The sequence below is a fragment of the Pinus tabuliformis genome, chromosome 2_1, assembly GCF_031772625.1.
Source record: "Pinus tabuliformis cultivar Carrire ecotype Pingquan chromosome 2_1, CPIR1, whole genome shotgun sequence".
Lineage (NCBI taxonomy): Eukaryota > Viridiplantae > Streptophyta > Pinopsida > Pinales > Pinaceae > Pinus > Pinus tabuliformis.
This window is the reverse complement of record NC_142299.1, coordinates 182,073,974-182,218,152: the sequence shown is the minus strand read 5'-3', so window position 1 is coordinate 182,218,152 and position 144,179 is coordinate 182,073,974. Positions and strand designations below refer to the sequence as shown.

The following is a 144,179-nucleotide window of genomic DNA, read 5'->3' as shown; positions in this document are numbered from 1 at the left end:
AATTGGTGCTCCTGGGAATCCAGGTTCAACTGGTGCATATGGGAATGATATAATATGTGAATCTTCTGGTTCAACCGGTGCTTATGGGAATGAAGCCAGTTATATTGCTGATGGTGGGAATGCTCTTGGGAATGATGACCCCTTTATTGACGCTGGTTTCACTGGTTCAATTTATGTTGTTTGAACTGGTGTTGCTTGAAATGATTCTGGGAATGAGATTCTAATGAATCCTGCTGGTCCGACTGGTGCTGCTATAAATGCTTTGGGAGCTGATCCTGGAACTGAGGCTACTTTTGCTGAGCCTGGCTCATATGGTTCTAATGAAGCTGGAGATGACACTTATTCAACTGGTGTTGATGGGGATGCCAATGAAACTGGTGCTTCTGGGGATGCAGGGAATAATGCTTCTAGAAATGATCCTGGAACTGATCCTGGGAATGAAAAAGGATGAAACTGGTGCTTCTGGGAATGATGACCCCTTTATTGACGCTGGTGAAACTGAGGAAGCTGGGACTGGTGAAACTGATGCCCCTTCAGCTGCTGATTATGCTGCTACCTATGCTACTGATGGCCCTATGCTACTGATGGCTTAGATGCTGGTCCTAGCTTTGATGCTTTTGCTCCTGTCTTTGCTACTCGTGCTATTGGATATGCTGCTGGTACTGGTACGAGTACTGAATCTACTACTGGGTTAACAGGTACTAGGTCAAGCTAAGCATCTATATATGGATATGGTCAAGATGGTGGTGGATAAGCTGCAAGTGCTGATGGATCACGAAGGTATGGCTGGCTCTCGTAGCCACCGCTTAACCATTTCAATTCAAGGGGCTTCAACTGGATCTAGAGATGGAAACCGTAAGGGATCGAGCGAGAGGTGGGAACAACCGTAAGGTCTCGTAAGTGAAGGGTAACCGTTGCATCATTGCTGTGTGAACTGTACCTCGTATCGCACCTAAAGCAATCAAATACTAGTGCAAGCAACCTTACCGGCATACAGAGATTGATTGAACCAACCATCCAACCTAGCTAAACTTACAAGCCATACTGCAAGCTACTTACCCCATACTCACACCCATCAATCCACGCATACCAGACATACAAGCTAGCTATCCTTATTACTAGAACTACTACCATCCTTATTACTAGACCTACTCACAAGAGCTATTCTCCCTAGCTAACTCAACCAACCCAATCAAACAGACATACACTTAGTTACTGGTACAAGGAGAGCTCAGGAAAGCTATAGGTACTAGTACTGGTACCTTTGAGACTGGTACAGCTACTGCTAGTTAAGGTCAGATGCTAGGAAATCTTATTCTGGTAAGGTGAGCAAAGATCTGGTAAGGTGAGCAAAGAAAGGTAGCTACTGGTTGTCCTGCAGAGCCCGGCCCCCAGGAAACACTCCTTTTAACCTAATGATGCCTTCTTTATGCCCTAATAACCGATAAACCTCCTTACCTAATGCCCCTAATTGAAGGTAAGCTTGCCAAGAAAAGAGCTAGCTCTCTTGACTTTTATGGGTTGAAAGGCTTCTGTCGGGCTTGGTGGGGCTGGAGACTCTTTCCCCTATAAGCTCCGGTCAGTGCTACAACTCTTATCAGTGCAGAGGAATGGAACCTATTGTCCATGCGGGTAGCTCTTTTCTATGCAGGAAGCTCTAGACGACGGTGCATGAATGATGCTGACTCCCGGTCAAGCTAGAACTCTGGTCAGTGCACGAATGAAGCTCTAGAACGTGCCCATTACTCATCCAGGAGTCAATGACAGGAATCGATGCTGATACTCAATCAGTTGATGCCAAGAGTACATCATTCAGGAGGTACCGATTAACGGTTGCCCATAGATTGATTTCCGGCTGCCGATACCCGGGAGACCGTGCCCCCCTCATTCCGGTCAGTGCCAGTTGTTGACGAGTTGAAGGCCCAGTGCATGTAGAACAAAGACAAGTTGATCGCTTTAAAGACTTTAAGTTCTTATTGGGTAGGGGGCAGACTAGTTAAGCCAGAGTTGGCCGAGGTGGCTGGGATTGAGAGTAGTGATAGATTGGATAGCCCACATCTTCCGATAAAGGCGTTCCCACGGGCAACAGGCAACATCTTCCGAGAGAGGCGATACCTCATCTCGGGATAGTTATTGGCCTGATAAGCCGTGAACCACACCTCGGGCTAGTTGAGGAAGAATATAATATAGACAAGCAAGTTGGTCCTGTGTGACCTAACAAACAAATGGAAAGGATTACTTTAGGCCGGAAGCCGCAAGCTGGAAGCGGCATAGAGATTCTGTTATCGAACAACAGGGAAAGAGAAATAGTCAAGTGAACACACAGCAGCCAATTGCAATCTATAAACCCCCAAGGGACTTTAGGCCGGAAGCTGCACGCTCAAAGCGGCATAGAAAGGCAAAGATAAGAAAAAGGATTGTGACTGAACAAGGGGAAGGAGCTTTTGGTCATGGTGTGACCACACAATAGTAAGCTTTAGGCCTGCACGAACGAAGTGATGCAGCCAAGCAAATGGGTGCGGACAATGAAATGGGGCCCACCAACAGCAGGTACCAGATAGGAGTAGGAGTTCTTTAACCAGAGGATCTTGTTTCGCACCTCGTGGATCGTACCTAGTGGCATGCAGAATGAATAGTAACGGGACACATCGACCCACCATGGCATGGATGGCACGGAGCGAGCACCGGAACTGGTCCAACAGAAAACGGCTTGCTTTTAGTTAGTGTAGGCAGAGTAGAGTTACTGGCCGATCGTGACTTGCAGAGTGACTTGCAGGCTGGTCCAAGAAACAATGGATGGTCGGTCGAATCACCCCGGGCTGGGACAAGAAACAACGGCTGGTCGAATCACCTCGGACAACCTGAGGAGCGAGTGTTCTTGCAGGGAAAGCAAGCTCTATCTTACCAGGTTGAGTGCTTTGGAGGGGCAGTCCTCAATTCTTCCACGTATGATAAGGAACTATATCCCCCTGTACAGGCAATGAATAAGTGGGTGGAAGCGAGGATAGGATAAGCCTAGATAAGCTTGCATAAGCTTCGATTACTTGGCATTGATTACTTTCTCAATGAAAGCCATTACTTGCTTAAAGGGAATTCGGAGATCTCATTTCCTAGCTAGTCATTCAAGCAGCTAGTGAACCAACCAAGCAGCTGGTGAACCAACCAAGCAGCTAGTGAACCAAGCAGATAGATCTACATTACGAGCCGACCGAGCCAATAAGTCAGTGGCTGCTGGTCATGAATTATATATGTAATTACGCTCTCTCGAATCCAATCACCGTACTTCTCTGTTTGTTCCCCTCAAATGATGGCACTTGGTAAGGTCCCGGAGGGGCTTGCGCTTCTGAGGGCAAGGTAAGTAGGTGCTAATCTGAATGCATATATTATATATGTCATTATGCTTTTCAATTAGTAATTACGCTTTAGCAGACAATTAGAATTCATGACCAGCGATAGCCTTTCACTTCATTATTGATTTTCTTTATTTGGGGGGTTTATATATTGCTCAAGGCTGCCTAGTTACCGAAAGAATATGAGTCAATACGTTACACTTTGCCTTTTGGTCGGTCGATCGGTCGGGAAGCATTATTATTACTTACGAGCATGCGGCTATTTCATTTAGGTCATTATATTCGCCAACATGACATGTCATTTGTGTTCTATCGAGATGAATAGGTTCTATTCTAATCTTATATCTTATATTATTACGTTTTCTTTCCACGATTAGGTAGGTAGGAGATCCGTCAAATTCATTCATTTCATTCTGAAATTCGAAGTGCATTGATGCGGCATGAATAGGTTTAATATTGAGATTCATAGGTAAGTTATTCGCTAATGAATTCGTTCAATTTCAATACGTTTTCAGAGGCAATTGAAATGCGGTAAGGTTTGAAAGCAAAGATACTGAGCGGGAGGGCCAGTCTTATCAGATATAGATAGAAATAGCCTCTTGATGAAGCATTCAGGGACCTCACTTCCTTAGGGAGCCTGGGACCAATTCCACTAATACTGAGATAACAGGTATTCTCACTAAGTTAGGGGGGGCCGGGAATAAATAAGTTAGGGGCGGGGAATAAATAAGTTAGATTATCGATCAACAGCTTATCATTCAACGTTGATGAACAACTCACTGGGTTGTCATGCTATTGAAAGACCTGGCTTTTCATATTACAGGTAGATAATATGACATGATGATGAAATGATGCGGTCACCTTCCATTTGACGGTGCTGAATGGATTCAGTTGATGGTGAGAGAAAGAATGCCTTCATTAGGTTGGTAGCGGGCCCCATTTATACTGACGACAGCGAGATAATTGGAACTAATAGTGTTGGATGCTTGAATGCCAAGGGGGTCAGGGACGAAAGCAGCCACGGGTCAATTTCATTCCCCCCCTCGCTGTCCCCGCCTCTGGCCCTCCTCATTGATCAGGGTCCTGTAGTTCGTTGGGTTTATTACGTATTACAGTGAGAGAATTGGATGATTTCATGAGAAATGGGGGTTCGGGCCCGACAACAATATGCTTGAGATTCGGAACTGAAAGCGGTGGTAGAAACTTGGTATGAGTCAGTTGGTTGGGGGCTTTCATGAGAAATGGGGGTTCGGGGTGCTCCCCGACACAATATGGGTTAGTTTTGGAACTGAGAGCGGTGGAATGGTATAGACTTGGCATTTGATGATGGTGAAAGAATTGGCACGATACGGCGTCGATAGACTCGGTTTTCATGCTATGGTGGTCATAGACTTACTTGGTAGGTAGCGAGCCCCCATTAATCGGGTAGGTCGTGCGTGGGCCAACACCCCATTCATCCATTTCTCAGGTAGGTATAGCAAGTAAGATAGCTTAGAGGTGATTCAGTAAGGCACATGACCCTATTGGGGCACAAAAACACTTATTGTCCAGCTCAGCTATGATGCATTCACTTCAAACATATTTAGAAACTGTTCATTTCGGACTAGATTCTGGGCGATAAGGCAATTGTTCAGAAAGAGAAATGCCACTTAGAGGCTTAGACGGGACAGAGAGCAGAGGGATAGTCAGGTAGGGTGGGGGAGGCTTTATGATCGATCTTAAAGCACGCGATCCATCCGGCGAGAATAAGGGATTGAGCAATTGAGAAAGCCAGCCAGAATGCAATTTATGGATTGATGAGCCATTGAGTGATCGAGGGAGTTATTGATTGATTGAGGGAAGCATTTATGATTATAAAAGGTCTAAGGTCAGGGAGAAAAACTCATCTAATCTGGTGCTTCTACTTCTAATCGAAGGGGTTCATAGCAAACATGGCATCCATACAAATACTGTACTAATATTCCATCCAGGTCTAAAGACTAGGTAGGTTGGGCATCATCCCTCCACTCACTCCACGCTCCTAGGTTGAAGGGTAAAGGTAAGTCTGAGGTAGTCTGATCCCGCCGTCCTGCTGATGCTGCTTATAAGAGGTTCATAGTTGTACCTTCCTCTGAAGCGCTTAATTAAGAAAGTGATACAGGTGCTATTTCTTCAGGTGGGTAAATAGTTAATAGCACTCCGTGCGTGCCTCGTCTTCCTAGCTTCAGCAATAGGGTGGTACCCGTAAGATCCTAGTGATACTAATAAGAATTCATAGGGCAAGGACGTTTTTCTATATTCGCCAAGATCCCATCGGCTGGCCGGGCATACTACGACGGGCAGAAGCCTTCGGATCGAGAAGGAAAAGAGAATTGAATGGATTGAGGGCAGGACAGGCAGGCTGGACCGCAGGGGATAGAAATTGACCTATTGATCGATCGGGGCGAGGCGGGGCAGGCTAGATAGGAGCTTTGCTTGGATCACCTAACACTTTCGCATTTCACGTTTTAAGCTATTGAAATCTATCTTTTTAGCCCAACCTGGCAGGAGGAGGGAATCATCGCGGGGAATAAAAGAAAGTGATTATTACTCCATTTTGCCATTTCATAAATGATATGAGCGCGGCATTGATTCAATTGCCTCTTTAGACCCATAATACACAAAACAATGCTTAAGCCCCAGACAGACGGTCACACTTCAGTCTACGCTCGAACCCCGGCTATAGGAAAATGCCAGGGGTTGTTCGCTCGTCTTCGTTTCCCTTATAGTGAGTGCTCTTATATAGGAGGATCACCTTACCCTTCCGCTTTATGGTCGCTTAATGGGTGGGTCCCTTTTAGTTCGATGGTCGCTTCACTTTACCTACTTCCTACTGCTACTGCCCGCGCCCCGCTTCACCCACCTGCATGAGGTACGTTAGTGACTCGACTGATAAGGACCCTTTAGGGGGCTCGACTGATAAGGAGAGGAGAGGGAGAGGATGCGCAAGCAGGCTCGACCATAATGACGTAATTACGTATATAATGAATGACTGGAATCACTGGTCGAAATGAACCAAGGACCCGACAGGGGGCTCGACTGATAAGGATGCGTAAGCAGGCTCGACTGTTAAGGAGAGGACCCTTTAGGGTGCGTTAGCACCCTAAAGGGTCCTAGTGCAAGGAGACACGAACTAGTCTTTCTTCTCCCCGTACGGATGGTTGAGCCTTAAAGCGTAATGACATATATAATAGCCACAAGGTAGATCGAGCTATCAAAAGACCAGAATGACCATAATGACATATATAATATATGCATTGTCGATCGAGCTATCAAAATACCATGCGGAGAGCCTCTCTTTTGGGGCCCCTCCCCCTTCTTTGGTCGGGAGAGTGGGTCGGTATTTGGTAGAATTTACCAGTTTATGACAGTGAAATGCCTCTCCTCTCGATGGCGGCCCTTAAGGTCGAGCAACTAAAGTTTCAATTTACTTAATCGTCATTCAATCTATCAGGAATGACGATTTCGGGCCTTAGTTACTTATTTGAGAGGGGGGCGAGCCGATGGCGGCCTTGACAGTCGAGTGTGCTTACGCACCCTGTCGGTCCTCACCCTGCCGGGGGCATCCTCTCCTCTCCCTCTCCTCTCCCTATGGTCGAGTACCTCTCCTCTCCCTTGGGGTCGAGTACCTAAAGGTCCTCTCCTTAACAGTCGAGCCTGCTTACGCATCCTTATTAGTCGAGTGTGCTAACGCACCCTAAAGGTCCTCTCCTTAACAGTCGAGCCTGCTTACGTATCCTCTCCTTATCAGTCGAGCACCTAAAGGTCCTCTCCTTAACAGTCGAGCCTGCTTACGCATCCTTAACAGTCGAGCCCCTGACGGACCTTATGGTCGAGCACCTAAAGGTCCTTAACAGTTTCAATGCCTGCTGTATCGGAAAGAATTTATTGTCTAAAAAAGGTGTAGCGCATCAGCGCATCTGTTTTCGGAAGAGTCAACCGCACTGGCTATGCCCTCTCCTACCCTTTTTTTGTCCTTCCAATCCAAGCTTCCACAATGCGACCAGCAACTCTCCCCAGTCAGAGGACGTGGTGCAAAGTTAGGAGCGGTCAAGTCTGGCATGTCCTGAAGGAATCCGAACTGACGCAGGACCCGGCGAGGGAAGTAAAAGAAAGGACGTGGAAGTCAACCCCATGATATGCACGCATGAGTGTCCCTCTGTAGTAATGACAGGGCTAAGAAATCCTCACCATTTACACCACCAATGTAGCAAGAATGCAGATTTCTAAATTTCCTAATAAAACGTCTCCTCGTCATCATCATCGTAAGCTCCAGCCCTGAGTCCCACAACTGGCTCCACCCGAAAGGCAGCACCGATCTCTCTAGGAATTACTCTCAGTCTCAAAGGAAGACAAGTCATCTACGGTAAATAGGAGAACGAACTCACTATCTGATCCCTCAGCGCCTGAATCTCCTGCTGCTGACTGGCTATCAACGCCTGCATCCGAGACTTCTCTGTCCTGGTGATCAAAACCTGATTGGGGCGTATGTGATGCTGCAAGGTAAAACAAAGGTAGAAAGTCAGCACAAGTTCAGCAAGATTCTATCAAGTAATATATCAAGGGAAAGAAGATTTACCAGCCAGTGGTCAAGTACCTTGCCCCCGACCATCATACCACCAAGGACAGGGGTGACATCCACAATGAAGCCAATAGAGATGCTCCTGAAAGTAAGGTAATCCATATCCGCTGCCTGAAGTCTCTCCTCAAGAGGTCGATCATCCATAGCAGGAATGGACCTAAAAAGTAAAGTCATATGAGTAGGAGGATCAATCGGCACTCGGACGACTCCATCAATCTGACGAGTGAACCGCTCTCCCAGATAATACTCCCAGCTCTCAGGGCCGAAAAGAATCAGTCTGCGCCTAGAGAGAGCGAAAGCATCTGTCGCCTCAGGAGTATGGAAATACTTACTCCCAACATAAGGAGTCAAAGAGAGCTACACGAGCAGAACTTCTCAAGTCAGCCTCACAACAAAAGGATAGGAATCCGCTTCTAAGGTTGTCTGTCACAAGAGGACTACTCTTTGATCTCTCTCCTACGCTCTTCGATAGCTGCTTGGCTTACAGGAACTACCTTATTCCTAGATCTTCTTTCTTATTAGTTGTTCTATCTTGATCTAAAACTACTAGTAGGAACAAAGCTACCATCAAAGACATTCTTAGCTGGCCTAGCTTGATAGAAACCTAAAGTAGCTACATCCAGCTCTATGAATCAAATCCCTCCTTATATCACTAGAAGAGATACAGGAAGGAATAATAGCCAAGAGGGAATGAATTCATTTCATTTCAAAATCCCAAAGAAGTCAGAAACAGATGCTGAAGGATCAGCTGAAGCAGAAGAATAATAGAAAGCTGAAGCAGCTAAAGCATCCGCAGAAGAGGAAACCATTGTTGATCCTATGGGGTAGGAAGCCCCAAGCCAACCCTTCCCAAGGAGAAGTCAAGATCCGGGAAGAGGGGATCAGGAATAGAACCTGCCTCTCCGCTTGGGATTCTTTCTTCTGGTAGTTTTTCGCGGTTGGGGCAGCGAAGTCATAGCCTTATCACCGGAATACTCCTTCCACCGGAACTAGATAGAAAGGTAGGGCAGTTGAATCCCGGGTCGATCGAACGGGGGCTTGAAATGAAAGTATTTCACTACCACCTGCAGATAGGAAGGAAAGAGTTGTTGCAGATGATCCCGAGTCCAGAAGCAGAGAGTTATATCTCGGGTAAGGAAAGTAAGCTTGTGGGAATATGTCCGGATCAGAGCGGGAATCTCTCTGTCTTGAACCAAGTGGCTCGGGCTGGGAGAAAAGCCCATTCCTACCCGGAGAGTGAGATTCTGACATGATTGGACTTAGCAGCATTAGCAGTGGTGGATCATCAGTCACCCCCTTTCCTCGCTTTCCTTGTAAAGAAAGCTATGTCCGGATGCTCGGTCACCGGCACATGAGCAGAAAAGGGAGGAGGGCTTTCCCTGACCGAGTTGAACCGAGGCGGTTATTGGAATCATCCGCCGATAACCCGATCCCGGAAAGAGGGATCATCATTGTATGAGCGGAGGATTGGGCGCAAGCAGGATCTATTTGTTGTTTTTTTCGAAATAACCAGCGACGAAGGGATTGTTTGCAAGAGAAGGTTGCCAAGTTAAGATACGAGCAGGAGGCATGCCACGCATAGTATAAAAAAGGGCAGAGAAGAGGATTGATGGACAGAGGGAAGATACATATATTATATAGATGCCCCAAAAAGCAGGAGGAATCGGCTGCTGGTGGAAGGTTTTGCAGGAAATGAATCACTAGTATAAGAAGGGGACAAGGAATGCCCTTTGCCACGTGAATCAGACTAGGTTTATCTCAGATGCGGGATTACCAATGTCGCGATTGGAATTAGGAAAGGAAGCTGTGGCACTTCTGAATATGAGGAGGAGGTTGAATCAATAGCAATAGTAGACACGCTACGATCTTTGGCTTTGGCTCTTTGCTAGACAAGAGCAGTACAGGAAGCTTCGAATGCCATGGTTCTTGTTACAGACTAGGCTGCAAGTGAGAGTGATAGAATCCGCTCAGCTGTGAATGTTGCCGATGCCGATACCAGAGCAGCTAAAGGAAGCAGTAGCAGTACAACCATCCAATTGCAATTCCATTGCACATTCATCTTCCTCTATCAATGCTCTTATTACTGATAAAGAAATGACATACATAAGGGATGTTCGAGATCGCTTCTGTGCGGTGAATCCTGAATATCTAACAGAGCGGAACCTCTTCTTGCGATGTGGAGACTGAGCAGCATGTTCCGCGGCTTCGGCAGCCCAGCTTCTTAAGTTAAGGTGCTTCCAACTGTTTGAAGGTGATTGGATGGCAGATATTCTGTAGGATCCCTGACCACATTCAATCAGCAAGCAAAACATTCACAGCTTCAGTGGGGTTGCCGAGATCCCACCAAACATAACTCTCATGCTCCTTGCATGCCATCTCTCTAGCAAGGCAGTCAGCCAGCCTTCGGAACCTTCCAGCTCCACAGCATGCACTGTTAAGGTTCTGACTAAAAAATCACAAAGAGGATTACCAATAACAAGAAATTCACAAGCTTCGAAGCATTCAAAAAAGGATACTATTTGAGAAGATTATTCCATACTCAGCAGAAGCAAAATTCACTCCATGGATCATATCCTCGACCGTGTTTCCTAGGGTTGTTGATAATCTCCATCATCTCTTTATAGACATCACAGAAGATTCTTTTGGCATCAGGAAGCCTCTGGTTAAGCTCATATACCATGGCATGGAACTTCTTTTTTCAATTCCATCACTGTTTATCTCATTAAGGCATTCTCCATTTCTGCTATTGTATAGCCACAAGTAGTAAGGAGCACAACCCTAGAGGAAATACTGGTGCTAGCAGATTAGCAGCAAAGTAAGCTTATAGTTCATTTTGGCACAACATGGTAACAGGGTAAGTGGTCAACTCTATCCCATTCTCTCTCTGTAGCTCTCTGCATGAGAAGATTTCAAGAAGTGAATTCTTGTAGAGGAAGACACACAAGCTTCAACCGTGTCAATACCAATCTTTGAAGCCTGCAAGAAGAGGAAGAGAATACCCAAGCTCTATGGACTCCACAGTTTCGCCGACCCGCGTTGCCCGATTTCTCTCTCTGGTCCCTTTCGCGACAACATCCGCGTCTTTCTCCAAGAATGCGCGGAGCTCGAAGATTACACTGTCGAAGGCATGCCCATTTGGTGCACACTGCTTGTTCACGGGAACAGAGGCTTTGTTGTTTCTTTTTACACCATTGAAGAGAGTGCCAAGCATTCTCTGAGGCCGTTCTGCGATCAATGCCAATGCACTGGTAAGGCTCGAATTCTATTCTCACTGATTGTTTGATTTTTCAATTGGGTTTCTGTTCCTAGTCTTTTGGATCAGTTTATGAGTGCGGGCGTGCCAGAGTCACAGTGGACTCGAGTGTACTGGATTATATGCAAGACTAAGGACCAAATTCCCTTGAATTGAGATTGGGCGACCTCAGATGTTCAATTAATTGCACCACGACCTCAATCTAACTTCTAATCAAGCTTGTAGAGAAGCAAGGGTCCCTAAAATGGATTCCACTCTGCCTCACTGAAGAGGACTTAAACACAGAAGTAATAAAACAGCTTAAAAGTAAATTGCATGAAAATGGAATAAGTACAAGTTACAACCAGGGGGTGGTCTTTTTTGACTTTAACCTCATCGGGGCTTTCACTAGAGAACTATAATGTTTCTGTTTCAAATCCTTTCTGGATCTGGAAGTAGGAGTACTGCTATGGCAAAGCTAGCTAACAGTAAGTTAGATAGGAAGCCTTTTCTTTGTAGTCTAAACCAGACCTTTGTTTTTACCTGGCAAACCTCTTTAGTTGCGGAGAATCTAACCCTCGGCGGTTACGCCTCCAGAGTTTACTATCCAATCCAATTCCTGCCTTTGATGAGCAAAGAAGAAAACTCGTACTCGTATAGGGATGCTTTAGCCCTCTTGAATGAATTTATCGGAGTCTCACTGGCTGCTCACTCAGTAGTGGACTCACCATAGCGCGCTAAAGCAAAATGAACAGGACATGTAACCAATCCCCATCCAACAAAGGCAAGGCGAAGAGCTCAGCGAACAGAGTCAAGCCAAACCTGAAACGAGAGACTAAGAATCTCCTCTCCTTATCAGTCGAGCCCCCTGTCGGGTCCTTGCACTAGGAAGCGCAAGCCCCTCCGGGACCTTCTTTTTCTTTCTGATTGACTGGAGCAGGAAGGGAGACCGTAGGCTCACATCTCGGTACTCTTTAATCAATCTAGGTACGGTTTGTTCAGTTCACTGGGAAGGAGCAAAGAGCAGTACCACAAGGCCTGGGAAAGAATCTCGTGTCCTTGCACTAGGAAGCGCAAGCCCCTCCGGGACCTTGTTTTCTTCCTTCAAAAGAGGCAGAAAGAGGGCAATAGCCTCATTTAAATAGCAAAACGAAGGCCTCCTAGTCGCCGGTTGCTTGCTTTAGTGACGTTGATTTTCATATGAGTTCGAGTTCGGAAATAGAGTAGAGCTCAGGGTCCCAAGAAGGGGGCCGGGGGGAACTAATGGCAGAGAGTTGGTTTTTTACTCTTTAGTTAGAACCCCCCCTGGAAGAGCTACGCTAGTATACTAACATACTTTCCTAGCCTAGAGTGAAAGACTTCTAATGAGTATCCCCCAATAGAGTATAAAAAATTTGAAAGAAAGCATCGGTATCAGTAAACACACATCTCTTTCTTTTCAATAATAGATGCCATTCCCGGTCAACGGTATCAACTGTCTTTCCTTTACCGGTAACTATCCGCCTTTCTTTATTCAATGCGATAAATCAGTATGTGCTCAATCATCTCTCCTGCCCTCTAGCACTCTGTTATAGCGCAATCACTGACTGACGTTTGGAGTTCGAGCGTTGAAAGTGAGGAAAGCGACTCAACAACAACATATCGTTAGAAAGAACGGACTCTTAGTAATCCGAAGGAAGAAAGTACCTTTGCGAGCGAAGCGACTTCTCCAATAAGTAGTTAACCCGCGATTTCCCTTCTAACCCCTAGGGAGGGGCATACTGAGCAGATGAAGCAATCATCAGAAAGAGTACCTATCTTCTGCTGGTCGATACCTCAATGGGACGGAAACTGCTAAAGACAAGCAAAACCCAAAGGATGAGCTTTCTTTCATCGGACTAATGTATCTACAACTACATCCCCGATCGGTATGTTATAGAAAGGGAAAGGAAGGCCTATCTCCAGAGTCGAAGACAGGATCTCTTGCTACCTTCTCTCTCTTATCTCTCTTATCTATTTACCGGGCGCCTAAACTGATGCTGAGGGCGTCTACTGCCTGTATTTGATCTCTCTCTACAGCCAAGTGTCACGGGCTACTGCCAAGCGCTAGTGGGTGGGTGGTTCTCTCTCTACAGCCAAGTGTCACGGGTGGGGGGGGTAGGTAAATAGGCAAAATGGTCATAACCCTTCTAATTTGATCAAAAGCTTAATATACGTCATTATGCAAATTCCGAATTTATAGATCAATGTCTACGAATGAATGTTTACGAAATGATTGGCCTTGCACCGCAGTAGATCCAGTTCCAGTTAGTTGCTCGAGCAGAACCAGTATATCTACCAGCAGCATGGGTAGAAGCAGCACTAGCCAAGTAAGTTTATACAGTTCCGTTTATCCAGCACCTATTCCAGCAGCAGAGTAGGCATATCCATCATCAGATCTTGCTCCTGCTGCATTCATTCCGAGCATTGGTGCGATCCCAAGCAACTCCGTGCTTTCGAACTGCCTCAGAACAAGGGGGAGGGAATTCATTGTACTCGACCTTCGCTCTATCAATATCATCTGGCTGACTGAATCAATCGCATGATTTATTGGCATTCGAAATCGATCAAAGACCGAGGGGGTGGGGGGAGGTTACTCGATGAAGGCTGGCTTACTCGATCACTCACTGGCTCATCAATCAACCAATTCTGGCTGTCTTACTGGCTTTCTCAATCTCCATCTGGCTGGGCTTACTCCCTCAATCAATCATTCCATCAATCGCTGGCATTATCATCTAGCTGGTTCTGACTCAATGGCTTTCTCAGTTCACATCAATCTAAGGCTGGGCTGACTCAATCGCTTCATCAATAGCTGTTGCTGGATCAATCGCTCAATCAATCAATTAAGGCTGGGCTGACTGACTCAATGGCTTCATCAATGCTTCCCTCAATCAATTGCTCACTCAATCCATCAATACATGCTCGCTCAATCCATCAATCAATTCTTCGATTGCGTAATTACGTATATAATATTTGCACCCATCCCTCTCTTTTGAAGTGGGGTATAACCGCCCCTCTATTTCTTCCCCTCAATCGAGCAACAGCTTAAGTTGTAGTATCTGGCTATCGACCTGGCTTCAAGGTCAACAACTGGATCTCGATCTGCTAGTGTTGTAGGTGCTGCTGGAGGTGGAGCGTCTGGAACATCCGGAACAGAATCAACAGCTTAATTACTTACTTAAACAACTGGAACACCTTCCTTTGCTACTGTCTCTACTACTGTCTTTGCTGCATCTTGAACTGCTCGTTCAACTGGATACGAGTGCTGCTTATGCGGAATAAACAACTGGATCTGCTGTTAGCTATGGCTCTGTATCTGTCCCTGTCTCTGCTTGCTCTGCTGCTACTAGATCTACTGCTGGGTATCGAACAGCTCGTGCTTCTTCATATGGACCCGGATCTACTACTAGTGCTGGATCGCCATAATCAACAGAGTAAACAGCTGCTTACTTTGTTCTATCTACTAGTAGCTACCTCCTATGCCCGTGCTTTGCCTTTGCTTCTCATTGACTGGATAAACCGGATGGATCTGCCGCGGCTTAATCAAAGGAATCAACTGCTTCTTAATCGACTGACTCAACTGGATTACCTGCATATGCTAGAGGACCTGGAACTGCAACTTAGTCAACCGAATCAACGACTAGCTAAGATGCTTCCTTTGGTGCTATAGGTGGGTCTGGGTCTCGATCTGGATATGGGTAAACGGATAAGGTTGGATCTCGATCTGGAACACGAGCATCGGACTCCAAAGCACGATCACGAAGGTCAGACTCTCTACCACGATCATCTGGTTCTTCATCTGGAACATCTGGTGCTTCATCCCTAACATCTGGCTCTTCATCCCTATTATGAACATATGAATCACGATCACAAGCATCTGGGTAAGCATCTGTTATATAGAGATATGCTTTAGCTGCTTTCTATAGGTGCTTCTGTTCGGTCAACTGGGTCAACTGCTACTGCTGCTTCTGGAACTGGATCTACTTCTGCTTCATATACATCAATAGCTGCTGGGTATGGGTTTGGATATCGATCACGAAAAGCATAAGCTCAATAAAGATCGAGATGAAAGATGTTCAAACCTCCGCCTCCTGAAAATGCTATAATAGGACCTTTAGGTGCTCGACCATAAGGATGCGTAAGCAGGCTCGACTGTTAAGGAGGCCAGGACCTTTAGGTGCTCGACTGTTAAGGATGCGTAAGCAGGCTCGACTGTTAAGGACCCTTTAGGGTGCGTTAGCACACTCGACTAATAAGGAGAGGGGGCTCGACCATTAGGGAGAGGAGAGGACCTTTAGGTACTCGACCATAAGGGAGAGGATGCGTAAGCAGGCTCGACTGTTAAGGAGAGGACCCTTTAGGGGGCTCGACTGATAAGGAGAGGAGAGGGAGAGGAGGGAAAGATGTGAAAACCTCCGCCAAGCTAAAAGAAATTAGTAGGGTTTTAACGCTCGACCAGGCCCCCCACCCAATAAGTAAATTAAGGGAAAGATGTGAAAACCTCCGCCTAAGGGGATTGGGTGGGTAAATAGTGGTCGAGCCTTAAAGCGCATCCCCAAATCGAGTTATCGCTTCATTCTTTGGGGTTTATATATTGCTCAAGGCTGCCTCTAGCTAGGAAATCACTCTCATTATATATGTCATTACGCCATACTGAACCTAAACTACTACATGCTCATATATAACTAACTACCACCATGCCAAGGAAGAAAACCTCCACCAAACTAAAATGGCCAAATTAGTTGGGAGAATGTCCTCTCCTTATCAGTTGAGCCTGCTTACGCATCCAAAACCTCCGCCGGAATATAAAGCACCTGGACTTGAACCAGGATTTCCCACCCCGATGAGCAGGATTTCCCGATGAGGGGGTGTCTTTCCATTTAGACGATGCCTTAATTGGCGGACCCTCACCATATGAATAGTGAGTGACTCCGTCCCTTTGGTGGACGGGCTTGCTTGGGCACTGAGAACTTTGACGAGAAATCCCCTCACCCTTCGTACCTCAGGTGAGCGCCTTCCGGCCCTTCTCAGCTGCTTCCCTTTGCCTGCTACCGCCAAGACCTACCGCCAAGCTTTAGTCTCCCTCTCTTAGCCTTGAAATCCGGTCTGCCTGCCTATTCGGTCGGTCGGTAAGGAGTAACCGTTCCCTCCCTTCTATAAGGAAGGAGATAAGGTCATTCAGATATACGTAGGTCAACCACCCACCCTGCCTTTATGTTGAAGTTACCTCTCCTTTTAGTTCTTCGAGTTCGCTACCTCGACCTCCTCGGCCGAGTCCCTACCGGGCCTCACTTATCCTCCTTCATATCTATCTAGTGAAAAGAGAACAGCTCTATCTAGTACATAAGAAATATGCTATCTAGTAACTACTGCATAATAAATAGGCTATCTCTTCCTGTCTATCTAGGCTATCAAGTAGATAATCCTTTCACTAAGCCAATACCATCCTTTCACTAAGCTAATCTCTTTGATTCATCACTAAATCAATGCATAAAAAAGCAGATTTCTTGTAATAGCATAAGCCAAGCTGATCTCTGGCAAGCTTCTGCTGTCATCTCTTCTCTCTGGCTGTGTAATTAAGAGTTGTCTTATATCTGTGAAGATTAAGCTGTGTATTGTCTATCTCTAGATAGGTAGTGTCAAGGCGGCCCTCTGTTGAGCGTAGCGAGCCGCGCAGTTCATATTTATTGCTACAGATGAGAAATGAACATTCAACTAAAGCTTGTACGGCTGTAAGGTAGTTGAAAGGCTCTCCCCTAGACATCTAGGCTTTTAGGCTTCAATTGGGCTAATCGTTGCACCGCTTCAATTGGTATAATCCTTGGGGCTTGAAAGAAAAGGTTCATGAGTAATAGGGGTTCATGAGGCAAGGGAAAACATTGAAATGATATCCCATCGATTCATAACAGTAAATGAATCCTTTCCAGGCTTACCTGTGCTTGGTTGAGCTGGGTAATCTAGTGTAAAGGTATGCACATCGTATTCTGTGGTTATAAAGTGTAAAGCTAGGTAGGCTTATGCTGTGTAAATTCAAGGTCAAGTTCAGCTCTAGGAACAACAGGTAATGCTGAAACAAAGCTTCTAGTAACATCTCCTAATGACGGAACACTAGCAAGTAGGATGCCATATAGTGGGGTGCCACTGGGGCACTAGCATATGCCGGAACATACACTGATAGGGAGGTAATTTATATAACTTATTATTGTAAGAACAAGGTGTTTAAGCCCCATATAGTCGTAGTATAGGAACAACATGGAAGGAGTTACATTGAAAGGTCCGGAGGGCTTGCGCTTCTGAGGGCAAGGAATAAATATGCAATAAATTCTAGAACCTAGCGGGATAGATATTAGAACACTACGTCTTGGAACTAAGGATAGGGATGCTATGCTCTTCTGACATCGTACTCGATCAACAAAGCGCTGTGGTCACCTCCTGCCTTCTATGAACGGTACGGGACACTGGGACTACTAAAAAAATATTACCTTTGACAATACAGCCAATAGAGATATTGAAAGAACGCTAGCTATAGTGGATAGTGTGAATTGATATCAAACTATTAGCTAATAAAAAGAATTGTTTAGTGTTAATTTATAATAGAGGAGATTTAGTGTTAATTTATAATAGGACTAAGAAAGAAACTAATTGATTGAACGAACGAAATCTAATTGTTGCTATGAAACTATTGGTTTTCATTGATAATAGAACCAAATAAGCTAACTCAATAGTGTATGCGAAAGGAAGGATAACGCTAGAGGAAACGAATCCAACTAAGAAAACGAATGAAACAAACTAATACAACTAATGGTGCATTAGAACGTCTATAATAAGAAATGACAAAAATGAATGAATGAATGAGCTAACGGGATTCTATAAAGACGATGCTTCCTCAGCTACTGGTGCTCCGGGTGGACCTAGCCAACTGAATCATCGAGCTTAGCAACTAGTTATTGAACTGAGCAGAGGTAAGCTGGTACTAGCTAAGATGCTGCGGGTAAACCAGATCAAAAAGAACTGGGGTGGTCAGCGACTGCTAGCTCTGCAAGTGCTCATTCAAATCCGAAGGTGATGCAAGGAATAACCCTCCCTCCCCGTGGCGTTTACGAGGGGTTACAACTCATATCCGAGCGTTGGTACACCTCCCATCCGTTCGAGGGCATGCATGGCTATCGCCCTTGCACCGATCTCGTGCTGATCGATGGTGTGACAGCTATAAGTGCCTTTCCCGCCCGCATGAACAGACTGGAACTGCTGAGTCAACTGCTACTTATGAAACCTATGTCTCATCAGCCTTTCACCGAGCTGCTGTCTATGCCATTCCATTCGGTCCGACTCTCACCACTCCTGCATCTTCATCTTCTGGGTCATTTACTGATTCAATATCAATGAGTGCTAGGTAAATGGGGGGTTCAGCCACTGGGTTCGCTCGATCTCCAACAATTGGCCATGGGTCTCCATCTCGATCTCGAGATGTATCTGCACCTGGGTTTGGATAATCCCCTACGGGTGAATCTGTTCCCGGAGCTGTGGGGGATGTGCAGAAACCCGGAGCAGGACGAAATGTAACCCTTTCCTATGGATTAACCCGTTATCGATCTCGAGATGTATGAGCAGCAGGATCAGCTTCATTTTGACTGAAAAAACTAGCTCTGCCATTGCTTCCTCCGCTACTAATGTTGGGTTCTCGACCGGATCGGGTAAACTACTCCGCACAATCCGCAGGATCAACCACCCCCTATGTCTTTGCCTGCTTCGATTCCCTCGCCCTCGCCTATGCTGGTGGCTCTGCCAGCTCCGGATGGATCCACTGCTATTGATGCCGCTAAGTCTCTATCTCGATCCGGAAGGTATGCCGCTGAAGTGAAAGGTTATGCATCTGGCCCTGCCACCGATGGATCAACATATGCTACCTATAATGCTACTAGCGCTGCTGGTGGATATGCCACTGATGTGGCTGGCTCTTCACCGGGTACTGGATATGCTCAAGGTATGGATCAATATATGAAAGACCTGGCTTAGATGCTGCTGGGTCTACTACTACTATTGCAGGATCTGCTGCTCGATATGGAGCTGGAATGGGAACTACTGACTCTCGAACGGAAGGAACTGGAATTGGACGACTGGGACTGGATATTCTACAGGTTAAGGGTATGCTAGGGGCTTGAAACCCGCTCTATGTCTTTACAACCCATGCTACCTTTGTCTTGACTATGATACTGAACTAAGATTTCTTTTCCTACCTTATTGGATAGCGCATAAACAGGCTCCCGTATATATAAAAGACCAGATAAAGACGGATAATAATAGGAGACTGCAACCAGGCGAAGGAGCTAGACCATAGGACTACCTACATTGTGCTACTACTTATCCATAAGATCGAGCGAAGACACCTCGGGAGCATACTGCATGATACTAGATCCCTAGGATAACCACAACCAAGCGAGTAGGGACAAGTAAACCACTCAGAAGACCGACTGCGACCTTCCATGCTTCTCCACTCAAAGAACCCATAGACTTGCTAAACTCAGCAAAGGCAGTCTTGAACGATTATGGAAAGCGATATATAAGTCATTGTGGTTCTTAGGATCAAACTGTAGCTTTTGCTTGGTCAAAATTAGAGTTCATTTCATTGGACTTGCCTCCCACCCAGAGAAGGAGGGAAATAAACTCGTTGGGAAAGTCCCATCCACCCACAGAGGGAAAGTCATGCTGGCCCTCCCTCCAGGCTATCACGTAGATAAAGGGTAAGGACCCCATTGCGCCTACCCTCCTTGGATTCCCTTCCTTTGTTAACATATATAAGATCAAATACTGCCTCCCGTATCCTGCCTACTTCCTTCTTTCCACCTTACTTCTTAGAATTAACCGCGAGCTTCGTTCCACACCATATGATCACCGACCGCATAGAACCCCATATGGTGGCGAATCAATTACTGCCTTCCCATATGCTGTCTCCTCTCCTGCCTTTGCTCTACTAGTTACTGACTCTACCTATGCTTATGAAACGATTGGTTCGGGATCAACGCAGCCCTGAGCGATATGTTAGTTATAGAGAAACGGGCACTGGATTTGTATCTATAACTGTGAATGGAACCGGAACGGGCTAGGGCTATAGATCAACGGGTTATGGGTCTTGCACGGGTACAAAGGGATCTGCATCTGCCCCTGCTTATGGGTAAACAAAAGGCTCTGCATTTAGGGCCCTTACTTCTTAGGGGTCACTCACCCATATGATGAGTGAGAGTTAAAACGATGGCGGCCTTGACAGTCGAGTGTGCTAACGCACCCTTTAGGGGGCTCGACTGATAAGGACCGGCAATGGGGCTCGACTGACAAGGCCGCCATCACCGGCAGGGTGAGCAAGCGAACTCTCGACTAAAAGGCCGCCATCAGCTCGCCCCCCTCTCAAATAAGTAACTAAGGCCCGAAATCGTCATTCAATCTATCAGGAATGACGTATATGAGAAAGCGTCATTCAATATCTCACATCGAATCTGGTATGACACATATCGATGCATTCATTCGTTATATACGTAATTACGCTTTAGCATATCATGCATCTATGGGCATATGTCATTATGCAATCGAGATCTCGAACTAAATGACATATATAAACCTAATTGGTTCATTTCGACCAGTGATTCCAGTCATTCATTATATACGTAATTACGTCATTCGAGATATGTCATTCTGCATGAATGAATTATATATGTAATTACAAAACCTCCGCCTCCTCTCCTCTCCTCTCCCTCTCCTCTCCCTTATGGTCGAGCACCCTAAAGGGTCCTTAACAGTCGAGCCCCTGACGGACCTTATGGTCGAGCACCCTAAAGGGTGCGTTAGCACACTCGACTGTCAAGGCCGCCATTGCCCTATATTATTTAGGGGTCACTCACTATTCATATGGTGAGGGTCCTCTCCCTCTCCCTTATGGTCGAGCCCCTGACGGACCTTTTGGTCGAGTCTGCTTACGCATCCTTAACAGTCGAGCCCCCTAAAGGGTGCGTTAGCACACTCGACTGTCAAGGCCGCCATCGCCCTATATTATTTAGGGGTCACTCACTATTCATATGGTGAGGGTCCTCTCCCTCTCCCTTATGGTCGAGCCCCTGACGGACCTTTTGGTCGAGTCTGCTTACGCATCCTTATCAGTCGAGCCCCCACTCCTCTCCCTCTCCTCTCCCTTATGGTCGAGTACCTAAAGGTCCTCTCCTTAACAGTCGAGCCTGCTTACGCATCCTTAACAGTCGAGTACCTAAAGGTCCTTATGGTCGAGCACCCTAAAGGGTCCTTATCAGTCGAGCACCTAAAGGTCCTCTCCTTAACAGTCGAGCCTGCTTACGCATCCTTGGGGTCGAGTACCTAAAGGGACGGAGTCACTCACTATTCATATGGTGAGGTCCTCTCCTCTCCTCTCCCTTATGGTCGAGTACCTAAAGGTCCTTATCAGTCGAGCCCCCTAAAGGGACGGAGTCACTCACTATTCATATGGTGAGGGTCCTCTCCCTCTCCCTTATGGTCGAGTACCTAAAGGTCCTATGGTCGAGCGCCTCCGGTCCTCTCCCTATGGTCGAGCCTGCTTACGCATCCTTAACAGTCGAGCCTGCTTACGCATCCTTATTAGTCGAGTGTGCTAACGCACCCTAAAGGGTCCTAAAATGGCAAGAATAGGACCTTTAGGTGCTCGACCATAAGCCCCCCCACCCAATAAGTAAATTGAGAGAAAGATGTGAAAACCTCCGCCAAGGATGCTACAGCAGGCTCGACCACCGGGAGAGGTAATGAGCCAAACTCAGAGGGCCCTTACTTCTCTTATTGGCAGCGCATCCTCTCCTCTCCCTTATGGTCGAGCACCTAAAGGTCCTTATCAGTCGAGCACCTAATGGAGGATTATGGTTCCAGTCGAGCCCAACTATATGGATTATGGGAGAGTAGTCCAATTAGAGGATGCTCTCCCTCAACTATTTAGAGGAGATTAGGTGGCTGGAGACTCGACTGATAAGGACCTTTAGGTACTCGACCATAAGGACCTTTAGGTACTCGACTGTTAAGGAGAGGGAGAGGATGCGTAAGCAGGCTCGACTGTTAAGGACCTTTAGGTACTCGACCATAGGGAGAGGACCCTCACCATATGAATAGTGAGTGACTCCGTCCCTTTAGGGGGCTCGACTGTTAAGGATGCGTAAGCAGGCTCGACCCTTTTTTTGACTTAATTTGGGGGGGCCAATAAGTAAATTGAACCTTTAGGTACTCGACCCCAAGGGAGAGGATGCGCAAGCAGGCTCGACTGTTAAGGACCCTTTAGGGGGCTCGACCATTAGGGAGAGGAGAGGACCTTTAGGTACTCGACTGTTAAGGATGCGTAAGCAGGCTCGACCATAGGGAGAGGACCGGAGGCGCTCGACCATAGGGAAAGGACCCTTTAGGGTGCGTTAGCACACTCGACTAATAAGGACCAGAGGCACTCGACCATAGGACCTTTAGGTACTCGACTATTAAGGAGAGGGAGAGGACCCTCACCATATGAATAGTGAGTGATTCCGTCCCTTTAGGGGGCTCCACTGATAAGGAGAGGAGAGGGGGCTCGACTGATAAGGAGAGGAGAGGACCTTTAGGTACTCGACTGTTAAGGACCCTTTAGGGTGCTCGACCATAAGGACCTTTAGGTACTCGACTGTTAAGGCCGCCATCGTGAGCCTGTCGAACTCTCGACCAACGGGCCGCCATCATGCCCCCGGCAGGGTGAGGGTGAGCCTGTCGAACTCTCTACCTATGGGAGAGGTAACGAACGCTCGACTGGCCGCCATCGCTCTCAATATAAGGAGAGGAATTTCTTGCTTGCCCGGGGAAACTTCGATCAGGCATAAACCCCTTTCGACAGGTATAGGCGGATCTTGTCCTTCCAAACCTTCTTGAATCGGCCGAGTGCAATCAATGTTGTTCCCCTCCGGTCAAGTGCATAGATGGTGGAGAACACCTATCCGGAAGTAGAGACCTCGAACCTTGCTCGAAATGTGCCGTGGGGCCGTAGTTTTACCATTCCATCGGCACGATAGTTCAGCAGGGACTTATTGCATCAGACTAGAGTGACCAACCAGCTCAACCCTTCGGCCGGGCTTCCTTTCTTATTTCACCGGCCGGCGTAGAACATAGAGGACCTCTATAGCTTTCAGACTCTGACGGCAACAGCTAGATTTATAAGCAAAATGTAGAGCGACCCGCCGGATCTTTAGAGCTAAAAGACGTCCCTTTAGGCAGCTATCTAGATTCGCCCGAAAAATGTTGACCTTTTTCAATATAGGGCCCTCCCTAAAACTATTAGAGGAGAAGGAAAAGGCATAGACGGCATGAAGCATTTATATTCGCCAGACCTTAGAGTGCGGGGTCTAGGGCTCTCACACGTACACTCCATGGTTACGCACGGGCATTGGTGGGGGGGCCCACTCTTTCACCTAACCTTTGTTTCATATGCCACGGATACTTTTCTTTAGTGGGGCGTACCAAGAAGTAAGTATGTATGGTTGTAAGTTCCCAAGGAGTAGGTATGATGCATAGGTTGTTACAAAGTCTAGTCCAAAGGAGGGCATAGGGTGTAGGTATGAGTGTACCAGGGCTAGTCCCACCCGGAGGTAAAGTTTCCTAGGCGTAGGTAAAGTTCCCAAGGCATAGGTATGAGGCGGAGATTTCCAAGTACGTAGTTGAATTCTGGAGGTCTCAAGGACATAGGCTTAAGGGTCTAGGGAGTTTTTGAAGTATAGTTCCCATGATAGCATTATATACGTGAATATCCCAAACACAATAAGTTAAGCACCACCCACCTTCCTAACACGACTTGGCTTCTTATTCTTTTTCTTTGCCTGTCGATAGAAGAAGGAATGTCACATTTGCGGGTGCACGATTGCGGGGCTGGTTAGGCGTTATCGGCGTGGCTTGTTAGGCGTTATCGGCTGGTTAGGCGAGCTGCGCTGGCCATCTTAACGCTTAACGCTAGGTAGATTCGCCCCATCCATGTAGGTTCTTAACGCCCTAGCTAGTAGGTTAGATCCTGGAGCTGCGGAACTCACTACTCTATTAGAAAGGATAATTACCAACCAATCGATAGGGAATGTAACTTACCGCGATGGCTCCGCCCACTACTTATCGCGCTTGATGGACGATGGATGGAGGGACTATTCAGTGCGGAAATATAGAAACTATATCTCTATCAGCGCTCTCTATTTAGAGAAAGCTGGCCAATCCCCCTTATGAAATAATCTACATGAGGGTAGGTATATTCTACTGCCCCTCCCCACCCCAGCCAACATCTATTTCACTCACCTACCATGAATCTCCTACCAGAGCTTACTAAGGAATGTAAAACATCTATGTAAGGTTCCACAGACTACCTTCTCCCCGAACCATTCATGCATGAGTAGAACAAGGTAGGATGCCCCTCTAAGGGCAGAACCCAAAGAGTTAAAGGAGGTCCATGGACTACCTATCTGTTAGCGTCATGCCGATTCTTCCTCTCCTCTCCTCTCCCTCTCCTTAACAGTCGAGTACCTAAAGGTCCTCTCCTTAACAGTCGAGCCTGCTTACGCATCCTTATGGTCGAGCACCCTAAAGGGTCCTTAACAGTCGAGCACCTAAAGGTCCTTATCAGTCGAGCCCCCTGTCGGGTCCTTGCACTAGGAAGCGCAAGCCCCTCCGGGACCTTCGTTTCATCCCTGCCTTGTTCAGCTAGCTTAGTCTAAGTCTAAGTCTCAGTAGCTAGATTATGTTCCTACGGTTGGATAAGCTTCACCTTAATCTTTCTCTTTTTCTTTATCGGTAACAGCATCAACCTGCACTATAGCTTGGTAGGGCTGAGAACCCCTAATAGCAGCACGAGCTCCGGTTTCAAGATAATAAGCCCAGTCACTTTCTTTTCTTTCTTAGAAGGTTGAAACCTCACTTAGTAGGGTTAAGCATGCGTAAGTAGAACTAATTCTGTTGCACAGGTAACTCAGATGCAGCCACTAAATAAGTACAGGAGCTATTCTCTCAAGGTGTAGGCTTAATTAATTCATTATGTAGTACAGGTATTTTTGTAGCGGCCACCGGATGTACAGGAGCTTTTCAGAGCTGGCACCAATACTTGCGAGAGGTGGGACGAAGACTCGGTTGTAAAAAGGCTCTGAAAGGTCTGAAGCACCAAATGAAAAGAAAGCGCGATAAGTAGCTGTGGTTAAGAGAGATAGCTTAGCGTTCAAAGGGTGGAAAAAAGCTTCTGAAAAGGGCATCATCTGCCTATGGAGGTCGGTATGTTTACCAGCGCACGAACTAGCACGAGGTGCGGGTCCAAGTGATTATATATAGATATACATCTATATAAGATATAATAACAACTAGCTTGGAATGTGTTACCATCATGAAACGTATATAATCGGGATGCCTACCGAACACCAGGGAGAGGGGTAAAGCGCTAATGTGGGCTACAGCTATAGCTATTAGGAGCCTTTCCTTCATGAAGAAAATAGCTTTCCGAATAGAAAGTGCTTGGTCTGGCCCCCCGAAATAGATACGCTCCCTGTTCCCCGTATGAGCAAGAACCAGTATGAAAAAGGGGTGACGAGAGGTATTGAACTACTGCGGATACAATGACAATATCAAAAATTTCAGGTGGGTAAGTGAGATCGGAATCATCAACCGGACTTAAACTATCTGGGTAGGTAAGGAATCATCGACCGACAGGTATGACTAAGGCGATCACTAAATCGATTTGGCGCTAAGACCCGTATCAATATAATGGCGAGCCAAGTTCTTCTAAAAGAAGGAAAATGAATACGACGGCGGAAAAAGAGAGTGTCTTTAAGACATCAACTGGTGTTGAAGAAACTAGGGCTGGCTTGGCAAGCCGTGAGCTCCGAGCCCACCGGGTATCACCATTATCGGGAACGAGATGCCAACCAGCCCCTTCGAAGAATACCGAAGCGGATTTGAGTCCTAGCTTTCATCCGCCTGCCTCGAGCCATTGTTATACCGCCTACTCATTCAAGTTATTGCCCAGGCATTTCACATTCAGGTCCATAGCGGGCCTTCCGCTCCAGCACTATATACGTATATAGATGTCGAGTAGTTTCGGGATTGATTAAGGCCATTGGACCGATCAATGATTTGCTCTGGCCCGCTCAGTCCACCTGCTTTGGAACGATTCACTTGGATGCTCCAGCATGAATGAAGTGAAGGGAGGGACGGGTGAAAGGGATACCATGTTCAATCGCGTATCCAAGCAGGTTAGCCCTTTTCCTTTCTGGATGTTGGACTTTCGGAACGGGACTTGGCGAACCGAAACACCTAATCCAATTAGCTGGAAGAAGGGGATCGACCCGCGCTTGTTCTGTCTCCAATAGGTGGGTCACTCTACTGCTACTTGGCCTTGCATAGATGGACTCAGAAATGGCTACTGGGTCATGTGCGGCACAAAGCAAAGATTTGGACGAGCAGGTGAATGGCTATCGACGAGTGCCTTGCTAAATAACTGGTACTTATACCGGGTATCAATCTAAATATGCCTATGCTACCCGTCTCTTTGCTACTGGAGGGTGTGGATTTGTATTCGCACCTAAAATGGGATATAAAACCCAAACTTCGGGGTCAAATGGTTCTGTTTCTACCTTGTATACTGACTTTGCTGCATCTGTATCCGCCTTTGCCCCGACCACCTGTGCCTATATGCTCTAGCCGCCTCTTACTCTCGAACGGAAGGATCTGAAACTACTAGCTTTCGAACTGAAACGGGTGCTGCTTCACTGGCACCATAAACTGGCGCATTCACTGATTCCGGGTAAACAAAGTAAACTAGCTCTACCTCCTATGCTTCTGATGGATGGGAAACTGGTCTTATCACATTCGTGTTGGTAGCAGCAGCTAGTTCTGACTAGTCTTACCTTGGGGCTGCTCTTATAGGCTGTGCTTGGATGGAGGTTGGCGATTGGCTGTCCTGCTTTCTATTGCTATGGGCTTTTCTTCCGCCTATAGTGGTCCTAAGAACCCGCTTACACTTAATACCTTGGGTCGCTTAGCCTGTGTTTCACGCTTAGCCTGTTTGGCGCTATGCTGAACATACATGGCTTTCGTATGACATATGACTTTCGTATGACATATGGCTCTCGATCTGGCTATGGTAATGGGATCTTTGCTTCTGATCCTGGCTGTGCTCCTGCCTTTGCTTCATCGACTGGATCAACAAATGGTTCTGCGAAGGCTGGATCAAGAGAAATTGAATCAACCCTGGCCGGGTTGGAATGGAATGCACCGAACAGGATAGGAATATGAAGCTGCCTACTATTTTGATTTAAGGGGTGTTCGCCCCCTATTCTTATTATTTAAGGCCAGGCTTGCATGATCGAAAAGGCCACTTCCCCCTTTTTGTGTAATGTGATGTGCCCACTTCTATAGTTTCGGGTTGATACAACTTCCGGAGATACGAGATTCCCGTTCTAAAAGGGGCCCTTACCCTTACTTTGAAAGCGACGTGAATAAAACCATTCTAAGAGAAGGGAACTCAACTCGAATCTCCTTGTTGCCATTTGAAAGCTGTGAAACCTCCGCCTCCTCTCCTCTCCTTAACAGTCGAGCCCCCTAAAGGGTCCTCTCCTTAACAGTCGAGCCTGCTTACGCATCCTTATCAGTCGAGCCCCCTCTCCTCTCCCTTGGGGTCGAGTACCTAAAGGTCCTCTCCTTAACAGTCGAGCCTGCTTACGCATCCTTATTAGTCGAGTGTGCTAACGCACCCTAAAGGGTCCTCTCCTTATCAGTCGAGCCTGCTTACGCATCCTTATCAGTCGAGCCCCCTAAATGGACGGAGTCACTCACTATTCATATGGTGAGGGTCCTCTCCCTCTCCTTAATAGTCGAGTACCTAAAGGTCCTATGGTCGAGCGCCTCCGGTCCTCTCCCTATGGTCGAGCCTGCTTACGCATCCTTAACAGTCGAGCCTGCTTACGCATCCTTATCAGTCGAGCCCCCTAAAGGGACGGAGTCACTCACTATTCATATGGTGAGGGTCCTCTCCCTCTCCTTAATAGTCGAGTACCTAAAGGTCCTATGGTCGAGCGCCTCCGGTCCTTATTAGTCGAGTGTGCTAACGCACCCTAAAGGGTCCTCTCCCTATGGTCGAGCGCCTCCGGTCCTTAACAGTCGAGCCTGCTTACGCATCCTTAACAGTCGAGCCTGCTGTAGCATCCTCTCCTTATCAGTCGAGCCCCTGACGGACCTTATGGTCGAGCAACTGATTTTATTTGCCTGGAAAAATACACACTCATCAGAAGTCAAGCGAGGAAGGGCCGCTATAGAGGTAGAGGCCCGGTCATACATAAACTAAGGTTGGAAGGGTTTAGAGAGTTGCGCTTCGATGTCTTGCCTCACCGTAAAGTGGTTGCTTCTCTCTGCGCTCCCCCGGTCCCATTTCAGTCGAGTAAAGAACCCGGAATTTCAGTCTCAAGGTGGAAAATGTAATGCGGCCAGCTATATAAGTAGGGGCCTGGGACCGACCAGCGGGAGGTCATGCGGTTTTCACTACTCGACCGAAAGGATAGGGGTACCCGCCCGCTCATAGATGTGCTCCTAATCAATAAGGTTTTGACATTTGAAAACCACAAAATGAGCGAAGGTTTTTCAATATCGTACCCACCCGAACCAACACATATGGAACCGGGTTGTCTATTATGGCAAGGACGTAGATATGGCGCGATCACATATGTATCATCTTGAGAACGTCTATATGCAATTATATGCAATAATAATATATAATTGAATTATGAACTTGCTAATGCTAATTAGAACTAGTGCCCACTATGATGATAACGACTATTGTGGATGAGAACACTGGTGCTACTATTGTGGGATGACCGGGCTAGCAATGCTTGACCTATATTTTCACATAAACTGACGACGACCTATCGGCGGACTTATTGGCTGATGTCAACCACTAGTGTGGGGAGAGTAGGATCATGCCGAAACACGGATAGGAACTTATTTATTATAGAGATGGAACTAGATCGAGAGGGAGAGCCTGATTGATATAGTATAGACGGGGCTATTCCCCTTAGACAGATACTACGGTGGGTGGCAACAAAGGCTTCAGTACCACTAGCAACATATCAAATTAGCTAAGCTACTAACACCAGTTCCAAAATCAAGAAAGGATCTAAAGCAAGGGCCCTATATTTATTACTTAGGGGTCGCTCACTCATTCATATGCCCCCCACCCAATAAGCATCAAGGAACTCGTTCCACTTCTCCTGCTTTCTCTACGTAATGATTCGCTTCCCAACGGTTGGTTCTACTGTTGCGAGAGGATACGAAGCGGAAAACAGAACGTTCGGTTAACGAGCCAATTAAGTCATAAACCAGGAGGGATAGTGCTTCTCAAAATGCTGTTACGTCACCTTAAACTCCCTCTATTTTCGAAGAACCATGGCAATTACACACACCCGGTTCAATGATCACACTTGATGGGTATATAGTTTATCAATGTTCTATATAGTTCTTTCTCACTCCCCTATGATTGGCCAACCACAAAACTGGAGGACCCGTTTCGCAAAGCTTTTCATTACCACGACCAAGCTCCCCCTTTCTTGATTCCTTTTTTCACGTTCTATATATACATCTACGAGGTTAACCACTTTGTAATTGCCTTAGTGCCCTTAATGAATGCATGCCTAGGTCATAAAACCTAGCTTGGCCGCAGGCTCCTCTCTTCTGGACGTCCCAGTGCGCTATAGATGCAGATTCACGGGCGGGCTTGAGATCCCCTTCTTCCATTGCATGCAGGGTCAATCGAAGACCAAGCGGCGATCACCACCAGTGAGGTTCCCAACCTCGCTCGGATGGAAGAATCATTCGTGTTCGACCCTCTACTTCTTCGTTCCTAAGCTTCCAGCAACCCTAATCATCCAGCTCCACCTACCACTCCTTTTGAATGATTGTCTCTTTCTTTTCCTTTTGAATGATTGTCTCTTTCTTTTTGGGAAAGCAGCAGACTGATGAATAAAGAAAATGAAACTTTTTTCAATGGCTCTTAAGTAGGACCGGCTGGCAATGTAAGGGCTATAGGAATTGTCTATGATCGGTGGCTATGTGAGGCTATTTCTGAATGTTGAATGAACCTCAACCACCAGTCAAATGTTGTATATAAAGGTCATTCCCTCCATCTAGCCCAGGTAATAACATTCCTTCTTCCCGAGGCTCCATATTCTTAGAGGTTCAAGTTGAGGGTGAAGAAAATAGATGATGGCTTGCTTTTATCTACTTTGCACCCCGGGGAGTAAGGCAGCCAGGGTTGGACGAGTGAGTGGGCTGGAAACAGCCATAGTCAGGCAGTCACATAGAGCACCCAACATGGATATGGTGGAAAATTGAGCACCCACATAGACATACAGCCCATACATAGACACATCCATAGATAGCATTGATAGATCATATATAACATAGCGTAGAAAATCAATAGCTGCTAAATGCGCGCTACGCGTTAAAGGAATTGAAATACATACCCGAAAGAGGAGAGGCCATACCCCCCTCACGATACGGTATGGGGCCAACACTGTGAGGCACACTGCCTGCTAATCGATACCACACTTGCTGATTGCCGAAGGTAGGTCTCTTGCTTTATCGATCTTGCTATCCAACCTGTCAACGTTTACTTGCTTTCTCATTTCCCCATCGTTTCCACCAGAATCAATACATTGAGCCATGTTGTTTACATACAAAAGCATATCAATTAAGACATGCCGCCAGACGATTAGAAAGGAATAAACCCCTCAATGAATAGGAAGGAAAAGTTTGAGCCAACATAACCAATAGAGAAAATAGAAAAGAAGTACCCTATTGAGCATACCCAAAAGAAGTAGTTCATCCATTGATCCAACGAACGAGATTTATTATATTACCATGTTACCATTTACCATCGTTCTCACCATAGGATATTTATGTTGTTTCCATTCCCCTATTATTTCCAATCTTTGCCAGAAGGTCATTGTATATAGCCAATCATAGACACAAGGAGGTCATAGCCGATAGTCCATCATTGTCAGCCGGTCATTGTAAACCAGTCCAATAGTCATCATTGCCAGAAGGTCATTGTATATAGCCGCTAGTTGATGCAGTCGATGCAATTGATCCCGCTACTTGATGATGCGATGCCAGTTTAGCTATCTGGAAACAATCTTTAGGGGTTCCGGGGGTCTGCCGACAACCCTCAAATCTCGATCCAGGGGTCGATGCACTCAATGCCCCAAGAGCCGATCCTAGATTCGATGCCTGTTGTCGATCACTCACTCATCCAGATGGAAATGCTGGTACTCGATCAGGAAAAGGAATGGAATCATACAGCCCAACAATCAGCTAACCGTCCACTACAAACCACACTAGCTAACCTACAAGCAAGCAACCTTACCGACATACAGATCTTTCTTGTCAATCTATTTAAGCACCGCTACAGCCGCCTTGAAATGCATCCATCCATCTTTAAGCAAGTGTGATTCCAGCCAGGTCTGTGAAGGCTGTCTGGAAGGTGGTGGAACAGCTCTATGGGAATCCCCAGTGTAAGGCTGTCTGTTTGGGGCATTCATTCAAAAGGTAAGTCGTAAGGTGAAGGAGGAAACAGTAAAGAGAAAGACAAGGTGTATAGGTCGAGTAAAGGTAAGCGGTACCCCAAGTAAGCATGATTTCAGTAAGTGTTACACTCGTGAATGCTACAAGTTAAGATCATGAAACCAGCCGGTATAGAAGGGGGGGGTTGACGCCAGGTGGATAGATGCTCATAAGTAAAGGGAAGCAGCTGAGAAGGGCCGGAAGGCGCTCACCTGAGGTACGAAGGGTGAGGGGATTTCTCGTCAAAGTTCTCAGTGCCCAAGCAAGCCCGTCCACCAAAGGGACGGAGTCACTCACTATTCATATGGTGAGGGTCCGCCGATTAAGGCATCGTCTAAATGGAAAGACACCCCCTCATCGGGAAATCCTGCTCATCGGGGTGGGAAATCCTGGTTCAAGTCCAGGTGCTTTATGTTCCGGCGGAGGTTTTGGATGCGTAAGCAGGCTCGACTGATAAGGAGAGGACATTCTCCCAACTAATTTGGCCATTTTAGTTTGGCGGAGGTTTTCTTCCTTGGCATGGTGGTAGTTAGTTATATATGAGCATGTAGTAGTTTAGGTTCAGTATGGCGTAATGACATATATAATGATAGTGATTTCCTAGCTAGAGGCAGCCTTGAGCAATATATAAACCCCAAAGAATGAAGCGATAACTCGATTTGGGGATGCGCTTTAAGGCTCGACCACTATTTACCCACCCAATCCCCTTAGGCGGAGGTTTTCACATCTTTCCCTTAATTTACTTATTGGGTGGGGGCCCTGGTCGAGCGTTAAAACCCTACTAATTTCTTTTAGCTTGGCGGAGGTTTTCACATCTTTCCCTCCTCTCCCTCTCCTCTCCTTATCAGTCGAGCCCCCTAAAGGGTCCTCTCCTTAACAGTCGAGCCTGCTTATGCATCCTCTCCCTTATGGTCGAGTACCTAAAGGTCCTCTCCTCTCCCTAATGGTCGAGCCCCCTCTCCTTATTAGTCGAGTGTGCTCTCGGCTATGCGGTTGTGTGCTCCCGGGTCTCGGGCTCGATCAAACCAAGCAAATCAAGGGGCAAGCGTTAGCGATCAGTCCTCCCGCGGTAGCGTCCAGGCCTCTATTCAAGGCCTCTCTCTCTATTGGTTCCAGAAGGCGTAATGGGCGTATAATCAATTGAGCGGTAGTGATCCTTCCTCATGCAAGCTGGGCTGTCTATTCCAGGGTTGGTTTGTTCTCTCGTTGTCATCAGTAACAGGGGTCATTTTCACCTCTCTTCCTCATCAACATGTCCTGGGCGAATTGAATCAATTGATGCGCACCTAAGCCACCAGTGTAATAGTAACCAAGCTGTTGTAAACCTCACTCTATCAATCCACCACCTTTGCAACACCTCTGGTCAATTATACCGGACTTATACCAGAAAGCAGGATCATAACCCTCTATCTATCGGTGAACCTCACACTGGGACTACTTCATCCGTGGTGCCGCCCTCCGCTCATACCGACCATTCATCAGAAGCCTCTAACCTTGAAACTTTAGCAGCCATTAATTAGAAGCCTTACAGAAGCCACTCCCCACCTGTTTGTAAAGCCTCAAAGCCAGCCAGCCGGAAATCCCGCCGGCTATACTAGAGAATCAACATCCTTAAATGGCAATATTCCGGAATCAAACCATTGCTTTAAGTGCCTGAGGGATTCCTCGTGTACTTCCGACTCGTTGGGTGGTTTCTTTACTTGACTTACTTACTGGGTCAAATGATAGGGTTGCTCGACTGTTAAGGATGCGTAAGCAGGCTCGACTGTTAAGGACCGGAGGCGCTCGACCATAGGGAGAGGACCCTTTAGGGGGCTCGACTGATAAGGAGAGGAGAGGACCCTCACCATATGAATAGTGAGTGACTCCGTCCCTTTAGGGGGCTCGACTGATAAGGAGAGGAGAGGAGAGGAGAGGGGGGGCCCAATATAATATAAGGCTGCCATCGGGAGCACTCAAACCTCCGCCTCCTAAAATGACAAGAATAGGCCGGTAAGTCCTTTCGTCTCTCATCTGTTGGGAACATGGGGTCCATCTCTTATCTCATTTGGTGCCACCCTGGCTCAAAGGCAATGCTCGTATGGCAACAAACACCTTGGCTCGATCTCATTCATCTGGTGTTCAAATGGTAACATATGAAATATCGTTGGGTGGACGAATGTGTGTGATGGTATGTCTAGTGGTGACTCACAAATAACAGTGTTACCGATTCATCTTTGTACCGGTACCATCCATGTTGGGTGAACGGAGTAAGGTGTTTGAACAGGTAACCTGTGGCCTCTATCGTCGTCTGGTGGTAACGATGGGGGCACTTCTCTTTAGCGTATGGCGCGAACTTGGTCAAAATCGATATGGCGTATGATGCCTTGAGGCAATGACCTTCTGGCAATGCTCGGCTATGTGAGGTGCCCTACGTGATGGTGATGTAGTACCTAATGTTGCGTATACGTAAGTCAGGTAAGACCGTGTGTATGGTAGCGGGTATAGAGGTTGAGGGTTAGGGTTAGGTTCGAGGTTCGAGAGCTATGGTTCCTCCGTAGAGGGTCTAGGTCTAGGGTCAAGTTCGAGTTCGAGTATCGAGGGCTATGTTTTCGCAAAATCGTTATCCCTTCAGTCCTAAAATGCTTACGCAAAATCGAACTTTTATTTATCTATTGCTTGACAGCTTTGACTGGCCAAATTGCTATGGATCCAGCGCAATAGCAGGACGAGGTACAAGAGACATATTCTCAGCCAAGCAAGATAAGTACGAGGGATGCGGCCACCCAGCCAGCACAAGGGATGCAGCCTAATAAAGAGCAGCACGAGGTCCGACAGATGATAAGCCCACCAATGGAAGTACGAGACGAGGCCCCCATCCATAAGGGTGGATTCTCCTTCCTATTTCTACTTAGATGTTTCAGTTCGCGAAGTCTTTAAAACACTCTTAGGAATGGGGGATTGAACCCGCAAAGAAGGTTATGAATTATTCATTTATTCTCCAAAACCCTTTCATAGTCTTCTATTCTATAGAGGAGAGAATCAAATAGTAAATAGATCTCTGCGAAGGTAGGGAAAATGGTATTTAGATGGAAAAATACTGCGATCAGGGGGGAATAGGGGGCTTAAATCGTAAGTGATAAGTATTTAGTTCTTTATTTAAGGATGATCACCCACTTAGTTGCTCGTCATAGCTTGGTTGTGTGCCTACGGAACTTATATGTAGTGCTTGGCTGGGTTGCTCCCCTTACCTTCCACTTGGGGCTCTCATGAACCCTTCAACTTGGTCGGTTGTGGGACTTTCATCCGGTTGGGGCATACTGCAGGATGCGAACCCTTACATAAAGGCCTTTAAGACGCTTTCCTATAGGTGTATGGTTACTGGAAGATAGACCTGTACGATCTTGAGCTCTCGCAAGGCAGATAGACGTACGAGTAGTAGCGCTCCTAAGGCTTGGATAATGAGTTGCGGGCTGGTGAATTCATCCCACCAATACCACTGCTAATAGAGCCGCCTATTGTTCCGGTTACCCATGCATTCCCCTTTGTCTCTCCCGTGTGTTCACTTCCTTCTCTCCGTCCCGCAGAGATTCCAATCCAGAGTGCAGTTCAGGGGTTTGACGGTAGGCCCTAGCAGTGATCTTTGAGCCGGGCTACTGGTCTTAGCTTGGTCTCTAGTTGTCTTCCCCTTTCAACCAGAATAAGAATAATAGGTTCGGAAAGGCCCGATCAAATTGCTTGCGTTTATAAAAGCATTTCGATTCCAATCATTATAAAGTGAATGGGGTTTCAGATGGGGGAATCTCTTTATTGCACTCATCTTTTCGCAATGTGTCTGGAATTCCCCGCATGGAAGTAGAAGAATTGGAAGATTACTGCTTCTTTAGCAGTTCGAAACCAAGTAAAAACGATGGAATTGGAGAACAACTACACTTCCTATCCTCGGGCGCAGATCTCGTGGTAGGATCTAGATATGGATATGGAAATTCCTCGCAATTATTAGATAGAATGGGCTCACGAACAACGAGGGCGAAACGGGTAACTAGATTCCCTTAAATAATGGTTTTCCGGTTCAGAGATAGAGGGATCACGGGCGGTATTGATCCAGTTCCTCGAGCCATCATCTCGTGGTGCCGCCCCCTTACTCTCTCAACAATGCCCGCCCGGGCAATCATTCAGTACAATGGACATTTGACCCACTGGGAGCCAGCCAATGGAACAAACCCTCGAAGAATGGCAATCAATGTATCACCCCGATATATAGGGAGAAAGGCAACTGAACTTGCTTGCGTGCGGGGTGGCGGGATCTATCATCGGTAAACTAACGTGTGACAAGCGTTTATCTCTTCCGGCAAAGGTATATCTCTGCTGCAAAGGAAGACATTGATCCTGCGCCCGCAAACGCACTTTTGATTTCGCATGCAAAGGAGGCATTTTCTATGCCTGCAAAGGCACTGTTACTTCCCGGCCTACAGCGATTCCTCCTGAGTAGACTGTTCTTGATTCTATTTATATCATGATGATCCGTGTCGGGGCTAAGCGTTTTATCATTCATTATGGGCATTAAGTAAGTCAAATTGAGGCGAAGTGGGTATGCCGTGTTGACTGTGGATGCGCTTTGTTCGGACGGGCTGCTATGTAGGTATAGATTTTATGGCGCTTGATTCTTTCATTCATGATCGATACGGAGTAGGTTGTTCCACTATATATTATCTGCATTGGGCGGGCGACTTGGTAGGCATAGACTTGATGGTGGTGCTATATCTATATCTAGACATCGATGATTTATTGGGGCCTTGGAGGAAACGTAATGGTTGACCAAGCCAACCACCAATGATGCTTAGCGAATATTTATTGTAGGATGCGCTTTGTACGGGCTCTGACCGACTCTTTCTGGCTGGGCTTGCCTGTGGGAGGAGGGCTTCAACTAATATGGGATATAGTGCAAAAACTGGATAAACTGGTGCTGGTGTCAAGGAAGGTAAGTTATGCCTTCCGTTGGTAAACTGGTTCTATTTGTTTCCCTAGGCATTCATCCCACCATCCCAACATAGAGGTTCTTGCCTCCCTTTATGCTCCATCCTACACCTCCCCTTTGGGCATTGTTCGGGGGACCCTACTAATAGTTTTTTATGCTGTTACCATCTACAGTTCATTCTGCAGGGAGGACGATACTGGCCTCTCGGATATCTTGTCCATCCCACTCTGATGAATGAGGGAGAAGCATATATTCTCTATGTCATTATGCATGAATGAATTATATATGTCATTACGCCATCTCGCCGAGGTGCACATCTCTATCTCTACCGCAACTACCACATGCTCATATATAACAATGACTGGTCTTTCTCTCTCTCTCTAGCTAGGAAATCACTATCATTATATATGTCATTACGCCATACTGAACCTAAACTACTACATGCTCATATATAACTAACTACCACCATGCCAAGGAAGAAAACCTCCGCCTCCTGAACTAGAAGTGGATCCGTCATCGAGTGGATCCAGTGGGAGTGGGGTCTTCTAGTTATTAAGGTGGGTTAGTTTTTCACCAAGGGAAGGGGTTCATAGATGCCGTACCCTCCTGTTCCTTCCTGGCTGAAGGCAAGTGTGGTTGGGCAGCACTCCATCTCTCTCCTAGGGTAAAGGCAGTAATCAAGTAAAGGGTAAGGTGATCATCCATCCCATCCGGTCCTTCAAGGGACAAATTGCTGACTCACTCACTTCACTACGTGGATTCTTGGGGCTCCAGGTCTAGTTCGAGCAGGTGAAAGAGTCAAGTTTCTTTCATAGAGAATACTTTACAGCTACTTTAGTGTTCCTGGCTGATAGAGACTCTATCCCCTTCCCTAATCTGGTGCTGCTTCAAAGGTCTGATATTCGTGGCTCTAACAGGTAACTGAGAACTGTAAACTGGTAACTTATAAGACCTCATGTTCTAGGGCTTCAACATAGAAGGGTATTTCTGGCAGGTGAAAAAGCAATGCCCTTTCTTTCGACTCCCGTCCTGACTCTCTTAAGCGGACCCGTACCGGTACCTGCCCTCCCTGAAACACCCACCCATGCAGCATATATAAAGCTAACCTTCACGCACTCGTTTCTCGCTCACCCACTCGTTTCTTTTCTCGCTCAACTACAGGTTTGGTACTCGTGATCAAAGGTTCTCAACTGATTCATTACTCAATTACTGGGTGAGTTGTTCTCTCTCTTGAACCCACCCCCGTAGGTCCTCATGGGAAGGTAGCAATCAATCAATCTTAGTTTATAAGTGTAACCCGTACTGATTCGGTCTGTTCCTGACTAACCTAACCGTCCCGTCCCAGATAAGACCTAACCGTACACGCTCTTTCTTTCTGCCAGGTCCTGCTTAAAGTGGCGCTGTTTCATCTTTTGCGGATGGATGAAGCGATAGCGCTAGCACCCTCCTAATGGGCAAGCGATAGGATCAACCCTAATGGGAAGGTAACAAAAGCAAGCAATGTCCTGATGAAACCGGTCTGCCTGACTCCTCACCTAACCAGACCGTACCGGAACCCGCCCTGAACCAACCATGCAACATATATAAAGCTAACCTGTATATTTATTCACGCACTCGGCTCTCGCTCAGGCACGACACTAATTAACCACAGGTTGTGGTTCACCAGGTTGTAGTGTTAACCTGGTCTCTCGCTCAACAACTCGTTCGTATTGAACTCGTAGTCCAGTTTCCATCCATTTATGTAACTGTATCTTCTGTCCTTCCTTCCTTCGTGGGTCCACTTATTTTCTTTTATTCCATCACTGGTTTCGCGGTGTTCAACTTCTCGCTCAACTCCATCCATCGGTGTCTTTCTGTCATTCCGTCGTGGGTGTCTCTCAAGCGATAGGGCTCAAACCTCCCTCCCTCATGGAGAAGGGGTATCAATCAAAGCAAGCGTCAAGGGATAAGTTTGATGAGGAACATAGTTCCGTAAGTCTGAGCGTAGAGGAAAAGGTTTCCGTAAGGAGTCTCTGTAATAGTATCCTCTGTAGGTCGGTATAACGGGGCAGTAGATCTATAAAAGCAATCCTAAAGGTTCGAAGGTGCCAACGAGGAACTATCAGCGATGTAAACTGCTGGCTATGATGCTGTTCCAACTCAACTTGTTGCCCATAGGCCATATGAGTTCGGGCTAGTCGATGCTGTCGAGATCCACTACTAAGGCCACCAGGTAGTGCCGATGCCAGAGCGGGGCTAAGAGAATACACTTGTAGACACGTTGACACTTGAATTCACCTGGTCTTCTTCCTAAGCCTAAGAGTCACTTATATTCTCCCTAGTTTTCACATATGATGGTGCCATCGAGACGTTTAACTCGTCCGCTAACTTGGACTTGCATGGAGACGTGTTTCAATTGAATTGTCCAACCAGACGTTTTCACATTCAATACCAGCATCTCTACGTCCTGGCCATTAACTAAGTGGAGTTGGATCTAGTTCGAGTTCCAAAACCTCTACAAAGGCCCAGCGGGTGCCTACTACCGGAGCAGCCGCTGCTATAACTGTAGAGTCAAGACCATGCACATACATCATTTGATTTATTCTCATTTTATGTTTTGGCTCCGCTAAGATGCTTATGGGGTGGTGGGGCATATGGTTGAGCCTTAAAGCGCATCATGACTGGAAGAAAGAAATGAGAAACCATAATGACATATATAATATATGATTGGCCTTTGCACTCTCTCGATTGGAGACGGAAGGGCATCTCTCAACGATCTGGTTCAGTGCCTTCCCTGGTTAGGTTTACTGCCTGGATTTTCTATCTTTACAGCTATGAGGACAGGGGGCTCGACTGATAAGGACCCTCACCATATGAATAGTGAGTGACTCCGTCGATGGCGGCCTTGACAGTCGAGTGTGCTAACGCACCCTCACCATATGAATAGTGAGTGACTCCGTCCCTTTAGGGGGCTCGACCATTAGGGAGAGGAGAGGAGAGGGAGAGGAGAGGAGAGGAGAGGATAATCTTGAAAACCTCCGCCAAACTAAAATGGCAAGAATGGGAGGGAGAATGTCCAAAACCTCCGCCAAGGGAGCTGATAAAAAAGTAAGTCAAATAGGTGCTCGACTGATAAGGCCGCCATCGAGAGGAGAGGATGGAGACGGAGGACGGATACGGAGGACGGAGATGAGACGGAGGACGGAGATGGAGACGGGTCCACCACTCCCACTGGATCCACTCGATGACGGATCCACTTCTCTATTTTATGAAGCCGCAACTACCACATGCTCATAGACTGGTCTTTCTTCTCTCTCTCTAGCTAGGAAATCACTATCATTATATATGTCATTACGCCATACTGAACCTAAACTACTACATGCTCATAAGAGGGAAGATGCTTACCCCGACTTATCACATTTATTTTTCCGAGAATTAACTTTTGCTCTACTCTCTTTGCGTGTGGGCTGCACAATGGTTCGACTTTCGTGGTTCTTTCCAAGAGTGAATTTCACTTAACTTTCTTGCATGTAATGAAACTTGGACACGTATCCTCCATTCAAGAGGGAAGATGCTTACCCCGACCTTTCACATTTCCAGAGGTCTGTAACGAAAGCAGCTCTGCCAACTGTGAAACGGACATGGAATTGACGTTCCATAACTCAGGTCAGTTTCTCTCATTGTGTGGGTTTTAACTTTCCAGAATTAGCTTCTAGTATACTCTCTTTCCGTGTGGTCCACAATGGTTTCACTTTCCTGTTTTTTTCCGAGAATTAGTTTTCTTGCTCCCCCGGGACCTTTAACATGAACGACACGTGTGCATGCTGCCAAAAACAAAAGCAGCTCTGCAAAAGCTGAACATCATGGAATTGACGCTCCACTTAACTTTGTTGAATGTAATGCAACTTTGACACGTATCCTCCATTCAAGAGGGAAGATGCTTACCCCGACCTTTCACATTTCCAGAGGTCTATATCATGAACTTGACGTGTACAAAAGAGCTATATATATGCGCTGGTGTATATTGAGGTATATATATGTGTTGGTGTATATTTAGGCCGATAGGCCTTTCTTTGAAAAGGGACCTTTCGTCGTCCCACTGCTTCTGACACTGACACCTGGCGACATTCGCTTCTGTTCAGAAAACCACTGTAGGTTGACAGCTGGCGAAGTTAGTCTTCGAAGAGGAGACGAATACCTCACACACCTGCCGCTCTTCGTGTTTGTTCAGGAATATCGGCCTGCATACCAGGAATATCGGCCTGTAACCTTATTTGGAAGACGGACCGCATGCCACAACTTACCTTTCCCTTTCAGTGGTCGGCCTCGCTGCAAAGAAGGGGCGGAGGTATTCATGGATGCCGCCGCCCCACTCACTGTGCCTTGCCATAGTTGAAGGATGCGCCCGCGCCTGGTGGAACAGAAAACACCCTTAAATCCCTATTCGTATTTCCTTATTCGGTTCCCCTGCGATATTAAGCTTCATATTTTCTCCGCATCTTTGTGCTCCTGCTCGACCTGAAGCCTGCCGCAGCAAATTTGAACTCCTCAGACGTCTCACTGCATCGGTATCCGGTATCCAAGGTATGTAGTTTTTGCCTTTTAATTTCTAGCTTCCTAATCTCTGAATCTGAAATAGGTTTTTACCGGTTTTATTTGGGGGTTCTTCTTTGTTTGATTTACTGGTATGTCCAAAACTTGACGCAAATGTCAAACCGTCTATGCCCTTGAACAGCCTTTGCCATGTTTCCATCGTAAGTATACAAAAACACATCACTCTATAGAGCTAAAATATAGTCCAATGCAGCAAGTCTATTCTGATAGTTTTTAAAAGGCTCAAGCTCCTCTTCTGTAGCAAGAGTTGAATGTGAAAATACATTTAAGAATTCATTTTGCAGAGCTCTCATGCTGCCATTCCCATAAATTTCCCCTGCTGCAATGTAAATGTTTGTTGTTGGTGAATAGCCCAAGCCTTTCAAGAAAAGAGCAGTTTCACGTGGAGTTAAAGGACAGCCTCCCCGCTTCCGCTTGTCTTCAGCATCAATGTCCTTCTCCTTCCAGTGCTTTACATTGTATCGCATTTCACTCAGCTCCTCTGCTTCATCCAATCTCATATCTACATCGTTACAGATAGCAAACATACATCAATATTATGACTTCCCAAACTTTAAGAACTTAACATGTATAGGTTCAATTTTAAGAACTTAACATCATGGTTTATTAACTATCATGCCCTGCACTGCATTTTCAGATTTTTTACCAGGTGGTGGGATCAATTGTGCCCTGTTCTTGAAAGTTAGAAATTGGTATGTGATAAATTTGTTTTTATGTTCTACAATGTTTTCTGTACTTCTGTCAATGAGGCAGCCGACATTTAATTAGAAAATAATAGAATGCCCACCTCGCCTCGTTAGCTTTAGGGCGATATTTCGATGCATGTATTTACATACTGTGTCTCCTGATTTGTTTTGTCTGTATATGCACTTAAATGGACTGATTTTATTGAAATTTGTGTTTTGGGGGATGATAACGCCAAATTGCCAATATGGACTTTTCAGAAATCCTTAATGGAGTGATGGTGTGTTGAGATAGTAAATTACTGGAAACAATGGCTTCTATTTTTACTATAAATTCCGTGATTGCCTGAAAATAGCCCTTGTGATTAGTTGGAAAGTGATCCGGAAACTTGGGATTCTTTTTCATGGAAAAGAAAAAACACTTTGAAATTCCGTTTACTCATCTGGTTTCTTGTCTATCTCAGAATCTAATTAAGCATCATCACTAACTGGGCATGTGTGAGCATGTGAGGATCTTCTTTAGAGTGCCGGGGATAACCACTTCTATTTATATCTTCTTATTGCATCCTTTGGTGCGCACCTGGTGGATGAGCTTTCACACGCGGGTTTATGACCAAATTCTTCCCAAGCTCCTCTATAGACTTTGTGTACCTCAGGGCTTGATAGTTATTACGGCATCTCAGCTTTTGAATGGAATTAGGAAGTCCGTTATTTGCAAGTCGAGAATCTGTAAGAGTAAACTGTATAATCTTATTCTTCTTCAACAAGGGGAGCATTTCTTCCTTGTAGTATGTATGCTGTATCCAAATAATACATAGTATAATAAGAAACTTGGAGCATTCTTTGGGATATTGACCAACTTTACAAGATCAAACTCTAAACACTAGAAGAATTTGAATTAAGACCGTCAAGATGGTTTGAATTATTTGAGTCAGTGTTAAATGCTGATTGACATCCAAAGAAAAGGTATTCGAGTAAGAAAACCTTGGATCAGTCCAAAAGGAGGTGTGATCCAAAGAAGGAAGAACAAGAGTTGCATTCATTATTGTTGCAACAGCAACCATGCCACAGATCTGCATACAGAAAAAAAAAAGATATTAACTACCTCTAGCTGTCCATAGAGGTTAACATGTGAAATGGAGCACCAAACACACTAAAACCACTTTTAGAAAGATCAAGTATCATTGGAAAATTGCATTTCAATGATATTGACTGTGAAGATACCCCAGTTCGCATTTGGTTCAGACCACCATTTGCATGGACCAGTAAGAACCCATTTGTGCCTCCCTCAAGCTCTGGAAAGAATAAATCAGTCAGTGGATCAAAACGAGTTACCAATAAAATCGAATGTTACGGGTTTCTTTTGACCTTCTATGGCTATAAAAAATGAGGGTAATGATGATTGTAACTCACTTTTGTAACTTTTTGATCGTCCAATACACTGCTCTAGGTCATCGCCTTTTGGCTTCAACCAGATTTTAGGAGACTGCAAGATGAAAGAAAGTTGTTTATCCCAAGACACGTGATCCAGATGTTAGGTTTTACTACCATTGGCAAATAATTTCAACTCAATTTGTTTACTACAGTCAATAAAAGATTCTTAGTTTAGAAACCTCATGTTCTGTTTCTGATGCCATTGTAAAAGTTGATTGCCTGAGGCCATTTTCCTGAGTGAGATGTTGGGCACTTTCCTCGAAATTTTTGAATGGTTGTAAAAACATATTGCTCATATGTGGATCCTAAGAATCCCAAGAGAAAATGATTAGTAAGGCAACAATATTTGAATGTCTGAAAGAAACATTTTCCAATCTTATCACACTGGCAGAAAAGACATTGAATTATAGATTACCAATGACAAATAGCTGTGGCATTTATTAATTTTGAGACTGATCAGAAATTTGACTAATGTCAGTTATATATATTTTTTGTAAGCTATTCATGCTAAGAATAATTTAAGGCAGTAAGTTAACAAAACAGTAAGAACTGTCATGACATGATTTACAGCAAACAAATACGGTATGAATAGATCAAGGATGAATCGTTAACTGAAGTGCCTTTCAAAGGGCCTAACTTGGACTAACCTCTCAATACTTGGCCTTTCAAATGAAAAGCTGCATTAGTATTTTACTTGTGAGGACAAAGTAGGATAGATTGGAAATCTCAAATCTAAACTTTTAACTCTTGCATTACTTTCACAGGAAGCCTGCTGTATTGTTTTTGATCTTTGAGCCATCAAGCTACATTCCAAACTTCAAAGACACATTCAATCTGAATGAAAATTCTTTAATCACATTTGTTTCTTTAAAACAGCAACTATAAATGATTTAGATATTATGTGGAAAATACAAAAGAAAAGGCATATGTCTGGCTGCTGGTTGTGCCAGTTTCTGCATTTCTGGGCATTTCTGGGACTGGTACATAGCCTGGGCAAGCATTTTGTGCAGCTTAGTGCAGAGCCAATGTCTTACAGAGAGGAATGGCCTTTGAAAAATACAATACATGAATTTAAAATCGGTTTCAAAATTTTAATAATGTTAATGTTTTACTTCTACTGTCAACCAGTAATGTAAGTGATTTGTTTTAACATTTGCAAATCACAAATTTCTCCACTTTTCATTTACCATGTACAACGTTGTAATTTACTTTTTATTTAGAAAAAAAACCGTGCTGCCAATAACCTATTGAACCTATTGAGCTTTAAGTATGAACGCGTTCTACACTTACTATATTAATATGAATGGTTTGGTTTTGGTTTTGTTCTTCTAATATCAAATGTGTACAGGATGGTCAACGTGGTTATTGCCTTCGTCACTACATACCTTTATATATGCTTGACTTTCTATAAAACTTTCTTCCTTTCACTAATCCTATCGGCCTCTGTTTGTACCTTTTGGGACAATTGCTAGTTTAGGTTTATTAATATATATAATCGTCTATAATTAAATTTATTAAAATATGTTTTTAATATAAAAATTAAAAATCATCAAAAAATATTAAATGAAAAAGAAATAAAACTAAAAACAAAAAATTAGTAACTAATCAAAATAATAAGACATCAATCAATCACTTTACAAATAAATAAATTTCAATAATAATAAAAAATAATAAAAATTGAATTTTTAATATTAAATTATTCATAAAATCATAAAATTTTGGGCAAACACAAACTAATGATGAGTCATGAAAATTAGTGAATTTGACATGTGTGAATTATTTTCTTGTTACGCCGTAAGGCGTTCCCTCTGAAATCAACTCTCCTCTTATCTTACCTGGCTTATTACCAACCGTTTGATTTGATGTTAGACGATTAAAATGTTTACCACCGTTGATTTGAAACAATAACCGTTTAAACTTCATCTTTTTCCTCTAAACTTCATCTTTTTCCTCTACGAGAGAACCTGAAAGGTAGGCTCACGTTGCAGAGTTCTTTTTCTTCGACCAGTGAACCTGAAAGGTAAACCGCCCTAGCTCGTGTTGCAGAGTTCTTTTTCTCGACCAGCGAACCTGAAAGGTAAACAACCATGGCTTGCGTTGCAGAGTTCTTTTTCTTCGACCGGCGAACCTGAAAGGTAAACGGCCCTGGCTTGCATTGCAGAATGAAGGTAGACCGTTTTTGCATTGCAGAATGAAGGTAGACGGCCATGGCTTGCAACCAGCTTGCGTTGCAGAATGAAGGTTGATGACCATGGCATAAAACCTACTCTCATTTGCATTCTTGCCTGGCAAGTTTCCTACTTGTCATTGTCTAGCAAGTTTCCTGCTCGTCTCTACACGAGAAGGTTTCATGTTCAGGAAATGTCTCATTAAGGTCCTCCACCATGGTATTCCATTAGCTTAGTTGGCATTTTCCTGCCCTCATCTCATGTCGATTCCCCATTTTCCCTTTTAGCATAGAAAACAAAACAGTCAGTTCCATATTTGGTTCCGTTGTAATGAGTTTCTATTTTGTGGCAAGATCCTTAGATCTCTGGCCTGGTTACTGACAGGCAGATTAGAGATTTCTGGCAGGGATTTGTAGTCGGTTATTAGAAGGTTTGTGGCGTTCAATTTTTGTTGGATCACTAAGATTCTGGCAGTTTGGTGGTTTTGATAAAATTGTGGTTGGACCTGTGATAGGCAAAGGCCAGTAGTAGACATTTTCAACGTAGACTGAAGGATTTTCTACTCTCAAGTGGTTAAAGGCAAGTTTTTGTTTTTCTTTGTTTTCTGTGTGTGATTTCATCTTCGAGAACACTTTGAAAAATTGATATGGGATTAATTGTTCATTCAAAAAGGTAGTCTTAAGAATCTGGGAATTCATTACGGCCTGAAACCCACATCAAACCTGCAAAGATTTCCTTGTCACATTTGTGACAGTAGAATGGCACTCCTTAATGGTGGATTTTGAAGGAAATATGGAATCCTGTCACCTACAAATTGAAGTTAGTAGAGGTTATTTGTTAGAGAATTATCGCATCCATGCAAGAGTACTGAATCTTGGCAGCCGACTAAGGAAACATTGGAAGCATACTCCTTCCCTTTGAGCAGATCTAATTCCATAATCAGCATTAGCTTGAGTTACTTTCCTTAGAAGCATGCTAACATAATTTTCACCATGATTCATCATTAAACCAACAGTATTATACCCACAGGTTAGGCAGCCCTTAAAACCCGCAAAGGGCGTCATTCCCAACAGAGTATGATCAGTTTGTTTATGATTCAAGGGGGCAGAATTGATGTAAATGGAGGTATTCCCATAACAAACAACCTTGTCACTTTGTTGGGTATGGTTGCGTGAGACACAAATATATATATGCGTCAACTTTTGCAGATTTCATTACGACCTGAAACCCACATCAAACTTGCAAAGATTTCCTTGTCACATTTGTGACAACAGAATGGCACTCCTTGATGGTGTATTTTGAAGGACATATGGAATCCTGTCACCTACAAATTGAAGTTAGCAGAGGTTATTTGTTCTATCTCCTGGTAGCGAATTATCTCATCCATGCAAGAGGACTGAATCTTGGTAGCAGACTAAGGCAGCATTGGAAGCATACTCCTTCCCTTTGAGCAGATCTAACTCCATAATCAGCATTTGCTTGAGTTATTTTCCTCATAAAGATGCTAACATAATTTTCACCGTGATTCATCATTAAACCGGCAACATTATACCTACCATAGGGGTTAGGCAGCCCTTAAAACCCTCAAAGGGCGTCATTCCCAACAGAGTATGATCAACTTGTTTATGATTCAAGGGGGCCGAATTGAAGTAAATGGAGGTATTCACATAACAAACAGCCCTGTCACTTTGTTGGGTATGGTTGTGTGAGACACAAATATATATACGCCTCAACTTTTGCAGAATTTTATTTTTGTAGCCATTTATAGATTAATTGAAGCAGAAATGGGTTACAGGCTTACTGTTGAAAGGTTTGTGTGTATGATTCTTGCTACTGTGATGTCTGTTGATCATTAGTTTGTGTTGGGTGAGTTTGACTACAAAGATGCTCTGCATAAATCTATTTGGTTTCCAGACAATTTCCAGGTGGTAAAGACAATTTGTCATGTTGGAGTCATGTAATGTATAGTGTACATAGGTCTCACACAATGTACACTGTGTGTTTTTCCTTAGAAGGATTCTAACATAATTTTCACCATGATTCATCATTAAACCAATAGCATTATACCCACAGGTTAGGAAACCCTTAAAACCCTCAAAGGGGCATCATTCCCAACAGAGTATGATCAGATTGTTTATGATTCAAGGGGGCCGAATTGATGTAAATGGAGGTAGTCCCATAACAAACAGCCATGTCACTTTATTGGGTATGGTTGCGTGAGACACAAATATATATACACCTCAACTTTTGCAAATTTTTATTTTTATAGCCATTTATTAATTAATTGCAGCAGAAATGGGTTACAGGCTTACAGTTGAAAGGTTTGTGTGTATAATTCTTGCTACTGTGCTGTCTGTTGATCATTAGTTTGTGTTGGGTGAGTTTGACTACAAAGATGCTTTGCATAAATCTATTCCGTTTCCAGACAATTTCCAGGTGGTAAAGACAATTTGTCATGTTGGAGTCCTGCTATGTATAGTGTACATAGGTCACACAGACTCTGCATTGTGTGTTTATAAGTGCCACCACGAAGCAGTAGGTATGACATCGATCAGACATAAATAATAGTGCTCTCTGAAAATAGGAGACAAGATAGCTTACATGATTTATTTTTCAACTGCAAAGCAAGGGACAATAGTAAATTTCACAACATTGAGATCTTCAAGACCAAAATATGATGACAACCTTTAAATTGTCAACTGTAAATTTACAGAGTAGGTGTAACCTTTTACATAACCGAATGAAATCATTAAGATCAGTCAATGAAATACATGGGGTTGGGCAGCCTGAAGGTCCTATCTCTAAAAGAATATCCAGACAAATCACTCCACTAATCACCTGAGTTCCCTTGGATCCTAAACGCATTTTTCTCAATCTTCAATCTTCTCTCAGATTTATAAAGAATAGCTGGCATCTCATATTCGTAAGGACCCCTACAACATAAAGTCCCAATAAATTCAACCTCCAATACATCGAATAGACCACACTAGTGATCTCATAACTTTTTTCCATGCATTAGCCTTAATAATAACCTACACTACCGTCAAACAAGACGATGAATATTCCGATCCCCTAAACGATGGTCAGTGAAATAAGGTCCTGTAAATTTACAGAGCAGCTGTACCCTTACACGTAACCGAATGAAATCATTAATATTATGCAATGAAATACGTGGGGTTGGGAAGCTTGAAGGTCCTGTCTCCAAAAGAATATCTAGACAAATCATTCCACTGATCACCTGAGTTCCCTCGGATCCTAAACCTGTTTTTCTCAATCTTCAATCTTCTCTCATATTTATAAATAATAGCTGGCATCTCATATTCATCAGGACCCCTGCAACACAAATTCCCAATAAATTCAACCTCCAAGACGTTGAATAGACCACACTAGTGATCTCATAGCTTTTTTCCATGCATTAGCCTTAATAATAATCTACACTACCATCAAACAAGACGATGAATATTTCGATCACCTCAACAATGGTCAGTGAAATAAGGTCCTATAAATTTACAGAGTAGGTGTAGCCTTTTACATAACTGAATGAAATCATTAAGATCAGGAAATGAAATACATGAGGTTGGGCAACTTGAAGGTCATGTCTCCAAAAGAATATCCAGACAAATTGCTCCACTGATCACCTGAGTTCCCTCGGATCCTAAATCCGTTTTTCTCAATCTTTAATCTTCTCTCAGATTTATAAAGAATAGCTGGCATCTCATATTCATCAGGACCCTTGCAACACAAATTCCCAATAAATTCAACCTCCAAGACATCGAATAGGCCACACTAGTGATCTCATAACTTTATTCCATGCATTAGCCTTAATAATAATCTACACTACCATCAAACAAGACGATGAATATTCCGATCACCTCAACGATGGTCAGTGAAGTAAGGTCCTAGTGGATGCAAGGTTGGTCCTGCCTGGAATTTCTTAAGATTTTTCCTTGGTACTACTCATCAAAATGCACCAGCTAGATTGATTTCAGAGTGTTGCAATTTGTTTTTTTCCAATGACTGTATTGCCCAGGAGCACAAGCAGTATTTTTCACTTGAACATTGGGAGTGTAATCAATATTGTTGCAATCTCAATAATAATTATTATTTCAGACGGAATTTTATATGGCTTACTGATAAACATACGGTAACTTCGAACCTCTAAACTTTTAGAAATTTTCAGTTATATTTTGTTAATATGGCTTTCACATCATTCCCAACAGAGTATGATCAGATTTTTTATGATTCAAGGGGGCCGAATTGATGTAAATGGGGGTAGTCCCATAACAAACAGCCATGTCACTTTATTGGGTATGGTTGCGTGAGACACAAATATATATACGCCTCAACTTTTGCAGATTTTTATTTTTATAGCCATTTGTTGATTAATTGCAGCAGAAATGGGTTACAGGCTTACTGTTGAAAGGTTTGTGTGTATAATTCTTGCTACTGTGTTGTCTGTTGATCATTAGTTTGTGTTGGGTGAGTTTGACTACAAAGATGCTTTGCATAAATCTATTCTGTTTCCAGACAATTTCCAGGTGGTAAAGACAATTTGTCATGTTGGAGTCCTGCTATGTATAGTGTACATAGGTCACACAGACTCTGCATTGTGCGTTTGTAAGTGCCACCACGAAGCAGTAGGTATGACATCGATCAGACATAAATACTAGTGCTCTCTGGAAATAGGAGACAAGATAGCTTACATGATTTATTTTTCAACTGCAAAGCAAGGGACAATAGTAAGTTTCACAACATTGAGATCTTCAAGACCAAAATATGATGACAGCCTTTAAATTGTCAACTGTAAATTTACAAAGTAGGTGTAACCTTTTACATAGCCGAATGAAATCATTAAGATCAGTCAATGAAATACATGGGGTTGGGCAGCCTGAAGGTCCTATCTCCAAAAGAATATCCAGACAAATCACTCCACTAATCACCTGAGTTCCCTTGGATCCTAAACGCGTTTTTCTCAATCTTCAATCTTCTCTCAGATTTATAAAGAATAGCTGGCATCTCATATTTGTAAGGACCCCTACAACATAAAGTCCCAATAAATTCAACCTCTAATACATCGAATAGACCACACTAGTGATCTCATAACTTTTTTCCATGCATTAGCCTTAATAATAATCTACACTACCGTCAAACAAGACGATGAATATTCCGATCACCTAAACGATGGTCAGTGAAATAAGGTCCTGTAAATTTACAGAGCAGTTGTAACCTTACACGTAACCGAATGAAATCATTAAGATTATGCAATGAAATACATGGGGTTGGGCAGCTTGAAGGTCCTGTCTCCAAAAGAATATCTAGACAAATCATTCCACTGATCACCTGAGTTCCCTTGGATCCTAAACCTGTTTTTCTCAATCTTTAATCTTCTCTCATATTTATAAAGAATAGCTGGCATCTCATATTCATCAGGACCCCTGCAACACAAATTCCCAATAAATTCAACCTCCAAGACATTGAATAGACCACACTAGTGATCTCATAGCTTTTTTCCATGCATTAGCCTTAATAATAATCTACACTACCATCAAACAAGACGATGAATATTTCGATCACCTCAACGATGGTTAGTGAAATAAGGTCCTATAAATTTACAGAGTAGGTGTAGCCTTTTACATAACTGAATGAAATCATTAAGATCAGGAAACGAAATACATGAGGTTGGGCAGCTTGAAGGTCATGTCTCCAAAGAATATCCAGACAAATTGCTCCACTGATCACCTGAGTTCCCTCGGATCCTAAATCCGTTTTTCTCAATCTTTAATCTTCTCTCAGATTTATAAAGAATAGCTGGCATCTCATATTCATCGGGACCCCTGCAACACAAATTCCCAATAAATTCGACCTCCAAGACATCGAATAGGCCACACTAGTGATCTCATAACTTTATTCCATGCATTAGCCTTAATAATAATCTACACTACCATCAAACAAGACGATGAATATTCTGATCACCTCAACGATGGTCAGTGAAGTAGGGTCCTAGTGGATGCAAGGTTGGTCCTGCCTGGAATTTCTTAAGATTTTTCCTTGGTTCTACTCATCAAAATGCACCAACTAGATTGATTTCAGAGTGTTGGAATTTGTTTTTTTCCAACGACTGTATTGCCCAGGAGCACAAGCAGTATTTTTCACTTGAACATTGGGAGTGTAATCAATCTTGTTACAATCTCAATAGTAATTATTATTTCAGATGGAATTTTATATGGCTTACTGATAAACATACAGCAACTTCGAACCTCTAAACTTTTGGAAATTTTCAGTTATATTTTGTTAATATGGCTTTCATGTTTTGAGAAAGAAAATTAGCCTTACTGCCTATGTCTTGAACACATTTCTTGGAAATTTGAGTTGGTAGTATGTTAGTTTGATAGTAGTTTGTCCAAACAAAAGCCTTATTTCCATTGCATCATGAGATCAACCTTGAATTACTCTGTTCTGCTATTTTTTTGCCATGCATTCTAAATGGACCTGCAAATTGTAATCAATCTTGAGACAATTTTGAAGATCGTTATTATTTAAGATGGACATTTACATATAATAATGGAAAATATAAAAAGCCAAGGAGATAAAGGATGCTGAATGACATTTAATGGTTTACTGATGGATAGAAATCATGCTGGCTGACATTCAATGGTTTACTGAAAGAGTATAACATTGAAACTCCAAATTTCTGTAAGTTTTCATATGATTTTGCCGCGGTACTGGTGAGCAAAAAAAAAGAGTTGTACTAATCAGATTTCAGGATATTTTGGAAATATATAATTAACATAGGGATTCCCCACAACCAACCCACAATGTGAATTCTTCCTCCAATATTGTGAGTTTGCAACAGCTTGAATTCTATCAACATTCTCTGTCCATATAAATTAGGAATTGATTATTTGGTGCAGATTTTCAAGAGGTCTGGAAGGAAACAGTGGAATTGAGGAATGCAATGGATCAATAAATCTACAACATTAGCAAAATATTGAGTAAGGAAAAACTAAGGGGAGTGACGGAGAAGAAAGATGCTGAAAACATCCAAGTTGTTCTCAAGGAGTCAGGTGAATGGCTTAGTGAAAACGAGAATGAAAATAAGGATGAATTAGTAAAGAAAATGAAGAATGTTAAAAGATTATTTAGAAAAATAGACAAGAGCCCAAAAGCGCTGGCAACTTGATTGAAATTCTAAACCATCTGTAACAACGTCCATATTACATTTTTGAGTTTGCTAAATCTCTCCCCTATGTATAGTTGTTACATACCAATATTTATGATGCTTATATCATATTTGTATATTGTGTTCAAGCTGCAACTTTGGTATATGGACATCATAATTTTTCCTCCAAGATTGTCTCTGAACGATCAGTGGTGTGGATTGTGATTTTATGATTTGATTTTAAAGGATATCAGTTGAGTCTTTCAATTGAATTTACTAAGATTTCACATGATAGAACAAAATAACAACCTCACCAACAAAGTGTTTCTACTAGTACATAACTTATGCAACACTTTTACAGACACATTTATGGTTACAACCATAACAGGCACCGGAGGTCTTCGAAAAACTTAAAATGATGCTTTTGACAACATTATTATTGATATTTAGCCTTCCCCACAATCAAGGGAAGAGATCTTAACCTTGTGTGTTTTATTTTATGTGCTTTCTTCTATGCTTACATTCTGGTTGGATTACAGGACAAAATATGTCTGTGCATTTTAAGTTACACTTAAAACTCAAATGCTGACAAGGTTGTTCTTGGCAGTGTAAGGATAGTTGCAGTGTTGAGCTGTCTTATTTGTTTTGTTATTCATTTTAATCTTGAATTTTTAAATATAGAGAAAAAAAAATATGCCCAAACAATTTTTACTCGGTAGATTTTAATCTGATAGTTTATATATTTAAGGTTAAAATGGGGATCAATTGGTGATAAACTGTAGTGTTAAGTCACTCCTTAGGCATATAATAGTTGGTAATAGAGTGTACTGTTAAAACACTCTAGTCTCAAATTCAGAAAGAAGAAAAGAAAGAAAAAGAAAAAGGGAGGGTTAAATGAATCTATACTCGTGCACTTAAATTTGTTTTATATTTTAATCTTTCTCGCTGGGGCAGCTGCCAAGCAGGCTTAACACCTGAAGGACTATGCCAAAACTGTTGTCCTTTACATTATCGAGATTATAATTAAAACATCTTAACTTGCGTCCTGTTGAACATAGAGATTTCCCATAATTTGATTGATTTCAGAGTGCTCGAATTTGTTTTTTTCCAACGACTGTATTGCCCAGGAGCACAAGCAGTATTTTTCACTTGAACATTGGGACTGTAATCAATCTTGTTACAGTCTCAAGAGTAATGATTATTTTAGATGGAATTTTATATGGCTTACTGATAAGCATACGGTAACTTCGAACCTCTAAGCTTTTGGAAAATTTTAGTTAGATTTAGTTAACATGGCTTTCATGTTTTGTGAAAGAAAATTAGCCTCACTATATATGTCTTGAACAAATTTCTTGAAACTTTGAGTTGGTAGTATGTTAGTTTGATGGTCGTTTGTCCAAACGGAAGCCTTATTTTCATTGCATCATGAGATCAGCCTTGAATTACTCTGTTCTACTATTTTTTTGCCATGCACCTATAGATTGTAATCAATCTTGAGACAATTTTGAAGATTGTTATTATTTAAGATCGTTTACATATAATAATATAAAATATAAAAAGCCAAGGAGATAAAGGACGCTGAATGACATTCAATGGTTTAATGGTTTACTGATGGAGAGAAATCATGCTGGCTGACATTCAATGGTTTTGACCCTTGTGGAAATTGAACATGAAGCATGCAAAATAAACTTTGTGGTAACTGAAGATGAAGTCAGGGAAGGTATAGAATAAATAGAATAAAACATTTTAAAATAGGGCACACTGAAAACAAATTAGTCCAGGCAGATAAAATATAAAGCATTGAGGGAAATAAATAACATTCTAAAATAGGACAAGTGAAAAGATTTTATTTTATGGCAGATGAAGCTGGGAATTAATAGGAAGATTTCACAGCAAATGAAGGATATAAATTTTTTTAATAGAACACGCTGAAAGGAGAATACAACATTTGGAAGAGTGTGAAAGGAGACTGTGAAAAGAAAGTATGGGAAATGAATCAGAATCACGGCTAGAAATAATTTTTAATAGAACATGCTGAAAAAAGACTACAATATTTGGAAGAGTGTTAAAGAAAAATGTGGCAAGTATGGCTAATGAATCAGAATCACTACTAGAAAACACTCTCATCTTCTCTTTGACTCTCCTATTTCTAGTTGCAAATTCATACAACTTGCAAAAAAAGTTGATCAATGTGAAGTTCATAGGATCAGGAATTTCTACTTCTAATTGTAAGTTAATTAAACCTACCCATCCTTATTAAAAGAAGGTTACATCATCATTTACTTTATGCCAAACAGAAACAAAAACATATATCAAAAGTAATATATACAAGAGGTGGAATTTCAATTCTACTCAAAAATAATTTCAGTCACTAAAATGTCAATGCATCTACTTACAAAAAAAAACTTAAAGAGCAGACTCTATTAAAAGAACAATGTTGCAAATTAAAAACTAAATAATTGTTTCCAGACAATTGCCAGGTGGTAAAGACAATTTGTCATGTTGGAGTCCTGGGATGTATAGTGTACATAGGTCACACAAACTCTGCACTGTGTGTTTGTAAGTGCCACCACCAAGCAACAGGAATGACATCGATCAGACATAAAGAATAGGGCTCTCTGAAAATAGGAGTCAAGATAGATTAAATGATTTCTTTGTCAAGTGCAAAGAAAGGGACAATAGAAAGTTTCACAACATTGAGATCTTCAAGACCAAAATATGATGATAGCCTTTAAATTGTCAACTGTAAATTTACATAGTAAGTGTAACCTTTTACATAACTGAATGAAATCATTAAGATCAGACAATGAAATACATGGGGTTGGGCAGCTTGAAGGTCCTGTCTCCAAAAGAATATCCGGACAAATCACTCCATTGATCACCTAAGTTCCCTCAGATCCTAAACCTGCTTTTCTCAATCTTCAATCTTTTCTCATATTTATAAAGAACCACTGGCATCTCATATTCATCAGGACCCTTGCAACACAAATTCCCAATAAATTCAGCCTCCAAGACATCGAATAGACCACACTAGTGATCTCATAACTATTTTCCATGCGTTAGCCTTAATAAGAATCTACACTACCATCAAACAAGATGATGAATATTCTGATCACCTTAACGATGGTCAGTGAAATAAGGTCCTAGTGGATGCAAGGTTGGTCCTGCCTGGAATTTCTTATTTTATTTTTCCTTGGTATTACTCATCAATATGCACCAACTAGATTGATTTCAGAGTGTTGGAATTTGTTTTTTTCCAACGATTGTATTGCCCAGGAGCACAAGCAGTAATTTTCACTTGAACATTAGGAATGTAATCAATCTTGTTATAGTCTCAAGAGTAATGATTATTTCAGATGGAATTTTATACGGCTTACTGATAAACATACAGTAACTTTGAGCCTCTAAACCTTTGGAAAATTTCAGTTAGATTTTGTTAATATGGCTTTCATGTTTTGAGAAAGAAAATTAGCCTTACTGTCTATGTTTTGAACAAATTTCTTGGAACTTTGAGTTGGTAGTATGTTAGTTTGATAGTCATTTGTCCAAACAGAAGTCTTATTTTCATTGCATCATGAGATCAACCTTGAATTACTCTGTTCTACAAATTTTTTTTGCCATGCACTCTAAATGGACCTGCAGATTGTAATCAATCTTGAAACAGTTTTGAAGATCGTTACTATTTAAGATGGACATTTACATATAATAATAGAAAATATAAAAAGCCAAGGAGATAAATGATGCTGAATGACATTCAATGGTTCAATGGTTTACTTATGGAGAGAAATCATGCTGGCTGACATTCAATGGTTTACTGAAAGAGTATAACATTGAAATTCCAAATTTCTGTAAATTTTCATATGATTTTTCCGTGGTACTGGTGAGCAAAACAAAGAGCTGTACTAAATGACATATTCAATTACATGAGTATCAAAAAAATTTGAAGAGGAAAATTCATTAAATTAACTTTTAATTTTGAATCTAACACAAACTCTATGGACGCCTTAAAAATAGACATCCTTAACATGGGTTTTATTGTGTATTTGAGCAGGCGGATTTAGTGGGTGGTTACTACGACGCTGGGGATAATGTGAAGCATGGGCTTCCCATGGCATTCACTGTTACCATGTTGGCATGGGGAGCCCCTCAGTACAGAGATGAACTTTCAGCAGCAGGAGAGTTGGAGAACGTTAGGGATGCCATTAAGTGGGGAACTGATTATTTCATCAAAGCAAGCGCCACCGAAAACCAGCGGTGGGCTTAGGTGAATAAATTACCATGCCAACTAAATTTACTAAAGGATCACAACAAATAGAAATGGGTAAAATTAATTATGAAATTAGTCCAAAAAAATATATGTAGTGTAATTTTGACTGGTTTTCCTTTTAGCTGGGAGATCCAATTGCAAACCACAACTGTTGGGAGAATCCAGAGAGGATGGACACTCTAAGGACTTTGTACAAAATATATACATCCACTCACGGGACAAAAATTGCAGCACACTATTGCAACATTGGCTACTTCCTCCATCGTCTTTGTAGCCATTGACAAACCTTATTCCATTGTCTTGCTCAAAGTTGAAAATAGATACATCCACTCACGGGACAGAAATTGCAGCACAGACTGCTGAAACATTGGCTGCTTCTTCCATTGTCTTTGTAGCCATTGACAAACCTTAATCCATTCTCCTGCTCAAAAGAGCTACTTTGGTATAAGATTATACCTTTTCTCTTGTTCCCATGAGTTCATTTCATGTTGGTAACTTTTATATTTTGTGGTTTTATGGATAAGATTTTAGATATCTTTTCTAAAAAATTTCTAGAAATAAGCAATTATCAATGTCACACCTCTATCTCTATTTTATGTTAAAAGGCAATGAAAAATATTCTTAGATTATTAGAAATCCATAAATTTGTATTATGAAAATTCTAGAAGTCATACTCTAAAATAAACTACACCTATTAGCATAACTATATTTGTATCTAAACATAATTTATAATTGAATTATTATTACATACATAATATTACATTAAGAAATATATTTTTAATATTACATTAAAAACAATTACATATTTCTCATACATATAAAAATGTTCCTAGATTTACCTTATTATATATAAATAGAAAATAGAAAATTAATAATATTTCAATAAAAAAGCGTTAATATTTCTTCTTGCCTTACGGTGTTCCTATTGCAACATATGGTGCAATTGCTAGTTACTCACATGAGCACTTGCTAATAGAATCAAGTCTTATGATCCATCATACTATTATGGTTATTATTTTATTTACATCATATTATGATTTTTTCCGAATTGGAAAGTGCTTCATTAAATTCATCACCATAATTTATGAAATCTTCCATATAAATGTCCACTCAATCATGAAAAATGTCCACCCAATCATGAAAAAGATCATAAAATATTCCATTTATATCTCTTTAGAATGTGGTTGGAGCATTACATAATCTAAATGATAACACATGATATGCAAATCTCCCATAGACAAGTAAATGTCATTTGATTCTTCTCTTTTAGAAAAATTTATGTGTTTCATACCTAGTAACATACATGCCATTACTTAGCCCATCAATAACAAGAATGTATATATCTCATGAATTTCTAGCTATCAATCCTCAAATTATATAAAAATCTCAATTAAACATTAAATTCCTATGATTTTTGTATTTTTATTTTTCTTTGCCTTAGAAAATAAAAAGGTTAAAGACTATCTTGTTGAAGAGATTTTGTATTTAAAATGGTAAAATTTAAAATTCTATATTTTATTTATATAATTTCAATTTATTTTCCATACAAATATAGCTAATTCAACTCGAAACCCATAATATATATATATACAAAAATCAATATATATATATATATATATATATATATAAAGCAAAGCACAAAAATCATAGGCATACTTACAATTCACGCTAATCCTTTCTATTTCCTTTTTTAACAAGATGTTCACGTGACTCTGAAACTTCACTTCCCCATAACAAGTATTATACTATGAACTGCCAATTGTTATTCTACCAGAACAAATATTCGAGTTGTGTTATCTTATCACCACATTACATTCCAAGTATGAAGTGTCCATGTCTATGCATCAAGTGTTTAGTTTTTCCACTTTATAATAGTGTAGTAGGTTTGTTCATCAATGTTATAGAATGGTGTCTCTACCACTTTTGATAACGCGACACAACATGGAGGTTTTTTGTAACAGTTATCATGCTTTTGGCAAAGGAGTATTACGGTCCAACCTCACCTCTAAATGCAAATTTGTTAGGATATTCCGACACATAGGAAATAGTTAAGTAACGTGTAGAGTTAGGTAAAGTGTGTTTCTCTTCTATGTACTTTTGTAACTTACAATCCTACGGCCACGATATGTTCTAGACATGAAGTGATCTGACGGTTCATTCTCTCATCGGTATTACCGACACTTGATGTGTGGCTTAACACCCGATTGGTCCATGATATCTATTTAAAGAGCATGGAAGGTCATTTGTAAGGTGGTCGTTCATGAGAGAAGCTTATGTAAATTTTCTTTCTTTTACATTAATAAATTGTCTGAAATGGTCGCGTTGGCTCAGGCCGTGGATTGTTTCCCTCTTTGAGGGTTTTAACCACGTCAAGAATATTGGTGTATTGATCTGTGATATTTTTGTGAGTGGTGTCATTTAGTGTTATATTTGAGGAAATTATGGTATAAATTCCTACATGGTATGAGAGCTATTTGAGGGCCGCATCCATTGGTGATCCAAATCCAAAGCTCGTACAGCTGCATCCGACTGTCGTTTCCTAGATCTACTGTTTCTGACCACTTTCGGGCCGAGATGACTGCTCTATTGTGTTAGGAGCATCTGTTCTAGTGAGGAACCCATTTCGTTTCACGTGAAAAGGTTTCGGGTAGCCCTAACTACGTCATTTTTAAGATATGAAGGTATACAATAATTATTTGCAGTTTTAGTTATTTCTCTCTATTTATTTCTGTTTTATTTAACTCTCTATTTTTTTTATTACCAGATCTATATCTTTCATTTCTTCGTATGCTCTTTGACTCGCGGCGCTGTGCGATCTGGGCAAATCAAAAACAGAAAGGAAATATTTTTCTCATGTGTATGTTCTTTTCTGTTGCACTTTAGTATGATCTCAGAAAATCAAAAACATTGAGAAAAATATTTAGTTTCCGACAAAATCTAACTTCAAGCCGTAACGTTTGGTTTTTTTTGCATATTCGTTTTCGGTTGTGTGGTTTTTTGTTTTGTAGGCAAAAAGGGATTTCTCGAGTAAGCACACACTCCAAAGCTTCAGTGACTAAGAAAAAAAATCCTTTTAATTTTCCAAAAATTATTATCCTTTTAAACTAGCTCACTTGGTCCAAAGTTACTTTATGAGAATAGAGGTCTTGGGTTCAAGTCTTTTAATTTGTTGAGTTACTTTTTCAAAAAGCACATGTAACTTATGTGTTAAAGTTACTTTATGTAAAAGTGTTCTCACCCATTATAAAAAAGTGAGTCACTTAGAATTTTAAATTCTCTTTATCTTTTATTTAAGTTACAATTTAGTGGGTAGCTCATAAAATACTATTGTAAAAGTGACTTTCACTTATTTATAAAAGTGGGTTGCATAGTGTTTTTTCAAAAAGTGAGCTAATTAGATTAAGTTTGGAAAGAGGGGGGATTTTTTTTTAAATATAACATTATCATTCACTTCCGCACATTCACATACTTCGTCGCCATCTTCAACAACGTTTTTTTCGAAAAGCCATAACTTCTTCATCTGGAAGCTGGTTTCAAAACCGTTTTTTTAATCAGCCTAATTTTTTGAAATCTTTCCATTTGAACACTTAGTTTCAGCATCTACAGCTTCAGTTTCTATTAAAATGGAAATTTCATGCCAAGTTACTCTTGACAACACCAACTACTTCCAATGGGTGTCCTATATAGAGAATTTACTTTGAAGTAAAGGTCTTTATAGAATAGCCTCAGGCCAAGAGTCTAAACCTAAAGATGAAGATAAGACAGTCAAATGGAAAAATAAGCAAGATCAAGCATGTGGGTTGATAAGGATGTTCATTTCTCCAAACCTTAGATTCCATATCACAGAACTTGATACCCTTGATGAAGCAATGAAACAACTCAATAAAGTTTTTGGAATTAAAAATGAAATTAGAGCCCATCAACTCGAAAATGAGTTGCTTATGTTGGACCCTGATAATTTTTCTTCCATTGAAGATTTTTTGTCCAAGTTCAAGACCCTTAGACTTCTCTTGTAAGGTGTTAAGGTTAAGGAAGAAGATGACAGCCTTATCTATTCCATTCTTCCTAAGTTAGGACCAACCTACTCTATGTTTTTTGCCACCTTCCATTCTACTAGAGAAGCTTTTATTTTCAAGTACAAGCCTACAAGTCCCCATCTTTTGATGTCTTTTGTGATTCTTTAATAAGAGAACATGAAAAACTCTTACATCTTGGTCTTTTTAATCTTGGAAACTCTTTTAAGAAAGCCTTAGCTGCCCAGTAGCAACCAAGTTCAAAGAATCCGAAGAAACAACCTCTTAAAAGGAATGGTCCTAAACCAACCAAGGGTCCTAAGAACTTTCAGTCTCAAAATGAAAAATCAATTCAACAAAATGATAAGGCAAATAAAAACAAAGGAAAGAAGATTGATAGACATTGCAACTTTTGTAATTGAGATGGCCACATAAAATCCAAATGCTTTAAGAAGATGGAAGCCTTGGAAGCAACAATGATGAAGCATAACATCCATTTGGAGCACTCTTCAACTTCAACTTTATCTTCAGGAATAACACTTTCTGCATGTGGTTATCAAGCATCTGTTGGGTCTTGAAAATGTCATTCATTTCCATTACACTTTCACTATTATATCCATTATATCACCTCCATTTCACCTCCATTTCACCTCCATTTTACTACTATGTTACTACATTCATCCTACTTTCATTATCATTGGGCCACATTTATGTTTTTCCAAACTTTATTAATTCTTAGCCTTTTTAAGTGAATTTGTGGTTAAAAATTAGAAAATAATGTGCATATGCTTATACCTAACAAGTAGGTTGAGATTGTTGACATGTGTAGGTCAAAATGAGGCTTCTAGAAGACCTTTATGTGGCACCCTAAGGCCAAATTTGAATTTGAATTTGAATTTTCCAAAGGGTAAGTTAAGGTACGTCATTTTCTAACTTTTGACCATAGAATTCGATAAAAAGCTAGAATGATAATTGTTGGAAAAACATTTCTCTTCCTCATTTCATAAAATTTCCAATACCATCAGTTGGGGGGGAAATATATTCATATTCATATTTTGCCATGTCCATATCATATTCAGGAGTCCACATACTTCCAACATATATTAACTATTACATTGTTATTATGAGCATACAATGGCTTTTCAAAAAAGTGCCTAAAGGATAAATTGGATACAAACAAAATCATGGTTGTCACACAAGAACCAACTATCATGCAATCCAATAAAGATATACTTTGCAACAATAATCAAAATATCATTATGCACAGTTCAAAGATCAAAATAGAATGCAACAACAAAAAAAATGGTTGTAACACAAGAACCAACCATGTTGCAATTCAAGTAAAACACTTTGCAGAAATATGAAGTTATCAAATGATATCATGCAAAGTTAAGCCAAAGCTCAAGGATCAAAAGAATTAATGTAATATATATTGCATGAGGACATGCAATAGCTTCAGTTGAGGGGTATGTTGGGTCTTGAAAATGTCATTCATTTCCATTACACTCTCACTATTATGTCCATTATATCACCTCCATTTCACCTTCATTTTACTACTATGTCACTACATTCATCCCACTTTCATTGTCATTGGGCCATATTTATGTTTTTCCAAACTTTATTAATTCTTAGCCCTTTTAAGTGAATTTGTGGTTAAAAATTAGAAAATAATGTGCATATGCTTATACCTAACAAGTGGGTTGAGATTGTTGACATGTGTAAATCAAAAGGAGGCTTCTAGAAGACCTTTATGTGGCATCCTAAGGCCAAATTCAAATTTGAGTGGAGAGAATCATGAGATCATGAGGATATGTGTCACATCTCCTAATTGTATTGAAACTCTAAGAAGACTTGTGTCTTATCAGTTCCTATTTTGATTAGGACTCTAGAGGTAGAGGGAGAGATTCATGGACTCTCATTAATGAGATGGCTTCTCATCTTTTTGTATAAATAGGAGATCTCTCTCCTTCATTTGTTAACTTAGCTTGGCTTTTAGTTCTTTAGCTTGGAGTTTGTAGTTCTTCCTTGATGGCTTTGGAAAGCTTTAGTGAGCTTTGTAATTTTTAAGAATTTGAATAAAGATTTGATGTTCTCAACATGAAAGGAGATGTGAAGTAGATGTTATGGAGCATATTAGAATGTAAGGTAGAGTAGATTTTGCTTTGTAGTTTTGCTTTGATTTCATTCAAGTATGTCATTTTATTGCTTTCAAATTTGATAGTTTAGATTTTCCATTAATGCAATTTTAATTCATGCAAGTGTGTTCAACCGGTTGATTGTAGATTAGTTTTTCTTTACATGTTCTTGTATTTTCTTATTAGTTTTTGCTCGAGCTTTTTAATGTAGTTTTTGCATCAAGTGGTGATATGAGACTTGCTTCCTCTGCTGAACTTTAGCTTTTAAATTTCAGTTACTATGCTTTGATTTTAGTGAGATTTGTTTACTGCTATTAGCTAGATATCAAGTTCTTCATGTTATTTGACGTTATCTCCGGTGCCATGGCTTAACCCGAGAAGCTACTTGGCGATCTATCGGATTATAAGTGAAGTAATTTGATTTTTCTTTCATTAATCTGCAAGTAGGTAGTTTAGATATCAATTATTCATGTTATTTGACGTTATTTCCGGTGCCATGGCTTAACCCGAGAAGCTACTTGGCGAGCTATCGGATTATAAGTGAAGTAATTTGATTTTTCTTTCATTAATCTACAAGTAGGTAGTTTAGATATCAAGTTCTTCATGTTATTTTACGTTATCTCCGGTGCCATGGCTTAACCTAAGAAGCTACTTGGCGAGCTATCGGATTATAAGTGAAGTAATTTGATTTTGCTTTCATTAATCTACAAGTAGGTAGTTTAGATATCAAGTTCTTCATGTTATTTGACGTTATCTCCGGTGCCATGGCTTAACCCGAGAAGCTACTTGGCGAGCTATCGAATTATAAGTGAAGTAATTTGATTTTGCTTTCATTAATCTGCAAGTAGGTAGTTTAGATATCAATTCTTCATGTTATTTGACGTTATCTCCGGTGCCATGGCTTAACCCAAGAAGCTACTTGGCGAGCTATCGGATTATAAGTGAAGTAAATTGATCTTGCTTTCATTAGTCTGCAATTTTTGGTTTTTTTTTTTAGTGCAATAGTTTAGATTTTATTTCTGTAATTAGATGGGCAGCAGAGACAGTGACCTCATGATCAACATTTCATCATTTGTTTGATTTAAGTAGCTGCATATTTACATTCCTGTTCAAGTATTAATTTTATCAATAGCATGTTTTGAGATTTTTTGAAGTGTTAAGTTTTGGAAGTTACCATAAGGGACATAAACCTTTTCTTGAAATCTACATCCATACTTGACCTTTAAAAGTATTCTTAAGACCTTAGAATATGATTTCCATTTGCATTAAACACTTTAGGAAACCAACAAGAACAAAACCCCAAAAACAACATAAACTATAAAACAACGAAGTAAGAAAAATGTTAACTAAGCACATATGGTGCACCACACTTCATCAGTTTACAATACCCTGATTGATAATTTATGTAGAGCAATTTAAGACGTTAAATTGACTAGACAACATCTAGGTCTGGTTATGCACTAAATATATTTTCTTCTTGTCATTCTCATGAGCGGCTCATTGATTTTGGAGCTTCTTATCACATGGCCAAAAATAAAGCCATGTTTTCTTCTTTAAATGATTGTAACACCAAAAATATATATGTTGGTGATGATAGATCTATTAGTGTTGTAGGGACTGGAACTATTCATCTAGACAATGGTCAATTTAATGATTTATTATGTGTTCCAGCCTTATCCTGCAACCTTCTATATGTATATCAGATAACTCATTCAGGTGAAGGTAAAACCATTGAATTTTCACCTCATGATGTTGTAATTAAGGACCTAAGAGATCCTAGATAGATTCTAGCTATTGGAATTGTTGATGATTCTACAAGGTTGTATAAGTTTAACAACTTTGGGTCATCAAATCTTCCCTCGATATTTCTTTCTTATAATGATGAAGTGAGAAAACTTTGGCATGAGCGATTTCATCACTTAAACTATCGCTCCCTTCAAAATCTATGTAAAGAAAATATGGTGACACATCTTCCTATGGTATCTTGTAGAGATGGTGTTTGTTCCAGATGTGTACTCGGAAAACATCATCGGGATAGTTTTTAAAAACGTGCCTCTTGGCACGCCTCAACCCCTTTACAACTTATGCATAATGATTTATGTGGCCCACTTCTAGTTGTTTCATTCTTTGGCTACAAGTATTTCTTAACTTTCATTGATGATTTCTCCAGACGCACTTGGGTATACTTCTTAAAACTCAAGAGTGAAGTATTTAGCATGTTCTTGGCCTTTAAGGCCTTTGTTGAGAAATAATTTGGACATCAAATTTTCAAGCTAAGATCTGATAATGGCGGAGAATATGTTAACAAAAAATTCATGAAATTTTGCACTAAGCATGAATTTAAAATGAAACATACTATTCCATATACTCCACAACAAAATAATGTAGTTGAAAGGAAGAATCGCACCTTAAATGACTAATTGTATGCTTTAATCTAAAGGACTTAGCTTTAATTTTTAGGCAGAAGAAATTAACTGTGCAAATTACATAGTAAATCACACTCCTACTAAGGTTTTAAAGAATATCACTCCAAAAGAAGCATAGAAATCAATTAAACCATTTCGTGTTTGTCACACGGAATGAGTCGATCTTGCGGACAAGATAGACCTTCCTAGAATCTAAAGAAGACCTTATGACAAGCAAACCAATCACACACTATCTTTCTCTAAATATGCTTTTATAAACAAAGGCAAACAAGTGTTTTAGGGCCTACCTTAGGTCCAACGCAAGTTTGCGGAAGCCCTCGCTCCTTCAATCCAAATGAGCTCCCTTGTTGCGAATCTGCAAACACAAACAAGCAAACAAATTAAATAGCACCTGAAAAGCCAATATCATAAAACATATTTAACAAGAAAGTCAAGGAATTCATGAAACAAATAACATGAGACAATTTGTTGAGAAAAATGAGTTTGATTGTATTAATTCAAAAGAAGAAGAACTTTACAACCTGTGCCTTGACGCTATACAAGCTCCTCCCAGGGTCCAGCAAGAAGTCTCCTCTACTTTGACAAGTTTCACTCTCTTCCCAAAGAAGCCAAAAAGGTATGTGATCTCTCCTCTTAAGCTCAAATAGGAAGACTTAATTTCACCAGCATTTACCCTAAAAAATATTCAGCTTCTAACCTCCCTAGCAACCAGCCCAATGCCTGAATTTATAGTGCAATGGAGGGAAGTTACTAGGTCCTCCTTCAAAGGGATAAAACCCTCCTTCAAAGGGATAACTCCTCTCATCAAGGGATTATCTCCTTCTCTTTTGGGATGCATGAACCACCTAAGAGCGGCCAATCCACGTCAAAATTCCTTCTAGAATCATCTAGAATTAACCCAAAGTGAGTTTTTTAGAATAAACTTGTGCCTTTTTGACTTTCACAGGGGTCCGCACCCACACCTTTAGGGACATAGCGGGCAGGTCCGCAGTTTTTGTAAACAGAAGGTGCGGGACCGCAGGAAATAGTGAGAGAAAGTGCGAAACCAGAGTTTTATTGATTTTCAATGTCTTTCCCTCAATTTCAAAGCTTGACTTGAAGAGTTGAGGCCTGAGACTTGCTTAGGAGGACAGTACAAGTGATGATAGACCCATACTAACTGCAAATAATCATGGTGACGATATTTTTGTGTAACAGATTGCCCCCTAAAGTGAGAAGTCTATAGTAGATGAGGATTTCATTTATCATTTAGGAAGAGTGAAGTACTTTATCATTTCGAGGATCATCTTGTGGAGTGCCCGGTTGGAACCTGTAAAAACATTCAATGCAAGATACATATATGAGATCATATCATCACTAAGGTAGGCATTCCCCTACTCAGATCAAAACTGACTTAGAAAACTAACTACTGCTCTGATATAGGAATGATATTATAATACATCACAAGTATAGACTCATGTGGACACAGTATGGACGCAACCATCTGTTTATGAATAGTTCATTATATAATGAATACAAAATTCCTCGCAGCCTGGATTGTGGAAATTACATCCAGGGTCTTCATTTCTACTTCCCGAAACAGTATGATTCTATCCATGCGAATGAATGTGTTGATGTCGAACATGGTAGAAACCACTTGATTACCAGTCAATGATGTAAACTGTTAACAAGTGTGAGAGAAACCACCAGTGATGTCAATGGCTCTCAAAGTACCCAGTACAATCCATGAGATGTGAATAAATGTGTTGATGTCGAACATGTCACAGAATCCTTTGATCGAAGGTCTATGATGCAACCTGTCGTCAAAGGCAAGAAACCTGCCATTGAGGCATGCAGATCCCAAGGTACTGACGATTTCTAGATCATCTTTCTAGATAATGAGCTGAAGTCGATAGAAAGCGATCCGTCGCAGGCAAGCCCACAACACGAAATCATAGATCAAGTTGAAGAAATTTAGTTGCAAGGACTGACTTAGGGATGGTCAAGATGGATGACAGATATTTTGCAGATGAATGGCTTATTGGCAGTGACCTCTTGAACACATAACGACATGACAGATGGCTTGGTGACAATTGACCCAAAGTTAATACCCAGAAACCGGCTGAAGACTTTCAATGTGGTTTGATCAACTGTTAGGCAAAGGATTTCCCAACCCAGGTGAATAAAAGTGTCGTGTTCAAGAGTGGTTACAAAGTATGACAAACATGCTCATTTTTCTCTCTTTTCCCCCACCATTTCTGGCAAGTACCTCTTTATTTTTGACAAGCTTGAGGAGGATAACATTTGCTTGATTATAAGCTCATCCTTCGGATGAGTCCAACTTAGTTTAAATTCGAACCCTAAGAAGGAGTGGTTCATTCCTGTTTGTAATTGAACAGGTCCTTTACTGTGAAATTTTAACGAGTCCAGTATAGGAGAAACTCGACGATTTTCAATTTTAAAGAGTCTGAAAAAAACTTAAGAAGACTCCAGGGTTGACCTTTTTCGTAAATTTGTGTCTCCCAAGCCCGAAAAGGTATAAAATAATACTTGAGAGAACCGCTTGATCTTTTACGACCAAGGAGTACTTTTCGTAATTAGTGCCCTTGATCCGAAAAAGTAAAAAAGCGATCAATGACACGTTTTATAACCAATATCGAATTTGAAACGACAAAAATCCGGCAATCTTTTCATGTTTTTACGGTCAGAAAAGAGCTGTAAGTGGACCGTCTTTTAATTCCGTTTTAACGAGTTTAAAAGAAAAACTCGGCGATCTTTTCATGTTTTAGGAGTCAGAAAAGAGCTTAAAGGTGACTCTAAATGTTTTTTCGTCGAAAATGATAGATTTCACCTGAATAATCTGTTATCCTGAACAAAAACGCAAACATTACTCATACCTGTTTGAAATGGATAAAAATGTTGCAAAAATACCTTTCCAAAGTGAAACATAAACAAATTTGCAATTTATTTACTCAAAAAACTTATAAAAAGGGCCTTCGTCAATTCATTTTTACCGTTTGAGTTTTGGGTGAGAAAATAGTGCTTTTGTTCAGAAAACTTTCCGTGAAGATTGCAGAAAATCCAACCGTCAGAATCGAATGCCATTTTCTCCAGGTAATCCACATCATCCTACTCTTCATTTTTAACCGTTTCATTTCTTGTTTTAGGCTTTCATTTCATTTTTTGGAGGGTTTTTAGGCTTAAAACCTACGCGCGGGGGCCCGCAGGTGTACCACTGCTGGCCCGCGGACCCCAACTTTTTCTCCATTGGGAAAAAGTCAGGGGTCCGCACCTTCCATGTAGACAAGGTGCGGACCCACGCACTGTGTCTAACCTGGAGGGTGCGGTCCCCGCCGCAAGGGTTTTTAACCCAAAATTTCTCAAAATTGGCCCAAACAAAATAATTTCTAGCATCCTAATTTATCTTTTTACTTGATGCAGAGAGTACATCATGCTAGATTGGCGTGAACGAGAGCATGAGGACGTGGATGCTGCCGCATGGAATCATCAACCTTCGCTTGATGCTTTGAAGGCGTGCGGCTTGTACAAATTCTGGGCCATTCTTGGCATGAGGGCTCAGGTGGATTTCTTACAGTGGCTGGTTGACAGATGGAGCATACAGGACCAGTGCTTCTTCATTGGTGGCCACCAGCTTGAAATCGAGCCGACAGACATATATTTCTTGACTGGTTTGCCTAAGAGAGGCGAAGACTTGACTCTATTCGGGGCTAGGCCAGGTGGCCAGTCTGTCGATAGCCTCCGGCTAGAGTTCTGCAACAGCCAGGCTAGAGACAAAGGGATAGACATAAAAACCATATCCCTTCCTGAACTCATGGTGATTGCGTTTACTGTCACCAGACTTTGTGGGAGTGCCGCATTACATATTGCCACCGGATCCCAAATGCGTATGGCAGTTGATTGCTTTCGAGGCACCATCTTCAACTGGTGCGATGCTGTGTTGGCCAATGTGAAAGGCCAACTGACCAGGGCCAAGAACGGACAACTAAAGACCTTTGGTTATGGGGCTTTGGTTGTGAGTTTTGGTCTGGAGAGGGTTCCCATGTTGATCCCGCAGCACCTTACTGTTGGAGCTGGGCTTCCTCGAGAGCCCAAACTGATGCGATGGGTCGCAGTTATGGCCCGTCATCCGGACGAGAGGACAGAGGTTGCTCGATTCAAACCTGAGTATTTCCAATGGTTGGAAAACCAGGTTTTTTCTATTCAGGACTTCCCTTACGCTGGGGTAGATTTTCGTGGTGACCCAGACATGGCTCTTCCACCAGGAGAGCAGTGGGATGACTCAGGTAAAATCATTTTCAACATTTTTCCTATTTTAATTTTTTTATTATTTTTCTATCGTCCCAAACTGATAGCAAAAGTTTCAAATGCAGATGTGGGTCCACAGCGACCAGCCGCTCTTCGGCCTTACGAGAGGAAACAACCAGTTGCAGCCGCGCCAGCCCCACAGGACGAATCAGCAGAGGTTTTGGCCGAGTTGGAGGGTCATCTCGAGCGCTTGACAGGAGATATTCTGGAGACCACTATAGATGACATTCCTCGTCGACTTCAGCGCTATGTGATTGGGGTCCCAGGACCTTTTAGGAGGTTCCTTTGCAAGGTGGCCCGTGCAGTGGTTTCTTATCGAGATCATCACCAGTGATAGGATGATCGCCTATTGTGGGCACATATGACATTTTTGTTTTTTGTACTTATCATTTTTGCCGATCATAAGGTGTTTTTCAACCTATGATCGAGGACGATGTATTTTTTGACACACTCCTATATATATATATATATATCACTATTACCGGCTTATCTTGTAAATCATGTTATGGAATGGTTTTAAATTTACATGTATGATTATTGCAAATGTCTACTTAACATTCGAGAAGCAATTGCATCTGCTAATGTATTTAAAGATCTTGGAATATGCTGATATTCAATATAATCAAATTCACGTTCCAAGAGACGCACTCTCAAAAATAATCTTAATAACACTGGATTTCTAATGGCATACACTCTATTAAGCTGTAATACAACGAGTTCAGAATCTAACCTCACTATCAAACTCCGAATCCCAAATGAAATAGATTCAGATAATAACTCAATCACTGCACTATACTCGGCAATGTTTTTCGTTGTTTGACCGAGGCTTACCCCATGCATAGATACTAACTCGTCAGAGGGCGAATAGATAACCCAAGCTGCAGAAGAAATGTTCCGTGTATTACGACAAGCACCATCAGCGAAACCAATGTATGTTTGGAGAGGCATCGACATCTGCAATATCAAGAGTAAAACCAAGATAAGCAGGAATAATGACGAAAAAAACACTCTCTAAGCTAAGCACACTATTTAAACTAAAACACACCAGCTAGAAAGAAAAGCTATCCTAACTAAAAATCTCCATACCCATTCTTTAAGCATAATACCTCTTCAGGTAAAGACCATTTCTGGGTTTACCCAAAGAGTCCCCGTCAAAGTCTACCAATTCATAGGCCCCTTTTGCTAGCTTTCGCTTGACAACATAGGGACCATGCCACATAGGAACGAATTTTCCAGCGCCTAATTTATCATTAGCTTGATCGTAAACTAAGACTAGATCTCCTTCCGAAAAATTTCGAGGGGTCACATTTCGATCATACTGAGCTTTCATACGTTTTGCGTGAGTCTCGATCGCCAATGCAGCATCACGTCGATTCTCATCTAATTGAGCCAAGTATAACAAACGCTTTTCCTCTTCGGAAGTGGCTGGAAGTAACTCGATGGCCATTTGCAGTGACGGGATTTCGCATTCAATGGGTAACACAGCTTCCAGACCATAGACTAGTTGGAAAGGAGTGAACCCTGTTGATGTTTTTACTGAAGTTCGGTACGCCCAAAGCGCTGAAAATAGCATGTTATGCCAATTCGACCGATGAATCCCAATGATTCGTCGGATCATGATGACTAAAACTTTGTTGATGGATTCAACCAGACCATTAGCTTGTGGATAATAAGGGGTTGAACTATCGTGACGCAAACCAAGCTGGCCTGTAAGTTCGGTCATCATAACGTTTCGAAAATGACGCCCATGATCAGTGATTATCGCTTGTGGGACACCAAACCTAGCAATTATATGATTGAACACGAAAATTGCAGCTGTCTTGCCGTCTGCCTCAAATGTAGGCATCGCCTCGGCCCACTTGGTAAAATAATCTACCGCAAGGATGATATACGCATGCCCCCCGGCCGAGTGAGGGTTACATGTAATAAAATCGATACCCCATTTGGCAAAAGGACCAACAACAATTATAGGGTGGAGAGGAGCAGGTGGAGCGCGCATCTTTCGATCAAAAATTTGGCAGTTGTGGCATTTTCGGACCGCGGTAATACAATCTTTAAACAAAGACGGCCAGAAGTAGCCAGCGCGCAATATCTTTTGGGTTGTGGCATACCCAGACATATGACCGCCACACGCTCCAGAGTGACAGTCATTTAGAACCCTTTCAGCTTCTTCGTGAGTTAAGCAACGTCGAAAAACAGAGTCCGCCCCACGGCGATAAAGAGTATCTCCAATAATCCTGAATTGTTGGGACTGGAATCGTATTTTCTGACGTTCTGACCTTGAAATTTCTGGCCGAAAGGATTGGGTCTGGAGATAAACGATGATATCCCCATACCATGGATCTAAAGTGCTGATTAGAAACAAGGATTCGTCCGCAATGGGCTCCTCCGCCACAGTTTCCGTGTCAGCACGCGGGAAATCACACATTAACTCCGCAAAAACTAAAGATTTCTTAGACTTAGATTTCTCAAATTCCAAGTCGAACTCCTGCAGGATAACAATCCATTTAGAGTACTTGCCCCCTAGCAATTGCTTGGTCAAAATGTAGATCATAGGGTTGCAATCCGAAATTACTGTAGTTTTACGTAGTAAAATGTAGTGACGAAAACGTTGGACAGCTTGAACAGCTGCCAATGCCAATTTCTCCACATGTGAGTATTTTAGCTCAGTTGGATTTAAAGTTCGACTAAGGTAATATATCACATGTTCAGTTCCGAATTCATCTTCCTGAACTAAGACCATTCCAATGGTGGAATGAGAGGCGGCGAGATACAAGAAGTAATCCTGGTTGTAGTTGGGAGGATGCAATAACGGTGCATGGGTCAACGCGTGTTTGAGTGCATCAAAAGATTTCTGAGCTATCTCATCCCAATAGAATGGAGTATTCTGTTTCAACAACCGGGTAAAACCCTTTGTAACCTCGGCGTAGTTAGGAATGAATCGTCGTAAAAAGTTTGCTTTCCCTTGCAAACTTTGGAGTTGGCGAAGACTCGAAGGAGGAGGCAATTTGACAATAGCTTCGACCTTCGAGGGATCGACGCGAATGCCGGCTTTCGAAACTACAAACCCCAGCAATCGACCCGTTTCTATACAGAAAACACATTTGTGTGGATTCAACCGAATCCGATAATGCCTACACCTCATAAAGATTGCTCGTAAATGGACGAGGTGATCAGCTCGATGTAATGAATGAGCAGGCAAGTCATCGAGATAGGGTTGCACAATGTGCTTGATGTCATGAAACGCATAAGACATGGCCCTTTGAAAAGTTGCTCCGACATTCTTGAGCCCAAAAGGTAATTTGCAATAAGCAAATGTCCCCCATGGACAAATGAAAGCCGTTTTTGGTTGATCGGCAGGTAGAATATTGATTTGATTGTATCCGGAAAAACCATCCATGAAGGAGAATATTTCGCTGCCGGCACAATCATCAATGATTTGATCGATATAGGGAGTTGGGTAATTGTCCTTTGGACAGGCTCGATTAATGTCCCTATAATCGATACATATTCTTATTGTTCCCTGCTTTTTGTTAACCGGAACAATATTCGATACCCAATCCGTTAACGGGATCGGATAAATGAAACCTGCTTTGAGTAATTTTTCAACTTCTGCTTTAATTGCAGCAGCTTTTCTTGGGTGAATCTGACGCAAACGTTGCCGGACGGGTTTAGCGTCCGGGTAAGTCTTGATCTCATGAACAACAATCGCGGGATCAATTCCTGGCATTTCCTCATAGGACCAGGCAAACACGTCGCGGAATTCTTGAAATAGGGCCTTATATATTTGAATTTCGTCATCTGTACACGAGGCACCTATATGAATGTTCTCAACAATTCCAGGCTTAACCGAAATGTCAATAGGAATAGTTCGAGAGATGTTTCCCAAATTTAACTCTGAATCAGGATGTTTCATTGGATTCTGAGGTTCCTTGACATATTCAGTCGTAAAAATTGATGAAAAATCATTTTCAAAACGATCATTCTCGGGTAAAAACGAAGATCTGTGATGGAGATCTTCCCATGGTAAATCATCTACACATAGGATTTCACGAATTTGCTCATCAGAGTGAACAAGTTCAGAAAACGTGATTGAATCCGAGCTTGATGTGAAAAGTGATTCTTCACGGACCACATTCATTAAGTCAATTTCGGTTGAAGATGGGTCGGTAAACGATTGCACGGCCTCATACGCAATTTCATATGGACTCAAAGGCATGACATCACCAAATGAGTCTATCTCAGATTCAGAAGGAATGATCCAAGGATCATCATAAACAATGGTGTCTGACGTAATCATATGAATGGTTGCAAATGAAGACGATGCGTTGATCGGAGGAAAAGGAAAAGTTCCCAGTAAACCGACATCTTTAACTAGTCCTACTCCAACATCCTTATACGGGATAGTCGTTTTACCGACATGCTGAATACTTTCAGAAGAGGCTGGGTCAGATGAAAAGTAAGCCAGCTGGTCTATTGTTACGATCTTTCCATTATGAGGAAACTTTATAACCCGAAAGACCGATGAAACGACCGCTGTCATAGCGTAAGACCAACTTCGACCCAAGAGAAGGTTGTAATCTAGAGGGGCATCAACCACCTCCACATCTAGATTAACGGTTTTTCCTTCAACCCCTATAGGCAAATCCTGTAGAATGCCAAAAGGATGAAACCCACGGCCATCAAAGGCCTTTAGAATCGTCGGGGATTGATTTAGCGAAGGAGAACCAAGCGATCTCCAACACTGTATCGACATAATACACGTTGAGGCTCCCTCATCAATCACAGTCCGATGAATAGGCCTGTTTTTGACTATCACTGGAATCTGGAAAGCCATTTGATGAGGTAAGCACGGTGTACTATTTTCTAGATCGAAAATTATTAGGTTCGAGTCCTGAACGTCAACAGCTCCTATAGCCGACAAAAGTAATTTACGCTGTGCTGGACATGATTGCAGCACTTCCAAAGCCGACATTGCTGAGGGTGAAACAGCTAAATCCTCAACAATGTTATAGTTCTGAGCCGCTCTCGCATGTGGATTGAAAGCTGACTTTCGAAGTATACCCTTGGCGGGCGGTTTGATTACCAAGTCTGGATTAGGTTTCTCGATCTGTAGTGGATCGGAACCGGGAGCTGAGGTTGATGGATTAGAATGAGAAGATTCTGCTTCTTTACCATCAACAGGACTTTTACTACCATAATCATGCGATCGAGTCGCAATCCTAACATGGGACATCATCAGTATGGGTTCTTCATTGGCACTCGAGGAAGAACCTATCATCTTACTGTCTTGAGCTGGAAAAGGATCCTTCAAAACAGCAGGTGTTTGGGAACCTTTGACAATCTTCGCAACCTCTGCACGATGAGGGCAGTCTCTTGTAAAATGTTCATCGTCACAAATGAGACAAGGATAACGAGGTTTGCGCTTTTCATCATTGGATTCCGATTTTTCAGGTTTCTCCTTTGAATTTTTGTCCATTTTATTCTTCTTCTTTCCTTTCTTCTTCCCACCGGATTTTGATTTGGCTGTAGATGACTCTACAACGTGAATATCGGCGGAAATCTCCGCAGAAGAATCTCCTGTCGGGGAATCAGGCAAGGTTATGATAGGAGAAGAATTCTTGGAAGACTTCTTCTTACTTTTAGTGTTAACCGTACCAATCATACCATCGGCGGCATGAGATCCCGAAGGAGCTGCAGCGATTTGATTTTGCTTGGGAAGATCGGGGATTTTCTCGTGTAACGTACCTGACTGAGTATAGACCAAGTCAAGGTACTGTGCTTGAGCAATTACTTGCTCCTCAGTAACAACTCCGGCTTTAGCTACATCTTCAGTGATCTTTGGCAACAAAGACTTTACAAACCATTCAGCCAAGATCTGATCCGGAATAAAAACCTTCACTAAACGCCGTCGACGTCTCCATTCATGAATATGATCTGAAATGTAAGTGGACGTCGATTGCTTTAACGAAGTTAACAATTTCGTGCCATTGTCATATCTGACTGGCAACTGAAAATGAGTTAAAAACGAGGTAGCTAACTGACTAAAATTATAAAAAGTGCCTCGCGGTAACTCAATGTACCACTTGGCCGCAAGACCAATTAGAGTGCGCTGGAAAAGTCTTAGACGGATTGAATCATCTGAAATGGAGTTAGACGCACACCAGAGGTGATAAGTCATCACATGGTTCGACGGGTCCTCTCCTGATTTGCCTTCGAACTTAGGAATATCACTAGGCAACTTATTCGGCATTGGCGGCCAAAACGGAAGATAATTAATGGGATCGTTCGTTAGGCGCGACAAGTCAGGCAAGTCCAAAGTTGCGATAAACGGTAACTGACGATTAGGGTCCCTAAAACTCTGGGTCATGAGACCAGCCCCAGGAGGAGGATATCCAGGATAACTAGGAATAGGAATTGCATTTGGGATATTGTATCCTCCCGAAAAACCAGGATTAACCGGACCGTACTGGGGTTGTTGAGGTTGTTGATAAGTGTACCCAGGGTACGGTTGATACTGATAGACTGGCTGCTGCACAGCAGGACCGAATTGGTACTGTCCCTGGTACGGTTGATAAGTAAATTGTGGTTGACTTGTGACAACCGTACTTGAACCAGGTTGTCCTACAGGCATCTGAACCGAAGTTTGAATCGTAGATCCAGACGGTGGTAAAGATGTCTGAGGAGTAGATACAGGAACAGTAGAAACCGGAGCTGTCGATACTCCAGAAGTAGGTGGGGTAGATTGAACAGATGTTGCGGCAGTTGCAGCAGTCGTTTGAGGCGGAGTACGAGGCGTACTAGGCCCAGGCTGAGAAACTACCGAAGGTACAGAAGTTTGAATATTAGACTGGACTGGTTGCTGGGGTGTACCAGAAACTAAGGGTTGTCCAGTTTGAGATGACAACTGTACATTTGGCTGCAACACCTGTTGAGTTTGCGATGGATCCCACACTAAATTCATTCCGGGGTACGGACCCATAACAGGTTGAGAATATTGAGGACCATAACCGGGTTGAGGGTAGGATTGATAATTCAAAGGTACATTTCCCGTTCCTTGAACATATGATTGACCGGAGGGTGGTTGGAAACCTTGGTTCGAGTACTGACCTTGGGGTTGATACCCTTGAGGCACGTACTGATACTGGGGTTGACCTTGAGGTATAAATTGATACTGGGGTTGACCTTGGGGTACATATTGAGTCTGGGGTTGACCTTGAGGAACGTACTGTCCCGTAGGTATGTACTGTCCTTGAGGTTGCCCCCCAGACGCAAATTGGGTACCTTGAGGTTGCCCCCCAGGCGATAATTGAGGCTGCCCCCCAGGCGGTAACTGGCCACCTTGAGGTTGAGGATTGGGAATAGAACCTGACATCATGAGAATATCTTCTACGCTCAACGGCTTAGTACCATTGCTTCCAGTTAATAACCCTTGTTCAATGGGTTGAGGAGATGCTCCCGAAAAAGTACCAGAAAGTGACTGATACCCAGAGGGAACAGAAGGACCGCCGTACAAAAAGGATTCAGGCGATTGAGTAAACATGGACGACTGTCTTGACATATTTAATGGAGGATAATAACCTCTAGGTGTTGGGTGATAAGGAACACGAGGTGGTGAAAAACTTAACCCTGGGTTTTCTAAGAAATTAGTCAAAGAAAGATACCAAGTACTGCTCCTAGGTGGACTGTAAAAAATTGATTCACGCTCCCTTAGCTCAATAACAGGTTGATTTTCAGGGATAGGGATGCCTACTTCTTCTTCCGGAGTAGCAAGTTCTTCGATAGCTATAAGTCCAGAAGGAAGATCTTGGGTGATTACTCTTTCTACCCTAGGTGAACCAGGACCACTAGAAGCTGGAGAAGCAAACCCCGATGTCGGAGTAGCAGCAAATTCACTTTCAGGTTCAGATATTTCAGGTTCCTCACCTATATCACTAGTAGATGAAAAGCTACCAGTAACTTCGGAAACAGACACTGATTGTGGATTATAATCTGCTACTAAAGCTTGAAAATCAGGATGTACTACCAAAGAAGACTCTCCTTCTTCAGGTGACCCAACTCTACTGTCTCTAGGAGTTACGAGGACTTTTAAACCTTCAAGCTGGCTCGGTGAAAACTCAGGAGGTTGGCCCCGAAGTCTACGGGACTTCCTCGGTAATTCAGCCACGGTTAAAAACTTTTAACTACTTCACACGCAAACAAAGTAAAATCTCAATGAAAACCACCTAAAGCCTCTAAAGAACCAAACAAATTTGAATCACACGCCTAAAGAATCTAGGAGATCAAACACACACAAACAGTAACTTTCCGTACTGAAAACACTAGTTGGTGATGAAATCCAACGTCGCAGAGTTCAATACAGAAATGGCGGTTGGAACAGTTACCCCGGCAACCTGCTTAATGAATAGACTGGCACAAGTTCCTCCACTTAACCGTCTCGAGTGAAGAGAACCCCCCAGAAAATCCAAGTGAGTCTAGCCGACGTCTGCTCCAGGTACAGTGGGATCTTCCCACCACTGTCACCTTAGGAAGAATCCTAAAGAATATGGCCACTAAGGTTACCAACTGAAACAAATATACCTGGGGGAACAGTCTACGATCCGATACGCACGCAAGGGCAGAGTAGCAAGCTCAATCCCCTTGAAGGCTCCTTGACATAATCCAAGGTTTACCAACAAGTGACCCCAGGCTCCTCGACAATGGTTAATCCGAGGTTTACCGTTTTTAATACGTGAATATCTGGCGTCGTTCCCAATGAGGAAGGATTGATTCCCACACTGGTTCGGACACGATCTCGTGCTTCTCCTTTAAGAGGAGCTTTCCCAGAGCATAAATGCAACAATTGGATTTCTTCCCTACCACAAGATACAACTACTTGTTTGTTTTTACTGTCTTGGAGAGTTAATTACTCTCCTACTCCAAGACACTAGCCTAAGCTAAGTTGGTGTATCAGAGCCCTAGAAATAAAAATGTTGCTAGATGAATTTTACTTTAAGCGTTATTTTTTATTGGTTTTTGTTTAAGTCAAAAGGTGCGGAGATGAAACTCGTGGTATGAAGACTCGACTCAAAATCACTAAAAATGCACCTAAGATGATTTAAACAATCTTTTCTCTTCGATGAACTTCTAGCTAAGAAAGAGTTTGAGAATGCAAATACTTTGTAAACACAAATCTTTCTTAACAAACAAATTAAAAGAAGAGCTTTTGTCCTTTCCAATGCACTCAAAACGAGACAACTAGTTATTTCACAAAATTTCCCTTTTTCGTTTCAAAGCACTCAACCACTACAAAAAACAAACTTTTTCCAAAAGAGATTTTTTTTTATTTTTATAAAACACTCAAAACTATGGAAATGACTAACTTTGAGATCTATAAATTATAAAAACCTATTTGAAGTCAAAGCCTACAAGATGTCTTTTTTAAGGATGTTTTACTTAGCTAGATGTAAGCTAAGGACCAATTTATGCAGAATCACAAATCAGTCAAAAAAAACCAATTTTGTTTTCTTTTTAAAAATGAAAATCCAAACTTTTAAACACAAGCTTTTCGAAGTTTTGTAAAGAGAAAACACAAAGCGGATTCCTCAACAAGGTTAGATTTCATAAATGGTCAGACTCATAAGAAGGTTGGTAGACACTAAGGTGATCTGAGGTCCCTACAGCTTCTAAGCTCAGAGCTACTACAAGACCAAAACGAAAAACAAACCCAACAAGCAAAACTCCTAGGAATTTCACCTAAAACCCTAACACCAATGAAATCAACCTAAGGAAAGCTTCTGACAGGTTATATGCAGGTCTGGGCAGTGGATAATAACTTCTAAACAAAAACTAAGCTGACTAATAGAGGAAATCTTAGGTTTTTCAAAATTTTGACAGGGTCCGCAGGCCCACAGTTAACACAGGTGCGGTACCGCTCTGTGCTAAAAGCAAAGGTGCGGATAGGTACGCACTGTGTCAAAAGGCTAGGGTGCGGTCCTCTCCCAAAGCTATGAAAAACGAAAAATAACCCTGGATCTACAAACTCTACCCAATTCCACACACAACAAGCCAAAAACATAAACAAAAACACAGTTTCTCAGGTCAAAGTAAAAACAAGGAAAAAATCAAGTCCCCAGTGGAGTCGCCATTTTGTCACATGGAATGAGTCGATCTTGCGGACAAGATAGACCTTCCTAGAATCTAAAGAAGACCTAATGACAAGCAAACCAATCACACACTATCTTTCTCTAAATATGCTTTTATAAACAAAGGCAAACAAGTGTTTTAGGGCCTACCTTAGGTCCAACGCAAGTTTGTGGAAGCCTTCGCTCCTTCGATCCAAATGAGCTCCCTTGTTGCGAATCTGCAAACACAAACAAGAAAACAAATTAAATAGCACCTGAAAATCCAATTTCATAAAACATATTTAACATGAAAGTCAAGGAATTCATGAAACAAATAACATGAGACAATTTGTTGAGAAAAATGAGTTTGATTGTATTAATTCAAAAGAAGAAGAACTTTACAACCTGTGCCTTGACGCTGTACAAGCTCCTCCCAGGGTTTAGCAAGAAGTCTCCTCTACTTTGACAAGTTTCACTCTCTTCCCAATGAAGTCAAAAAGGTATGTGATCTCTCCTCTTAAGCTCAAATAGGAAGACTTAATTTCACCAGCATTTACCCTCAAAAATATTCAACTTCTAACCTCCCTAGAAACCAGCCCAATGCCTGAATTTATAGTGCAATGGAGGGAAGTTACTATGTCCTCCTTCAAAGGGATAAAGCCCTCCTTCAAAGGGATAGATCCTCTCATCAAGGGATTAGCTCCTTCTCTTTTGGGATGCATGAACCACCTAAGAGCGGTCAATCCACGTCAAAATTCCTTCTAGAATCATCTAGAATTAACCCAAAGTGAGTTTTTTAGAATAAACTTGCGCCTTTTTGACTTTCACAGGTCCACACCCACACCTTTAGGGACAGAGCAGGCAGGTCCGCAGTTTTTGTAAACAGAAGGTGCGGGACCGCAGACAATAGTGAGAGAAAGTGCAGAACCATAGTTTTATTGATTTTCAATGTCTTTCCCTCAATTTCAAAGCTTGACTTGAAGAGTTGAGGCCTGAGACTTGCTTAGGAGGACAGTACAAGTGATGATAGACCCATACTGACTGCAAATAATCATGGTGACGATATTTTTGTGTAACAGTGTTTTTGGAAGTGAAGCATGGGCCCATATTCCAGACGAGAAACATAAAGCCTTATAACCTAAGAGTGAAAAATGTAATTTTGTTGGATATTCTGAAGATGTCAAAGGATATAGACTTCTTCCTCCTAAGTCCAAAAATGTTATCATTAGAAGAGATGTAAAGTTTGTTGAAAATATATCGGCCTACGAGCCTAGTTCGAAGGATGTGCCACCTCTCTCTATCCCTTCTACTTCTGAAAATATTTATTCTTTAGATGACGACAGCGAGGATGACAATCCTCCCCCACCTTCTTGGGATCCTCCTTCAGCTCCTTAGCTTCCAAAATATGTCCATACTACTCGGGATGCAGTATTCTCCATTCAAAACAACAGATGTTTAGTGGACATTTCAAATTTAAGTTCTATAAAATGTATCACTACATATATATTTTAGGGTCAACTTGGTGTAGCATGTATTTCATTGAGATAAAATATATTCAATGAATGACATATATCTCTAGTAGATAATGCTAATTTTATTGCAAAGTGGAAACTAAATAAGCAACCAAGTGTTGTAGATTTTTAGCCATTTCGGTTTGAACCAACTAGTTTTGATTATTCCAAGGTTGAATAAAGCCGAGGTATTAAGGCCATAGTGAAAACCCACAAAACGAATTTAGATTGTCCAAGCATGGTATAGGTGAGTTAAACTTAACCAACTTTGGCCTAATCTGCAAATTTAATGGCACATCTACCACTAATAAGGAATTTTACATATTTCAATTTTAAAGAATAAAGAATTAGGAGTGGGAACGGATTTCCCTTGGTTTGTATTTCAGTATATCATAATCCTTATGAACCAATGTTAATAGATAGTCCCGGTTACGGGGGGTGGTACCTTAGTATGAGTAAGTTGGTTGGACTACTCTTTCTTTTGTTAAAAAAAAGGTAAGTCTCACTAAGAGTCCTACATGATACCCTTTTACATGCCTTCTTGAAAAATGCCCACTATTAAGTGTTTGGAAGAGGTCCTTGGTTTTCCTAAAACCAAGGATTCTGAATGAATCTTGATTCAAAAAGCTTTAATTTTGTTACCTTGGTAATATCTTGTGTTCTAGAAAGAGGTTTTTGGGTTTAGGAAAACACAAGTTTTGAATGAGATCTTTGTACATTCAACCATGTTACCTTGGTAATATCCTTTGTTTTGGAGGGAGATCCTTGGTTTTAGGAAAATACATGGTTATGTATGAAACCTTGGTTTAAAAGTTTAACCCTGCTACCTTGGTAATATCCTCTTTTGCTATCTAGATATGCTCTTGAAGTTTCCCCACACTTCTTAGTTAATGACGTGTTTGAATGCCTCACTTATATGATAAACAACAAGAAATATTGCCTCTCTCCCATAGAACATGGAGCATATTGTGAGTCTTTTATTTCCAATTGCATAGCTTGTTCAGTGACTGCAATGCGATTCATTAAAATTATATTTTAATGAGAATTTATATTTAGAATTTTTATTGCATCTTTTACCTAAAAGTTTGGCTATGGTACTGAGATAATTAAATTTAGATAAATTCTAAAACCATCAATCTCTCTCAGAACAAAGGCTTCTAATTTTGAAAAAAACGCACATGAGAAATAAAAATGTTAATATATTTTGCATCGTTATTACAATACAGTTCACATAACTTGAGTCATCCAAGGCTTTGGCATAACCAAACTGCAAACTCCATCTACTTAACCATTAGCAAAATAAGCACAAGGAAGTTATCATATAAACCTTGTTCTTGACTTCCAAAATTTAAATAGTTTCAATCCTAACTCGACCGGGTGGTATCCTATCTATAGTTCTAAGTTTTCCAGAAACTTCTTTTGCAGTACCCATAATTTTAAGGGCAACAACTTATATAACTAACTTATCACACTTAGTAAGGCATAACAAGTTTTATCCCCATAATGAGGATTTCTTTTGCATGATTTTGACATGATTTTTCCAGAATACATAAGCTATACAAAAAGTAACCAGAAACAATTATGATACATCAAAAACCATGAATGTTTTTTTAAAAAATATACTCATAAGTTTGTATCGAAAATAATCAATTCCTTGTAGGTAGAAACCACCCAACCATGGTCTATTCACAGTTAACCCACAACTGCAACATGAAAACTTTTCCTTTGCTAGCAAGGCTAGTGATATCCACAATCTGATTGATAAAAAACTTCAATTACAACTTATGATACAAAGAGCACCAACACAGCTACAATTGATCGATCTCTAGTGGTAATTGTCTTGGAGGCTAACGCATGTAAAAGGTCTACAAAGCAGTCATTGCCTTATCCATTCTTGAAAAGTTACAACGATAATATTTTGTCCACCTTCATACAGAAACTCATCCAAAGAATCCAAAATTTAAATTAAATTCCATCTTTTTAATTAGTATGATTGAAGAGCATGATGAAGAAATTAGATGAAGTTTGGTACCTGTTTCATTTGATTAGGAAAAATCCATCTCAATAAGCAATCCCTGTAAGAAAAAATGGGTGGATTCCAACCATGTGACTGCATTCTAGGATATTAAACAAATTTTTTCAATTCTTAAGTGAATTTACTGCTAAAATTCACACCATGAATTTTATATTCATGTTAATATTAGCTACAAATTCGTTTAAGTTTTTTCTATGATTCCTTATCAATATTAACTATCTCAAAACATAAATGTTCTACCATAAAAAAAGTCATTAAGATAAAAGCATAACTCTGCAATAATTAATATCATGATGAATTATTAATGGCATTCTAAAAAAAGAGACAACAGGGAGCCACAATTTGTTATGAAACCAGCTCACAAAAAGCTAGAAAAGGTAGATCAACGCCTTATAATTCAACCTCTTCAAGGGGGAAACCTCCTTTACATTACACAAATGAACAATTCTTAGATGATACAAATGAAAAGACCTCCTTTCTATATACAGGAGTCTAAGGGGTCATCATATAATCAGAGCCGACATAACAATAATAATGTAAGGGCACAATAATAATAATAGTGGGCTTCTATGGGGCACAATAGTAATAATATGGGGACTACATGAGCACAACAATATAATAATGGGGTTGTACTAATAACAATAAGGGGTTACATTAGTCGTATAGGGGCCTAACATGTCCCTCTCCTTCAAAAAGTGTTGTCCTCAACGCTTGAGTAGTTCTTGATGCTTCTGTATAAAATTCTTGTCCTCCCATGTGGAATCTTTAGCGGGTAAGTTCTTCCACTTGATGAGATACTCTGAAATTGATAGATTTTGTAGCTGTTGGGTTCTTGTTTCTGTGACTGCTCTAGGTTCCAATATTATTTTTCGTTCCTCTTCAAGTTCTGGCAATATTGTTTGAATTGGAATCTTCTTCAACTTTTGAATGAGTGGCCATACTTCTTTGTCCTTCTTCCATTCATATCTTGCTTTGTTTATTCAATCTGGTTGCATAATAGAAATAGCACAAAACAATGCTTCCACATCCTCATCCTTTCTTGAGAGTGCATCTGTAACAAAATTTTGCTTCCCTTTTCTATAGATGATGTCAAAGTCATAACCCAACATATTTGTGACCCATTTTTTCTGTTCTTCTAAAGATAATAGTTGTTATAAAAAGTATTTAAGACTATCATGATCCATTTTTACCTTGAAGTGTCTTTCCATTCGGTAAGGTCGCCATTTCTTAAGTGCATGTAGTATTGCCAACATTTCCTTCTCATAAATAGCTTGCTTGAGATATAGCAGTAAAAATACCCAATCACCTACATCAAATTTTTTTTCACTACGATGTTGATCTGCCTGTTGTTTCATTCGATTTTGAACCAAAGTGGCTTCTCCTTTAAAAGTTTGACAACTTATTGTTGATTCTCAATGCAATCTTTCACTGCTTGAACCTTTTTCTTCTTGATATGTCCTTCTATCTTGAGAGTTTGAGGAGTGGTAATTTCTTCCAATGCTTTACAAGATATGGTCTGATTCATTTCTTGATGCTCGTTGTGATCTTTCACTTCTTGAACATTTTTTTTCTTGATATGTCCTTCTATTTGGATAGTTTGAGGACTGGTAATTTCTTCCAATTCTTTACAAGATATGGTTTGATTCATTTCTTGATGCTCGTTGTGATCTTTCACTTCTTGAACATTTTTTTCTTGATATGTCCTTCTATCTGGATAGTTTGAGGAGTGGTAATTTTGGCCAATGCATTACAAGATATGGTTGGATTCATTTCTTCTTTCTTGATGTGATCTTTCACTTCTTGAACCTTTTTCTTCTTGATATGTCCTTCTATCTTGAGAGTTTGAGGAGTGGTAATTCTTGCCAATGCTTTACAAGATATGGTCGGATTCATTTCTTCTTTCTCTAGGGTTGGGTCCTGGCGTATATCCTCTTCTTTTGATGTTTCTTAATCATTTTCTTCCTCCTCTTCATACTCTATGTAAAATAATTTCTTCTCAGCACACTTATGACCTTTAGTGCATTTGCTATCACAATTGTAACAAAGCTCTTTTTCTCTTTTTTCTTCCAATTGTTGTGGTGTAACCCTTGTAGGCTATGGAAGGCTAGGAGAAACAACACTTCCATCTTTATAGTTGTGAGGGGTAGAATTCCTTGTTGCCATAATTTTTCTTTCCACTTTGTAACAAAGCCCTTTTTCTATTTTTTTTTCCAATTGTTGTGGTGTTGCTCTAAAGAAGGTGTTTCTCTTTGTATTCTGATAATGTGCTTTAATTTCCTCCATGAAAATTGACCACGTAACAAGTTGTTTACAAGAACAAAGCCCTTTATACCATAAAAATTGATCTTGTTCTAAATATGAAGATGCAATACATACCTTTTGTAATAGTGGTACACCATGTAGATCAAAATAATTCTCCGACTATTATCCAATTTACCAGATCCTTGCTATCAAACTTCCTCATCTCGCTTTGTCTTGATTTTAGGAGCTCGATCTTGAAATGAATATAAATATGTACTTTGGGATCTTTAAGTTCTGAAATTGCGACCTGCCATAGTGCTCTGCCTCCTCTTTCCAATGCCACCAGTCTGATCAAATTTAGATTCTCCAAGAAAGAGTTATACACAATCTCCCAAGAAGACCTGATTATATACCTTTTCAGAAGATAGAACTTGTATGAAGTGCCACGTGTCGTTGTTTTGACCTTAGGATCTAAAAAATATACACAGGAAACTAGAGTCTGTCCTCTTTCTGTAACTTCTTATGAAATTTCAATCTGATGCTCAAAACAAAAGTTATGACTATTTTCCCCAGGTCACCAGTTTGGAATGTAATTCAGGAGTCTGCAAAAAGGCCAACTTCCTTAGATCATATCTCTGAAAACATAGCATGAAAATCTCTTAAATTTAGACCCGAGGTTTAGAATGATTTCAACCCAAATGGTTTTTTTTTAGCGTTTGAAACATCGCATAAAAAACGTTATAGCGAAAATTCCACGATGACCTGTTTGGAGTAGTGAAACCCTAGAATCCAAAGCTCTGATACCAAATGTTATGAAACCAGCTCACAAAAAGATAGAAAAGATAGATCAACGCCTTATAATTCAGCCTCTTCGAGGGGGCAACCTCCTTTACATTACACAAATGAACAATTCTTAGATGATAAAAATGAAAAGACCTCCTTTCTATATATAGGAGTTTAAGGGGTCATCATATAATTAGAACCGACATAACAATAATAATGTAAGGGCACAATAATAATAATAGTGGGCTTCTATGGGGCACAATAGTAACAATATGGGGACTACATGGGTACAAGAATATAATAAGGGGGTTGTACTAATAACAATAAGGGGTTACATTAGTAGTATAGGGGCCTAACATAATTCATAAGTTTGGTCATTTTTAATTGTATCCAACAATATCTGCAATAGAAACTAATCAAACAAAGAATAAGGGATATTTATTTTACACCTATAGAGAGAGAGAGAGAGAGAGAGAGAGAGAGAGAGATTTGTTGGTGCTAACCTCCATCCAAGGACCTTTACAAAGAACAACAAAGAGCTAACGCCATAGGCTATGTGCTTTGATTAATATGAATGTAGACATGCAACAAAGCCATGCATTGCATTTTTTTTATATGGACATGTTGTGGCCACCAACAACCCCCTTCTTATCTAGTGTTATTGTTAATACTAAATAAGTGGGGGCCCTTAGTCAAAAAATTTAAAAACTCCTTAAGGAGATATCGCATTGCGCAAAGAATGATAAGGTACCTTTTTATGAGCCAAAATGATAAAATGCGAGATTGTGACGCGAACTCCATCGCATCGCATGCATTAATGAGCACTCACGTTGGAAACCTTAAAATCACCGATATTCTATATCGCATATCGCAAAACCGCATAAAGTACACATAACGATTAAACGATTAAGCGATCAGCGATATTGCGATAATCTGGTGCAATGATATTGCGATAATCTGATGCAGCGATATGTGATAATGCGATGCAAATCGCAGAAACATTCCATCGCAGATTTTCCTGGCTCAATATTCAAGAAAAAGTTTCATAAACCAAGAACTGGTTACGTGCTTTGATGATAATTAATGAGTTATATGCCAGTTGTTAATGAAATATGGTTTTGTGTTTATCGAAAAGCCAGTTCACGTAAGGTGGTGTGTTTTTGCATATCTTTGGCATTTAAAGCTTTCCTGTCATTATTTTTGTCATTACTTTCACCTCATTTGTAAACTGCAGGAACGAAGAACAAAAGTTATACAAAGCAATGTGCAGGAAACTATGGGGAAAAGGGGCAAGGCTCCAATGTTTAAAGACATAAAAATGACACCGCAAGCAACAGAGCCGCGAGTTCGCAGAATTCTGCCGAGCCATCTATTTCAGATCTCTCATATACAACCATGGTTAAATGGGTACTGAACGATGCTCATATCAGAAACAAAAAGTTTAATGTTCGGGGTCAAAAGCTCACGAAATGATTATTTTTACAAATTTTGAGCTTTATACCCGATAAGAGAAAGAGGCGCAAAAGGCGAAAAACACATCAGAGAAGCCCGGATCAAGGAACAGAGGCAGTTTCCGATGCGCGATTAGCGCCTAGCGCTAATCGCGCATCGATGAGAAAATTGCTCGAGAAGTAAAGCTTCTAATTGCTCAGTCACCTGCAAGCCCCGAAAATTGCAAGAAAGCAATGATAAAAAACAAAGGCAAAACAGAAAGCTAAAGAAAAGGCAGAAGCAATCCAAGGGTTAACAAAGTTGAACTGGGATTATTACTGGGCATACACGGTAAAGCCACATAGTCAGTGGATGACTTTCAAAGATATCATCGATTTTGCTGAGAAGATGGTGCCAACTCTTGCCAATTCTGTTTGCTTAGCTCAACTAAAAGTGGAAGATAGTCAGCCGAATCTACTCAAAGAAAATACTGAATGCTTGCAGCGTTAAGGAACAAATGCAGAAATAGTTAGATATTAGATTTAATTTTAGAAATAGTTTTGCTTAGAAAAAGGACGGTCATTTAAACCGAATCCTGAATTTTTGTAAATAAGTTATTTAGTTAGTAGTATTTAAACCCTTCTCATGAATTTAGAGAAGGGTCCAGAAGTTTATCAAAAACTTGTCCTCAGAACATGAACTTTTGCACCCTCCGAGGAGGTTTTGATGAATGAATGGAATAGGGTTTGTTGATGTTTGCATTTAATATCTGCTACTGATGTTGCACTTCTGTACTCTTAGTGGATGTTAGATCAAGGAGAGATAAATCATTGTCGCTTGAAGCTCATGAGTAGGACTAGTTATAAATGGTACTTTTATCTCTTAACCATTTCTGCTTATGTGTTAAAGTGATATACAATTTTTAGTTGTTTATGTATTACTGCATGAATGCTTGAGTTATCATTTGGCACTTTTGTATGGTGATAGCTATTTATTTATGCTTAATGTATGAATAGCTCATTATGCGATATGTTTTTCACAACTGTTTCGTCTAACTTTTTATACGAAGTGGTTCATCCTTATTGATTTCTTTTCTCATAATAGCTGAATGATCTTTATTACCAGTTGTTATTTGAAATCTTTTTAGATCGCATAATAGAAGAATTACACCCCGGGTTAGTATAGACTTAGATGTTGCTGCTTATTAGAATACAATAGCATAGCATTAGATTAAAGTTAGAATTAGAATATCTTAATTAGGAACTGTTAGATCAGGAACATCAAATTCTACACACACACACTCATAAATTGGGAAACTGGTCCCATATCCCCAGTCGGACCCGCTATACCAAACAGATAAGGAGCTGCCAACCAAGGTCCGGATCGGGCGGGTATCCCCCTTGTTGTAGACCCGATTTTCGGTGCTTCAACATATTTGGCGCTAGAAGGAGGGTCTGAAACTATGAATGGCAAGTAAATCTAGATCAAAATACCATTCTGAGAGTAAATCGCCCTCACCATCTCCCCTGACTTCTCCATTACACTTAAATCCAGAGTTAAAAGTCGCTGGAGCATCAACCGCTGCTACAAACCCTGACATTTCAGAACAATCTACTATTGAACCTCCTGAAGTTGAATCTCTGATTCACAAACTTCAACGATTTTCCATTTCTCCACAAAGATCTGATAAATCTCAAGGCAGCGTGACTTTGCAATATAACCATGCTCATCCCCTGACCAGATTAAAGAGTGAAAAGTTTGGCGTTAAACCAACTGAACTACCTCTTCCCAACAGGAAAAGAGCAAGGAAATCACCTAAAGGGTCCGATAGCGAGACTCTTTCATCAACACCATCCCATCTCAACCGCTTCACCGTGAAGTCAACCATCCACTCCTCCATTTCAGATCATTGTCAATCCGCCCACTGGAACCCCCACAACTCCTCCTCAATCATCTCCGATCGTAATATCCTCATCCTCCCAACCGCAGGGATCATCTTCTGCACTTTCCTCTCTTGGTAGTTCAGCAATTGCCCAAAATCCATGGAATAACCTTGGGGTAGTCTTAATGCCTTCACCCTTGAGTCAAATACCGTCCCATCCTGAAAAATGGCTGCCTAAGTTCAATCTCGAGGCAGGCATGCTAGCAGAAGAGCACATAAACAACTTTATGCTATCCATTAATCTTAATGGGGTTACTAATGAAGATGTTGTTGTTCGACTTTTTCCTTATACTCTGCAAGGAACAGGCGGATCATGGTATTTTTCATTACCCTCTAGATCTATCACTAGTTGGGACATATTCCAAGAGCAATTCTTAAACAAGTTTGGTGACGACAGGTCTACGGCAACGCTAATCAATGATCTATCTAACCTTAGGGCCGAAACAAGAGAGCCTATCAAAGATTTCAATCTACGTTTCAATAAAATCCTAAACAAAATTCCTACTGCTTCCCAACCTAGTGAAGAAGTACGAAGTGAATGGTATATCATTGCTTTACCATCAAACATAGAAATCTTCGTGGACAGGGGTAATAAAACAACCTTAGCTGAAAACATGAAAGAAGCAATAGCAGTAGAGAAACGTATAATATCCCTAGAGAAGAAATCCGCGATAGAAGAACGGAAATCCAAGAAAGTCACCTTCAAAGAAGATTCCAAGAAGAAACAAGCAAAAGATCCATTCGATTTAGAGGGATTGCAAAAAGTTCTGAAGACCATGTCCAATGAAATGGTCGATATCAAAAAGCAAGTAGCAGAAACTTCTTCAAAAAGGCCCTATAGAGCTTTTAAAAGAGGCCCTTCAACGGATTCAAAGCCACCCAATGCTATTACAAGTGCTGAATCCGAAGAAGAGGAAGAGGAAATTGCCACTGAAGGGCAAACCGATGATGAAGAAGTTGTAGAATTACAAGGAATGTGGGATTTCATCCTCCCACAAGAAGAAGATCAAGAAGTATTCCTAGTTAGCACACGAAGTAGAAATCAGCTTGATCCTCCCCAAACTATCTCTAAGCCAAAGAGCGCAAGCTCTGCAATAAAGGATAAAGTCACAACAAAGAAAACAACATCTAAAGCGACTCAAACCAGCCCAGTCCAAACAGATCCATCAACTCCATCCAAAACGTTGATCGTTTCAGATGAAATGGAGTACAATACTATAGAAGATATGAAAAAGACTAGGGCCAACATCACTCTTTACGAATTGAGCAAGTTAAAGCATCAACAAAAGATAATGTTGAAGGAATTACATGCTGTGCCAGTTGCACCTTTGCCTGCCACTGTACTTTCTCAAGCTTCCCATAACATGGGAAGACCTCCAACTAATGCGACCAATAAGATTGATCCAAATGACATCGCTTTAATTGGAGGAAGATCGAGATCTCATACTCCCCCGTTTCTCCTTACTTATGAAATTTTCAATAAAAATGTGCACAATTGCTTAGTGGATTTTGGTGCTTCATCGAATATTTTACCAAAGTTCATATGTGCCAAATTAAACGTTAAACCACAGAAATCTGCTGTGCGCATAGTTCAGCTAGATCGATCTCAAGTCGAAGTGATCAGCGAACTAAATCAAGTAACCATAAGGCTGTCATCCAACCCAAAGGTATTTCAAGTTATTGACATTTTAGTTGTTGATATTCCAGAATTTTATGGCTTAATTCTTAGCCGAGATTGGTCAGAAAAACTGCATGGATACTTCACAACTGGTTGGTCGCACATGTGGCTGCCCTACAATGGTAAGCCAAATCAAATAAAAGTTGAATGAGAACTACACCAGAAATACATAGTAACGGAGCTAGAGGGGGAAAATGAACCAGTAGCATAAAACAGTAGCATTATTGGCAATTACTCAGTAGATTCTTTCCTCGACAATTTTAATGCTCATACGTCACCTTATTTAGAACATTCTGTTTTGTCTCAAGTCGAAAATTTTTCTCAAACGGATAGCTCAAAATGTATCAATTTTTTAGATAGTCCTGTAAATAAATCTTTGTTTTGGAAATTATTTTTTGATGGTTCTAAATCTAATGAAGGAGAAGGAGAAGTATGCGTTCTGATTAGTCCAGAAGGAGATAAAATTATGCTAACATGCAGGCTCGAATTCGATTGCACCAGCAATACAGTAGAATATGAGGCTTTAGTCCAAGGGTTGTACAAAGCAATTGGGTTAGACGTCAAGTACCTTCAAGTGTTCGGAGACTTTGAGATTGTAGTCAAACAGGTACGTAATACTATACATTGCTTGTCGGGTCATTTAAAACATTATCAATCCTTAGTTCAAGATCTGACCGAGCATTTTATAGCATTTAATATTTCTTCAATTCCCAGACTCCAGAATGCAAGTGCAGACCTGTTAGCTAACGTAGCTTCTAAGCTCATTCCTTCAGAAGATTTTAGTCCAGATAGATTCTCAATAGAATTAATCTTTAGACCGTCCATTCCTGATAACATCACAAATTGGAGAATATTCAATGACGATCCTGATATCGTAAATTTCCTCACATCTGAAGGATCTTACTCCAATCAAATAATTGATGAAGACCAACATGATCGACAATTGCAACAAGATAGCACTAACAATGCTATACCTAAGTCGGTAGTCAAGTTAGAAGATCTGTACGATTTGAAAGATCAGTTTAAAAGGTCTACCAATTCAAAACTCCAAAGTTCAACTTTGAACTACGAATTAGTAAACCTAGGAACCGATGCCAAACCACAAAACATTAATCTAGGTCTCGGCCTAGCCCCTGAAGAAAAACTAGCGTATATTCGTCTTTTGAGACAATATAAAAATGTTTTTGCTTGGAACTATGATGAACTCAAAACATACGACACTTCCATCATCCAACATACTATTCCAATGATCGATAATGAAAAACCTGTCCAACAAAAAATGAGAAAGATCCATCCCAATTTAGAAAATCAGATCAAGACTGAACTCAATAAGTTACTGAAAGCCAAAATAATCTTTCCCGTTAGACATTCTAAATGGGTCTCCAATATGGTACCTGTTAGAAAGAAAAAATGAGATATTAGAATTTGCATTGAATTTCGAAACCTTAACAAGGCTTGCCAAAAAGACAATTTTCCCTTACCACCTATGGAGCAAATATTGCAGGTAGTGGCGGGCTCAGAATTAATGCCTTTCTTGGATGGATTTTCAGGATACAATTAAGTGTTGGTACATCCTGATGATCAATTAAAAACCACATTCAGAACTAAATGGGGCACATACGCATATCGAAAGATGCCATTTGGTTTGATTAATGCTGGTGCCACATTTCAGAGAGCCATGGACATCGCATTCAAAGGTTTAGTCAATAAATCTGTAGTAATTTATTTGGATGACATAACCGTGTATTCCAAGAAACGAAGTGACCATCTTAGAGATTTAAAACAAATCTTCCAATGTTGTTTAAGGTATGGAATTTCACTTAACCTGAAAAAATCCTTTTTCGCATTAAGTGAAGGGAAACTTCTAGGATTCATAGTGTCAAAATCTGGAATTCACATCGATTCCGACAGAATCAAAGAGATTTCTGAAATATCCCTACCTCACAACAAAAAAGCCATGCAATATTTCCTTGGTTAGATCAACTTTGTAAAGAGATTTGTTCCAGATTTTTCACGAATCGTGTCTCCTTTACAAACCATGATTAAAAAGAACTCAAATTTTAAATGGGGCCAAGATGAACACGAAGCATTCAACCTGATCAAACAAACTATTATTAATGCTCCATCTTTAGCAACTCCGAATTTTTCAGAGCCTTTTATTCTATATACATTTGCCTCAGATAGGTCATATGCTACGATACTCACTCAAGCAAATCAAGAAAAGGCGGAAGCCCCAATTGCTTTTTTTAGTTCCAATTTACAGGGTGCTAAATTGAATTATTCAGATGTGGAGAAACAGGCTTATGCTGTTTTCAAAGCAATCAAATACTTCAGACCTTTTCTACTCAAAACCCATACTAAAATTATAGTACCGTTTCCAGCGGTAAGGAATATTCTAGTGCAGAAGGATGTGGGTGAGAAAAGGGCTAATTGGGTTACTGCCTTACAAGAATATGACATAGAAATCAAACCAACAAACATTGTAAAAGGTCAAGGCTTTTGCAAAATGCTGGCTGGAGCGTCGAAATTTTTTGAAATTCCATCTGCAGAGGTACAAATGTACGAGGTAAGCCTAAACGATGCAGAATCATTATACGCTGATATCATTTATTATCTTAAGAATGGGTATGCTCCTTCACACCTCGATCATACTAAGAAAAGAGCTCTAAGGTTGAAAGCCAAACAATATCAACTCATAAATGATATTCTTTTTAGAATAAACTATGATTCTATTCTCCTTAGATGTCTTGAGAAATCTGAAGCTGAAAAAGTTTTACAGGAACTCCACGATGGGCCACCAGGCGGACACTATGCTGGAGATGCTACTGCACATAAAATCTTGCGCGCAGGGTATTACAGGCCCACGTTATTCAAAGACTCGCATAGTTACGTGAGGAAATGTCAAGTCTGCCAAACTACTGCTGGGAGACAAAAGAAGCCATCCTTGCCACTACAACCAGTTAACATTGAGCAACCTTTTAGTCAGTGGGGATTGGACATAATAGGTGAGATCGTTCCTCACTCTTCTAAGCAGCATAGATATATCCTTACAGCAACAGATTATTTCACTAAGTGGGTAGAAGCAATTCCACTCAAGACGGCTAATGTTGAAAATATCATTGAGTTCATAGATCAATTTATAATCACCAGGTTTGGATTGCCTTCCGCTTTAATGTTTGATAATGCATCATACTTTTCTAGAAATGCAATGACTGAATTTGCACTTAAAAGAGGATTCAAACTTAAATATTCAGCCAATTATTACCCACAAGGCAATGGGTTATCTGAGTCTACAAATAAAAACCTAATCAGGATTATCAAAAGAACAGTTGACCAAAATCTAAAAATTGGCATAAGTCTTTAATATATGCTTTATGGGCAGACCGAATAACGAAAAAATCTTGTATCGACACTTCTCCCTTTAATTTATTTTATGGAAATAAGTGGTTCTTCCGACTCGTTTAGTAATTCCCTCTTTGTCTCTAGTTCAATACATTGATGAAGTACCAACTTCCTCCTTACAGCTAAGACAAATGGAAATAATCAAATTAGAAGAACAACGAGAATAGGCTAAGAAAACCCATGCTCATCATCAAGCACTAGTAAAATCCTCTTTTGATTCAAACATAATGATCAGAAAAGATTTTCAGATAGGAGATTTAGTTTTAAAATGGGAAAAAGCTCATGAAGAAAAAGGGAAACATACAAAATTTCAAAGAATGTGGCTTCGTCCTTTTCAAATTGTAGAAGTCATAGGTCCATCAACGTTTTTGTTACAGGATTTAGCAGGTAAGAGAGACTCTTTGCCTGTTGATGGACAAATTCTCAAGAAATATTTTCCATAGAAGATTATTCTTCTATTTTGTAGAGTAATTGTTTTTCTTTTCATAATAAAACCAGTTGTGAGTGGTTACATTAGGCATTTATGAATAAGATACCAATTCTCTTTCAGATTTTGATTTTTCGCTTGTATAAATAGAAAATATTTTGGAAAATTGATCTTTATTATTGAAAGATACAGTTAAAGACTCTAGCCTAGATATGATACTAGTTTCAACTTCATAAAGTTTAATGAAAACAACCTTTAGTGAAGAAATTGTTTTATGTCAGTACAATGAAAGGTATCAATAATAAAATAAAGATTCTATGTAGAACAAATATTTCCAAAGACTCTATTACTGTCGTCCAGAGCCATCTTAAGGAAACAATGACTTCCTCCCTACTAAGGAAATCAAAACTTTCAGAGGAACAACCCAAGGATACACTTCATCTTGAAGAATAAGAGGTCTCATCACGAGCCGGCTTATCATAATCACAGATATTATAACTTGCTGACTTTGCCAAATACTGTACACCACAACAGGGCAATGACTCAAGATTGTTGCAATCAAAATACAAGGGGTCTCATCACGAGCTAGCTTGTTCAACAAAGTTATAAATGAAGTGAATGACTGTGTCATAAATTGGCTATCAAACCAAGACATTGTTCTTTAAGAGTAAAAAAAGAAAATCAAAGCAATAAGTGTGGATGTGGATTCTTCTTTGAGAGTTGTAGGTTGCTTTAAGTAGGATACAAGATCATTTCTCAGTAACAGGTAACCCTGTCGAGGCTATAAACGCCTGCCGGCAGCAGAGGCTCTACCTACGACAAATGAGCATATTTAAAACTGGTTTACAGAGAAGACTTTGTTTTATCTTTACAGACCAAGTAATGACTGATGTAAATACAAGGACTAGCCTGAGGGACCATAATCAAAGTTGAAAATAGTTGAAACAAAATGTCATTGACAGGGTAGAGCATAATGTACTTTATCTTTCCATAATAAAGTTTAACTTTCTGAAAAATTTTCTGTTTTGGAAGTTTAGAAAATTCAATAGAAAAACAGAGATAACTGGTTCTTCCAAGTGAATCGCCAATTGTTGTGGCCACCAACAACCCCCTTCTTATCTAGTGTTATTGTTAATACTAAATAAGTGGGGGCCCTTAGTCAAAAAATTTAAAAAACTCCTTAAAGAGATATCGCATCGCGCAAAGAATGATAAGGTACCTTTTTATGAGCCAAAATGATAAAATGCGAGATTGCGATGCAAACTCCATCGCATCGCATGCATTAATGAGCACTCACGTTGGAAACCTTAAAATCACCGATATGCGATATCGCATATCGCATATCGCAAAACCGCATAACATACACATAACGATTAAACGATTAAGCGATCTGCGATATTGCGATAATCTGGTGCAACGATATTGCGATAATCGGATGCAGCGATATGCGATAATGCGATGCAAATCGCAGAAACATTCCATTGCAGATTCTCCTGGCTCAATATTCAAGAAAAAGTTTCATAAACCAAGAACTGGTTACACGCTTTAATGATAATTAATGAGTTATATGCCAGTTGTTAATCAAATATGGTTTTGTGTTTATCGAAAAGCCAGTTCACGTAAGGTGGCGTGTTTTTGCATATCTTTGGCATTTAAAGCTTTCCTGTCATTATTTTGTCATTACTTTCACCTCATTTGTAAACTGCAGGAACGAAGAACAAAAATTATACAAAGCAATGTGCAGGAAACTATGGGGAAAAGGGGCAAGGCTCCAATTTCTAAAGACAGAAAAATGACACCGCAAGCAACAGAGCCGCGGGTTCGCAGAATTCTGCTGAGCCATCTATTTCATATCTCTCATATACAGCCATGGTTAAATGGGTACTGAACGATGCTCGTATCAGAAACAAACAATTTAATGTTCGGGGTCAAGAGCTCACGAAATGATTATTTTTACAAATTTTGAGCTTTATACCCGATAAGAGAAAGAGGCGCAAAAGGCGAAAAACACATCAGAGAAGCCTGGATCAAGGAACAGAGGCAGTTTCCGATGCGCGATTAGCGCCTAGCGCTAATCGCGCATCGCTGAGAAAATTGCTCGAGAAGGAAAGCTTCTAATTGCTTAGTCACCTGCAAGCCCCGAAAATTGCAAGAAAGCAATGATAAAAAACAAAGGCGAAACAGAAAGCTAAAGAAAAGGCAGAAACAATCCAAGGGTTAACAAAGTTGAACTGGGATTATTACTGGGCATACACGGTAAAGCCACATAGTCAGTGGATGACTTTCAAAGATATCATCGATTTTGCTGAGAAGATGGTTCCAGCTCTTGCCAATTCTATTTGCTTAGCTCAACTAAAAGCAGAAGACAGTTAGCCGACTCTACTCAAAGCAAATATTGAATGCTTGCAGCGTTAAGGAACAAATGCAGAAATAGTTAGAGATTAGATTTAATTTTAGAAATAGTTTTGCTTAGAAAAAGGACGGTCATTTAAACCGCATCCTGAATTTTTGTAAATAAGTTATTTAGTTAGTAGTATTTAAACCCTTCTCATGAATTTAGAGAAGGGTCCAAAATTTTATCAAAAACGTGTCCTCAGAACATGCACATTTGCACCCTCCGAGGAGGTTTTGATGAATGAATGGAACAGGGTTTGTTGATGTTTGCATTTAATATCTGCTACTAATGCTGCACTTCTGTACTCTTAGTGGATGTTAGATCAAGGAGAGATAAATCATTGTCGCTTGAAGCTCATGAGTAGGACTAGTTATAAATGGTACTTTTATCTCTTAACCATTTCTGCTTATGTGTTAAAGTGATATACAGTTTTTAGTTGTTTATGTATTACTGCATGAATGCCTGAGTTATCATTTGGCACTTTTGTAAGGTGATAGCTATTTATTTATGCTTAATGTATGAATAACTCATTATGCGATATGTTTTTCACAACTGTTTCGTCTAACTTTTTATACGAAGTGGTTCATCCTTATTGATTTCTTTTCTCATAATAGCTGAATGATATTTATTACCAGTTGTTATTTGAAATCTTTTTAGATCGCATAATAGAAGAATTACACCCCGGGTTAGTATAGACTTAGATGTTGCTGCTTATTAGAATACAATAGCATAGCATTAGATTAAAGTTAGAATTATAATATCTTAATTAGGAACTGTTAGATCAGGAACATCAAATTCTACACACACACACTCATAAATTGGGAAACTGGTCCCATATCCCCAGTCGGACCCGCTATACCAAATGGATAAGGAGCTGCCAACCAAGGTCCGGACCGGGCGGGTATCCCCCTTGTTGTAGACCCGATTTTCGGGGCTTCAACAGGACAACAAATGTAAAAATATATATAAAGTCAACACCTTCCATGGAAAGAATATTACAATTTATGTTAATCAATACTTGCATAAACTAACTTGAGGAATAAAGTGAAAATAACCTCACCCCAATAAATAAAGGATCCTACAAAAGTAATATAATAACTTTCCAAACAATATTGTAATCACAAGGCTTGCAGAAGCAACAAGTGTATAGTATCCTCATCCTTGTCCACATAGTCATGTAAACAAGTAAGAATGGGGAGCAAAATTGCAACATAGGGCATACAAAGAACTTCAAATGCTTATGCTAGTTATGTGACAAAGAAGTAATTCTCGTTATCACGATTCTTGAAGTCTAATCCTATTAGCTATTTGACACTAACCCTTGATGAAAGATTGATGTCATAATGAAGTAGTTGATGATAAAATGATAAAACCATGATGAATATGTGATATAGTATGAATTTATGATCTAACAGGTCTGTTGATTCATGATAGTATTATAAACATGTTGATGACTTGAATGAAGATGATTGAAGTAGCTTCCCATTTAGAGGGAGAAACTCTCCATAAGATCCCTTCTCCTATTATCATTTGCATTATATGTATATTATCTATCATTGAAGTATGATTTATGGACATGAATAAACAAACATATGATATTGTTGGTATGCGGGAAAGTTCTAATCTGAGAAGAGAAATTTTTCACATACCCTGAGACTCAGTCGCATGGAAGCAAGCTTACCGGTGTGACTATAACTTCTCATCCACATTGAAGTAATGTCAAGGGTGCGACTATAGTCTCCCAACTACACAGAATAAGGCCTATGGGTGCGGTTATGCATGAAAAACACAAAAATGAAGTTTTGTGCATGAAATCAGATGTTCACGTGAAGGATGTCAGTCCTACAGACATGGAGGAGACAATAGAAAGTTCTATGAGTAGGTAAGTTTGAATGTTTGAATTACAATAATGTGAATACGTTGACTAAACCTGTGTTTCTAGGCATCTGGAATATGCATATCAATATGTCACTATGATTTAACCATTGAATCTTGTTGCAAGGGTTTGAATAGATTTGGTTGATAAGCAAAATTTGGATTTTTAACATGATGCTTGAAGTTTTGGACTATAGATCTCATTGAGATAGTAAATTTGAGATTTGAACTGATGACTAATGATTTGATTTGACGACTTATAATTTTCCTTGATAACAATTCTATATGGGCATAGTGACTTTCAATGACTTATATTGGTATTCTGTGTTGATATCATTAGCTTTGATTCAATGATTGAGGTATTTATAGTTGTGATTTAGTATGAAGTAATATTGCAATAAATGGATGGAACCTGCATGATTTATTCTTGGTGTATACATCTACTGACTTATATTATGATCATGAGGATGACTTGATGAAGTTTGGATTGATATTGCTTGGTATATGACAACTTGTTGGCATGAAAATGGATAAACTCATAACTTAATATTTGGATGAGAACTCTACCTGTCACCTAGTCTAAAGAATTTGATATTGTGCTAGTGGTTATTTTAATATTAGTTATGATATGGCTTCCAATCTTTGATAAATTGACTTAGTTGATTTGATTGTACATTTTTGATATATGTAAGGCTGAGCATATTGGTTTGGTAAAATTTTATGTTTGCAAAGAGAATTGTATGAAGCAAGCTCTTCGATCTTGATATGTCTTAATTGACAATTATCTGGTGAAGCTAGGATGATGTGTCAATCAAAACCTCTACTTCAAAAGTGGTCCAAGGCATCACTATGATTTTGGTTTTATATACTGATAGTCTACTCTTAACAGGTAATGAGCCTCTGATGATGAAAGTACGAGGGAGATGGATTTTGAAGCTCAAAATAATTAATCATGGCATTGTGAATCAATTTCTGAAGTTTGGAAAAGAAAATCTACATTGTGAAGTTAATGAAGAGTTTTTGAAAAGTGGAAATGCAGATACTTGGACACTCCAATTGAATTTCAAGAAGTTATGAAGAGATATTGTTGAACTCAACTTGGCAACCGACAGTTGATTGAAGCAATGATGTTTTGTTTGAACACCCGCCCATATACATATATGTTGTATATAGAACCTAAGTCGATTCATGATTGAGTTGCTTCATAGACATTGAGTTGTCGTTGAGAACCCTTCAATATATTTGAATGGAATGAACAAATTTTAATATGAGATATTCTTCCTATGATATGTGACTACATGGATGTATTGATAATATTTGGTATGATTATTGATGAGCGCATTTGGGTGCTGACTTATATGATATCTTCCATGATATGATAAGTTCGTAGCTTTAAGTACAACTAAGGCTAAGTAAGAGGTTGCTAGCATGGATAGCTATGAAGCAAGATGAGAAGACTCCTTAGAAAGTTGTTCACGGAACTTCTAAATATGACATGTATATGTTGCGATGAAAAATAGTGGGATCTGATTGGCAGAGAATCCCATATATAGTTGGGAGCGAGTTACCTTCATATATTAAGACAATGATGTTGCAGGAGACAATCTTAGGCTTGTGATTGACACCTCCTTGAAAGGGAGGATGAATAAGGTATCCTTTTTGTGATATATATATATGTGTGTGTGTGTGTGTGTGTGTGTGTTCTAATATGATATTTGATTTGATGTCCTGTATGAATAGGAGACACCTGTTATTGAGACATGATGGTTACTATATATGAGTACGATGATATGTTGTTGATCTACAAAGAGCATCGTTGATTGAGGACATTGAGCCAGCTCTTCCCTCCTGTTTTAGCTCCGAGGGTGTGGAATTGGGATAGAGGACTCCTAGGGTTGAGGGAAATATGGAAAATAGGGTATCACCCCTATTTGTCACCCACAGGGTTGGAGTAGTACCTCACCCTGTCTTGGTTTTTGCAGAGTATACCCCAGTTGGCATCATACCCACAAGCGGGTCTTGTTGGGAATACCACTCCCCGTTTGACAATGGATTGGAAGTGTATTTGGGGTTGTACAACCCAAGTCAATTATGATGCAGGTGTTCTACCACATGCCTCTTGAGGGTCATTGTTTGAAATATTAGTAGGAAAGAGGATGGGTTGAGTAGTAGCTCCCCTATATCACCTATTTCTTGATATGGGATCATAGTAGTAGCTCCCCCATGCGATTACAAGTTGAGATATGCTCCCCGATATGGTTCCAAGTTGAGATGCGCTCCCTGAATTATTGATATGACCATTAAAAATGAAAGAGATGTGTATATATAATTTCACTTTTGACGGTGAGAAGACATTTAATTAGTTATATATATTAATTAATATATTTTAATGCCAATTATGTATATATTATATAAAATTATTGAAAAATATTTGTTTCATATGATTAAAATATTTATTTATTTTATTGGTGCCTTCTTTAAAATGAAATAGATTTGTAATTTCTTTCCATGGAGTTTTATATATATATATATATATATATATATATATATATATATATATATATATAATTCTTCATTTTTAATGTATTTTGTAACTCATTATTTTTTTAAAAGTGTTTTGTAAATCATATTACTTGAATTACAAATAAATAATGATTTAAGGGTTATTAAGTATTTGTTTATATGAATTAGGGAAGTTCATCTTAATATTAGATGTATTAAATATTTAGGGAATCAAATTTATTAAGGTACAATTTTTTTTTTGAAATACAAAATTTGAAGAAATATTTGAACTTTGAGAAATTTTATGATGATGATGATGGTGGTTAACATCCGCTGAGACCAAACATTGGTCTATCAGACCTAAAGAAAAAAATTATCTATTTTGATTTAAGATTTTATTCCTATGCTCAAAAAGCTTGGAGAGAAGCCTCCAGAGCTCACTATATTTTTTGACATTGTAAAAGGCTCGGAAGGTCAGTATTGTAACAAAGATTGTGAAACTGAGCTCTAATGTGGTTGTATGTGGGGCACTCTAAGAGGAAGTGGTTTTCATCCTCGATGTTCCTATTCTCACATATATGGCAGATCCTTTCCATCCATGGCGTTTTAGGAATTGCCCAACAACCTGTTTCACTATGGAGTTCATGAGAATTCGTTCTAATCATTACTATATTAATTTTCTTCTTTGAGCTAGTTAAAATAGAGAGATACTTTTGATCTTCTAGGGTGGCGTTGATGACCTTCTTATAATAACTTAATTTTCTTTTAGCCGCTAAATCTTTCTCACACCACATTTTTTCTTTGAACTTAGAAGTAACAATATCTTTAATGTTATTTATGTTTTGCAATGCATCATTCTCGTTGATCTCCCAATAGTTTAACTTGGCCCTTGTGTCTTTATGCCACCCCCAATTGAGCCTTAGGTGGTTTTGGCTGGAATTTAAAGCTAGCTTAGGAAGTCTATGATTGTCTATGTTATTGAGTTTGTGCTTGTACAACAGAAACCTAATCATAGCTAGGCTCTCAATAGGGGAAAGACCTGCTTCTATAAGGAGAATAGGATAGGGTGTATTACTTTTAATTTTCAGGTTATAAGTTATAAAACGCTTCTGGATTTGCTCAATCTTTCTCCATGATCCTCTGGAGATGCTGCAACCCCAAACCTCACAGCCATATAAGATAACAGGAGTGACTAAAGTTTCAAAGAGGAACTTCTTTTTATCCCGCATTACGAGGTTTGCTGTTTTACAATTATTTTCAAGACCAAAATAAGCTTTCCACCCCCCATTAATCCTTTTCTCAATGCTATGGTTCTAGCTGAGCTTGTGATGAATATCAATTCCTAGGTACTTGTAAGAATACACTTCCTCCAAGTTATTGTTGTCATACATAAAATTAGCGTAAGTTTCCTTCTTGGATTTGATAATCATAACTTTTGTTTTGTCAGTGTTAACAGTCATACCCATAGTAGAGCAGAAATCCTTAAGAAGCTAAATCCATGTAACTCTAGATCTGGCATGCTCAAAGTTGCAAACATTTCCTTAAATTATTAATCCAAAGTTCTTAAATCTAATAATAGTAGTATTAATATTATAATATATTAATATTGATATTAAATTTAATAATAATATTAATCTTAATGGTTTAATATTAAATATTAATATTAGACTTAGTGATGTAAAAAAATAACAATAATAATTGAAGATCCATTGTGTTGAATTATATTGTAGTTTTTTATTATCTATAGTGATTTCACTACTAAGTCTACTAAGGCATATATATTCTACCCCTTCTAGTTTTGAACATATGACCTCCTATAAAGAACACATGTTGTTAACCATTAAGCCCACTCAAGTTGTATTAATTCAATCCCAACTATGTATATATTATATACAAGTGTTACAAATAAAAATGTCTTAAAATGAATTAGATGTGCGATTTCTTCCTTATGGATTTCTTCCTTATGGAGTTTACATATATATGGATTTATGAAATGTGAAGATGGATCATTGCATCTTTATTTATTTAAATTTGTATTGCATCAAAGAAAATTCTATAACTCAATATGAGGAAGATGTGTAATTTCTTCCAACTCAGTGTTAATTAAATGTCAATTATAATAAATAATAACAAAAATAAATATACATATTTAATTAATTTTAATCAGAAATATTATTAATTATTGATATTACAATTCATAATAAAAAAGACGTATATAATTTCACTTTTAACTATAAAAAAACATACCATATCTATATTAATTAATATATTTTAATGACAATTATATATATATATATATATATATATTATATAAAACTATTAAATATATATATATATATATATATATATATATATATATATTATATAAAACTATTAAATATATATATATATATATATATATAAATAAAATATTTGTTTTATTAATGTGTTCTTCAAAATGGAATAAATTTATAATTCCTTCCCATATTATTTTATATATATTCCGTAATTAATTAATATATTTTTATATTCTACGATAATTAATTAATTAATAGTAATTATTTAATATTTACTATCCAGTTTGCCAGGGTTTGTTAAAATAAAACAGGGAGTTCTTTGATACCTATTTGGTTATTTTTTAATTAATGGACAGCCGGGATTAACTACAAACCGAATATCCTCGGAATATGCTTCGTCTTAGATGATCATCTGCGGGGAGGTCAAAGCTATGGGATTATTATATGGAAATTATTTAGAAGTAAAAAAGTGTCGAAGCTTTGGGATTATTATTATTAGTCCCTGCCTGGACTCTTAGCAATCGATCGTTGACTATCTATTAATTTCTTGTTTGACCAAAAAATATTGCTATACATCACAATTTTAACCAAAGTTTTCATATTAAAAAATAATATAAAATTTATTATGTAATTGCTGATTGGCCAACAAAATTGAGGGTCTTATTGCGGCTTCGAAGGTTTCAAGACAGGTAAAAGTAAGATATCCTAAGTTTTTGGTACCTCTTCTGCATGTCCTTGCGGCAAACTTTTCTGATATCCAAAGTTTTCAGGTGGAAAAGATATTCAACTTTTCTGCTATCCAAAGTTTTCTCGTGCAATTTTTTTTTATATCCAAACTAAATATAACTTTATTAACATGTACTATACCATATTTTCATCGGTCCAGGGGACGAGCCGCGGGAGAGAGCATCGCCTTGGCGACCAACTAGTGATCTCTTCTCAGGCATCCAACTAGTGAGCCTCGTACACTTTGAAATGGGTGATATGTCTGTGCGAAACCTTAGCCGATTATACGTGTCTTCAGGGAGTCTACACTTCTCTGTATATGGCACCTGTGCTTCACTTAGCATTCTGTCAGCTTATAGTAGGTTTCTATGGCTACATGCATGGTCAGCTCCTGGTGCATTAGCTTGCATGTAAGGCGCTTCCAACCATTTGTCATCTCCCCATGTACTCGCTATATTAGCTTACTGATACTTCTTTGGTTTTGGTTCTTTTCTCCTCTGCGCGAGGAGTCCTGAGTGCTCCCTCCGTGTCTTGGCTCACATTTGTTTCAGGGAAGGCTTTCTTCCTTTCGTTTTCTAGTATTCTACCTAAATTTTTTTAGCTTTTCGGCTCTTTGTAGACAAGTTTTCGGTCTTATCAAGAGGGATGACAAGAGCTGTAAGGTCTCTTTATATAGGCACTGGCAGGAGCAGGTTCTAGCATTGATCGATTTTTCAGTTCATTATTTTCAGCTTCTAGAAGCAGGAATATCTCTTATTTCCGCTGTGCCGTTGGCTTCCTCCTGCGTGTCCAAATCTTACAGAGCATAAGGCTCTCCGTAGAGAAATCGCAACACTGCAAATGTCTAGGCGAGGAAAATCTGTGGCGGCTTCCAACAGGATGAGTTTGGCCACTGCCGTATCTGATGATGGCGTAAAAAGGCGCATAGGCGATTATCATTCTAACCTCTGGGACGACAATTTCATACGATCTCTTTCATAACCTTATGGGGTAATTACATTCATTTAAGTTTACCCTACATATTCCTCCATTCAATTCTTCGAAATTGATGGAACTGTTTTCTCTTTCTTTGTAATTTGATTGTGTTCGAGTTTGTCATGATTTTCCCTTGGTCTCTTGAAGAGAACTGAACTGAACGGCGATTAACTATAGTTGTATATTGTTTAGGTATCTTCGTACGGTGAGCACGCTGACAGACAAATTGGGGAAGTGAAGGAGATTTTCAACTCATTTTCTATTGCAGATGGAGAATTAATCAGTCCTGTCAATGATCTCCTTCAACATCTTTGGATGGTCGATAATGTTGAACGTTTGGGGATCGACGGGCATTTCCAAACTGAAATAGAAGTTGCTCTTGACTATGTTTACAGGTCAGTCCCGATCGCCTTCAAACTTTTTGTTTATGTTTTGAGGACGAATGCACAATCAAACCAGAATAATTTTGGCCGCAGATATTGGACTGAAAAAGGGATTGGATGTGGGAGAGAGAGTGCTTTTACCGATCTCAACACAACTGCCCTGGGCTTTCGAATTTTTCGACTGCATGGATATACTGTGTCTTCGGGTATCCACGTTTTACTAATTCATCTCTCATTTAATACTTTACTGATATAACCAAACGAGTCTCTGCCGGTAAATATGAATAGCTACCTTCATTGCGTTGAATGTAGATGTGTTTGAACACTTTAAAGACCAAATGGGACAGTTTACCGCTTCCGCCAATGATACAGAGTTGCAGACAAGAAGCTTTTTTAATTTATTTCGAGCTTCTCTCATTGCTTTTCCCGAGGAAAAAGTTCTGGAAGAGGCTAGAAAATTCGCTGCTGCATATTTAAAAGCAGCCCTACAAACGCTTCCAGTCTCGGGACTTTAACGAGAACTGAGGCAGCAGTACTTATATTCTCACATTTGCTTATTTACATCATATAATCTTTGTTTCTATCTGAATTCATCCCATCATGATTGTTTCAATCTGTCTTATAATTTCAATATTGTGGTATCGGATACAATACGTTTTCGATTATCGCTGGCACTCAAATTTGCCTGGACTGGAAGCTAGGAGTTACATCGACATCCTTGCAGATAATACGATCAGTGGGTAAGGCTCATTATATGACCTTTTATATGTGTTTATGGTTGTGTTAGTATATGTGTTTATGGTTGTGTTGCCATTGACTAGTGGGACTTGCAGATATCATGCTTTTCCAGCCTTTATCGATAAAATCTGCTGCTTAGTACCTTCTATTTAAAATTATGATTTGACTCTTAGTCCATTTGCTTTCAGAACGCCAGATGCGAACACTAAAAAACTTTTAGAACGTGCGAAATTGGAGTTCAATATTTTCCATTCTCTACAACAGAAAGAGTTACAATGTCCGTGGAGGTGATGAGCCTATCTTTTTTTATATTTTTCATAGTCGAAATGGATTTGAGTAATGAATAAAGTAAAAATAACATGTCATTTGTATGTGTAGATGGTGGAAAGAATGGGGTTGCCCAGAACTAACCTTCATTCGACATCGTTACGTGAAATTCTACACTTTGGTCTCCGGCATTGACATGGTGCCTGAACATGCTACATTCAGACTGAGCTGTGTTAAAACGTGTCATCTTATCATCAACTCTTTGGGAGCTGCTATGATGGTTTCGGGCTAGTGGCGGTTTTCAAGCTATTCGGTGCTCTGCTCTCCTCGGCTACGCATTTGGTAAATTTACCCAAAAATAATTATGAATTTAAGTTCTTAATTACTCAGCAATTATTTCCTTTCCACATTGTATAGAGTTTAGATGGGTATTTATCCAAAAATAAATTATTTGTTTTACATAGGTTAAAATAATGTAATCACCGGGTTTACATTGTTATTCACTTTATTCACTTTATAATTTTTGAGTTCAATCTTTAATTATTTTTACCTATAACATTGTTGTCTTTATTTTAGATAGCAACCATTTTTCTATGTATAGTAAATAAGTTAATTTTACTCTTGTATAGGTGGAAGAAGCCATCAAAATTTTGTAACTTATTTTCAAGTTATTTTTATAACCTTCTTCACATTTGTTCCTGCTAAATTTTCTTTGTGTTATTTATCAAGTTCTTGTTTACTAATTATTAATTTCGTATATGCTTATTTCAGGTACCGATTTCTCTTTTGAACATAGCTTTTTCCTTTAACTTTTCCAAATTTGGCATGGCTTGATTTCAACTTATTCAACTCTTCCGCCACGTCTAAGGTACCCAAATTTTGGTTTCTCATTCTACATGGGTGTGATTTCTCTTGTTCCAAGAGGAATCTCCCGACTGTTAACCTCCGAAATGTTTGTTAATTGTTTTCTTTCACGTCTTTTGGTACATGTAGTTCCTCCCAAACATAATTATTTATAAAATGATATGAGCCTCTCATGTATTGAGTATTGTTTTCGATTATGAAGAAAACATTTAAGTTATATAATTATTTTTCTAATTACATGTTTCTTGAGGTCGGTTAGAGCTCTTCCAAATCTTGTCTCCATGTAATGATATTTTTAGATCATAAATGAAACTTTGTATAATTTTGGAAAACAATACTATTGTGTTTTCTTGTGAAAGCAATAGTAAATATTGATACTTTTGTATTTTCGATCATTGTGTATCTAGGCTAGTTTATTATATTCGCAAAGTGAAGATTAAGAGTTATTACGTTAATCAAAATTTATTATATACATATTTTATTATTGTTTTGTATACATATTTACTCTTCAAAGTCGAACAAGGTTTTCCAATCCTGTATTACTAGGTGCGGTGTGTGTTGAAATAACACATATAGATAGACTTGTATACATAACCAATACCTATCTAGTTTCAACAAATACCTTCATGTTTAGTTTCTCAATTAACACATTAAATGTCTACTATGTATGCGATTGTTTTCTTTAGCATAATTCCTAGTTTTCTTCCTTTAATAGTCCTCCACACAATATTTATGAATAAAAATATAACCATAAGTTTTCTACTATATAAAATTTATAAAATAAAACAAAACAATTAGCCCTTTTCTCTTTACAGTTCAAAATTCTCTAATAAAATTATAACTAGCTCTTTTCCTTTTCTTTTACTATGGAAAATGAGTAAGTAAAATGTAACTAAATTATTTTCTTTCTTCTCCATAGAATTTGCTAATGAAAAACATAATTATTTACTTTTTCCAAAGAAAAAAGAACAATAGGTAAGGACACTGACTTCAAAATCAGTAGTTTGGGAAAACTAGTAGTTGAGTACTTGGCTCCTCTCAACATTGATATTGCATCCAACCATTATCCCCTCAAGGATATTGCTTCTCTTTAGCATTTTTTCTCACAATGAGCCAAAAGAAATCAAACACAAGATTTTTATCAATTTCCAATCTACCACTCTTTTGTGGTTAGTAACTATCTCCACCTCACCAAAAAGTGGCAGGTAGTTGCTAGATCATTAATGAGATTTTGTTTCCCACTCCCAAATACAATCTCCTATTTTTTAGGGAAACAATTAATTGGTCAATTTCATAACTTCTGGATAGACAGTTTGCTAAATTTTCAGTTTGCTAAATTTTAATTTAAACATTTTATAAGCATATTTATTATATAAAATAATGTTTTAATTTAAATATCTTAATAAATTAATGTAATAGTTTACGGAAGTTCGATTTTTTGTTTTTAAATTAGAAGTTTTATTCTTAACAAATATTTAGACAGTAAATTATATTAGAAATATTTAAATTATTACAGTAGAAATATAATATTCGTATCACAAAGCACAAAACTGAGTTTTATGTTGGATGGAATGTGATTGCCGCACCCACCAAACTCTTCATTAATCACATTTGCTCATCCAAAGGCAAAGTTAAATATGGTTTCTGCAAAGTTGGCACCTTCTCTAAGTTCGCTGCAGACCCGGCAGGGACTACAGCCACGGCAGTGGCTCCTTGTTATTATATGAAAATTATTTGAAGTAAAAAGGTGGAGGTGCCGGGGTGTGGAGTGCGAACGTCAAAATGAAATAGATTTATAATTCCTTACCCATGGAGTTTATCTATAATTCTTCATTTTTTCTTGTAATCTTAATGTCTTTGGTAACTCAACATTTTTTTTATAAGTGTTTTGTAAATCATATTACACAAACTACGACTAACTAATGATTTGATTTAATGGGTACTGAGTATTGGTTTATATGGTTTATCTAAATTTATATGAGTTAGTAGGTTCATTTTAATTAGAGAATTTTTTTTTTATGGTACTAAGTTTTTTAGTACAAAATTTGAGAAATGTTTGAACTGAGAGATTTCTCGAAGAAATATTTGATTTTAAGAATATATATGTATATAATTTTGGTTTTTTTTATGTTTCACGTTGTAAATATTTTTTTATATTATTATTCTAAAGTTATTAAATCTAATAATAATAATATTGTAATATATTAATATTAAATTTAATAATAATATTAATCATTTAATATTAATATTAGATTTATTGATGTGTTTTACATGGCATGATAACAAAATTCATAAAAATACTATATCCAATTAGTATTTTCAAATATTACAACTTTAACTTAGAGGTATTTATGTCTTTCACGATTTTAATATATCTATAAGATATGATTTAACATTTAAATATTTATTTTACAAATATTTAATTAAATGAAACGAGCCGAGTTACAAACATTTCCTTAAATTATTAATCAAAAGTCATTAAATCTAATAATAGTAATATTTGTAATGTAATATATTAATATTAAATTTAATAATAATAATAATATTAATTGTTTAATATTTATATAGACTTAATGATGTTTTTTACATGGCATGATAAAAAAATTCATAATAAAACTACATCTAATTAATATTTTCAAATATTACAATTTTGACGTAGAAAGACTTGTCTTTAATGATATTTATTTTAGGAATATTTAATTAAAATAAATATTAGATAAAAATCGGAGTAAGATTTGTGATATTCTACCCCTCTACTTCCTTACCCATGGAGTTTATATATAATTCCTTACCCATGGAGTTTATATATAATTCTTCATTTTTCTTGTAATTTTAATGTCTTTGGTAACTCAACATTTTTTTTATAAGTGTTTTGTAAATCATATTACACAAACTACTGCTAACTAATGATTTGATTTAATGGTTACTAAGTATTGGTTTATATGATTTATCTAAATTTATATAAATTAGTAGGTTCATTTTAATTAGAGAATTTTTTTTTTTTAATGGTATTAAGTTTTTTTTGAAGTACAAAATTTGAGAAATGTTCCAACCGAGAGATTTCTCGAAGAAATATATATATATATATATATATATATATATATATAATTTTGGATTTTTTTTAATGTGTAAGTTGTAAATATATTTTTACATTATTAATCTAAAGTTATTAAAATAATTTTAATAATAATAATATTGTAATATATTAATATTAAATTTAATAATAATATTAATCATTTAATATTAATATTAGATTTATTGATGTGTTTTACATGATATGATAATAAAATTCATAAAAATACTATATACGATTAATATTTTCAAATATTACAACTTTAACTTAGAGGTATTTATGTCTTTCACGATTTTAATATATCTATAAGATATGATTTAACTTTTAAATATTTATTTTACAAATATTTAATTAAATGAAATGGGCCCAGTTACAAACATTTCCCTAAATTATTAATCAAAAGTCATTAAATCTAATAATAGTAATATTAGTATTGTAATATATTAATATTATATTTAATAATAATAATATTATTAGTTGTTTAATATTTATATAGACTTAATGATGTTTTTTACATTGCATGATAAAAAAATTCATAATAAAACTACATCTAATTAATATTTTCAAATATTACAATTTTGTCAGAGAAAAATTTGTCTTTAATGATTTTAATATTTCCATAGGATAATATTGTAATGATGATGATGATGATGATGGTTAACGTCCGCTGAGACCAAATAATGATCTATCGGACCTAAAAAGACAAATTATTTATTTATTTTAATATTAAATTTAATAATAATATTAATCATTTAATATTAATATTAGATTTATTGATGTGTTTTATATGGCATGATAACAAAATTCATAAAAATACTATATCCATTTAATACTTTCAAATATTACAACTTTAACGTAGAGGTATTTATGTCTTTCACGATTTTAATATATCTATAAGATATGATTTAACTTTTAAATATTTATTTTACAAATATTTAATTAAATGAAATGGCCCAGTTACAAACATTTCCTTAAATTATTAAATTAAAGTCATTAAATCTAATAATAATAATATTAGTATTGTAATATATTAATATTAAATTTACTAATAATAATAATATTAATTGTTTAATATTTATATAGACTTAATGATGTTTTTTACATGGCATGATAAAAAAATTCATAATAAAACTACATCTAATTAATATTTTCAAATATTACAATTTTGATGTAGAAAGTGTTAGGATATTCCGACACATAGGATATAGTTAAGTTCAACTTGGTCTAGTGTAGAGTTAGGTATAGAGTTAGGTAAAGTGTGTTTCTTTACCGTTGTACATTTTGTAACTTACAATCCGACGGTCACGATATGTAGTGATCCGACGGTTCATTCTCTCCTCGGTATTACCGACACTTGATCCGTGGCTTGACACCCGATTGGTCCACGAGTTCTATTTAAAGCGCATGGAGGGTCATTGTTCGGGTAATCCGTGCATGAGAGAAGCTTATGTAAATTTTCATTCTTTGATTAATAAATTGCCTGTAGTACCCACGTTGGGACAGGCCGTGGACTGTTTCCCTCTTTGAGGGTTTTAACCACGTCAAAAATATTGGTGTATTGATCTGTGATTTGGTTGTGAGCGGTGTCCTTTTGGTGTTCTTTCTGAGGAACTTACCCTGTAAATTCCTACATGGTATCAGAGCTATTTGAGGGCCGCGTCCGTTGGTGATCCAAATCTGAAGCCGGTAGAACTGCATGCGGCTGTCGTTTCCTAGATCTGCTGTTTCTGACTGCTTTCGGGCCGAGAGGACTGCTCTGTTGCGTTCGGAGCATTTGTTCCAGTGAGGAACCCCTTTCGTTTCACGCGAAAAGGTTTCCGGTAGCCCTAGCTGCGTCATTTTTCAGATCGGGAGGTATACAGTGTTTTTTGCAGTTTACTGTTATTTTCTCTCTGCTTATTTCGGTTTCGGTTTATTTAGCCTTTTTTTTAACCGGATCTATACCTTTCATTTCTGCGTATGCTCTTTGCCCTGCGACTCTGTGCGATCTGGGCAAATCAGAAACAAAAAGGAAGGATTTTTCTCATGCGTATGCTCTTTTCCTTGCACCTTAGTGTGATCTCGGAAAATCAGAAACATTGAGAAAAATATTTAGTTTTTCGGCTAAAGCTAACTTTCATTTTTTTTTTTTTAAATTTCTAGTTTTTTGGCTAAAGCTAACTTCGAGCCGCAAGGTTCGATTTTCTTTGCATATTCGTGTTGGGTTTTGTGTTTTGTGTTTTGTAGGGAAAAAGAGCTTTCTCAAGGCAAGCACGCAAACCAAGCGCCCCCTCCCCCCCTCTCTCTCTCTCTCTCTCTCTCAAATTTTTTGTATAGATCAATTGGTTCAAAGCTATTTTAAGAGAGTAGAGGTCTTGGGTTCAAGTCTCCATTTTGTGGGGGCGGATTTTTTCATTCTCGCACATTCGCGCACTTTGCCGGCAACATCAACAATTTTTTTTTTCAAAAAGCCATAACTTCTTCATCCGGAAGCCTTTTTCAGAGCCATTTTTTTTAAAACCGCCTATTTTTTCGAGATCTATCCATTGGAACACTTACTTTCAGCATCTTCAGCTTCAGTTTTTTTAAAAATGGAAAGTCCATGCCAAGTCATTCTTGACAGCACTAACTACTTCCAATGGGTAGCCTACATGGAAGATTTACTTAGAAGTAAAGGTCTCTTCAGAATAGCCACAGACCAAGAGAAGAAACCAAAAGATGAAGACAAGGCTGCAAAATGGGAAAATAGACAAGATCAAGCACGTGGTTTGATAGGGATGTCTATTTCTCCTGATCTTAGATTCCACATTGCAGAACTTGAGACTCCTCATGAAGCATTAGAAAAACTCGCTAAAGTTTTTGGGATTAAAAATGAAATTAGAGCCCATCAACTTGAAAATGAGTTGCTTACTTTGGATCCTAATAATTTTTCTTGCATTGAAGATTTCTTGTCCAAATTCAAGACCCTTAGATATCTCTTGGAAGGTGTTAAAGTTAAGAAAGAAGATGGTAACCTTATTTATTCCATCCTTACTAAGTTGGGACCAGCCTACTCTGTATTTGTTTCCACTTTCCATTCTACAAGGGAAGCTTTCATTTGTCAAGGAAAAGACTACAAGGCCCCTTCCTTTGACTCCTTTTGTGATTCCTTAATAAGAGAACAAGAAAAACTCTTACACCTTGGTCTTCTTAATCTTGGAAACTCTTTCACGAAAGCGTTAGCCGCCCAGCAGCAACAAAATTCAAAGAATCCTAAGAAGTCATATCCTCAAAAGAATGGTCCTAAACCAACTCAGCCTCAAAATGAAAGATCATTTCAGCAAAATGATAAGACCAATAAAAACAAATGGAAGAAGACTGATAGACATTGTAACTTTTGTAATCGAGATGGCCACTTAGAATCTAAATGCTTTAAGAAGATGGAAGCCTTGGAAGCCGCAATGAAGAAACATAACATCCATGTGGAGCCTACTTCAACTTCAACTTCCGGAATGGCACTTTCTGCATGTCGTTGTCAATCATCTCAGTCTGGTTATGCATTAAATGTATCTTCTTCTTCTTCTCATTCTCATGAGTGGCTCATTGATTCTGGAGCCTCTTATCACATGGCCAAAAACCAAGCCATGTTTTCTTCTTTAAATGATTGTAACACCAAAAATATATATGTTGGTGATGATAGATCTCTTAATGTTGTAGGGACTGGAACTGTTCATCTAGACAATGGTCAGTTTAATGATGTATTATGTGTTCCAACCTTATCCTGCAACCTTCTATCTGTCTATCAGATAACTCATTCAGGTGAAGGTAAAATTGTTGAATTTTCACCTCATGATGTTGTAATCAAGGATCTAAAAGATCCTAAACAGATTCTAGCTACTGGTATTGCTGATGATTCCACAAGGTTGTATAAGTTTCACAACTTTGGGTCATCAAATCTTCCCTCAGTATTTGTTGCTCATAATGATGAAGTGAGCAAACTTTGGCATGAGCGATTTGGTCACTTAAACTATCGCTCCCTTCAGCATCTATGTAAAAAAATATGGTGACAGGTCTTCCTATGGTATCTTGCAGAGATGGTGTTTGTTCCGGATGTGTACTCGGAAAACATCATCGGGACAGTTTTGACAAACGTGCCTCTTGGCACGCCTCAGCCCCTTTACAGCTTGTGCACAGTGATTTATGTGGTCCTCTTCCTGTTGCTTCATTCTCTGGCTGCAAGTACTTCTTAACTTTCATTGATGATTTCTCCAGACGCACTTGGGTATACTTCTTAAAACTCAAGAGCGAAGTATTTAACACATTTTTGGCCTTCAAAGCCTTTGTTGAAAAACAATCTGGACATCAAATTCTTAAGCTAAGAACTGATAATGGTGGAGAATATGTTAAAAACACATTCATCAACTTTTGCACCGAAAATGGAATTCAAATGCAACATACTGTTCCATACACTCCACAACAAAATGGTGTAGCTGAAAGGAAAAATCGCACCTTAAAGGAAATGGCTAATTGTATGCTGCAATCTAAAGGACTCAGTCTTAGTTTTTGGGCCGAAGCAATTAATTGTGCAAATTATATAATCAATCGCACTCCTACTAAGGTTCTAGAGAATATCACTCCAGAAGAAGCTTGGAGTTCCATTAAACCAGATGTAAGTCACTTTCGTGTGTTTGGAAGTGAAGCATGGGCCCATATTCCAGATGAAAAGCATAAAGCTTTAGAACCTAAGAGTGAGAAATGTACTTTTGTTGGATATTCTGAAGATGTAAAAGGTTATAGACTTATTCCATTTAAGTCCAAAAATGTTATCATTAGAAGAGATGTAAAATTTGATGAAAATAAATCGGCCTGCGAGCCTAGTCCGGCGGATGTGCCACCTCTTCCTATCTCTTCTACTTTTGAAAACATTTCTTCTTCAGATGATGAAAGCGAGGATGATAATCCTCCCCCACCTTCTCAGGATCCTCAACTTCCAAGATGGGTCCGTGCTACTCGGGATGCAGCAGGTGATCTTGCCGGTGATCCTACAGATCAGCGACGTACACGTTCTCAGTTTGAAAGAGCCTCTTCTTTACTGGCTCAAGCTCCAGTAAATCATGATCCTGACACTTTTGCAGAAGCTTCAGGCCATCCACATTGGGAAGCAGCTATGAATGAAGAATATCATTCATTGATGACAAATGATACATGGGATCTTGTTCCTCTACCAAAGGGACGCAAACTTGTTAGATGTAAATGGGTTTACAGAACCAAGTATGGACCAGATGGGAAAGTTGATAAACATAAAGCTCGTCTCGTTGCTAAGGGCTTTTCACAGGTTGAAGGCATTGACTACACTGAAACCTTCTCCCCTGTTGCCAAAATGAACTCTATCCGCCTTGTTCTTTCCCTTGCTGCCTCTTTAAAATGGGAAGTCCATCAGATGGATGTTAAATCTGCCTTCTTGCATGGGGACTTGCAGGAAGAAATCTATATGGAACAACCCATTGGCTTCATACAAACAGACTCCAGCCTTGTTTGTCGACTTAAGAAATCCCTTTATGGCCTCAAGCAAGCTCCTCGGGCTTGGTATGCCAAAATGGATAGCTTTCTTTTAGAATCTGGCTTTTCTAGGTGTCATTCTGACAATACTGTCTACACCAAGAAAGTGGGCAACTCTCTTATCATCCTTGTTCTTTATGTTGATGATCTTATTCTTACTGGTAGTGATCCCAACCTTATAAACCATGTGAAGTCCAGCCTTAAAAAGAAATTTGAAATGACAGACTTAGGACACTTACACTATTTTCTCGGTCTTCAAGTCTTGCAATCCAAGGAGGGTATTTTCCTTTCCCAGTCCAAGTATGCTTGTGATATTCTTCGTCATTTTCACATGGAAGACTGTAAGCCAGCCCCTTCTCCCTTTCAGTCTGGAGTCAAACTTTCAGTCTCTTGTACTTCTCCTGAAGTTGATGCTACCTTATACCGTCAACTTGTAGGAAAACTCTTGTATTTAACCCATACTCGTCCTGATCTTTCCTTTGCTGTTGGCCTTGTTGCTCGTTTTATGCAAAACCCCCGTGAAAGTCATTGGAAAGCAGCTAAAAGAATACTTCGTTATGTTCGAGGTACAGTACAGTTTGGGATTCATTACAGTGCCAAAGCAGCTCCTCTGTTAGTTGGTTTCACTGATTCTGATTGGGCTGGTGACCCTGATGATCGGAAGTCTACTGCTGGTTATGTCTTCACTCTTGGTTCAGGACCTATTACATGGGCTTGTAAGAAACAGGCTGCCATTTCTCTTTCGTCAGCAGAAGCAGAGTATCGTGGTGCCGTGGAAGCTAGTAAGGAAGCCTTGTGGCTTCGTCAGATCCTATCAGAGTTTGGCTTTGAGCAGCAGCATCCAACCACACTTTGGTGTGATAATCAAAGTGCCATTCAGCTATGCAAAGATCCAGTCCAGCATCAGCGCAGCAAACACATTGAACTACACATGCACTTCATCAGAAAGCTCATTCATGACCATGTTCTTGAAGTGCAATATTGTCCAACAGATGATCAGGTTGCAGACATCTTCACAAAGGCTCTCACAGAGGCGAAGTTCACTAAACTTCGATATATGCTTGGAGTTCAGGAAGTTGTCACTAAGGGGGGATAGGCTCTAGTGCCTCCTTCCTTCTCCTATTGTGTCATATTTGTAAATCCTTCAATCCTATCCCAAGTTGTTCTTAAGGGGGGATGTTAGGATATTCCGACACATAGGATATAGTTAAGTTCAACTTGGTCTAGTGTAGAGTTAGGTATAGAGTTAGGTAAAGTGTGTTTCTTTACCGTTGTACATTTTGTAACTTACAATCCGACGGTCACGATATGTAGTGATCCGACGGTTCATTCTCTCCTCGGTATTACCGACACTTGATCCGTGGCTTGACACCCGATTGGTCCATGAGTTCTATTTAAAGCGCATGGAGGGTCATTGTTCGGGTAATCCGTGCATGAGAGAAGCTTATGTAAATTTTCATTCTTTGATTAATAAATTTCCTGTAGTACCCACGTTGGGACAGGCCGTGGACTGTTTCCCTCTTTCAGGGTTTTAACCACGTCAAAAATACTGGTGTATTGATTTGTGATCTGGTTGTGAGCGGTGTCCTTTTGGTGTTCTTTCTGAGGAACTTACCCTGTAAATTCCTACAGAAAGACTTGTCTTTAATAATATTTATTTTAGGAATATTTAATTAAAATAAATATTAGAAAAAAAATCGGAGTAATATTTGTGATTCTACTACGCCATACATATTCTACCCCTCTCTAGCTTTGAACCTTTTACCTCATTGGAGGAAATACATGCTTTTAAACATCAAGCCCACTCAAGTTGTATTAGTTCAATGTCAATTATGTATATATTATATAAAATTGTTAAAAATAAAAATGTCTTAAATATGAAATAGAAGTATTATTTCTTTCCCATGGAATATATGTGTGTGTGGGGACAGGGAAGATTAATCAATGCATTTTTATTTATTTAGATTTTAATTGCATCAAGGCAAATTTTATAGTTCAATATAAAGAAGATGTGTAATTTATTCCAACTCAATATATAATTAAATGTCAACTATACTAAATAATAACAAAAATAAATATACATATTTAATTAATTTTAATTACAAGTATTATTAATTATTAATATTACAACTCAGAATGAAATAGACATGTATATATAATTTCATTTTTAACTATAATAAAACATGTAATATCTATATTAATTAATATATTTTAATGTCAATTATGTATATATTATGATGATGATGGTTAACGTCCGTTGAGACCAAATAATGGTCTATCGGACCTAAATAAACAAATTATCTATTTTGATTTAAGATTTTATTCCTATGCTGAAAAATAAAAGTTTCTTATAATTAAAATATTTGTTTTATTGGTGTTTTGTTCAAAATGAAATAGATTTGTGATTCCTTCCCCATGATTGATATATATATATATATATTTCATGTAATTTTAAAAGATTTGTTTTATTGTTATGTTTTTCAAAATGAAATAGATTTGTAATTCCTTCCCCATGATATATATGTGTGTGTGTGTAATTATTCATTTTACATGTAATTTTAATGTCCTTTGTAACTCAATATTTTGTATAATTGTTTTAGAAATTATATTATTCAAACTACAACCAAATAATGATTTAAGGGTCATTAAGTATTTGTTTATATAAATTAGGTAGCTTCATCTTAATCTTAGATCTATTAAATAACTAGAGAATCAATCTTTTTAAGGTGCAAACAAATACACAATTTGAAGAAATGTTTGAATTGTGAGAGAATTGATATATATATATATATATATATATATATATATATGACATGTAATATCTATATTAATTAATATATTTTAATGTCAATTATGTATATTTTTTTTACAAGGGGCATGGCCCCGCTGAAGAAGCTGAATATATCATCATAAGAAGCTGAATATATCATCATATTTACAAATTGTACAAATCATCACTGGCCAAAGCCCCAAATACGCTGCAGCGCAGCTCACAGGATTCGAAACCGGTCGAGGGGCGTGCAAACCGACCGCCCCGACCGTCACAACATGCACTCGCGTGCAATGTCAATTATGTATATATTATATAAAATTATTGAAAAACAAAAATATTATATAAAATTATTGAAAAACAAAAGTTTCTTATAATTAAAATATTTGTTTTATTGGTGTTTTGTTGAAAATGAAGTAGATTTGTAATTCCTTCCCCATATCTATCTATATATATATATATATATATATATATATATATATATATATATTTCATGTAATTTTAAAAGATTTGTTTTATTGTTATGTTGTTCAAAATGAAATAGATTTGTAATTCCTTCTCATGAAGTGTGTGTGTGTGTGATTATTCATTTTACATGTAATTTTAATGTTCTTTGTAACTCAATATTTTATATCATTGTTCTGGAAATTATATTATTCAAACTACAACCAAATAATGATTTAAGGGTCATTAAGTATTTGTTTATATAAATTAGGTAGCTTCATATTAATCTTAGATCTATTAAATAACTAGAGAATCAATCTTTTTAAGGTGCAAACAAATACAAAATTTGAAGAAATGTTTGAACTGTGAGAGATTTGATGTATATATATCATGGAATATTCTATAACTTAATGAGGAAGATATGTAATTTCTTCCAATCCAATATATAATTAAATATCAACTGTAATAAATAATAACATAAATAAATATACATATTTAATTAATTTTAATTACAAGTATTATTAATTATTGATATTACAACGTGTATATATAATTTCACTTTCGAATGTAAGAAGACATATAATTAGTTAAATGTCTATATTAATTAACATATTTTAATGCCAATTATGTATATATTATATAAAATTGTTGAAAAATAAAATTTCTTATAATTACAAAAAATAAAAATTATTGGTGTGTTGTTCAAATTTGTTATATATATATATATATATATATATATATATATATATATATATATATATATATATATATATTTATATTTATATTTCATGTAATTCTAATATAATTTGTAATTCAATATTTTTTATAAGTGTTTTGTAAATCATATTAGTCAAACTACAATCAAATAATGATTTAATAGTTATTAAGTTTTTGTACATATGAATTAGGGAAGTTCATCTTAATCTTAGATCATTAAATATTTAGATAATTAAATTTCTTAAGGTGCAATATTTTTTTCAAATACAAAATTTGAAGAAATACTTGAACTCTGAGAGATTTAAAGATATATTGGAACCTTGAGAGATTATATATATATACACACACCAACCTAGATATGTCTAGCTGCAAACATTTCCTTAAATTATTAATCCAAAGTTATTATATCTAATAATAGTAATATTAATATTAATATAAAATTTATTAATAATAATATTAATAATATTAATGGTTTAATATTAATATTAGTTTTAGTCATGTTTTTTACATGGCATGATAACAAAATTCATAATAAAACTATATCAAATTAGTATTTTCAAATATTACAAATTTGATATGGAAATATTTATGTCTCTAAAGATTTTAATATATCTATAGGATATGATTTCTCTTAAAAATTTCATTTTACAAATATTTAATTAAAATAAATAAAACTAAAAATTGGAGCAAGATTTTAGATTCTTTGTGTTAAATTGTATTGTAGTTTTTTGTTATATGTTTATTTTCATTTTTATTTTGGGCTTAAGTGATGAAAACGAATTCTGGGGTCTCTTCGTTTTCAATATTTTCACAAGTTCGATCTTGGGACCTATGGGTTATGGGCCCACCAAGCCGTTCTGAGACTTCTGACAGTGTTCTCAACATGACTGCGTAGCACTTCCTACTAATCCAACCACAAGAAAAAAAAAACATCTCTCGCCAGGCAACACCTTGACTTGCAAGTTCCTGAGTGGAACGAATGACAAGAACAAGAATATACAGTCTCATATTTTACCTCAGCCATTGTGACATCGTTCGCGTCCTTGAAAAACTTCACTACTGGGCACTGTCGACACTCCAGTGCAGATTCCCCACAAACACTCTGATGTTTGCAGAGAGAATGCGATTCTCAATCTCTTCTCCTCTGGCAGTTTCTCGTCGTTCTCCAGAATGCGCTGACAAATCAACTGAATGGCATCCAGGTTTTAACAAAAAGGAAAACAAACAAACGTTCAACGTCATCATCTTCAGCAGCGGCTTCGTTTAACAACATTTTCTCTCACAGCTTTCGCATTCGTCTCTCCTTCTGGCCCACTAGCTTCTACTAGAACTCTTGCGGTTTCAGTTCCATTGCCCTTAAATGGTTGTGATTCCATCACCGCAACATCCTGCGCCTCCGTGGATACTTCAACCTTCCCGTTTGAAGACTGTTCTGGAATGGCAGACTCTACGCCCACCTAAGCCATTTCCATTAGTCCTCCAAGCTTCTGGAATCGAGCTCTTCAGGAACCCAAATAACAAAGCAAACGATTCAAACAAAAGATACACAGATACGCAGAGATAAATTCACAATGAAGCAATTGCGTACAAATTCACACAAACACATTTTTTTATTATTTACAAATTCAGTTTACAGTTTTAAGGCATCTCAGCCTTAATCCGAAATTTCTCCAGCAACTACATATTGCCCTCTCTCATACGCACAGGTTTTTCTCCTCTCATTCTTCCTTTGTTTTTTACATGAATCCTTCATTTCTTGTTATAAATACATTCAGATACATTCGGTTTTAACTGATTTTTAACTAAAATTAGGTTATTAACCGAATCTTGTTCAAGATTGGCCTGGCTGTCCATGTGGTTGTCCACATGTCTCCTTCTCTAAATTTTTTTCATTGAGGTGTCCGGATGCTCCTGCATCAGACTCCCGAGGTACAAAAATTATGACCTCCTGGTCATATGCTCCCGAGGTACAAAATTATGACCTCCTGGTCATATGCTTTTCCTGAGCAATTCTACCCATTGTTTCTCTTCTTCAGTGGAACTGCCTTCTGTGAGCTGCAATCAAACCTCTGCAATAGCAAGTCCTCCCTGCTACCAGATGCCCTACCAAGCTTCTCTGCTGAGCTTAGTCCTCTCGGCATCTCCGCGGTTCTCTCCTCTCGAACCCATTGAGCACTCCTGCTCCAGGTTTGTTGCAATCTTCTCACCTTCACAAAATAAATTAAAAAAAAAAAAATACAAGCTTACAAATCTTCAACAAACTGTACCTCTTCTTCCTCGTACCTCTTTTCTTTGCATGCAAAAAAAAACTTCCCTCTGCAGGAAATCTTAACCTGGCTCTGATACCACTTGATGAAAACGAATTCTGGGGTCTCTTCGTTTTCAATATTTTCACAAGTCCGATCTTGGGACCTGTGGGTTATGGGCCCACGAAGCCGTTCTGAGACTTCTGACAGTGTTCTCAACATGACTGCGTAGCACTTCCTACTAATCCAACCACAAGAAAAAAAAAACATCTCTCGCCAGGCAGCAGCTTGACTTGCAAGTTCCTGAGTGGAACGAATGACAAGAACAAGAATATACAGTCTCATATTTTACCTCAGCCATTGTGACATCGTTCGCGTCCTTGAAAAACTTCGCTACTGGGCACTGTCGACACTCCAGTGCAGATTCCCCACAAACACTCTGATGTTTGCAGAGAGAATGCGATTCTCAATCTCTTCTTCTTCGGCAGTTTCTCGTCGTTCTCCAGAATGCGCTGACAAATCAACTGAATGGCATCCAGGTTTTAACAAAAAGGAAAACAAACAAACGTTCAACGTCATCATCTTCAGCAGCGGCTTCCTTTAACAGCATTTTCTCTCACAGCTTTCGCATTCGTCTCTCCTTCTCGCCCACTAGCTTCTACTAGAACTCTTGCGGTTTCAGTTCCATTGCCCTTAAATGGTTGTGATTCCGTCACCGCAACATCCTGCGCCTCCGTGGATACTTCAACCTTCCCGTTTGAAGACTGTTCTGGAATGGCAGACTCTACGCCCACCTAAGCCATTTTCGTTAGTCCTCCAAGCTTCTAGCTTCTGGAATCGAGCTCTTCAGGAACCCAAATAACAAAGCAAACGATTCAAACAAAAGATACACAGATACGCAGAGATAAATTCACAATGAAGCAATTGCGTACAAATTCACACAAACACTTTTTTTTATTATTTACAAATTCAGTTTACAGTTTTAAGGCATCCCAGCCTTAATCCGGAATTTCTCCAGCAACTACATATTGCCCTCTTTCATACGCACAGGTTTTTCTCCTCTCATTCTTCCTTCGTTTTTTCCATGAATCCTTCATTTCTTGTTATAAATACATTCAGATACATTCGGTTTTAACTGATTTTTAACTAAAATTAGGTTATTAACCGAATCTTGTTCAAGATTGGCCTGGCTGTCCATGTGGTTGTCCACATGTCTCCTTCTCTAAATTTTTTTCATTGACGTGTCCGGAAGCTCCTGCATCATTAAGCACACATTATTTTTTTAATTTTTATTATTATCTTGGAGAATGTAGGCCCCCATATTTTTATTTTTTTTATTTTTATTATTTGTATTGTAGTTTTTTATTTATGTTAACTATATTTTAATATCGCACACACACACCCACCCACCCAATTTTCATATATATATATAGATATATATATATATATATATATATATATATATATATATATATATATATAACACAATTTTAATGTCAGACCAAGCTAGACACCAAATTGGTGTATGAGACCCCTTATTTGTGAGGGACCCACCTCCCAAGTGATCTAACCATTGAGTCTAGTAAGGCATACATACTCTACCCGCTCTAGTTTTGAACCTATGACCTTTTAGAAGGAAAAACATGCTTTTAAGCATTAGGCCCGCTCAAGTTTTGTTAGTTTAAAATAACTATGTATATATTATATAAAATTGTTAAAAATAAAATTTATGAAAAATGAACCTGAAATGTGTAATTCCAAACTAGATGTATAATTCATTTCCTATGAAGTTTATATATATATATATATATGAAATAAATTTATAATTTTCTTCATGGAATATATATATATATATATATCTATATCTATATATATTTTTAATGTCCTTGGTAACTCAACATTAACATTTTTATAAGTGTTTTGTAAATCATATTATTCAAACTACAACCAAATAATCATTTAAGGTTTATTAAATATTTGTTTGTATGAATTAGGTTGGTTCATCTTAATCTTAGATCTATTAAATATCTAGAAAATGAAATTTCTTAAGATGCAAACTTTTTATTGAAGCATAAAATTTGAAGAAATGTTCGAATGTTAAAGATTTGAAGAAATATTCGAACTTTGAGAGATTTGATATATGTGTGTGTGTGTGTGTGTGTAATATTTCAAATATTACAACTTTGACGTGGAAATATTTATGTCTTTAAAGATTTTAATATATCCATAGGATATGATTTTTGTTTTTAAAGATTTATTTTACAAGTATTTAATTTAAATAAATAATAATAAAAAGTGGAAATGTGACATCCTTACATATCCTCCTTATATTACGTCACCTCTACAAGCAACAAGCTATACCACCAACATCTATAATTTGACTTTTCATTGTGCCAAGACATGTAATTAGTTAAATATATATATGTTAATTATATTTTAATACCAATTTCATATATATATATATATATATATATATATATATATATATAATATTCAATTTTAAGGTCCCAAATTGGTTTATGAGTCAAGGGACCCACTTCCTAAGTGATTTGACTACTACGAAGACATACATACTCTACCTCCTCTAGTTTTTAACCTCTAACCTAGTAGGAGGGAACACATGTTTTTAACCATCACGCATATTCAAGTTGTATTATTTCAATGTCAACTATCTATATGTTATATAAAATTGTTAAAAATAAGAGTTTCCTAAAAATGAACAAGATGAGTAATTCCTTCCCTATATATATATATATATATAGATATAGATAAACCATGGATCTATTAAATGTGGAGATGGATCAAAGCATTTTTATATTTTAGATTTTTATTGCATCAAGTCAAATTCTATATCTTAATATGAGGAAGATGTGCGATTTATATAATTAAATGTCAATTGTAATAAATAATAACAAAAATAAATATACATATTTAATTAATTTTAAATACAAGTATTAGTAATTATTGATATTACAAAAGTGAAGGAGTTGTGTATGTATAATTTCACTTTTGACTGTAAGAAGACATGTAATTAGTTAAATATCGATACTAACTAATATATTTTAATGTCAGTTATGTATATATTATATGAAACTACTAAAAAATAAAAGTTTCTTATAATTAAAATATTTGTTTTATTGGTATGTTGTTAAAAATGAAATAGATTTGTAATTTATTCACCATGGAGTTTATATATATATATATATATATATAAGGTAAGTTTAATGTCCGTTGTAACTCAACATTTTTTATAAGTGTTTTGTAAAGCACATTACTCAAACTAGAATCAAATAATGATTCAATGGTTATGAATTATGTAGGTTTATCTTAATCTTGGATCTATTAAATATTTATAGGATTAGATTTCTTAAGGTGCAAACTTTTTTTTGAAGTACAAAATTTGAAGAAATGTTTGAATTGTGAGAGATTTGAAGAAATATTTGAACCTTGAGAGATTTGATATATATACACCAACCTAGATCCATTTGAACTCTAGATCTCTCATGAACTCAATTGCAAATATTTCATTAAATTATTAATTCAAAGTTATTAAATCTAATAATCGTAATAGTAATAGTAATAGTAATATTATAATATATTAATATTAATATAAAATTTGATAGTAATAATAATATTAATATTAAATGTTAAATATTAATTACATTTAATGATGTTTGTTACATGGTATGATAACAAAATTCATAATAAAACTACATTAAATTAATATTTTCAAATATTACAATTTTGATATGGAAATATTTATGCCTTTAAATATTTTAATATATCTATAAGATATGATTTTTCTTTTAAAAATTCATTTTACAAATATTTAATTAAAATAAATAATAATAAAAATTTGGAGCAAGAATTTCCATTTTTTGTGTTGAATTGTGTTATAGTTTTTTATCTACATGGTTATTTTCATTTTTGTTTTAGGAATATATATATATATATATATATATATATATATATATATATATAATTATATAATGTGTCTCTTAGCCTGAAGATGCATCTAGACAGGGACATTCTACAACCTAGTATCATGAGATGTGTAAGTATGTCACGTCTCCAATAAAAGAATAATGAAAATAAATAAAAATGAAAAAAATATGTCCTCCCAAAACAAAAATGAAAATGACTATATAGGTAAAAAATTATAATACAATTCAACAAAAACAATGGAAATTCTTGCTCCAAATTTTTATTATTATTTATTTTAATTAAATATTTGTAAATTGAATTTTTAAAAGAAAAATCACATCTTATAGATATATTAAAATATTTAAAGACATAAATATTTCCATATCAAAGTTTTAATGTTTGAAAATATTAATTTGATGTAGTTTTATTGTATTATAGTTTTTTATCTATATGGTTATTTTCAATTTTGTTTTGGGAGGACATATTTTATTTTGTTTTATTTTTATTTTCATTATTATTTTATTGGAGAGGTTACATACTTATACATCCCCTGATACTAGGTTGTAGAATGTACCTCTCTGGAGCCATCTTCGAGCCAAGAGACACATTCTACAACCTAGTGTGCGTATATATATATATATATATATATATATATATATATATATATATATATATATATATATATATATATATATATATATATATATATATATATATATATATATATATATATATATATATATCCAATTTTAAGGACGCGGCCAAGCCAGACACCAAATTGGTGGGACAAGGGACCCTCACACATCCCCTGATACTAGGTTGTAGAATGTGTCTCTCAGTGCCAAAGATGTGTGTGTGTGTATATATATAATTTTAAGGTCACATCTAAGCCAGGCACCAAATTGGTTTATATAATATATATATACACTGGGTTGTAGAATATGTCTCCTGGCTTGAAGATGTGTGATTAGTTAAATATCTATGTTAAAATATATTTTAAATCATATATATATATATATATATATATATATCCAATTTTAAGGTCATGGCTAAACCAGACTCCAAATTGGTGTATGAGACCCCTTTATTTGTGCTATAAGGGGCCCTCAAGCCAGACACCAAATTGTTGGGACAAGGGACCCTCACACATCCCCCTGATTAAATTTTAAGTTCATGGCCAAATGAGACACCAAGTTGGTGTATGATACCCCTTTATTTGTGTGATAAAGGACCCTCAAGCCAGACACCAAATTGTTGGGACAAGGGACCCTCACACATCCCCCTGATACTTGGACACCAAATTGTTGGGACAAGGGACCCTCACACATCCACCTGATACTTGGTTGTAGAATGTGCCTCTCGACCCCTAAGATTTGTAATTAATTAAATATCTATGTTAACTATATTTAACTATATATATACTCAGACACTAAATTGGTGTATGAGACCCCCTTATTTGTGGGACAAGAGACCCTCATCCCAATTGATTTGGCTACTAAGTCTACAAAGACACACATATTATACTCCCCTCTAGTTTTGAACCTATGACCTCTTAGGAGGAAACACTTGCTTTTAATCATTAGGCCCACTCAAGTTGTATTAGTTCAATGTCAACTATGTATATCTTATATAAAATTGTAAAAAATAAATAAAAAATCTTAAAAATGAACTAGATGCGGAAGTCCTTTTGTATGGAGTTTGTATAAACCATGTATCTAATAAATGTGGAGATAGATCAAAGCATTTTTATTTATTTAGATTTTTATTGCATCAAGGCAAATTCTAGAACTCAATATGAGGAAGATGTATAGTTTCTTCCAACTAAATATATAATTAAATGTCAACTATAATAAATAATAACAAAAGTACATCTACATATTTAATTAATTTTATTTACAAGTATAATTAATATTACAACTTAGAATGAAGGAGACATGTATATATAAACTGGAATAAGACATGTAATTAGTTAAATACATATATCAATTAATATTTTTTAATGCTAATTATGTATATATTGTATAAAATACTTGAAAAATAAAAGTTTTTATAATTAAAATATTTGTTTAATTGGTATATTGTTCAAAATGAAATAGATATGTAATTTCTCTCTCTCTCTATATATTCATTTTTCATTTTTCGTGTAATTTTAATGTCTTTTTTAACTCAATATTTTTTATAAGTGTTTTTTAAATCATATTATTCAAACTACAACCAAATAATAATTTAACGGTTATTAAGTATTTGTTTATATGAATTAAGTAGGTTCGTCCTAATCTTAGATTTGTTAAATATTTAGAGAATTGAATTTCTTAAAGTGCAAACTTTTTTTTGGAAATACAAAATTTGGAAAATTGTTTAAACTGTGAGAGATTTGAAGAAATATTTGAAATTTAGGAGATTTGTTTATATATATATATATATATATATATATATATATATATATATTATTTGTGTTGAATTGTATTGTGGGACAAGGGATCCACCTCCCAAGTGATTTGACTATTATGTCTACAAAGGCATACACTCTACCCCTCTAGTTTTGAACCTATGACTTTGTAGGAAGAAACACATGCTCTTAAGTATTGGGTCCACTCACGATGTACTAATTTAATGTCAACTATGTATATATTATATAAAATTGGTAAAAATAAAAATTCTTAAAAATGAACTGCGTAATTACTTCCCTTGACACACGCACACACACACATATATATATAAACCATGGATCTATTAAATGTGGAGATGGATCAAAACATTTTTATTTATTTAGATTTGCATTGTATTAAGGAAAATGCATAATTCCTCCTGCCCCTTCCCCGCCCGCGCGCCCCCCCAGCCCACACACACACACACATATATATATAAACCATGGATCTATTAAATGTGGAGATGGATCAAATTTTATTTATTTATTTAGATTTTCATTGTATCAAGGAAAATTCTATAGCTTAATATGAGGAAGATGTGTAATTTCTTCCAACTCAATATATAATTAAATGTCAACTATAATAAATAATAGCAAAAATAAATATACATACTTAATTAATTTCAATTACAAGTATTACTAATTATTGATATTACAAGAATGAAAGAGAGGTGTATATATAATTTCACTTTTGAGTGTAAGAAAACATGTAATTAGTTAAATATCTATATTAATTAATATATTTTAATGTCAAATAAGTATATATTATATAAAAATATTAAAAAAAAATTCTTATAATTAAAATATGTGTTTTATTGGTGTGTTGTTCAAAATGAAATAGATTTGTAATTCCTTCCTATGGATTTTATATATATATATATATATATATACAAAATTTTATGTAATTTAAATGTCCTTTATAACTAAACATATTTTGCAAGTGTTTTGTAAATCATATTACTTAAACTATCACCAAATAATGGTTTTAGGGTTATTGAGTACTTTTTTATATGAATTAGATAGATTTATCGTAATCTTAGATCTATTAAATATTTAAAGAATAAAATTTCTTAAGGAGCAAACTTAATTTTGAAATATAAAATTTGAAGAAATATTTCAACGTGTAAATTCATCTTAACTTTAAATCTATTAAACGTTAAAAAATCAAATCTCTTAAGGTCCAAACATTTCTTCAAATTTTATATTAAAAAAAAATAATTCTCGAAATATTTTATAAATCTAAAATTAAAATAAACTTACCTAATTCATATAAACAAATACTTAACCCTTTAAACATTATTAACATTATTTATAAAAAAATACTCATTATTAACATTATTTAGTTGTAATTTGAGTAATATGATTTACAAAACACTTATAAAAAATGTTGAGTTACAAAGGAAATTAAAAATGAAGAATTCATCGATTCCATTGTAACATTATTAACAAACATTATTAACATTGTAATTTGAGTAATATGATTTACAAAACAGTTACAAAGTACATTAAAAATGAAGAATTAATCGATTCGATTGTGACAACACCATGTTTCATACATTAAAAAAATTTCTATGTTTCATAAAGATGAAAACACTAACTAGAGCAAAGTACAATGTCTTTTTTCTTAAACAACCCCATTAATATTAATATGTTTCATAAAGATGAAAATGCTAACTAGAGCAAAGTACAAGGTCTTTTTTCTTAAACAACCCCATTAATATGTTTCAAATATGGTGAGTCAATCACATTATTAAGTTTTTTCTTAAACAACGCCATTAATATGTTTCAAATATGGTGAGTCGATCACATTATTAGTCACCGTCATCCAGGATGGGAGGGACTATAGTTGAAACTTTAACATTAATCTTTACATAGAAATCGATGACAAAAACTTTGGTTTAAGTTAAAGTGAATGAAATTTTACTGTTAACTAATGACATTTTAATTTTAATTGAAAGTTTGTGTTTTGTGATAACGAAAGCTTTAGTTCACGCTCTTATTTGGCCTCTTCCCGAGGTCAGCCTGGAAAGAAATCAGCCCAGAAGAGGCCTACATACATTGCATAATGCTAGGCCTACATACATCGCACATTGGCATTGGCATTAGGATATCAACGTTATTGGCATTAGGATATCAACTCTAGCTTTATCCTATGATATGAGCATCACATGAACATGACATTTTTCAAGTGAAGTAATGTTTTATGAAATTATTTTCAAGTGAAGTAATGCCAGCATTACTTCACTAACATTTAATTCACTTGTTGGAGGTTCCCTTGCTCGATGTTATTAAGGTTGCAGGTAGTTGTAGTGGAGTTGCAACTAGATTATAGGTGTATGGTAGTTAGTGGAGCCTTGGATTACAGGTGTATGGTTGCAGATCGTTGCAGTGGAGCTCGAGCTACAACCAGAGGATTACAGGTGGATGCATGCTACAGCTAGATTACAGGTGGATGACAGGTGGATGCATGCTACAGTCAGATTACAGGTGGATGCATGCAGATCCTGCATGTTGTGCGCATATGCTATGCGGTCGCGTAAGATCTAGATTCTTAAACCCACTGCAACATCATTCGGAGTCATCTAGAGCTGAATCCAACTCTCTCTATTTGGCTTTCAAGATCTCTGTCTAGCTTTGGATCTGTATCTTTGCCAAATCTGGATCTCGGATCTTGGGAAACATCAGAAAAATCATATTTGAGACAAAAGAAGCTCCCCTTTAAGTCAGGGCTAGGCCTCTCGACAATTGGCAAAGAAAACTGGCAATGACCACCAGCTCTCGGCAATGACCTCCTTTCATATAACCACCACGCAAGTCCTCCAGGCTATGACTCTAGGCAATCGGTAGTAATGAAACCAGGGAAGCCCCTTCATCATTCTAGAGTTTGGGCTATCATGCCCCTTTCTCTATGGCAAAACCCTTCTCGAACAGGTGTTTGGACCAATACAGAAACAGATTCAATAGATGCAACACCTTCATTATATATCAAGATATGGCGCATGCATAGTACAAAATGCAGATAAGGGGAATGATTAGAAGGGGAATAATCACAGGCAGGGAAATAAAATACATAGAGTTTACTGGGAAGTAGAGACTGGAAGACAAAAGCACTGGAAGCAAGTGAGGATGATGAAGAAAGAATCATGCATCATTTATTGGTTGTCGGTTGCCGCAATAGGATTACGCTATGCAAGATTAGTAACACGCCTCCTACCTTCCAAATCCTTTTGTCATCCAGCATTCTAACCGCAGTTCTTGCCTCTTGAGGTACGTTCATCTCAGTTGCCAAACTGTTTACAAATAACTATCAAATGGCAATACGACTGATTTATTCTAGCACAGACCTAAGCTTCTAACTCCCTCCCGAAGTGCAGGGTTTATTGGGGTGGTGAGACATGAGGCACATGTTGGCATTATGATACAGGTTTTGTCCTTGATGGAAACTCATTTAGATGAAAGAATACAGTACAACATGTCAACAACAAAGAATTGTAGATCAGGCTACAAAGAATAAAGAAAGAAAGGCATACATAGGTTCGACTTGACCAAGCTACGTATACACGCAGGTTCACTGAACATAAGAAGCGTATACGTACACACGCACTTCCACAAAAGGAAAAGCGTGTATATCTTGGAAAACTAAATTTTTGGTCTGAGGTATTTGGTCCAAGGTATTTTGATCCATGGTATTGGTCCAAGTTATTTGGTATTGGTCCGAGGTATTTGGTCCAAGGTATTAGTCCTAAGTGGTTTTGATCCATGATATTGAGAAAGGCCTAAAACTATATAAGGAGGAGAAGATCATTAGGCTAAAGGGTGCAAGTATCGAATATCTGATGAAGTGTGAGATCTAGTATGCAGGTTATTGGCTTATGGTGATTTGCTTGATCTGAACCAGGGATGAACCTTAGCGGTTGACAAGGGATAAGATCTAAATGATGGATCAGGAACTTAAGGCTTGAAATGAATTATCTTAATATGGTTTGTTCATGTTTTATCTAGATCTAAATATTGATGCATGTTTTATTCCTTATACATGATGATCTAGGTATGTCTGAAGTGGAGAATTGCAGCGAAGTTATAAGTAATTATTTTCATATCTATACGCTAGTTCCCTTTGGAAAACCAGTGTATACACGCTAGTTCGACACAACTAAGTAGCATATACCTTATGAAATGTGATATTTAAGGTTTCAGTTGTTTCTGGTTGATGTTACAGACTTCTTGGTTCTGCTTTGTGTTCTGATGACTGTAGTCTGGTAACAGTGTTCTGAATGATTAGATTGATTGATTGTGATTTGCTTCAATGATGGGTTGTCAGTGACTGTTTGATTCAGTTGTGGTTGGTTCAGAGATTGATGTTTGGGTTTCAGTTATATGAGAGATAAATGATTGAGTTTCATATATTGGTTGATGCAAATGTATTTGATGATTGTATGGTATTGTGATTGATTATGAGCTTCAATGTTGTTGATGGGTCTAGTATGAAAATAGGATGAAAACGTGACCTTCAGATTATAGTGTTGTGTTCCAGGAGTATCCAGTCTGAAAATTCATGAAACGAGGTCCCTGGAAGAAGAGAGAAGGTTGTACCCTTCTGTAGGTCGGTGCCTAGGTACTAGTAAACATATCGGCTAGTACAAGAGCTAGGGGGTTGTAGCTCCCTTCCAGTAGAAGATGGAGAACGAGAGAAGGTTGTAGCCTTCTGCAGGTAGAAGCTTGCATACCGATATGAGCCTGCACCAGTACAATGTTGTAAACAAATTTTCTTATTATTAAAAAGAAGATAGAGATGACAGAAGTAGGTGGTTTTTACCCACATTGGGTTTCCACCTTAAATCTTGGTGTTCATGTGTGTTTCTTATGTGTAATGGTTCATTCTGTTTTTAACTACACATGGTTATTGTTTAATTTTTAATAAAGAACTGATGCACAAATTAAATTTCAATATATGATGAATTAATTGAACCATAAGTTCACTAGATATACGCTGGTTGCCTTAAGAACAGTTGTGTATACACGCAAGTTCCCTTCATTGAAGCAGCATATGCAAATCTGATTATGGAAATGAAAAAGTTATTGATTTGATAATACTGATTCACCCCCCCTAAAGTATTATTTCCAACAGCACGATCATTGCTACTCCCAGTCCATCCTCTATGAAAAGTTATGTGTTTGGCAATTGAGTTTCTCTGAAGGCACTTGTTCTCTCATTACACCTCTCGTGGTGAGGCAACAGGACACACGTAGCCCATGAAAATTCTATATATTACAACTGACCATCATTTTATTTATACGTAACCATTGTGGACATAGCATAGAAATCCTTCTACACAAAACGCTATGTGGGACCTACCGTGAGCGCCATGTCTCTCATCATTCCATTTATCAAAACTCTGCCCTCCTTAACCTCAGCCTGGTTCATTCCTCCATTCCGCAGTGGAGTCCATGTCTCTACAACTTATTCATATATTGTAGACCTGCCAGGTAATTTACTCTGTACATAATGTAGAAAATATTTTTAGTTTCTTGTTTATTAGTTTCTGGAAGGTTTGAACTCAAGGCAGTAAATTTGGGGTCCTTTTTCATATATTCTGTTAATAGACAGAATGTCTGATGCGCTGATCAATGGCTTGGCTGGTGTGCGACAAGGATTGTTGCTCAGCTGATCACATACCTTTTACAACTCTGGTCTCATTTCTTCACAAAGCTGGAGATGAAGGAGCATTTTTTGATGCTCTATCTACTATGAGATTAGGGGAATCGGGATCAAAACAATGGATAAGATCAACATCTCCATGGAAATATTGTAATTAATAGTTTGAATAGCTAGGCAGGTCTGAACTTCTTTATGGCACGCCCGAAGGACCGAGTCACTATTGTCCTATGCTCACTCTCTCCCACAATATCTGACACAATTGTTCTTTAGAAAATGCGTGTTTCAGAGCATTTTTAGGATCGACCGAAATCGGGCACCCAACAATGAACCAATGAACTGTTCATGTCATGTACTTTAACAAATAGGTTTTGAGCTTGTCGCCTAAACAAACCGATACAAAACCTTACTATAGTTTTTTGATAACCTATTTTAGTTATATTTTCGAGGTCAACATTTACAAATTCAATGTTTTATCTGTTTTTGTCCTAATTGTAGAAAATTACCCAATTTTTTCGATGTTCTTTAAGTAACATGTACCAATATTCGATGTAAATTGGTAGGAGGCTACACCTGCAGGCGAAAGATAATCTCTGTCATGGCCTTAAATATTGTTGGGTGCTCGTTGTAGCTCTCATAGCAGCACCCCAATCAAGGATCTCTACAAACCTACTCTCATCAACCAAGACATTCTCAGGAGTGAAAAATTGCCTCTCATTTTTTAATAAACTTCCATCATGCACATTCGTGCCAGAGTCTTACAGCAACACAACGAGCAAATGTGTACTGATTTCCAGTAGATCGAACTTCCAGAGCTGTGGCTGCTCCAATTTTTTAACAAGATCAGTATCCCTGTATCAATAAAATCTCGGAACAGATTGTTAGCTAGACTTTTTAAAAGATTTTGATTTTGAATGTGGTAATCAAAAGTCAGAGTTGCCATGATATATTAAGCATCAACATTTTCACCCTGATTTCATGTGCCATGATAATACAAACTCACCTAGCTCTTGTTCTATTTAATCATTCTCGCTTATAGGTAGAAATGGTCATGAGGATTTCTTGATGCTCATAGACTTGTTCCCATATGGTATATCAAGCCAAGATGTTGAAAAATGTGCAACAAGAAATGTTAAATTTAGAATGTGCTAAAAATAGCATGTCTAAAAATAGCATTTCTAGGTCCCTTCCTATTTATAGCAGTCCCTAGTCTATCTATAGGAAGTAAAATTAATTTTGGTCTTAACAGCGGTTTGAAATATTAATTAATTAATTTTGTTGAGTTAATTAATTAAGGAAATTCGAATTTTAAGTCTTTGTGAGCATGCACATGAGTTTCCTCCACTGATTGAGGGAATAAGCATGAGTTCTATAATGAGAGAATCAGTTGACTTAGTTCTAACTAGTCAACTCCAGTTAGACTATTTTAGCAAGTTGTTAAAATAATAAAATATAGCTTGTTAATGCTTGCATGCATATGACAACTATTATTTTAGATAACTGAGGATTCACTCATGGATAATTGTTGCATGTTAGTTATGTCAGAGACCCAGTTGAGATCAGATGTGGGACAGTGTACTATCAGATGCTTAACTATTTCTAGTAAGTAGTTTTTGCATGGTTGAGGAACTAGTGTTCTCAAGGAATACGTAGTTGGACCATTGGTTGTTTTTGGTATGTTGGAATTAATAGCTATGTGCTTTTGCTATTATTTCCTAAGCAAACTACGTAAGGAAAATAGGGAAAGCCTATATAAACAGGGCTTGAGTGGTTCATGAGACATATCTTCATATCTTCATAGTTCATTGAGAACCGAATAGCTTGAGAGCTAATTCTTCTTGTATTGTGAAGAGGATTTCCACTTGATTGATAATACATGGTTGGGGTTTTATGCGGGTACTTTCCCCTAGATATATCTTTTGTTATGTGTGATTAATTCTCTTGATCAGCTATGCATGTTTCTACTTGATGTTGCTCATGAATTCGATTATGCTTCCGCTTAATGTTTTGTAGAAGTAGAACAAGTATTATGATTTAGGACATTGCATATATCGGTTTGTTCTACATGTGAAATTTCTACATGGTATCAGAGCATAGGTGTTCAAGCAATAACAATATACTAGCAGGAGAAATTCGAAGTGTATTATTCGGGATATAGATCTCAATTTCTTATCACATCTATTTCATCGATGGCATTCTATGGTTTGAGGCTTGAGTATGCCCTTGATGGCAACTCAAACTATATAGCTTCGAAGGATCGCATGCAGGTAGTTTTTGAAGATAATGGCCTTAAGGATTTCATTGATCAAGAAATTCCTAAGCCTAATAACAAGACTGAGTAGGTGGAATGGAGGAAGCGTGTGGCTAGAGCTAGGAGAATTCTCTTGGAGGGAGTGCGAGATCATATTGTCTCGAGCCTCCATGGGAAGGAGACGCCGCATGCAATGTGGAAAACATTGAAAGATTAATATCATAATAACAGTGATTAGAGGAAATTGGCACTGAAGGACAAACTTCGAAAGATCAAGTGTGAAAGGGATGAGATGATCTCTATGTATCTGAACAAGCTCATCACATGCAGGGATGAGCTTGCAAGTGTAGGGTTCGTGACATTGGATGAGGATATAGTGAGTCTAACACTCCTTGGCCTTCCTAAGAGCTGGCATAACTACCAGGACTCGGTGAATGGAAGGGAGAAACTGCTAGATTGGGAACAACTATGGTTGGATTTGATGCATGAGGAGATCAGATGGAGCACCAGAGATAGTTCTTCATCCATGCATGATGAGGAGAGTTGTGCCTTAGCGAGTAAGGCGAAGAATGGGAAGGAGAAGGTTTCTCTTTCCAAATCTAGTTCTTCCAATGATGGGAAGAAGGTTGACAAATCGAAAGTGCGATGCTTTCGTTGTCATGAGGTGGGCCATTATACTGCAAATTGTCCATGGAGGAAATACAAGAAGGGATTTGGGGAAGGATTTGAAGGTGAGGCACTTACTTCACAGTTTGAGTTGGATTTCACACTCTTCGCATGCATGCTTTCATCCATGGTGGGAAGTGGTTGGTTTCTTGACAGTGGAGCTTCTTTCCACATGACCAACGACAAGAGTTTGTTCAGTACTTTGGAGGAGAAAGATCTCCAAATACTCATAGCAATGGGTAATGATGAGAAGTATAGTGTCTCAGGTGTAGGCACGGTTATTTTTCAGAAGGAGCATGGATCTTGCCTTACCTTGACTGATGTCAAGTATGTACCAGGACTGAAGAGAAACTTGGTGTCAATCGCGATGCTGGAAGATAGAGGCTATGATGTAGTCTTCAGTAAGGGAAAGGTTTTCCTTAGACACATCATCACTAAACAGGTGAAGTAGATTGGTTCACGGGTCAAGAACCTGTATGCTCTTGAGGTTCAAGATGCATGCAAAGCCTTGAGCAGCAAGGAAACTGATGGAGACTTGGTGGTTGAGAGGGAGGGTATATTACCTCTCAACATGCAGAGCCAGAAGAAGTCTCAGACGATTGTGGAGGAGCCACGATTGGTGCAGCAGCTTCAGGAGGTTGTGGAGTAGCCACAACAGGGGAAGTTGAGTGGAGATTGAGTAGAGACATCTACTCATGTAGAGACCTCCAGTAGGGGGAAACTTCGAGCTAGGTGGGCTGAGGGATCACATGCAACCATATCTCTAGGTAGGAGGTGGGGCGATATAGAGTGATCATCCCAAGGAGGAGGGGCAAGATCCTTGAGGTACCCAACCTCTTGGATGAGACCTTACTATAGGAGCCCCGATGTGGAGTAGCAGTAACTGACTGATTGGGTAGAGATAGATGCGGATGGAGCGGAGAGAGAGCGACAATGCAGGGAATCCCAGGACAACGCATAGCTAGCAGGCTGCAACAATGTAGGAGGCACAAGTGTTTTGCACAGTGCTAGGTGGCACAGAGAGGTGTGCAATGGTGCAAGATGCATGGAGATGTTGCAGTAGCGCAGATGTCAGAGAGGGAGCACTTGTCAGTAGCAGGTAGAGCTTCAGCATCAGAGTATGTTCCTAGCCCAACTGAGCGGTCAGTTGGGAGTGTTTTTGTTCCAAGTGTTGTTGGAGCAAGTGGACCGGGTAGATGTGTTGCATACAAAACATTCCAGAGTTACAGGATCAGATTCGAGAGAAAGCCTTTCTTGTTGAGAGGAAGTGTTGAAAAATGTGCAACAAGAAATGCTAAATTTAGAATGTGCTAAAAATAGCATGTCTAAAAATAGCATTTCTGGGTCCCTTCCTATTTATAGCAATCCCTAGTCTATCTATAGGAAGTAAAATTAATTTTGGTCTTAACAGTGGTTTGAAATATTAATTAATTAATTCAGTTAATTTAATTAATTAAGGAAATTTGAATTTGAAGTCTTTGTGAGTATTAGCTCTGCTATAATCCAACAGTTTGAGGATCAAATATAGGCTTGATCAGGTCGTTTACGCTCAAAAGGGATGTGCATCAACTGTTCTTCTCCTACTCCTTCACTTTGTTCGCATTTTCATAAACACTGCTACCTCCATTTTTGCTCTATAACTTTGTGAAATCCTTGATCTTTCAGCCCCTAGGCGCTAAGTATCAAACCCATATAACCGCAATAACACGACTGCGTGCCTTCTTCAACTGTTTCTCACCGAATAACCCGAACCGTCCGATCTATTCCTTCAGCGATCTAACAGTCTCCTCCGTTCTCCCCGCTTGTTAACACGTTTTTATCTCTCACCGTCCAATCATTCCTACTGGGTGATCCGACATTATCTGCTTCCCCCGCCGCCGAAACATGCCCACGAGTTAACCCGCGGGGAAAGTGGTTTTCTGCCGGTCCCATCCACCATGCGTCATCACCTGAATGGAATCGTTGGCCTCTGTATGATTACCACTCCGAAAAGCGGTGCAGGCAATACCACTTACCGCCCATCATACGATCCCCCGATCATTATCGTCTGCGTATCTTCCGCCCCCGACGATCATTAGATCTGCCCGGATAAGATCCGACGGCCCTCGTTTATCCCGCTCACATACCTCCTGATACTCCTTATCAAGCACTCTCTGTCATCGATCCATGTGATTCAACGGTTGATCTTTCTCCACCATGCCTTCGCCATATTGTCCATGTCCATAGCCTGTCCTGTGTACCCGAAGGAAGAAGGAGGCTAGAATCCAGTACCCGACGCATTAGATCCTAAAAAACTGCATTTAACATGAAGAATGGCCAAGGAAGGAAAGTACAGGCCTCGAGCAGTTAAAGGAATTTATCAATTATGAAGCTTCTTTCAGTCAACACACCACCTGAAGGACAACAGAATGTGAGAGAAGATCAAGTCTGTTCACCAAAGCAAGGAGATCGTAACAGAGACTCCATCAAAGAATTAAAGTGGTTGGTGGTCCATTATGACCCCTCCACGTCCAGAATAGCAAAATATCTTTGTAATGAAACTCTATATATACCCAGAAAAGAGATGTAATCCGGGTTGATGGTTGTAGTTTTGATGTAAGGTTCAACTTCTAGAGATTGTTACTACTTTGATACTTTTAGCATCTGGTCTTCATTTTCAGCTAATACAAGCTTCTTTTGATATTAATTTCTCAGTTTCCATTTCTACTATGGTCTAGGCTATGCATGTTATGCATTTTTCATGTGCTCTTGATGTTTAGCATTAGAGGGGCTATCATCCCACCTCTGTGTTGAAGTCTAGTGTGTATCATTGAATGTGTTATGCATGTTTCTATTTACTTAGTGCCAGAGAGCTGTCATCCTGTTTGTGCATTAGGAAATAGAATTGCAGACCTTTTTACTGGTTGCAGCCAGCCATCACATGGTCTTGTGCATCTGCTGGTGTGGTCGGTATTCTCCATGTTCACCTAATCCTCAAACTGTGAGTAATTGGTGGTGGTCTAAAACCTTGTAGTCTGGGGGTGTTCACCCATGTCTAGAGTTAAGCATAGTAGAAGTGGTTATCTGGCTTGAATATGCATCATTCCTTCCATTCATCCATTTCCAACATTTTGTTGATTTGTAATGTTCCCGAGCATCTCTGAGATACAACTTAGGAGAGTTTCTTGGGGTGATAACAGTGAGCATGCACATGAGTTTCCTCCACTAATTGAGGGAATAAGCATGAGTTCTATAATGAGAGAATCAGTTGACTTAGTTCCAACTAGTCAACTCCAGTTAGATTATTTTAACAAGTTGTTAAAATAATAAAATATAGTTTGTTAATGCTTGCATGCATGTGACAACTATTATTTTAGATAACTGAGGATTCACTCATGGATAACTGTCGCATGTTAGTTCTGTCAGAGACCCAGTTGAGATAAGATGTGGGACAATGTACTATCAGATGCTTAACTATTTCTAGTAAGTAGTTTTTGCATGGTTGAGGAACTAGTGTTCTTAAGGAATACATAGTTGGACCATTGGTTGTTTTTGGTATGTTGGAACTAATAACATGTTCTTTTGCTCTTATTTCCTAAGGAAACTACGTAAGGACCATAGGGAAAGCCTATATAAATAGGGCTTGGGTGGCTCATGAGACATATCTTCATATCTTCATAGTTCATTGAGAACTGAATAGCTTGAGAGCTAATTATTCTTGTATTGTGAAGAGGATTTCTGCTTGATTGATAATACATGGTTGGGGTTTTATGCTGGTGCTTTCCCCTTGATATATCTTGTGTTATGTGTGATTAATTCTCTTGATCAGTTATGCATGTTTCTACTTGATGTTGCTCATGAATTCGATTATGCTTCCGCTTAATGTTTTGTAGAAGTAGAACAAGTATTATGCTTTAGGATATTGCATATATCAGTTTGTTCTATAGGTGAAATTTCTACACAAGACCCCATACAGTTGACATAATAGGTTTCAATTTTGCAAATTCTTCGAGAGTGCAACTTTTGCAATATGTAACAAACTTCAATTGCAAAATTAGTACTCGATCTAGATACTTGTGACAATTGAGTCTCTCTATCCGTCTATAGATCCCTCTATCAGTGTGAGAGTGTCTGCATGCTTTTGGCCGGATAATAAGAGAATTGGTTCAGTTATAACATGACTTATACTTGTTTCATGGCTTTGATACAACAATCTATGTACCATGCAAGCAATCCTTAAATGTGTCAAGGAAAGTGTGTGCACCATAACAATACCCTTGTATCTATCAAGTGATCCTTCAGTGTCAACCTGCAAGTGATCCTTCAGTGCCATCCTGTAAGTGTTCTTCATGTGTGATGAAAATCACAAGGTGAAACCTAATGCAATATGAGGTGTAATAGGAGTACGACTCCGAACATCCATGTACATGGGATGATAATATTCCTTATGTGTAATGCAACTATAGCATAAGTCTTCACAATTCTATTTATCAACTCTTTTTAGGCATCCTTGAGGTTATGTTTAATGCAACTATAGCATAAGTATTCACAATTCTATTTATCAACTCTTTCTAGGCATCCTTGAGGTTATAGTCATAGGCCCCAATTAATGTAGCCCTACCTTTGCATCAACATAGGAAGAGTCCTTCCCTGCTGAAAGGGAAGCAGACAAAGATGCCAAATTTGTTGAATGGAATTAGCACATCCAGTAATAGGTGCAGGAAATTTTGCAAAAAACAATGCTAAGTATCAGCAATGCTACAATTGGCACTAGGCTTGACATCAGTGCAAGGTTGGTGATTAAGTGTGGTTGCACTTGCAAAAGGAGTTACTTATAGGGTTTTGGAAACCACTTGAATTCATTGGATTTATTTCTTACAATTTTCTATGTCTTTCCTTATCCTATATACATTGTTCCAAAGACACTAGTCCAAGGGAAGAATACTGAGTTGGCATGTGACATTGCATCATAACTATTGATCCCTATCCAAATTGAAGCAGATCTTGAAAGATTCCTGGTACTTTTTTTCTTCTAAGACTTTGGCCTTGTCTAAACACTTCCAAGCATGTGAAGCTTTGTCGTGAACTACTACACTGATTGTCCTTGTTTCTGGCTGAAGTAGTGCCATACAATCTGTTGGTTCTCCTGATATCTGATTGGGTCAAATTGGGCTTTTGTCATGCTCTTCAATAGCTCCCAATCAGTGACCGGAGGGGCTTCCTCCCTTAGGTTCTGTGCCTCAATTTCTTATTTACCTAAGTTGTATCCTTCTTATCCAATTTGTATCCTTAACTATTATAAGCATAATTGACAAGCCCGTAGATGGATATTGAGCGGATGGATATATTGAATGGTTATCGCTGAAGATAAGTAAGCAATGGTTAAAGGGCTAAAGGGTAATAACTCTTCTGCTTGTTTTGCAATATATAGATGATTTTTGTTACTATGATCAATCCATTTTAACTCTGGATTTAATAAGCACAAAAAGAGATTGAAAATAAATTAAGATGCAAATCTCTTAATGCTTATATAATTCCTGGTTATGATGGCTCTATACTGATGTGTGTGTATGTTTACCAGAGAAATATAGTTCCTTTTTGTTTTTTAAATGAGAACTAAGAAAATTTATGCTATAGACGTTTGTACAGAGCTAGACAGCAAGGAATACATAAAGACTACTTGCATGATTTTCAAAGTAAGCTGGTCAGTCCAAATATGCCAAAACAAAGTTTTATAGATGCCCACAATTATAGTATTTCAAAATTCCTTGCAGGTATAAAGTCTTAGGAAAACACCTAGAATTCATATTAATTTACAAAACGTAAAGGTTAATGAGAAACACGATTGTTGGCTTCTTCTTGTCCATTGTTGGAAGGATAAGAGTCTTGGTTGTCTAGGTCGATATCTTTCATTAATTGGTAGACAATATCTTCCTCTTTGAAGTATTGTTGCAGTGAATTCACTGACATCCTATGGTTGGAAGTAGCAAAGTGAGATCCTTTG

The 144,179-nt window shown here is 38.6% G+C and overlaps 1 long non-coding RNA gene and 3 pseudogenes across 2 annotated transcripts; 2 read left to right on the top strand and 2 right to left on the bottom strand.

Moving 5' to 3' along the window:
• Positions 1–40,798: 40,798 nt before the first annotated feature.
• Positions 40,799–42,276, top strand: LOC149199318 (uncharacterized). Its single transcript, XR_016253763.1, has 2 exons — positions 40,799–41,330; positions 41,998–42,276. It is a non-coding gene; the product is annotated as an uncharacterized LOC149199318 (long non-coding RNA).
• On the bottom strand, positions 41,340–41,950 carry LOC149199319 (O-fucosyltransferase 28 pseudogene; annotated as a pseudogene).
• A 232-nt stretch (positions 42,277–42,508) lies between the features above and the next one.
• LOC149199317 (O-fucosyltransferase 28 pseudogene) lies at positions 42,509–44,234 on the bottom strand (annotated as a pseudogene).
• Positions 44,235–56,561: 12,327 nt separating this feature from the next.
• On the top strand, positions 56,562–108,796 carry LOC149199316 ((+)-3-carene synthase 2, chloroplastic-like; annotated as a pseudogene). The gene is made up of 10 exons (XR_016253657.1): positions 56,562–56,684; positions 56,856–57,058; positions 105,897–106,267; positions 106,445–106,647; positions 106,729–106,841; positions 106,948–107,160; positions 107,285–107,375; positions 107,562–107,660; positions 107,752–107,982; positions 108,412–108,796. The product of XR_016253657.1 is annotated as a (+)-3-carene synthase 2, chloroplastic-like (transcript).
• Positions 108,797–144,179: the final 35,383 nt, after the last annotated feature.